A 116,232-nucleotide genomic window follows, 5' to 3' on the forward strand; every position below is an offset into this window, starting at 1 on the left:
CCCAGGGCCAGGACGGCGGCGGGCGCCCCCGGGGAGCCGTGCCGACCACAGGCCCGGTGGCCCCCGCAGCTGGACGGCTTCTCCCCGCCCGCCCCGCGGCCGTCTTTGGGCGACGCCTTCGCCTTCACCTTCCCCTCACCCCGCCGCCCGCTGCGGGGCACGGCAGGGCCCGGGCGGCGGCGGCAGTGTCTCGGCCCGGCCGCCTGCCTCGGGCGGGGAAACACCGCTTCGAAGGCAACCCGAGACGCCAAAGCAGCCTCCCCTCTCCCTCCGGCAGGGAGAGCAGGGCTACAGGCCGGAGGGACGCCGGCACCGCCGCCCCGGGAGCCCGGGGTGGCCCTGGGGAGGAAGAGGCCCGGCGGGGACACGGGGACAGTTCGCCCAAGGGTGGTCGGGGCTGAGTTTCTACACGGGAAAGTTGTGGAGAGATTTTGATGTGAGCAATTCTTTGATGTAGAAACTCGTCTCTCTCCCTTTTATAGAGTTCTGCTTTGGAAAACATAGGCAGGTTCAGAGAACGTCTATTAAGGGAGAGGAATTCTACGTTGTAATGAAAGACTTACCTTATGTATTGAAGGGTGAATAGGGACATGGAAAGAATACTTCTACTGAATGAGAATGCTTAACTGGAGAAAGCTTTTTAGTCAGGACAGGTTTGTGCCTGAGCTGTGTGAAGGCCAGGCTCCGATCATAAGACTGTTCTAACCACAACATCAATAAAGCAATTAATCACCTATGAAGCTAAAACAGTCCCATACAGATTCTGGGGGTCTTCTATATTTATATGTGTATGACAACTTCACTTGCTTCTGAAATACTTAACATCTCTGGAGTAAAAATTATATGTATATTTTTCTTAAGAATTTGTTTACTACCTAATTTCAAACTACTATTAGCTCCGAAATTTTAAGTGAGCAGAAGGCAACTGCTGAAACAATAACGTCACAGCAGTGTTAAGGTACTGTCTCAGTCTCAAATCTGCCTGTGCAGTTGCTTTAAGATTTTTAATTAATTTCTCTTACGTTAACATTCTGAGATCAAACACTCATTTTGTCACCTACTTGCTCTCCGTATAATTTTCCTCCCTGCTTCTCCCATTTTCCAGAACTTTTCCGTCACCTGCTTTGAATAAATAGGTTACCTTACAGAGTGCAGGACTGAACAGCACATCTGGATTGGGAGCACTGTTTCAGTAAATTTCCTTCAAATGCATACACACTTTTCTCTGTTCCAACACAGCAGGCAGAGAAAATGGTCATCACTTCCCCTTGCAAGTCACCGACGGTGCTTTTCTCTGCAGCCTCGCCAAACAGGGGCAATGTAGCTGAGAGCGACGGCTGGCATCATGTGGCCTTAATTTCATTGTTATGGTTTGAGGAACCAACAACAATTTATTGTCACTTAGACAATAATTATAAATAATTATCATTAATAACACTAAAGAACCAGTATTGGTCCCAATACTAATATAAAATATACGAGGATTACACTCAACCAATTCTATCAGCAGGAAGCTGCGCGCTCCCAGCAGGGGACAGCAAATGTCGGACACTGCGAGTGCTACGACTTCAGGGGGACGGGAAAGACTCAGGGGTCTGGCACAGGGCCAAGAAGTTCTCAGGATCGCAGCCACCATGGGAGAGAGAGAACTTCTCAGCAAACTTACTAATTTATACTGAATGTGACGTTCACGGTATGAAATAATCCTGTTGGCCAGCTTGGGCCAAGTGCCTGGGCCTTGGCTCCTCCTCATCCCTGCGCCTGGCAAGGCTTGAAAACACTGAGACCTTGAATCCCACATACCATATCTGGCTGTAAAGTAAATATTTTCACAAATTTAGACACAAGAGTCTTCTAAAAGCCCATTTTCCTAGGCATTAGAAGATAAATTTGTTCTCTGTCGCTCAAACCAGGACATTGGTACACCAGGAAAAAGTTTGGATTGACTGAAGCTGAGACAGGGAGCAGGGAGGTCAATGCACAAGGAAAGTAGCAGGACGTATCGCCCATAGTACTGAGCTTCATGTCACATTTAACTCAGCTGCAGATCACCTCCTCTCACAACCTCAATGTCTTTAGCCTTACTAGACTTAGTATCATATAACTAGCATTTACGTACCTCCATCATGGCAGAATTCGTTTTGCTCTTTAAAATAGACCAACACAGAAGCACAACAGAAGATTTGAGAGGGTTTCATAGCTCCCATGAAGTATCATGAAATCTCACAGTTTATCACAACTAACAAAAACCAGCAAAAGCTTCCAGTCTAACTGGCCGTTGTCAGTCAGATCACCCCCTTCTTAAAACGGTGTTCATGCTCAATGTTCAGGACCAGGTCAGGTTCACAGGTGCCTCAGAACTGGAGGGAGGCCTGAAGCAAACCCATTTAGTCTCACTTTTCCAGAGTTTCCCATGTGTGAAATGTAATGAGGATCCTTTCTTCCGCTTGACAATAAGATGGTAATAATATTTGGTTCCTCTACCTGCTTCTGTAATGCAAATCAACCATTTTCATCATGCTAACCCACAAAGTTTTACTGCATTTTCCCAGTTAGGGGAAAGCATGTCTACATGTGACAGTTCAGTCTTACATCCTAAGTTATCAAGAGATATCCTCTGTCAGGTTTGTTCATTATTTTTAATAATGGGAAAGCAAGTTGGAGTCTTTGGACACTGATATTCCTACCTGCTCTGCCTGAGATACCTAGACACAGTTCCTGCAGCTGAACAATTATGAGAGTGAGATCACTTAAGCACTCTCCAAATGCCCCAATGATGAAAGCAAGCTCTACTGATCAGGCTTTTCTCCTACCAACGTGACAGCACGATTTTACCTACGGTTAACTGTTAGCTCTGCAGCTGGGACATCACGCAAACCAATGACCCGCTACCCAGTAGCCTTGTTGTCCGTCACAGCTCTGTGCAGTAACTAGAGCATGGCAAAGGTTTTCTGTCTCTCATAACCTCCTCAGGATGACTGATGAATGCAAAACAAACACAGCTACTACATTTTGTCAACAGGTACTTATAACAGGCAGGGAAAACTAAAATTCAGCTATTTTAGCCATGCTGCCTGTCCATGAATCCCGCAGAAACACTGATGCTCCCTGGAGAGGAAGTTCTTCATTTGCAACTTGTATTTTGTACGTATCGCTGCCAGATTGAAGGACCTACATTTACAGACGTTTGTTTCCTCTTTGTTCTAGCTACAGTACAACAGAGCTGGTATTTGGCTCTACACAAAATCTGTAGTTCAGCAGTATTGCCAGAGTTCAACTAATTTTTCTGTAGTTCACAGTGCTGTGTACGTAACACAAGCGAACTCTTAAAAATTGCTGGCCAAAAAATTGGAAGTTCATTGAAGCAGCTATTAAAAAATATGTGTTCTAGAACATATTCCAGTGTGCCACACAGCAATCTTGTTTCATTTTGGGAGATGGAGTTAGTGTTGATAGTAAGAAATAAAGCTCTGTCTAGCACGCGTCTGTGTGTGGCACTTACTTTCTAAGTAAGAAAAAACTTTCTAAGTTTCTAAGAAACTTAATTTCTAAAAGGCATCTTATTGCTTATAATCAAGGAATCAGAAACTCCGAGATCTTTAGTTTACGCACACATATTTTTCTTTCCTCTTATGAGGGAACAGAGTCACTGTTGTCTGAACTCCTAAACTGTGCACTTTTTAAGCTTAAGAGTGTAGAATTCTCAAGTGAAAATTTAACTCTAAATCTGAAGCAAGTCTGTGAAGTGTTTTCAATGTTTGAGTCGTTTTTTCCCCTTAGAAATGGACTGACCGTCCATTTCAGCATAGTTTTCCTTAAAACTATTTGTAACATTTACCATAGTTTGATGACATATACTAGCAACCTTAAGACCTCTCACATTTGATTTTAACAGGAGGATAAAATTCACAGTGCAGAGCTAGCTAGTATAGACCAAGAAATAATCTGAATTTACTTCTGGCTCTCCCAGACCACCACCAAGTCTTTGTCTACTGGCTTGCTGCAGCAGGAAGGAGAACTTTCAAGTCATCTTGTGGCAAAATGGGAAAACAAATGAGGCTATGAAAAAGTACCCAAAAAGCATGAAGAAAGGTGGACTTCACAAGGATCTAAAAATGAAAAGAACATTATTCAATGTAAAGTCAAGAAGTCAAGGAGGAGAACAGGTATGCTTATTATTAATGCAAAAGAGTGTGACACAAGCAGAAAATAGAAGTCTTGATACCTAACCAAATCATCATTTATTTGGTAAAACAAGGACTTTGTGAAATAATTGTCAAGTGGACTAGCCAAAAGAGCTTCTTACAACAAGGAAAGAAAGATGTACAATCTCTTCCCAGGTCATCAAAGATACACACACCAAGTCCAAAGTCCGTTTCTCTGAGTGAGACGGGTCTCCTGAAAAATCTGTGATGAGAACATACACCTGATTTTTAAGTCATGAAGATGTGGGAAACACAGGCTTTCAAGCAGCCAGCAAAATCATCCCAAGTTCTAATAGTACTAAGAGGATTTTAATCAAGCAACAGCTGTTGGGAAAGGATACCTACCAACTGATAGACTGGCTAGGAAGATTTGGGAATACAAATGATAAATTTTAATCCAGGATTTGGGAGAAAACAATGAAAGAAGAGGCTCTGGTAGATTTGTTTTGAGCCAACAGAGAGGAACTGGTTGAAAATATTATGCGGAAGGTGGTCTGTGTGAAGAGTGAACATAAAATGAATTCACGATCTTCAGCCAATAAGGGTCAGAGAAGAAAGCAGAAACTGACAATTTCAGAAAAGAGGACTTCAGTAAATTCAGTTATTATGACATCCAAGGGGAGGAAACGTAGTGCAGAAAGACAATTCTTTCCTTGCTTCAGGAAAAAAGTACAGTTTCGTCAAGAAACTCTTCCACTGTAGAGGAAGCGTAGTCTTCTACTACACTTTTACTAGTAGTATTCTAAGTCATTAGTTTGTCATTACCTTCAATTCAAGAAAGTAGTTTAAAGGAGATGAAAGCTAGGACCAAGCATAACACATTAATGCATAGACAAAGACTGTGGTAAAAAATTCAAAGTAATTAGTATAGGACATCAAAAGCAATTTTTTTCCAGCAGCCAGAGGAATTGAAGTATTAGACCACTACTGAACATGAAAGGACAAAACAAAAAACTTAAAATTATCAAAGTATTTATTGCCTTTTTTTTTTTTTACATCATTCTTTGCGAAAAGAATTAACTGTGACTAGGTGTCTATCATTATTAATAGCAAAGGCAAAGAGGTAAGATCTTAGCTTTTAAGGAGATAAAAAAATGTTGGAGAATACTGGGATAATTCTGATAGTAGCAAATAATTTGGCACCCTTACAGAGTAGGCTCATTAAATCTTTGCCATCAATAAGTATTTTAAGAACTCAGGGGATGGACAAGTGACAAAAGACTGGGAAAAGGCCAAAATAATGTCAATTTTCAAGAAGATATTATGGAGGAGGAAGGGCTGAAGAATCATGGGCCAGTCTAATTTCATTTGTTTCAGAAAACCGAAGTTATTTGTAAAGACCTAGAAGATAACAGATGATTAAACAGTCAAGATGGATTTGCTGAGAACAAATTGAGTCAAGCAAATCTCATTTCCTCTTATGACAGTCCTGTGGACCAAGGCAAAACAATACATGTCATTCATCTTGATGACAGTGAAGCATTTGGCGTGGTCTCTCATAACGTTCTCACAAGACAGATAAGGAAAGTCCAGATGAAACTAACAGATAGATTGGACAAATGGGTGGGTTCACTGTTAAATGGAAGGGTGCAGAGAACGGGAGGAATTAAATACCCTCACTATTTAATAGTAGCCTCAATGACCATGTAGACACCACCCATAAATTCCCAGGCTGCACCTACCTCAGAGATGCTGTAACATTTACAAAATTTAAACAGATCTTGGCAGGGGGAGGGCTACTTATAGATGTCGAGCTGCACAATTACAAGAGAAGGCAGAGCTGATATGGAGTCAGAAGTTACAGAAGTCACCAGCTGCATGTGATCATTCAGTCTGCCCTGGAAGTCTACAAACACTTGAAAAGTGCTTGCATAGTAGACTGCAGGATCTACAAAGGAATCCTCCAAACGGATTAGACAAGCATCTGGCAGAAGACAGACATGCCTTCCGACAGGAGATACTCTAGCTAGTCTATCATTCATGAGCTTTTAAAAGTGCCTTCCAGTATTGCAAATCTATGATTTTAACAAACTTGCTGTATGTAAATACTGAGGCATGTTCCTCATGGTGAAAAAAATGTGCGGTATGATTGATCTGACCAAAAGAACTGGTTAAGTCTGAAATTTATCAGCTCCTTTATGTGGTTCACCGTACCCTGCACAAATTAATCATGCCAGCATAAAAGATGTAGCGACACAGGGCAGAGAACAAAGAACTGGGACTGCCACTTTTGGTAGCTATAATTGTACTGGTTTGCTGCTTGAGGAATTATCAAGTCCCTGAATCCAAATATCTGTACATTAGAGACTTTCTTGGTCTCCTGACCAGGACTGACTGGTCTCCTCCAGTTCCTTTAACAGTAAAACCCAAAGAGTGCATGGAAGCTCTCCAAGCCCAGTGCCCAAAGGTGGCATGCACCCGTGTAACCTAAAGGATATCTTTACCAATTCATACCCCAAAAGGGTTTTGGAAGAGTTTCTGGTGTTGCATCTCATTGAATTATGACAAGCAACAGAACAGCTGAATATAAGTTCTTTATATGTATTACAGCTATTTTTTGCATTAGGTCTAAATGGGCACATAAAGGGTGTCATCTTCAACAGGAAGGGTTAATTTATTTCTAGCATGAGCTCAGACACCATCAAGACTGGCCGTCATCACACCACGCTGGGTCAAGCTGGGATGGAGTTAGCTTTCCTCATCACAGCCCGTATGGTGCCGTGCCTTGCGTTTGTGCCTAGAACAGTGCTGGTAACACAGCAGCGTTTTGGCTATTGCAGAACCCTCCCTGCACAGCACTGAGGCTTTCTCACTTCTTCCCCCGGGAGTGGGCAAGAGGTTGAGAGCGGACACAACCAGGACAGCCGACCCAAACTGACCAGAGGGATACTCCATACCTCATAGAATGGTTCAGGTCGGAAGGGACCTTAGAGATCATCTAGTTCCAACCCCCCTGCCATGGGCAGGGACACCTTACACTAGACCAGGCTGCTCAAAGCCCCATCCAGCCTGACCTTGAACATTTCCAGGGATAAGGCATCCACAGCTTCCCTGGGCAACCTGTTCCAGTGTCTCACCACCCTCACAGTAAAGAATTTCTTCCTAATATCTAATCTAAATCTCCCCTCTTCCAGTTCAAAACCATTACCCCTCGTCCTATTGCTCCACTCCCTGATAAATAGTCCCTCCCCATCTCTCCTGTAGGCCCCCTTCAGGTACTGGAAGGGGCTATAACATCTCCCCGGAGCCTTCTCTTCTCCAGGCTGAACAACCCCAACTATCTCAGCCTGTCTTCATAGAGGAGGTGCTCCAGCCCTCTGACCATCTTTGTGGCCCTCCGCTGGACCTGCTCCAGCAGGTCCATGTCCTTCTTGTGCTACCACTGTGCTCAGCAATAAAAGCCCGGGGAAAGGAGGAAAGCAGGGACATTCATGGCCTTGGCGTTTATGTTTCCAAGGCCCCTGTGCTGAGTCCTTGCTTTCTAGGAAGTGCCTGAACATCTCCCTGCCGATGGACAGCAGTGAATGAAGTTCTCTTTGTGCTTTGCGTGCAGGAGCAGCATTTGCTTTCCCTGTTAAACTGTCATTGTCTCAATCCAGGAGCCTTCTTGCCTGCCTTTTATTTTGTCCCCATCCTCTGGGAGAGGGGAGTGGGCGAGGGGCTGGGTGGGACCCTTGGCTGCTGGCCAGGGTCAGCCGCAACACACAGAGGAAACGTTCGCTGAACTGCTAGCCTGGGCAAAAAATTAAGCTCTACACAACGGGGCTCTGCATTTAGTTGGTTAATAACAAGATATGTACGTAGAAACAGTCCAAGAACTAATGTTAAGGTAGGGCACGCGTAGCCTGTATAATCAAAATAGATACTATAATCAAATTCTTTCAAAACATAACCCATCTAGAAGACTGCATTTATTTGAATTACATGGACAGTTTGAAATATATATTTGATTCAATTGTGAAATTCATTTTGGATGAGGCAAAAAGTGACATCCTACAATATATTTTTTGTTTGCAATTCATCAGGAAATTCAATTTGTGCCAAAGATAGTGATTTAACATGAAAAAATAGCACACAGTTCTCTAAAAAACGTTTAAGATTAAAATCCCCACTTGAATGAAAAATGAAATTCAAGCTGAATTTATACAAGGCCTGCACTGCAATAACATCACTTAATTGAATAGCAGACATTTTCAAGTCCCACTAAACATGAAGGAAAATTCGTGTTTTAACATCATAAAAACATTTGAAAGCATCTTTAAATCAAATAGTACACATATATGAAATCTGTCTGTTAAGTGGATATTATGCGTATGTGTCTCTTATCACCTTATCAATGTGTATATACAGTCATGTCAACTATTGAGCCGGATATAGGTACGTGATTGCACATAGAGAACCAAGGGTTAAGTTTTCCTGCTTTAATCCCAGCCACCATAGAGCAGCTCGTGGCAATTCCTCCCTAAGAACAAGCACAGACCTCACTGCCACGATTCCTTCACGCAGATGGAAACGGCACCAGCCGTGGACTAGAAGCGTTCCAACAACAGTCAACAGATTTGAAAAATATACTTCAAGATATTTAGCCAGCCACAAACAAAATCATGTTACCAGCCACTTTGCTACAGACCAAACTTCAGTTTTAAGTTGCATCTATACAAGAATATTGACTAAATGTGAGTCTAAGGAATCAGTCAACACATTTCCTAAACAAGTGATTACTCCTGCACGCGGCCCACTTAATTGCTATTTTCCAATCACATCTGTAATGTGAATCTATTCTCAGATGCACTTTTAAAATTTCACCGTCTTCAGCATTGTTATTTCTGTTGTCTAACAAGGAACAGTTTGAGAAGAACATAGATTTTTACCTACAGAAATTCAATCCCAAACTTGGCAAGGCTTCATTTGCATCACACTAGGATGCATGACTCGTGCTAGCGGTACCAAAACTCCTCCATGGTCCAAGTTCTGAATGCCAAATCATTTACAATAAAATCTTTTTTCAAGTTAGGCAAGATTCTCGTAACACAAAATTCTTCAGAAAAGTGAGGAAAAAGTGCCTCATTTATTTTGAGCTAGAACATTATCACAAAAAATAAAAGCTAGAAGATACTTTTTACGGCTTTCTGAAGTTCCTGGAGCTTTGATTCAGTGCTTAAGAATATATTTGAAAGTAGTGAGGAATCTGATTCCTCGCTGCTTTGGCTGACTGGGATCAAAGAATTTTAGGGAGTAACACGTGAGGAAAAAGTAAAGAGAATAATTGAAGAGACACCATCAGCATCTTAAATTTGTCCGCTAGAAACATGCAAAGGTTTTAAGAAAAAACTTGTTAGCAACAAAAATTGAGCTCGTTGAACATTAAACGCCTTAATTTTAATTAAACTACACATCCAAACCAAAATGTTGCTAATACAATCAGCATGACAGTATTTCCACATCTGGTTCTTAAAGCAATGAGGACGTGCTGTAACGTATATTCCTTAGGAAGATGACCCACCGCAATGAATACAAGTGGCTATCGCGTGTATCCACACCCAACAGGGGTTTGAAGGCCACTGGGAGCAAACACAGGCGTTAGAGATGAACGGGGACAGGCACACATTTGCTAAATGTAATCAATGCAGCTGAAGCATTAAGTGATTACTATGGGCAGCTACGTATAGCATCATCCTTTTTATAGTTTTTTTTTAACCTCCCAGTGTCAAAACCATTCTATAAACATTCACGTTCATCCAACCTTCCGAGAAGCTTCAGCCGCTTCTTTTTGTAAGCTATCCTCTTGCCCTCAAACAGAAGAAAAGGCCCTCAAGAATGTACTTTCAAAACCAATAAAATCGCCCAAACAGGCAAAATAAGGAAAATCTCTCTTAAGGAGAAACCTACCTAAGTGTAATTTTTGCCTTGGAATGGATAACACTGGAATACTGCTATGATTGAAAAGAGTGATGTTTTAAATACACATTCCCAAGAGATAATTATCCTCAAGTCAAGCATGAAGGTAAAAAAGAAAACAAAACAGGTTTGCAGGAACTAAACAAATACAGCCTCTTTCATAGCCTGACAACTGTAACCAAAAACGTATACTGAGTTAATTCACAGATGTTAATTCTAAGCAATCTAAATCATTCGTGTACAAAAGAAATTTACACATCCACAACCTTCAACCCATGGCATTCAGCCATCCTGACCCGAATTAAGGGCTCTCACAGTGTTTGTAGTCTCGGCTTAGACTAAATCCATCCCTAACGATCAGGAATAGTTTGGTGGAAGATGAAGTTCCTCTTAAATCGCAACTCTCTGCAAGGCTGCCTGTCAGCAGGAAGGAAACGGCAGGTAGCGAACGCTGCAAGGGACTTGATCTTACTGTAGGGAAGGAGAGGAAGCCTTCCTATTCCAAGCCTTCCACAGCAGCTGCTCACTGTTAATTCAGGAGCAACCTTCTCATCCTCAACATCCGCGTGCTTAATGCAAAGGGAAAAGATCAACAATTATACCCAAAAAGGAAAGGCAAACTTCAAGGGCTGGTAGTACTTCTTAGCAGCTATAGCTGTAATTCTAAGAAGTGACGGAATTCCACTTAAATATGCTTTTCCTAAACATTTGAATAGTCACATTCAGTCAATTATGATTTTCTTCAAGATCTTAATATGTTGCATATAATTTTTGGTGGCTGCACATCCTGAATAACCAAGAACCACGCACAGTTAATTGACAGACTCACCCACTGCATGTCTTAGTTTTAGACATTCCCCCCCCCCCCCGCCCCATTTCATTTGAACATAATTTTTGACAAAAAACCCCATACTGCAAGTACACTGCAAAGTGAACCAGGGGCTCCAAAAATACTGAAAGTAACCCCGCTTAGTCTATTTGAACCAAGGTGTTGATTATATAAGTTCTATGCCTTTATGTATTCTGTGCCACATTAAAAGAAGTGCCAAGCAGCACAACGCTCAACAGCGAACAAAGGCACGATGCTTCACAGTCATTTCCTGGACAGGAAATGAAAGGCCATAGATACGCCGAGCTGTGACTCCCTGACTTCCACCGCGTAAGACTCTTCTTATTAACTGATGAGAGATAGCACACTGACGATATTAAAAACAAAATCTACACTGATTTAGCTCTCCGGTGTCTGTTCTCAACTGGTGAGAGAAGTTTAATCGGGTCTCAAATTATTGTAACAACTTGATTTATCTATTAAAGCCTTTCTGTATTACTTGTATTTGCTTTAGATGGCACAAATAACATTTGTAAAAGTAAGCTGCTGCAGAAGAAAAGAAAGCTCTGCCATATCCCACACATCAACTGCCTAGACGTGAAAGGCATGTTCCACTCTGTAATAAACAGATGTTCCCACTGCTCTTCATTACTCACAAAATATAAAATATTGATGAACTGTTAACGTTGTTAGCTATCCCCTCTATCTCATGTTCTTATATCAACAACCAGACAAGTAGATTTTTTCTCTAAATATGATTTAATTAAAAACACTAAATCAGCTTTGATTTTTATTTTATATATGTACAATAGTTACCAAATAATGAGTACACTGATCAGTTATGTTAAATTTCACATAACGTCAAAGGACATCAGCATGGCATGGAATAAACTCACACTGCCTTCTGCATATACGAAAAATGCATTAACGTTAATTCCAATTACTATTTTGGTTTGTGGGTTTTGTTTTTTTTATAATCTGATCATTAATTCTCCAAATACTCTTGCCATAAAAACAGTGTAAGTAGTTAATTGATCAGTTAATATATTAGCAAAGATAAACATTAATAAAGTTTGCAAGAAATCGATTGCAAAATTACCTCAAGTGTAGGACTGACTGTATTCACATAAAAGTTACCTTCAGTTAGAAAAGTTCTGAAGAAGAGCCCAAGTTGGAGCTGTGCATTAATTTGGTCAAACTGATTCATATGAATGAACAGTCAGTTTATTCAGGTACTGAAAATATGACTATCCTTTTTAGTATTCACAAACATTTGTGTATATAGTGTGTGTATGTGTGTAAATATATATATATGCATATATAAAGTGAAGATATGTTAATGTAAAAATATACTGTTCATCCACTCCCAATTACACAAAATCCGGTATTTGGACATTAAACTGTGTAAGTATAAATGTCCATTTCAAATCTACATTCAACCAGCAACAAATACTTAGAAGTATTTTTGTAAACATTTGAGATAGGGCAAACCCATTCATTTACAGAACAATCCTTCTTTAACACATCAGCATCTCTTCAGCTTGAAAATTTTGTAGAGTGGCTTCAGCTGGCCTATTATGAATCTGCTGAAATCAAAGAGCTCACACTGTCTTAGGTCAATACATGTGAAAGCTCGACAAATGCAGAATTTTCAAATTCATTCTTAATCACCATCCATTTCCAGTTCACCAGCAAAAAGAAAATGCACTTGGCTACAAAAATATTAAGGAATGTTATTGAAAACAAAAGGCTATTTTGGTAGAAGAAACTACAAAAATAGTTAAGTGGAGTCATGTTGTAAAGCTTTAATGCAAGAGCATTACAGTACAGATTTTCTTTCCAACCTTAAAGCTTAATCAACACCAAATTTAAATATCCATCTCTCAAGTGCTTGAAAAAAACGTGCTCAGTAAAAGTCTTTCTTCAATTCAACCAGCTGTAATTATGCAGGTGTCAAGCTCTGCGTGTCAGACATCTGTTGAGTGCTGTCTCTTGTTCCATTGGCAGCAATTACAGGCGGTGAGATACTCTGATATAATGACGTCGGACAACTCAGCACAGCTCCGCTTTCGTCCTCTCCAGTATCCGAATCTGGTGTTACAGAACTACTTTCTATCCCCAGGATCTCACTAACTGCTTGAGGCAATTCCTACAAAGGAGCAGGGTGGGAAAAAAAAAAAAAAAATCACTGTAATTAAATGAAAAAAGTTAAGAACAAGGTCCCTCCCAGTCCATCCCCCATCCCCAGTAAGTAATCATTCATGTGAATTTAGCTGTACCAAAACCATCTCTCTCAGCATTAGTTCCATTAAAGCTACCATTTTCTGTATCTGCTTTTCAAAAAGACAGCAAAGGAGACAGGCTCAGGAATCAATTCCTGATTAACAATATAATCTTCATTACAAAAAAAAAAGTGTAAACAACTATTAGAAATACACTTCATGTTATTGAAATTAGTTATTGAGTGAACCACTGGTTTCTGCCTGGTAAGTCTAGTGTGCTTTCAGTGCAATGTGCCTTTCACCTCATTTTTCTCGAGCACACTGAACATCAAATTACTTGTATTGTTGTTATCTAGCAAGAGTTAAGAAATCACCATCAAAACCAGCACAATTCAGGTTTACCCCAGTGAACGATATTACTCTATAAAATTAATCACTCTTTCTTAGAGACCTTTAGAATACAGGCGCTGTATAGATACAGTCCATCCTTTATCATACACAGGCATTTAGTTATTTTACAAGTCATACATGTACACTCAGAGTCAACTACATACTTTTACTCTCTATAAAAGCTCATGGTAGATATATTCAAAATAACTTTACCTTGCAATTCTTCATCTGCATAGAAATTGCTTCTGCTTTGCAGAGTATATATTCCACATCAATTTTCATAGACAGTTCATTGATATGCTAAAAAAATATTCACGAATAATAGTAAGTGTGATCAGTGGTAAATATGCTTTATTATAAAATACACTAATACTGCACTGCTAATAAGTATCACCTTATAAGCTTGCCTCTTAAGCTATGAAATGTTAAACATACTCTATTTGCTGTGACAAATGGTACTGAAAGATGTAGTATGCAACAGCTGGCTTTCACCGGTATCCAAGATGTGCAAGAGGAATCCATGGTACTTCTAAATGTGACAAACTATCTAGCCCTCCTGGGTACCCTCCCCCTCTTCCCCCCAGCCCCCCCGCTTCACATTTTCAAAGAGATAACAAATAAGATTACAGAAGAAAAAGCAAAAATTAAGATTAAACATACTAAGCAGTAGTCTAAGGGGGAGACCGTTTTCCATCTGTTAACAATCTTATCACTAAACACAGACATCAAATAAACCATTTTGAAAGCTCGGAGGACAGACATTCTGTTCACATTTAACCCTTCAGAAGGTAGTAGGCACCTTATCCTCCCTCCAACATGAAATACAAACATACTGCATAAACACCAAAAACTTAATTAATATTTAAATAATGCATAAGAATTTAGTACCTTTAGTATTTCATTAAAGCCATAGTGCTTGTCCATTATTTGCTGTTTTTCAGATTCTAAGATAGCACAACAAAGGAGAAGATGAAAATTCTGGCAAGGCAATTCCGTCCACATGACCTGTTAGAATATGAAAACCACTTTTGAAATGCTTATGCTTTTCCTCTGAAAAGAACAGTTCTTGGAAAAGAAGTAAGCCCTCAAGCCGAGTGGCTTAACTGCAATTAAGCTATTTTTGAAGCCAACTAAGTATTTGTCCAGTGGTTTGAAATCTTTCTTTTGGCCAATTAGTGACAACTGCAAGTCTGACTCACCAAATGCTTATCTGGTTCTTTAAGACTTCTGTGTCTACCAGGTTATCCACCATAATACCATTAAGCTCCCTGAGCTTGCAATCTTGGGAACATGTGTGTTCTGCCTCAGCTCACGTGAAGTTTTCCTCCTCAACTACTAACTACACATAAGTAATTAAAGCTAACAAATTATTTATGTATCTTTTGTGTCTGGATTAAGTGTGAATTGCTAGAAGTGTGTCATGCTCAGCAATCCCTCCAAAAGGTTCTACGGGTTATAATTAAGGTGCTAAAGTTGTACCCAATCCCCCACTACAAGAGCCTAAATACATGTACACACAGGTGTTAGGGGTGGGTGGGTGTTACTTTCTGACTGGAGACACATTGGCTTTTGGAACCACAGAGGACACAGATAATCACTCTTGAGGTCACTGGCACAGAAATGTGCACTCTCAGTATTAACACCTTATTTTAGAGTGATCATGAGAGTCAAATCTTAAAACAAAGAAGTATTAGAAGAGAATGTGTGTGGTGGGCAGAAGCTAGAGAACAGTTTTGACAACAAAAAAAAAAAGAAGGAAACAAAAAATTGTTTGCATAAATTACTCTTGTCAAACAGATAAAGGGATTTAAGTCAATGGATTTATTTTTTAAAAAAGGCAGGTAAAAAAAAAAAGAGAGGAGGCTCATGAGAGTCTTACTTCACTAGTAAAAATTTTCTTGCTTCATTATTCATAGAACAAGGCCTTAAAGCTCAACAAGAGCTTACTTATACTTGAACTTTTATCACTAGTACATGTAGCCCACAAATGAAATTGCATAAATCTGAAAGATATCCAAACCAAGTTCACCCAAAAATAAAGTGCAATTAATCTTGAATGTTTCAATTAAGATTCTATTCATTCAGTCCAGAATTAAATTTCTTATCTTTTTCAGGTATCCAATGTTCTGTTAAAGCATTCTCTCACACCAGGAAAAGGGCTGGAATGTAAATAGGCTGATATACAATAACAATCATTCAAAAACACCTACAGTCTACCAAATACAGTCTGTCTACAAACTACTAGTGTATTTCTACTTCATAAGAAGGAAATGTTGACAGCTGTACATGGGTTTCGTTCAACGTCAAGTCTGCACGTGAAGAGAGCAAACTACTGCCGACACATTTCCAGTACAATCAAATTCTCACAGTACACGTTATTAATCACCTACAGCAATCACTAATGAAGCATATCAGACAACAGGCTGCCTCTTGGCATTAAATCTAAACCAGAACATAGATGATAGAAACATGACAATGCAGGATATGGGGGGAAAATCAAACCAAAATATAGATCTGTATAAAAGTTACCTTCTTATAGACATTAACAGATATTTAACTTTCATATCTACAATTTAATGCTATCCTACTGGAATATCTCCTTTAAGAGGTATTTGCTTTAAGGTGTAACTACAGCAGTAGCTGGATCCAGCTTCAAGAATAGAAGAAACCCAAGAATACTAACAAGGATGTTTACAGACATTCTCTCCTCTGTGAGGTAAATTAGCTGCTGTCACCAGCTGCTAATACCAGCTGCAAAAAATTCCATACTTTTTGCTGCCATTTTTGAAACACCTTTCAAAGTCTGGAGCAGAGCACATACTTAAGCTTATGTATGTAAATGTGTAACAGCATCATCACAAAGTGCTTGGAAAAGGATGAAAGAAAAGCAGCATTTAAATTAAGAATATAAAAATACACCACTTAAGTACAATAATTCTTTTCCTCCTATTTCTTTCTGATAAAGCTATGCAAGTAAGGACTGATTAGTTCTAGCACTACCTGAGCATGCATGAATATTTGTATCACATACTAGCATATATATGAAGTAATTTATCACTAGGTCATCCTGTTTTCATACAACATGAGCTGTACTAGAATAACATTGGCAGTAAGTGTGAGCTAGCTGTGTAATTGTTACAGAATGTTTTATCTTTCTGTTTCTTTTTCTACTCAGTCTTCCTGCACCATCTTGAGAACAAAGCAGCTCACTATGCAAAGGAAAGACGAAGAGCTGTCTGGAATTACCGAGTAATATTGTCTGTCCCTCCAGTGTGAAGGAGGGACTGAGCTGCTCTCATTTTGGGACATCTAAGCAGCAGCTCGGGATGCTGTCTATCTGGGCTGAGTTTGAGAGAGATTGCTAAAGTGTACTGCAAATAATCCCACCCCCCCCCAAGCAGTTTAACCTCCATTCGTATTTCTGCAACCAGGTGTTGCAAGTAACTGCAATCATACAGTGTGTCTCAATTTATGCACACAAAGTGGAATGCCACCTCTCTGGCACTCACACTGCCCGGCACATCCTGCTGCACCACGCAGCGATGATGTAACCACCCACATTTTCTACCACAATCCGATTATTAACGGCTCTCGCTCAGTAAATGGGAGAGCTTGGTTTTAGCTTCTACTCTGGCTGATGGACACTGGTATCTCCCATCTCGAAGGTGAATGTCTAATAATCAGTGTAGTGAAGAATCTTCTTCATTCCTTTTTTTGAGATAAAACACTGGAAGTCATGAAGCCAGAGGGAACAGGGAAGAAGCATCCAATGCTACCTTAGTGGTTCAAGCAACTCACAGGCCAGAAACGGAAGTCCAAAAGGAACACCCTGAAATTCATAGATTACACAGAACTAGGGACTGGAATCTCAGATGGTACCTCCCTCACATCACTTTCAAACGGGTTCCCTCAATTCAGGCACTATTACAAAATAGCACGTGAAATTTGCTCAAACTGAAATACCCTAAAAGCAGTTAGTTTTTCTCTACTGATTGCAAAGGAAGAAATGGGCTGCTGTGCCTATGCTTGCCTTTGTAAATCCCACATAACACATGCCACCGATACCAATGAAGCTGCATAGCTATGAACAGGAAAAAACACTGTTGTAAGCTGGACTTTACTGTGACAAAGGTGTCACTAGCTTTCACATAAAAGCATTAACATAATGCCTTAATTATTTTGTTTTATAAAAGAAAACAAGATATCCCCTTTCCCATTCCATATCTCCCAGCAAGAAAGTTGAATACTTGTAGGAAACATACATTATGATTTGCTGGAAGGAACCTACAAGACTGTCAACAGAACTCCATCATCCTCTTTGGACAGAATAAAATACCCAGAAGTTAGAAGTATAGTGTATTTCTTTTCTTTATGCATATGTATACACACATTAAGGCAGAGGTGATAAAAACATGCTAGCCTGGGACTATAAACTGAATAAAAATACTGTCGTCATCAATTTAAAACCAAAAAATACTGAGAAGGGAACATAACACTGAGGGGGGAAAAACCAAATGATGGTTGAAAGTTTTTTCCCCAAAATCATTATCATTTTATCCCTTGGAATAAGAGAATTCTTTTTGGTTTGTACATTTTGGTTCCCTTATTTATGAATGTTGTTAATAAACTTTTTAGTCCTCTTCAGTTAAAAATACCACCTCAATACTCTATGATAGTAAATTCTACCAACTGATGATAAAAAGCTAAAAAAGATTTATTTTAGACAGTTTTAAATAGTGGTCCTCCTCTTTATGTGACTCCTTTTTCATTAGTGGAAAAAGTGAATAAAAGCATCAACGTTATTTTTCATCATACCAGAAACAACATTATTTTTCATTATAGTACAAATTTTATGCATCTCAGTCCTGTTCTTTTCATTACCCTTCTGTTCCCCAGCACAATTCAATTTGATGTTATGTCCTAGTAGATACTCCTACCATTCATCTCAACATTTATTCTCGTTTGGGAGTTTTCAGCAGATACTGTGCTCTTGTTAAATGCATCTTAGACAATAAACCTATACTGTTGACACACTTCTCAATTTTATGGGAACAAAGAATCAAAGAATGTTCAACAAAAGTGTTAGTTCATCTTAATTACTCCATCTGATCCCAAGATCACCAAAGTCAGAAGAGATCTCATTAACCTGGAATTATTAGAACTTCAACATTTTGATGGTTTTTTTACACTATGTTATTTGGCATCACACAGCCTTATCATCAAGATTAACTGGATCTTCTGACATCATCCTCTACGGTTTTGGGTAACACAAAAGCTACCTTGCCAGTGTTTCATCCCGCTTATTCTATAAAGTACTACCAATATCAAGGAACTAATCAGAGACACACACAAATGCTATTTCTTCTGGCATAAACTGTCTTCCATTAGAAGTTAACTGGTAGTCTACACTTACGACTTTCACTGAAGAGCCTCATCTGAAGGATCCTGTCCAAACGTTTTTGAAAAAGCCAATTTATCCCCACCAGCTCTTATAAATACTTTTTCATTAACTTCCCAGTTTGTTGTTTGGCTAAAAAGACATAATATATGCTAATATGTCCCCCTCTCATTGCAGTGGATCAGTTTAAAAAAAAATAATCTCAGAGTATTTATCACTTTGAAGAATGTTCCATGCTTTTCATTCTAAAGTCCAAAGACTGCTGGAGTTTGTGTGATGAAGTATCTTCTTACCTCCCAGAGTCGAAGAATATCTTGAAAACTAAATTCCCTTTTAAATCTGATAAGAAGCCATCGGAAGCAAAAATAAAGGTAGCCTGAGTCTTGAGATTCTAGGAATAAGAGTGTTACATTTCATAAACACCAAATTTGGTTAAGACAACAGGTAAAAAAAAAAAACCACACCACCACACTTCACAGGTACACAATCATACCACCGATTTTTAAGACAGTAACCTCTTTTCAGAATCAAAGATATTTGCCAGAGGACGACATACTTTTAAAATCAGTAATAAGATGGCGCTATTTTTCAATAGGCATGGTTCAATTATTGAAATCTTTCAGACATTATTAATTTACAAGTCCTGTATTCATATATTACTACTATTGGAATTATGTTTAAAGACTGGTAAGGATATCAATGCACACAGAATGCAGTAAGTCGTTTTAGTTATTGTGCATGAATAATACACCTACCTAAATAACTGCAAAATCCACTGTCTAGTAAACGAAGCAAAGTACTCAGTTGAATTAGTTGTGTCTTCATACCCTGCATCTGTTCTTCAAAATTCTGATGCTGGATGGAATAAAATATTAGCACTGTCATTTTTATTAACTCATTGATAATTTTGAGATTTACAACTATTTTTAATTTTAAGAAAAAATTTTTGTTATCGCAACAGTAGTTCTCATCCTTTAGATATTTAACATTCAACTATACTTCCATCTAATGAAATGTATGCCTTTTACTGAAAGGTTTAACAAAGCAGTGAACTGTGTTTCTTTGGTAACACTTGTATGTAATAAATGGTATTTTAAATCAGCCTATCCTTAGTATCTCCAAGCAGCACCACTGCACTCAAACCAGAAAGATAACTTTTTTTTAATTCTCATACCAGTCACATTGTTTCACCATATCCCCAATTCACAGAAGCTTCAGTTTGTGGAAAGTCTAAATTGCATTTAACAAAATGTCATAAGCTAAGTATGACAGGGAGCCAATATCCTGAACAAAATCTTGCAAAAGGACTCCTGATTAATAGGAATTTGTCTGTGATGGTTCTGAGTTACTTTGAAATTTCCAAGGGGCCAAATTTGTCTGTATTGCACGATAATAGTATCACACACCCAACACAACCTGTGTCAATCAAAGAAAGACACTGACTTCAAACAAAAGATGATTGCTTTAAAAGAATTTTAAAAAGTAATGAAAATTGTAAAATAAATTAACGCCAAATGTTATCCATAGGTTAACTGTTTATGTGGGCTAAAAAAGCCTTATTTTACCATTTGATCCATGTATGATACAAAGCACCAAAAGGCATCTACTTCATTCTCCATAACATACAAGACAGGCGAAAGTAAGTCGCTCATCCCCTGGACATAACCTTGATGGAGAAAAAGGGAAAAAAGGCAAATAGGAATTTACTTAAACTCAGCAGTTAAACAGTAATTCTTCAAGTGTTGAATGACTGAGTGAAATGAATGTCTGTATTCCCAGTTTGTACTACCATTTTCCAACATCCAGCAGTTCTAACAAAATTTAGCAGCAGTTTTTGCCAATCTAAAGAAAACATAAAACATACACATTGTTTTTGTAGTTGTTAAAATACACACAAACTGAGCTGACACCAGAATAGATTTTAGCTCAGAAGCATATATTGATATTTTTAAGATTAAATATATACCTTGCACCATCACAAATACAGACTCATATTTAGTCTTCTCTCCACCTGTAATTGATTGCTTTCTTTCATACATTTAAAATCTTTTTATATCTTCCCACTTAACTGAAGGCTTTCTTTTCAATAGATCATCAGAGAAGAGATGCTGAGTTTCAATCACAGGAAAACATATGGTGCAATAGCTTTTATGAAGAAGATTTCACACTTAACATCTCTTTTTTCTAGAACTGAATATACTTTAAGGATTCCTGTATTTAGGGAAGTAGGAACTGTTCTGCTTGGATGGTATTTTAAATACACCAAAAGCCCAAGATCATCTATGTAACCAAGCAGCCAACAACACCCCCAAAAAAAAGATGACTACTACCTATCAAATTGAGGAAGGGGATTATTAGCAAAGTATTGCTTGTGAGAAGCATGAAACACATATCCAGACCTGGTTCAAGGAAGTGCTTTAGGTTTCTGTGCCCAGAAATGGTGAATCAAGCTCATATGCCCTAAAAAGCACTCACATACCTTGTAAGAAAGGCTTACATCTAAGTGGAGAATAAAATGCCTATTTTTAGAGCATATCATTTTTACACATAGCTAGAAAATTCTAGTTGCATGCAGAACGTTTTCAGAATTTTATAGCTTTTTAATGCGTCTTCCATCTTCCTTGTTTGTAGTTAACAGCCCAATTAAAAGTAGAGGACAAGGACTTTTAGAGCTCATTTTTCCCCTTCTTCCTGACTCTTCCAACTACCTTACCACTGATGCTCAAGTCAGCTTATCTACTGGCCTATTGCTGCTGACCTCCCTAAGTAAGGGAGAACATGATTTATGTGTATGTCTATCATCAGTGGTTGGTTCAACATGACATGACATTTCCCCGTTAGACTCAAGCTTGGCTGATTCCATTTCTTAACGATGCAATTAATTATAACTGAATAACCGAAAAGAGGATTTGAGTCAATGACTGAAAATATGGAGTAGGTGCGAGAAGAAAAATAGAACAAGGAACAGAAAATAGGTAAATAATTAAAAGGTCAAAAGAAACAAAATGATTATTCTCTATGCATTTAAAAATAAATCCAGAGAAAATTGTGTTTCAAACAGTTTAAAAATGTCTCTTAAAAATTAAAACCAGTTTCATTAATGCAGGGATTATTTTGAGGAATTAATTCAGAAAAAGTGTTGTATTAACAGCTGCTCTGTCCCTTCCCCTATCTGGCAGTTTGTGGCCTTATTCATACCTCTCTACAGCTGCTGTTGAAGGATTAAAATCAGCATTGTACCAATGCTTGAGTAGCTTAGAAGCCTTGGAGAGATACAATATCAAATGTACTATATTCCTATTATTCTTGCTTGTTTATAAAACAGAAGACTGCATACATTTAAGCCATCTAAGCAATGTTTTTAATAGAGTGGGTGGTGAATGTGCTTTAATTTCACTTATCACTGTGTGTTAATGCAGGTTGAAGTGTGGAAAGACACACAGGACAGAGCTACATGTTTAAACAATCTTGATCAGTTTTAGTTTTCCCCTTCTTTTTCAAGCCAAAGATCGAGTCTCTCTATAGACTTGACAGAAAGGACAAAAGCTGACAAGTACCACCACTCTGCAGGAAATCTACTAGCAATTAAAGATTTGTTCCTACTTTTTCCCTTCAAAATTTGGCACAAAGTGGGCTTTAAGAACGCCAACACATTTTTCTGAGACAGAATACCCAAAAAAACCTCAAGTACACAACAGCCAAATTTCATGTCAGCGTGGAGGGGGGAATCAGCTAGAAGTATCTTTTCCCTCCCTCCCTTCCAAGACAATTAACAGAAGCCAAGACTTAGACATCGCGTATACGCTGTGATTAAAACAAGATGTTATACGCTCTTCCTTCTGGAACAGATGCATACACTAAAGTGTAATTTTTGACAGACTGTTAAGTGTACTCCTCAAGAACCAGCTTTGAAAGTACTGCTAAGAACACCCACGTTTACAAACAGCTGGTTCAGCATGCTGAGCTTTAATTACAGCAGTGGCAGCTGGTTTATCATTTTTATTGATATATCAGTCTTAAAAATGGATATAACACTCAAGCTCCAAAGATCTAAACCTATTTAAAAGTCTGAAAAGTAAACTTGCTTAAATTCTAAAAAAAACAAAAAAAAAACAAAAAACCACCCACCCCCACACCCCCCCAAAAAAAAACACAACCCAAAACCAACCAACAGTAGGGCTATGGTAAAGACAAACTGCCACTTAATTCCCAATCCCACCTCAGCTGATGAATTCAGATGCCTGTGATAAGCATCAGATAGAAGACAGAAAGAAGCAGGATGAGAAACTGAACAAAGCTATCTACATTATTAAAATGTCAAGATTTGTATTTACAAAAAGCATTGTAATCAATACAAGTTTAATAGTATTAACAGGCCTTAGCAAAACTGCACATCAGAAACTAAAGTTTTTACATTCAGAGGAACACAACTTACCTAAGTCAAAGTCATACATGCAATAGGTCATCAAAATATCATGAAGTAAAATCAATCCTGGATTATCTTCACCTTCATAGAATTTATTTGTTCGATCTGTCCTGTTTACATCTTTTTCTGAGAAAACAGTCCAGATTTAAAAACATTTTCAAAACAAGTTCTACAAAGCCAGCATCAAATGAATTCAGAATGTTTTTAAGCTGCCGATTTTTTCCTCAAACACTGTTGCAAAGCTTTGAAGTGTTTAAGACAACTGCATAACAGAATGTCATTTCAAAATAAAGAATATTTTAAACAAAAAGAAAATCCTTCTTGCCTGGAATAAAAGGATTTGCTTATAAACAGATTTTAAAGCTTTTTGCCTTTTCTTTTGCTAATACTTTTTAATGGAAAAATTCCTGATTGTAATTCAGTGAAAATGTTCTACACTTACAGGGATTAAGGACAATTTTATGTGAGTTTGCTATGCAGTGCCATTTATGAGTACTTTTGCAATGCCACATAAGCCATAGTAGGAAAGTTACCACATGGTCAGCTCAAAGACACTGTGATAGGTCATGACATCACGTTTGTAAGTTCTGTTGAACAGCTTCCTGTAACTCAGTGAGCTGAAACTGCCCGCCTGTTTTATCAGGCGGTTTTCATGCCTCAAAAATACATGCACACAGCGTACGTTTTAATAATGTGAAATTCAAGACTGATGTATTGAAATAAGCAAAATTTTGAGTGCACTTTAATAAAAGGAGTGTTTTGTAGTTTCGGATCTATTTTAGAACATAAACCTAATATTGTCATTTACATTTCAAACACTTAAAAAAGGAACAGAGCTGCTTCAACAGAAAACTTTGAAGCCTTTTTGAACTCTGAATATTTTTTTTCATGTTAACACATTAGACTTTCTCAACCCTTTCAGTTTGACTGTTGAGCAACTGAATGAAATACATTTAGTCCATGTGTCAGAATAACACAAAAATTTTATCCTGCCTCCTGAAATAACTATTTAGTAATCCTAAATATTGGTGCCCAAATCTAACTGCCAAAGAGAACTGAGGACACAAAATGCTAATATGCAGAACTTGATGAATTTTTAGAAGTAGGTATAAAACCCCACAAGTCAGAATGCACATACAGAAATCCCTGTAAGAAATTTAAAAATATAAACAGACATATTTTCATTCTTATTGTATGTCATTAATGACATTTCCAGTAAAACTACATCATGAGATAACAGTAAATAAAGAGCCTTTTGTGATTAAGTAAAGGAAGATAAAAAAATCCAGCCGTTCTGTAACACTAATGCGTAAAGTTCTGAATTACTCTGGTTAAAATAAGTATATAACAAAGTTTAGACACCTCTGAAAACAGCAACGTGTTAGTTTTTATTGCCTCTTCATACAGGTTACTCAAAAGATTACATTTTTTCAACTTCATATTGTACAAGTGTGTGAACTTGTACAGTTAGGTATGTTTCTAAATCTAAATTTACCTATAAGACTCCGGTAATCTCTTAATCTTGAATTTCGTTTTTCCTGTTCCTCACTGACAGATTTCCACTGCAGTTTCATCCTGAAATATTCGTCCCTGAAGAAAGATAATTTTGAAATCAGAACATGCTCAATTATTACACTTCTTTTGTTTTTTATCTAAGCATTCATTCCATTTGTTCTTCAGCATAATTAGGATAACTACACCCTGTTTATACAATATTTTTACTTTAGTGTAACAGTCATTTTAAAGAAAGTCTCACACACTTCTTTGCATTCAACAATTTTTAGTAGCTGTCTTTCAAGCTTCCAAAAAAGCTTTCTACATCACTATATGCCTTAAGAAGAAAGCAGCTTTTTAATTTATTTTGTAAAAAAAAAAAAAAACAAAAAACCACTGTACTTACGTTTTCCTTTTTTGCAGATTTGCTCTCTCTTCTTTAGTGCTATTCCAAGGAAAATACCCCAAAAGATATTTCCATGCCTCTTTTCTTAAAGTATGGCAGAGACCCTAGGGAAAAATGGATATGAAACATTAACAAAAAGACAATTTCAACTTTGTGAGGAAACCTTCCTATAGTAATAAAACAGTTCTTAAAGTAACAACTTAAAAAGGAATTTTTATAAGTAAGCTTCTTTTTACATTGTAGCCAAATCTTATCTGCTAACTAGGTATCACATTTGGAGGAAATGGGAGGAAAAGAATATGATTAAGCAGAAAACCGCAAACGGACTGGATTCATCCTCAAAGATAGAAAAGAAACCTGACAAAAGATTTTTCTGTACTTCACTGCTGGCAATAAAAACCTTACAGGAAGAGACATTAAAAAGCAAAAAAAGTACCTTTAAAATGTATATTTTTAAACATCATGCTGCCTAACTGCCAAACTTCCGGTCTCACCACAAACTGATTTGGAGGACTAGACTTCCATTTATTTATTCTTTTTAAATGAAAATTTTAACCTTACAAGACACAGACAACATGCAGATGAATCTTCCAAGTGATCAAAAATATTAGTGTCTGCTGAAGGTCATTATTTGTCAGAAATCTTTCCAAGTAACATTCATGATTTGTAGATGACAAAAAATGACTAGCTGAATCATACCCCACTGTCATCAAGAGTTTCATTCAACTCCTGCAGTACAGTCGCGAAAATGAGGCACTTTCGCTGTCAGGCTCCCCAGTCTGCGTCCAAGGCAGACCTCATTCCTCACTACATTTCCTCACTTACCATTAGATTAAGGCAACGAAGACAGTACAACAAACAGCATCAACCACTGCAAAAACAAGTAGCAACTGGAACTTTTCCAGTAACTGGCAAGGAGTTTAAACAGAGGCATTTTAACTTTTTTCTTTTTTTTTTTTTCTTTAATAGGATCTGTACTTAATGTACTGCAAGTTATTGGAATCTTGAGTCAAAGAAAATCAATTAAAGGACAGTCACAGAAACTGAAAACAGCCTCAGTTTCGCTATACCCCCCTTCACAGTATATTACTTAATATGTACAGGTCTTTAAAAAACTGTAATATCAAAGTTATCATTCTCTACTTCTGCTCAAACTCCCAAGAATGCAAAACTGCATGCTTGGAAGCACGCATCAATGGGTACACAAAGAATGCATTAAGGCAGCTGGATTCCCATCAAAAAAGAAATAAAGTAACATTACGTAGAACGGATATGGGATATAACTAAAGTTTTCAAAATTTCCACCACTGAGACTGAATTCACATTCATATTGCAAAAACCCTCAGTTCAATAATAAATATCAGCAACAGTGTTTAGGACTGCTTATACAATGAGGGCCAAACCCAGGCAAAAAAAAGAAGCTTTTGCTGGAGAGGAAGAGAAAACATCCTCAAAAAGAACAGAATAAACCCAATATCTTAACACTGAAGCACCAGTTTTTTCCTGAAAGGCACTTTGATTTCTCTTTTTTATCACTTAAGCCTTTGTGTTTTCAACTCATTCACTTTAGCCAGCCACCACAAGATCTCTCTCCTTGTAGAGCACTTTGTATGGCAGCAAGACTGTCGAGGTATTTGATAGCATGAAATCATGGTTTATGACGCCTCTCCAACAATACTGACTGGCTCATGCTCAAAGTCCCACATGAAGCATTACAAGTATAATGAAAACTGCAGAACCATGGTTTGGGAAGGAAAGAAAAAGAAGCCAGAAGCCAGCCATAAGTTTTGTTGACTTCAGAAAAACAAGTTACCCCTTTGAATATTAATCGCTTTATGTAGTCGACATTTAAAATTCTTCCTTCAGAATCCATATTCTTAGCCCATTCTTCAGCCGACACAGGCTCTCTTCTAGTAACTTCAGGCTGTTTTCCTAGATCGATCTGAAACATATGCAAACATGTTACATGAATGATGTGCTTCAGTAGTTTTAAACAACTGCACAAATAGTACTAGGCTTGCCGCTTGCTTATATTCAGTGCAGCTACATTGTCATATGTGCATACCTCAGTTAGCAATTCTAAGGATCTAAGGCTGTGTCCACATTAGCAAGTAGTGTGGACCAAGGCAAGCACATCTTTAGAGCAAGACACTGTGCTGAGGAACTGGGTATGTACGTTAGTATTTCAGATTTTGGAGGAGGATACACACGTGTTTTAAATAACCTTCTACCCTCACAAACACCTCTGAACTAGCTTCCCATGGACTAAAAGCCTCTAGGCAACTAGAAATGTATTAGTATGTGCAACACAGCGAACAAGGACAATAGGGAGCTTCACTTCAAAAGCACATTCCTGATACACACTAGCACGTCTTAAAAGAGAACTGAAAAACTACTTGGGTTCAGAGATGTTATGCCCATGCAGACGGCACAGTATGACTGAAAGATCCATTTAAGTACACCGCCTGTCACGGTTTGGGCTGGACTGGCCACTGAAGCAAACAACAGACACTCTTCCCCACCTCTCTCTCCAAGGAGAGGAGAGAGAGAAAAAGAGACTTATGAGTTTAGAAAAAAAACTGCCTTTAAAAAAAAAACTCAAAAAACAAGACTATATGTGCTTTCAGAATTCCTAACACACAACAAAGTTTCACAGTCTGTGGTTAGTCTCTCTCAGTTCCCAAATTGCACGTTTAAGCACAGCAGAATTCAACAGACAGTAATCCCCTACTTTCAAAACATATTTTGATGATGGCAACCACCAAGTCAATTTGTGTTTCAACTCTTTAGAAGTCCAAGGCATTTGCCAGATTAAGATATATAGGTCCGTAGTATTTTAAATATGTAGCATTTGTTACGCTTTTTCTCATCGGTAAATTAACTGATTAAGTGCTGGGCAGCCAGTTCTCACAATTACATAGTTCATACACCTACTGCTAAGTTATTAAAATTATTTTGAACTCAAGAAAAAAAAACAACATTCAAAACAGTTTAACATGCTAAAAACATGTTAGCTGCTTAAATAGTAATCACAAGCATTTAAAAATAAATCTTTTTCACTATCTGTAAAAGACCCCAACAGGAGCCCACACAAAGTGATTCATGATTCAATTGCAAGCTCATTCTAGCTTTATTTCAATTCATACATAAATCCATACATTTATACACCCTAGACATTAATCATACAATTAAATACTTTGTTTTAATCTTCTTAGCCCTCTTAAAACAAATGGAAATGTTAAAGTGATAAGCCAAGAAAGTTGGTTATTAACCTGTATACCCCAATTTTACTTAATATAGCTCTATCTGACCACAGCAGAAACACTAAAAACAAAATGGGTCACTTTTCAGGGTACTGACACTAAGATAATGTTTTCATTTCAGTAATGACAAACTTTCTTTCAAAGCAAAACTCCTATTTGCAGGCATAAAAATTACATATTCTAGAAGTAGCTGATAATGATCTTACTCTTCTGAATAAACAGTAGGGCAGCATACGCCACAATCGCCAACCATAAACAGTATAACTCACCAAGCCTCAAGTCCTACCATTCCTTTAAAGGTGTGCATAAACAGAATCAGTGCATCCATATCGATTTATACACTCACTCGTGTAATGACTTCAAATCCTGGTTCTTCCTGCTGATTTATCTTTAGCCCTGGAATAGCATCATTGAGAAAATCTGCCATTTCGGATGGTGGTCGCCTTTGAGTTGAAGGGTCACTTAAACGGAAACTGTCAAAAATATAGTTTGTGACTTTGGAAAATCTTCCCATTGTTACTGTGTATGGATCCTTCTTCAATTTCTGTGTTATAACAAGAAAAACAAGTAAAATACAAAAGGCCTCAGATTATTTGGAATTCTTGTACTCAAAGGAGGCAAAACAACACAGAGAATATCGTAGCTGTCAACATAATCGAGGTTTCATGTATCAGTAGTTTCATACAGTACATTCAGTACTGTACATTCATATGTTATGTGATTAAAAAAAGATATCTTAAGTATTAAGAAAATACTACTGATTGATTTGAAAGACTGCATAGGAGTGTACTCAGTAAGCCTGACCTACATATAAAAGTGGATCAGATCTACTGTTTGCTTTCCAGCAATTAATGCCTCAAAAAGTCTTCCTTATGCCTAGCTTCTTTACCTTCATAGAAAAAACCACCTTGAATCATCATGTACTCTGTTAGGAATCCCACACAAAACTTGATTTGACAACTGAATCCAGAAACAAATTATTCACTCATGAAGATTTTCTTTAATTAAATCAGTGGGTCAAAACTCTGGCTCATTCAAGTCAGTGGAAATTCTGCTGCTGACTTTCATGAGTCCACAAACCCCATCACATGATAAGCAGTTTTAACATTAAAAAGAGCATTTAGCTCTTTGCTGCTGTATTTCCAGCATCCCTTCAAAACTGTCAGAAAGCATCAAGGAAAAGAACATTTAGTCAAGGAAAATTTATAAAATTCTGATTAATGCATTTTGATAACTCCTAAAATTTTTTCGTTCTTCCCCTCTCTGAAACTATCTGTACCCAAATGTAGAGTCACAGACAACACTAACGTGAATATGTTTGAAATACTGCCACAGGGAAGTTAAGAAATTAGAACATAGAAAGCGATATAAGCTTCCAGAAACGTATAACCTCCTTATAAACTTATAAGTTTCTATAGTAAGCATTTGCTTTAGGATACAGTCAATGCTACTACAATGGCAATCATTCAGGGAATATTTGTGTGACACAGTACAGTGGGTTTTTTTAATAAGTGTCTTCATAATAAAAAAATTCAAAGATAATACATACTTGTAATAAGCCATATGATGGTTCATCAAAGAGATTTTCAAAAGACTGAGACAAAGACTTGTTCTGAGAATTCACAAGAAGAATCCGTTTATCCTGTGGAGATCTGAAAAAAGTTAAAAAGGGCTTCTATAAGTACCACCAGTTCTTCCTGAAAACATTTTTAGAACATCTACTGTTTTCTTAAATCACATTTCAGGTTTTGTGCACATAAAGTATGTTTGATGCAAGATTGCTCTTAGTTCTTGGCACAAGTTCACAAGCTAACACACTACAAAAATGGGACTTTCATTTTTCACGAGATTAGTCATCATCATATTAATTCTGAATTGTACTCTTTCATTCTTTGAAAAATCATGATGCTTTTGAGAAGTTATTCTAGAAGCTAACTTTTGTCACCCACATGTAAACAAAGTTTTCTTCAACTGTAGTTTTATATATATGACAACAGACAAAAAAAAGATGACACAGGAAAGGTAATTTTGTGAGACACGGTCAGCCTCAACACAGATACACTGAAACTCCTTTAACATAATAAGAGGACATGAAAAGAGCCCATGTCACCATATACAGTTAAGGATTTCTTTCTACTTATTGGTAAATCTTACATGAAGGCACCCTGTGAAACATTACATTAAGGAATACAAACTGCTTTTCAACGTATAGAAGCAGATCAACAAATTTCTAACCAACAGTATTACAACAGCTACTGTCAGAATAATTCTAAAATTCATACTGATAGGAGCTTAAAAAACACCACAGCCATTGTATTGCCAAACAGAACCATCTCATCTCAGTACAGCCCTGCAAATGTGTTTCTGTGTAGAGTCCAAAAGCTAAATGAACACAAACTGATTTGGCCTAACCCACTGTATTTGTACACTCTTGTTCTTTAATATAGCATTTGCTTCTCTGACAGGCTTGCACAGGCAGATGAAAATGATAACAACAAGGATAGAGGAACCACGCTGCTTCTAGCATTTGATTTGTTCTTTTGCTCTCACCCCCCCATCCCATCTTCTCCCATCCTCTGCCACAGACACCTCTTCAATTCATTAACCAGCTCCTGAATCACCAATTTACAGCTCAATGTGACAGAAGAGAACAGCTCAGAAGCCAGACTGACATTCCAGCTTCAGAGTTGGTGGCCAGGCAGAGGGAAGCCAAGCACTTCGCCATCTGACTCTAATCTAACACACAGACTTACATTTATAAAATACCTCTCTACAGCTCTCTCCCAAAGTTCAAATCCACTATTTCTAGTCTTTGAAAGAAAAATTACTTTTATTTTTATGAGTACCTGCATCATCTACCATGTTATTAAAGTTAAAGATAAGAACTTTTTAATAAGCCTTATCTCTCCTCCATTCCAACAGGACAGGACACTGTTAACACCGACGGATATGAAATGCAACAAGAGATCTCATTTTGAGACAGCCAGACACCACTGTCATAGTTCTGAGGCAGCAACAGTTAATGAAGTTCAACTGGCTTTGGCTAAAAAACAGAGCAGGGGCAAAGGCTGAGTCATGTATTTTGTTTTCCTTAACCAAAAGAACAAAAACTTTGTACCATATCTCCATTTTAATTAAACATTCTCTCTGGACAGGCAGTTGGGTATCAACAGCTACTTCAGTAATGTTCTCAACAAATTTGAGAGCTAGACACTTTATTAAACACTTACTCATAATACTGCAAGTTAGAGTGTCATCCCTACCTGCAGTGTTTTCTCAATATTAGACTGGTGCCTCCAAACTAGGAAGCACACAATCTTTAAAGCAACAAATTACAAATATTTTGTTCAAATTTACTCACTTTACACACATTGATCACACACAGTGAAATGACATTTTATAAGGAATGGTGTTAAGGGAAGGGCAAAAACTTTTGAGGTAATAGGAACAGAGGAAGAAAATACCCATGACAGAAAGATATTTTAGAGAAAAGCTAAACTTTCTGCCTTAACATCAATATCCCATATATTATAAACTAGAGGTTGGGATAATAAGTAATTATGCTGCCAAGTATTTGCTGATGACATCCAGAAAGCTGAGTAAACATCTTTTCCTAAAAGAGGTTGTGAGCTTAGATATATCATGTACTAAAGCATAAATAACCATCAGGAAACAACTTACGTGGCCTATTTGCTCTTTTTGCTCTCCTTAAAAAAATAATCATCTTAATTCATGACTAGACCACAGAAAAGAATTTGGTGCCAGAAGCAAAATTTAACTGGAAGAGAGGAATTTAAGTAAGAAAACCAAAACTGGAAGTTCCTGCTAGCTCAACGCTTAACTTCATTCACATTTTATTTCCATATCTGTCTTAGCTTTCTAAAAAGTTTTAAAGTTCCCAAAGTATCTGCTGTTGCATTCGTCAATGCTGAGAACTCTTCGAGGTGGCAATACTAAGCAGCTCAGCCTGTCCTGAATGCTTGAACATCACCTCAAGTTTCCCTTAGCAGGGAACTCATCTGATAAGCATTCCTGGACCTCCCAGTGCACAGCTGCTGGGTCAGACTGCACAAACCCTACGCCGCTGCCTTCTTGTAAATTCAGACACATGAGGACATGACTGCCTCTCTTCACACAGTTTCTTCCCCACCTAACAGCTACTGCTTTGCACTGTCCCAAGAAAAATGTCCATCACCTGGCAAGAGGCTACAAAGGGCAAAAACTAAGCATCCACTGGGTCAAATAAAGGAAGAATGGTAAGCACCCACTCACTCACCGCAGACTACCTGAAAGAGACAAGCGTTTGGAACAGGACCCAAAATCACTACCCATTTCATTTTCATTCAGTGACTCACCAATGAGCATTAATTTTATATAGCAGTGTGAAATATAATTTTTACAGCACATGACTCAATAAAACTGGAAATAACACCTGTTAATAACACAAACTGCCTAACACCATGTGCAGTAAAAAACTGACAACCAAATGCTGGACAAAGCCTAGATGTTTGACTTACAGGAGCTTAGGTGTCCAACTTTATAAAATGATTTAAGATACTCTGGTATGTTAGTTTAGATTCCTGGGTGTTGGTTTTTTTCCCCCAAAGCTTTCAACCATGAAGTCAAAAGATACAAAAAACCTCCCTGAATATGAAAATACAAAACAACTTGTTACATAGCAAAGCAGTATCTTGTTGTAAATATTTTATGCCTTTGAGCAAAAAAATATTAAATATAAAATAAGCTTAGTCCTGGTGTCTCAACATTAAATACATTGAACTCCAAAATTAATGGAAGTATAACTACAGATCTGTAGTTGCAGTACTGCATTTTAATTATCAACTTTTCTGTTGCGTATTGCTTTTCATATGTGTGTATATACATAGAATCACTGAATCACAGAATCTTCATGGTTGGAAAGGACCCTTAAAATCATTGAGTCCAAACAAACAACCTACAGTCGCTGCCCTTCAGAGCATGCCCTGAAGTGCCACATCTAGACATTTCTTAAATACCTCTAGGGATGGTGACTCAACCATCTCCCTGGGCAGGCTCTTCCAGTGCCTGACCACTCTTTCAGTAAAGTAATTCCTCCTAATATCTAATCTAAACCTCCCCTGCCGCAACTTCAGACCATTTCCTCTGGTCCTGTCATTATTCACCTGGGAGAAGAGGCCAACACCCACCTCTCTCCAACCTCCTTTCAGGTAGCTGTAGAGGGCAATGAGGTCTCCCCTCAGCCTCCTCTTCTCCAAGCTAAACATGCCCAGCTCCCTCAGTCTCTCCTCATATGACCTGGTCTCCAGACCCCTCACCAGTCTGGCAGCTCTCCTCTGGACACGCTCCAGCGCTTCCATGTCCCTCTTGTACAGAGGGGCCCAGAACTGAACACAGCACTCGAGGTGAGGCCTCACCAGTGCCGAGTACAGAGGCACCATCATCCCTGCTCCTGCTGGCCACGCTATTCCTGACACAAGCCAGAATGCTGTCGGCCTTCTTGGCCACCTGGGCACACTGCTGGCTCATGTTAAGCTGGCCGTCCACCAGCACCCCCAGGTCCTTTTCTGCTGGGCAGCTTTCCAGCCACTCTTCCCCAAGCCTGTAGCATTGCTTGGGGTTGTTGTGACCAAAATGCAGGACCTGGCACTTGGCCTTATTAAACCTCATACAGTTGGCCTTGGCCCATTGATCCAGCCTGTCCAGGTCCCTCTGTAGAGCCTTCCTACCCTCAAGCAGATCAACACTCCCACCTAGCTTGGTGTCGTCTGCAAACTTACTGAGGGTGCACTCAATCCCCTCATCCACATCATTGATAAAGATATTAAACAAAACTGGCCCCAAAACTGAGCCCTGAGGGACACCACTGGTGACCGGCCGCCAAGAGGATGTCACCCCATTAATCGCAACTCTCTGGGCACGGCCATCCAGCCAGTTTTTAACCCAGCAAAGAGTACACTTGTCTATGCCATGATTCGCCAGCTTCTCCAGGAGAATGCTGTGGGGGACGGTGTCAAAGGCCTTACCAAAGTCCAGACAGACAACGTCCACAGCCTTCCCCACATCCAAAAGGCGGGTCACATGGTCATAGAAAGAGATCAGGTTGGTTAAGCTGGACCTCCCCTTCCTAAACCCATGCTGGCTGGCCCTGATCCCTTGGCTGCCCTGCACTTGCCGTGAGAGCTCACTCAAGATGATCCTCTCCGTGACCTTTCCTGGTACCGAGGTCAGGCTGACAGGCCTGTAGTTCCCCGGATCCTCCTTCCGACCCTTCCTGTAGATGGGCATGATATTAACCACCCTCCAGTCATCTGGCACCTCCCCTGTTGACCAGGATTGTTGATAAATGTTGGAGAGAGGCTTGGTGAGCTCTCCCGCCAGCTCCCTGAGTACTCTTGGGTGAATCCCATCCGGCCCCATAGACTTATGTACATCTAGGTGCAGAAGCAGATCATTGACTACTTCCTCCTGGATTATGGGTGGGCTGTTCTGCTCTCCATCCTTACCTTCCAGCTCAGGAGGCTGAGCACCCTGGGGATAGCTGGTCTGACTATTGAAGACGGAGGCAAAGAAGGCATTAAGTATCTCAGCCTTCTCCTTGTCATTGGTTGCAACTTTCCCCCCCGCATCCAGTAAGGGATGGAGATTCTCCCTGGCTTTCTTTTTGTTGATGTATTTAGAAAAGCTTTTTTTGTTGTCCTTAATGTTAGTGGCCAAGCTGAGCTCCAGCTGGGCTTTTGCCTTCCTAATTTTCTCTCTGTATAACCTAATGAGATCTCTGTACTCCTCCTGAGTTGCCTGTCCCTTCTTCCAAAGGTGGTAAAGCCTCCTTTTATTCCTAAATCCCATCAGAAGTTCCTTATTCATCCAGACTGGCCATTTTCCCTGCCCTTTAGACTTGCGACACTTGGGGACAGCCTGCTCCTGGGCCTTTAAGATTTCATTCCTGAAGAGCGTCCAGCCTTCCTGGACCTCTTTGCCCTTCAGGACAGTCTCCCAAGGGACTCTCTCAACGAGTGTCCTGAACAAGTCAAAGTCCACCCTCCAGAAGTCCAAGGTGGAGGTTTTGCTAACCCCCCTCCTTACATCACTACGAATTGAAAACTTGACCATTTCATGATCACTAAACCCAAGACGACCTCCGACCACCACATCTCCCACTGGTCCTTCTCTGCTTGTGAGCAATAGGTCTAGCAAGGCACCTCCCCTGGTAGGCTCACCTACCAGTTGTGTCAGGAAGTTATCTTCCAGGCACTCGAGGAACCTCCTAGCCTGCCTGCTCTCTGCTGTGTTATATTTCCAGCAGATACCCAGCAGGTTGAAGTCCCCAACCAGAACAAGGGCTGGCGATTGCGAGACTTCAGCCAGCCGCTTATAGAATACTTCATCTGTCTCCTCATCCTGGCCAGGTGGTCTGTAGCATACTCCCAGCACAACATCTCCCTTATTTGCCTTTCCCTTCAACCTTACCCATAAACACTTGACTTTATCAACACTGGAATCTAGCTCTATACAATCAAAACACTCCCTAAAGTACAGAGCCACACCCCCACCTCTCCTCCCTTGCCTATCCCTTCTGAAGAGCTTATAGCCTTTCATCACAGCATTCCAGTCGTGACAGTCATCCCACCACGTTTCCGTGATGGCAACTACATCATAGCTGTCCTGCTGCACAATGGCTTCCAGCTCATCCCGTTTGTTGCCCGTGCTACATGCATTTGTGTAGACGCACTTGGGCTGGGCTACTGATCTCACCCCCATCCTTGGCCCTTTATCCCTAGGCTCATTACTAGTGGGCCTGGTTTTATCCCCTTCCCCCTTCGATACTAATTTAAAGTCCTGTCCATGAGCCTTGCTAACTCTTGGCTTAATACCCTTTTCCCATTTTGGGATAGGGTTTTCCCATTCTTAGCAAGCAGGCCCAGTGTCCTGTAGATCAAACTATGATCACTGAACCCAAAGCCTTGCTCGTAGCACCAGTTTTGGAGCCAGGTGTTGATCCATCCAATTTTCTTGTTCACCCATTCGCCAGTCCCCAAAGCTGGAAGGGCAGAGAACACAATTTGTGCTCCCGAACCCGTGACAAGCTGTCCCAAGGCCCTGAAATCTTTCTTCATTGCCCTCAGACTTTTACTCTCCAGCTCTTCACTGTCTGCCTGTAAGATCAAAAGAGGGTAATAATCTGAGGGCCGTATCAGGCCAGGAAGCTTCCTGGCTATATCCTTAACACGGGCCCCAGGGAGGCAACAGACCTCCCTATGGGAAGGGTCCAGCCTGCATATGGGACCCTCAGTTCCCCTCAGAATGGAACCCCCTATGACTATTGCCCTCCTCCTGCTCTTCACAGAAGCAGTCTTAATGCGTGGAGCTGGCTGCTTTGGCGACTCCCTGGATAGGGCTTTATCAGTATCCTTAGTTCCCTCCTCATCTACCTCCAGAGGCCCATATCTGTTCTGTATGGGCACCTGGGGGGGATGGGGGGTCTGGAGGGGGCTCTCCTGCTGCCGTGAGCAGGTACCCACTTCCATTCCCCCCCATCCTCTCCTAGTTCCCCTCCTTCTGCCTGGTGACAAGAGGGCAGGGGATCCTCTCTCTCTCATGGAGCCTCCTCCTGCTGCTTTTTCTCTAAGGATGGCAGGATGTGGCTCCACCAATCAATCTCCCTTTCACACTCCCGAATGCTCCTCAGTCTTTCCACTTCCTCCTTAAGCTCAGCCACCATGCACATATATAGTCAAATAAACTTTTTTAGTAGCAATTAAAAAACCCAGTAGCATGAACTCATTAGTTCTAAATTGCTTTTCTTAAAGCCTCAAATGGACTAACTAAAGAAGGCATAAGGGAGAATCTTCATGTAAAATTTTAAAGTTTCTAGTTGACAGTTAATCACATGAACAAAGTTTTGATTAAGTCAATGCAAACCAGTTTGCTACACTATCAAATGCACTCACTAGGCCTACTTAAAACTTCGTCCTGTTCACGAAATACACGTTATGGGAATCAGTTAGAAAATTTGAAATACATTGATGCAGTAGATAGGGTATAAAGCTTTCATTGACTCACTATACAACACAGCTGTTTTCCTAGTGTTTACTACATAGGTCACCTCAAAAACCTGCCCTAGCCTACCAGCAACTAGTCAGAAGATATCAACAAATAGGTAAACACGAAACAGTACATTCAAAAAGGAAAAATTTCCCTGGGGGGAAGGGGAGGGAGGCAGGGGGATGGCAGGATGACAGTATTCCCCTGTGCCTGCAGAAGTAGTGAAATTAGGAAACGAAATGAAAAAGGAGATTTAACAAAGAACTCAAAGGAAACCTAGAGGAAAAAACTCAGGTTTTAAGATGAAGTTGTCATCCAGGATTTCCTAATCTACAGTTAGTACAGAGAATATTCTTACTTACCCCTTTATCTTGTTCCCCCATAGCCTTCTCTTTTTTTCTTCTTGAATTTTCCCCTTGAAAAGCTTGCATATAATGCTACAGCCAGTACCATTTCACCAACTGGTCACACTGACCATGCTACTTTCTCCAAGCAGTTGAAAACTTCTGATTATCACCAGCTCTAACACCACATCTTGACACTGTCAAAGCCTTTCACAAATCAGTATTACTGAGCAACGGCCTTCCCTACTCAAAGGCAAATCTGACCTCATTGATCCTACCAACATGAGAAGAGCCCTCTATAAGGATTCCCACAGCCATTTCACTATCCACCTTCAAATCTGTCATCAGAATATTAGGTTGCAAGTGATGATCACAAAACACTTCTGAAAACAGAATACCTGTTACACTGATGTTACACATGTTACAGGTGTATCCGTTACCCTTCAATGTTTCTTCATGCTCTACCTGCTCTTATTTACCGTGTTGCCGTCTTAAATTATACTTATGCCTAAATAGGGAGAGCAGAACATCTTATTTTATTCTGCATATGCTGATCAAAAAGGTTTTTATCCAAGTGAAAAACTTGGAGGTAACACAATACAAATATAAAACAAAACCCAAGTATTTAACACCACAATAGAGTTTCACTATTTTTACATTCAGAAAGTTGATCTGAAGAGTAAAGATCAAGTGTGAAACACTCCCCACCACAAGAAACTACAGGGGAACAGAATTCTGGGGGAAAACTTTTATATACAAGTTGATTTGGTGCTATAAGTTCCCTACACACTGATGTCAATACTCAGATATTTCACATAAGGTAGAAGATTTTAACACAAATTTTAACACAAATTATCCCATTTAATAGAAGTGGTTCATGAGGGATTTAACTTTACACTGAGTGTTCATGAGGCACTTTTGTACCCACTAGAGGGAGCTACTGAGGTATTACAGAGCTAATAACACTTCAACAGATTCTAGATGAGCTCATAAATTGATCCAACAATTTTGAAACTTCAACCTACATTCCGAATGCGTATATAAAATTATCATTTCTGGCACCTTGAAAATTGATTCTACTAATAAAAAAAAGGGGGAGCAATATACATTAGGAAGCGTTAATCTGAAATTCATTACAAAATTTAAAAAGTAAACCAATAATCCATATTTAAATCAGAAATCAGAGTTGCCCGATACTTACTCATTCAGCACAACATGCTTTTCAAGGCATTTAATCAATAGTTTGCTATTTCCACGATGAAAGTGAAGAGCTGGAAGCTTCACATCGTCCTTCAGACAGAACACCAAATAAGACCATCCCATGCCTTCTTTGTTTTGTTTGATTGACTTCAGATCTGTCAAACTGAACAGGAACGACCACTTGCTTTCACCATTTGCATGAGTTGCAGCATCTTAAAAACAAAATTACCACATGATTTTAGTTTGACTTCTAATGTTAGAAATTAAAAATGCATCATATCTGCCACTGTTCCTAAAAAACAAATCCAAACCCAAAACGCAGCATTTGTTCCGATAATAAAATGCATCCCATAACTACTTTAACTGCTATTTCTGGATTTTGCTTTGTGCCTCCTTGTTTTCTACAGACTTCTAAAATAACGAAGAAGTCCATCAGACTGCTCCCCTAAAGCTGTGCCTACAGTTTAATAAAAGTGATGCAGCAGTTAAACATACAACTGCTGTACCAAATTCCAGCAGCAAGCTGACTCCTACCAGCATCTCCACCAAGTACTACTACTTAAACTAAATGTAACATACATTACAATACTGTATGCTATGTATCACACACAGTATTAGCCATGTGTTGCAAGACTACTAAGAAAGGGAGAAGGAATTGAAAGTCTTTCCACCCACCCCTCTCTCCCATACTGTGCAAGCAGGCATACACTCTGCGCAAGACTGTATACGTTTAAAGGGAAGGGATTAAATTTTACTTTACCACAGGATACAAAATTGCCAGCACGCCTGGAGGAAATCTGGCAAACCCCCTGGCCTGCCCCTATCAAGTTATAGCAACTGCAAATAAGAAACAAGTGGCAAAAACAATCTAAATCACTAGCACTCACTGACACCAACTTGGATGAAGATGTACTGACACCTAAAGAAAAAATCGACACAAACCACTGACATAATAGACCATCCCTATGCCTGACAGAGATGCTGGTTTTAGCTTTATATCATGCTAGTACTAAAAGCTCCTCCTCAAACACAGCATTCTAGGAGCAAGAACTGTGCTTTACCCAAATTTACCATTCATAATCTTAAATCCCAACCCTGCACTCATATATGACATAGATGACACTTGAAACTATCACAGATATGGTGAAACAAGCACAATGGTTCCCAGTTACAGGCTGAGAAATAATACACGGAAAATAGGTATTATAAAGAAAAACACTGCTGTAGAATCAAGAAAAAAAAAGATTACTTGAGAATCAACGTCCTTCCTTCCCTACTTTTTTTTTTTTTTACAACATATCTACTGAGACACTATAACAAAATGATGTAGCTATAAAATTATTTTACTAAAGTAAAAAAGACTCTATAAAAAGACCCATGTACCACATAACTGTACATTCCATCTCCCCCTGCTGTTGCAGTGTGGAAAACCATTTGAGTAGTAAACCACTTATTTTTTCATTTTCCTTTCTAACACAACATTTAGTTCCAATTCCATTTGTTTGAAAGAATGCAAGAGCCCAAAGCAGATAAAACTGCTACATCATATAACGATCATCACAGCAAGAAGATTTAACATTTTTTAAAATACAATTCTCTAGCAATTTAAAGAAAAAAATTAGATTGGAGGCAGACGGCAGCTATTCCATTGTGAATTTTTTTCCACACCCAGAGATTCACCTCTTACCACAAATGACTCTCAGCCTTTCAATTCCTAATATAAACCATTTTACTGTATGTAAAAGGCAATTCTTCGGTTACAAGTTATCATAAACAAAAACAATGAACCCCACACTCATTTTTTAAGTACCTCCATTCGAATGAGGTTTCTTTTTAAAAGAGACTGTGGTGACCATGTCCCATTCTGCTTCATAACTACTTGGACGGTCTGCTCCTCGGGAACATTTTTCTTTAGGAGTGTGAGTCCACTCCACAACAGAACTGGAATCCTAAGAAGAAAAAAAGTGACTATCAAAAAACACAAGGCATGAAAGGCTCGTTTCTCAGATTCAATAAGAAGAATTAGCATCTTCATTTTCACAGGTTAAAAGAATCTGTAGTATTAAAATCCTAAGAAACATGAAACAGTTCAACCCAGGAAATTTTGACTTAAGACTAATAAAAGAGGTTTTACTTAATAAATTCAACATGATACTAAAATATTCTAGCTTTTCTTGCAGACTCTACCAACATAACAAACTATTTAAATGTAAAACTTAATTATCTTTTCTTTACTCACATCCTTTAATGCTGCTTAAATACCACATAGCACTGGATCTTGGAACCTCCATAGACTTCTATTTTTATTTTGCATTAGAACAGTACCTCTTTGTTTTGAGTCTAATTATGAAGAGTGAATCACCAGACTACAACATAGTAGATGCAAGGGGACCAGTGACCATGATACAATCATTTGGTGTTTACTATTCATAGAGATAGTCCCCTTCTATTTTATATATGAACCAAGTTAAAACTAAATACAGTCACCTACACATGTATCCCAATAACCTCAACTGGGCTGCAGTTCACAAATATGATTCCTACATACAGCTATTAATACCAACAATAATCACATAACTAGATTTTGCTTCCAGTTATGAGATCACCTACACATAAGTTAACACAAAATAAAATCTCTGGAGAAACAGAATGAAGAACACTGATAACTAACAAGCATACCTTTCCAGCACAGAGGATATTAGAAGTATCCAAAGTATCATCCACTGGTTTCCAGTCTACTATTACTTCATTTTCCTACAATAAAACAATCATAAAAAATTCCAGTACTACACAAAGCACGTACAAAGAACTTACACATATATAAAAAAATGATGCAGACCATGTCAAACATTATGTGGCACTTGTTCATTTATGAAATCCTATACTTAAAAAGACATTTAAGATTTGCCAAACATGTTACGTGCTTTGTCAACAAATATATGAAGTTTCTGTAACTGTATTAGGCAAATACCTTTTCTATGACACGTAGTACTCCTGGTATTAAGCTGTCCTGGTCATCATTTTTTCCACAGGATGAATGGATGAAAACACCTTCTTGCTCATATACAACCTATAACAAAGCAGGTAATGAAATAAAACCCAAGATTTAAAAATTGTTTCTCTCTCCTGTGGTACTCATTATCATTTTGACTCAGTTACATAAGTTGAAGTGAGCACTTCTACCTTATTAGGGGTTTTGTTACCTTTCCTTCCTCCCTACCCCCAAGATCCAAGTCTTTCACTCACTTAAATCAAGAAACAATGGAAAACAGAACTTGTTAAATTTACTCTAAGTAATATAGCAACTATTATTACTTCACCTGTAAATCACAAAAAATGCTTTCAACACCTACTATTTTTTTAAAATCAGCAGGCAGAGGGGTTCATATGGAAATACTACACATCTTTTAAAACATTAAAAAGCTTTCTTACTTAGTCTGCCTTCCCCCACTAGCCATCTAAGTATGTTGAAATTATAACCTTAGTTTGAATTAAAAATGGATGAACTCTACCAAAATTGCAGCCTTAGATTAAACAATGGTGCAATCCTACATTCAGGGTGAATGGCAAAGGTTCCATTTCAAAGGCAGAATATGTGACAATCCGATAAGAGAGGCTTGTAGGAGTACACGCTGCCAACATAACTTTTGCATTTAAGCATTTACAAAACTGTTCACAGTATTCTGATCATGCTCTGAAAAAAAAAGAAAATCTGAGAGTTCTTGTCTGTCAAAATTCATCAGGCTCTTCAAAGCTACATGCTATACATACTCTTAAAAGCTCTATAAACAATGTAAATGGGTTCCGTTTTAAACAACTCTCTAAAAGAAGACTGAAAAAGTCCCTAATATACCAAACTTAGATTTTGTGGAACTGAAATACATCTAATAGTATTTTTTTTTTTTATAACCATGTTAATTTTCAAACCAAGCTGCAAATACTGCCTTATGAAATACATATCTTTAAAGGCAACGCCTAATAATTCTTAACTAATCAGAGACACATACTATATTTCTTTGGTAATGAAATATTAGTATCTCTTTTTCCCCAAATTATTTGTTTGTCAGATTTTTAAAATCAACACATCTGCAGTCAGGCCAGTAAACTAAAAGTTTAGGTGTGAAAGCTTAACTAGCCAGACGAGAATACAGAGCTTAAAAATAGCAATAAAATCCAGTTAACTCATCCTTTCTGTTGTAGATTTACGTCTTAAATTTCTCTTCTCTTTATACAAGCAAGAAATTTCTAAAGTGTCCTGTTTGATCACAGAAATATAATTTGGAAGAGACCTCTAGAGGTCACTTAGTATAATCTCCCTCTTGAATGATTATTAACATGAAGTTGCCTTTCAAATACTGGAAGCCTTCTTTCCTCTTCTCTATTACAGCTTTTTCTTTTTCCTATAAAAAAAAAATCCTCCATTTCTACCAAATACCTGTTTTTAAATTCAGTCCCTGTTTAAAAAGGGCAACTTTGGAATTTATTTAGATTTTACCTTCTAGATAGTTGGACCTGACTATCACTACAACTAGTGAGAAGTATGAACAAAAGTGAACAATCACTGGGATTGCAGTTCCAGAAAAAAAGTATTTGTATCAGAATTACACTGGCAGAAGTGGATTTCTGCCAAGAATGTTATTAAGTACCACAAAATATACCATCTCAGTCTAGAAGGTATACTAATAATAATTTTTATTATTTTCCATCTATTAATCTCTCAGAAAGACAAACATTTCCTTTCACAGGAAAAGGGAATGTATTCCCAACGCCACAGTTGTCATGCAACTGAAAAATTCTCCATTGGTCTGCGTAACAGATCCAGCTCCCCGCCCCACGCTCCACCAAAACCAGCAACAAAACCAAAGAAGCGGGAACATGCGCAGAAGTTTGGAGAGCATCTGTAAAAAAAGAGGACTTCTCACAGTGCAGCTTATTTCACTTCTACTGTTCTTCAAGAGAAAAACTTCAAGTTTGAAAAGACAGAAGGCCAAGCCGCTGGGATTTATTTTTATCCAATAACAGGTGCAATCTTGTATATTTTTTTCCAACTGTTATCAAGTATTTAATAATAAAAAATTGCACTTTTTAAGCTCAGTTACAGCATTGAACAAAAAAACTTGAGTCTCCAGTCACACATAAATGGGAATCTAGAAGATGCAATAATGTAACTAGTTTGAAGACAGACACGGCATTCATCTTACAAAAGATTATCTAGAAAGTGATTTAACAGCTTATTCTACTGCAAAACATTTTGGAAGTTACCCATCTTTGAATTATCTGAAATATTGAGCTGTTCTGTTTAGCAGCACTTTGTAAGATAACTGAATTTGAATAAGCTGATTTTGAGAATATGATTTTACAGTGGTAGCACCTGAAGATTATTTACACTGGGTGGCTGTATTTCACACAATGTTCTTAGCATGCTGAAAATTCAAAAATGCTACTAAGTATTCCTATAGCACCTTAGAGTAAAATGCAGTTTGTGATAGACTTTTGTTTGCTGGTATTACAGCACTGGCAAGCTATTAATCAATTCAAAGAGGGAAAGTAACATTAAATTACACATACAAGTACTAAGGAAAGTATCAAGCTGAAAGACAGTATTCCAATAGTTAGATCTGAATAAAAAACATCCATCAGTAGACAACTGCTATAACACTGTGTAGCTGAACCCCACACACTATGTGGCCCACAAAGGTATTTACTCAGTGCCTCCACAGCCAGGCAAACGTCTGGTCCATCAGCACACATGGAAAATTGATATTTCAAAACCAGGCAACAGCAGTATACACTGCCACTTGCCAAACAGCAGATTACAGCAGAACACATAAGATGAGTATCTTGAAACAAGATGTGGGAGAACAGACAGCAAATGACGGAGGACAATTAGAAGCATTACTAAAATACTAAGTACTTGTGTAAGGCATGCGTGCAAAATCTATGTAGTGAGATCCTGGTACATATGGAGACTTCAGAAGGAACGAGATATGAGCAGCGCAGGATAATGAGCCCATTGCCCCCTTATTAGCAGTTAAAGTAACTACAACCCTGCAAACCCTACCAAAACCAGCACCAGTATTACTTGTCGACACCCCCTGCATAAGAAAGTAACCCAATCTTCTTAAATCTTGGTAACTTTTTGGCTTCAGTGTCAGAGGTGTGTGATCTAGAAAGGCCTCATTATCCACTGTGTGGAAAGAATTCAAGAGTTTTAAGAACGTCATCCATTCAGTTAGTTGATTATGCTTCTTGCCTTACGAGACAGAAAAACAAGCTACTGGCTCACCTTGTTTTTGTACTATTCATTATTTTACATATTTCATCACGGTCTTGTTTTCAAGGGTGAGAAGTAGGTGGAGTCAAGCTCAATCTTTCATTTGCTTTTTGTATGATAAGAGTCATCCCTCTTCCTCTAAGTCTACACAATATTAAGACGACCATCATGAAAAAAGACAAGTTCATGTTAATAAGTGTACACCACAGGTGACTAGGTAAGTCGATACGTCCCTACAATTTTAACCAAAATCTGAAGGTATTCCTCACCCTAATGTTATAGTCCTTCTACTCATCCACCCAGTAAGAAACCTGTGCTCTGCACAGTCAACTGACTGGTCACAGAAACAGAACCTCAGGGAAGAAAAGCAGCATACGTTGCTTAGATGCTTGAGGCCAGAAAAGCTGTTCAGCTACAAAAGGCCTAACTACAGATCTAAACAACAGTAGTTTTTGTTTCTTCTACATCTATTTGCAGACACTTGTTGAACTGTCCACAGAGATGCATGTTCCTCAGGTTTAAATACATGCATAAAAGCCAGACCCTGCTAATCCCACAACACCACCACAAATGAAAAAAATAACAGAAGCATTTGTCAAAGGCACACACCAACACAACCAAAGTAAATTAAGATGTAATGTGACAGGAGCTAAACAACATTGAAAACTACTTGATTTCAAACAAATTTTCATTCTGTCTTGTAGCCGTACATATATCAGGATTACTCAAAAGTTTTCAGACATCTTACTAGATTAAAGCTAGTTCTGTACAAAACAGTTTTCAGATTTATCCATCCATGGTATCCTTAAGTTTCTCGAATGCTTCAAATCATAAGCATGACTCCCTAAAGAAACTTATCACTGTAAAAGCACTCAGTTGGCAACTTATTTCTACCAAAAAAAAAAATATGGAGAAAATAGCAAAAAAAAGTTTGTATGATTTAAGTATTATTTTAATAATCTCAAAATTTCAAGTCTGAAATAACACGTGCCTGAGAAGCTCATGTTCATATGTATTTCCTGCTTGCCAAGCAAGTCCATGCTTGCAGTCTGCAAGAACGACTTACACATTTATTTTTTCCAGTTCTACAGAATGAAAACAAGACCCATTGCCTATTTGATTCAGAATGCTACCAAAAAGCTAAAAATTGATGCAAGAGTTTCCAAGTGACACCAAGCCACCTTGACCTGTTGTTCCCCCTCCCCATACAGAAGTCAAAGGCAAATTCACAATTCATTGTAATCAGTCACTAAAAGCACTGTGCCACACAGAGACCACAGCTATTCCATCTCATAGACTGACAGAGCATCTGTAAAAATAGGGAACCACAGCACAAAATTCAGGAAAGCTGCACAAAGGAATACCTGTCTACTCATCTACTATAAAAAGCAGAGGGAAGCTGCAGGATGTAGGCTCAGTTTACATGTCATGGCATATGCTAGTTAAGGTACTGGAAAACTGTTCAAGTATTTATACCCCCTGTCCAGCAGAAAGTAACTTTCTGAAGTCCCACTGTTGTCCCAGTAACATTTTCTGAGAAATAAATGTTATCATTCTTAATACTGTAAGGACACAGCATGGACAATTCGTGTCTTTGGCTTCTTATGCTGCTTACAATGGGCAGTCATCACGCAATGTTTGTAGCTTATTATTTCCAGGGACATACAAGCACAGAAGGCTCAGCATACCACATCAACAATTACAACATATGCCAGAACACAAGCAAAGTTTTGGGATTAAATGCTTGCCATCTGATGGCAATTTACAGCCCTGTGCTACCAGCTAGCAAGAGATGACAACACTGCACCCAAAGACAATGTGGTCCAGCAACAAAAAAGGAGAGCTAGGATCTAGACCTACCATGAAACAGGGTGGTCCTGCCCTCCTCACCCATGTTTTTCCCACCCTGCCTGTGCTGGGCACCTACATACTAGTTGATGTCATGTGCACTGATCATTCATACCTTACACTCTTGCTCTTACCTGTCAGAAACCAACAACCTGCCAAAAGCAGGACATTTGAGAGAATGGAGAAGCACTGCAACTGCCCCAGCTGGTTAACTAGTCCCATCCTCCAGAAACTCCACAATCTCTCCCCATGTTCTTGTCCAACTCACTCTCCTTTTCTGCCAGAGAGTATAGCTCAGGGCCAGCATCACTCTGCCAAGATGCCATCCAGCTTCTCATGACAGATGCAGCTTGCAGCACTTATACAGTGAATCAGCCACTGCTCTGGGGTCATTAAGTAATTATGGCACTGTGCAAATCCTGATCCTAGCAACTTTTCAATAGCAGGGTTTTTTGCCTCGTATTAGAGAATCAGGTAAAGGACCTCACTGTGGATTGAACAGTTGAAGCAGCAAGCAGGTGTGCTCATAAGAAAAGTGACTGAATAAGAAAGTCTGAATGCTCAACAGACTACAAATTAAGGAAAAAATGGGTCTGGTCTGCAAATGTTAACAACAGACAGAGCAGCTGTGCAGCATCTTATTTTCAGATTCTGACTGAAGGTAAACAGAACAAAAGATGCAACACAGTAAGGAAACAACTACAGGCCAATAAAATAAATTCAATTTAGGCAATCGTTGCCCTGAGAGACCTTACATCCCCAAAAGAAAGCATATTAGTTCAGAGCTATGCTTTAAGTTAGAAGAAGCATAACTCAATTTAAAAGTCTGTATTATGCTGCTTTAATTTCCATCTCCCTCTTTGGAACAGCTGAGGTTTCCCCAGAGCTTATTCACACACCCACTGCTAAACTGTGACTGGATACGTCAAACTACCTACTACATCAATAGTCTGCTTTCAGTGGCCAGATAGCAGCACATTTGAGTACTCTGCAGAGTACCAAACTAACCTTACTTAATCAACGTGGCCTTCTGCTCCACTGACGATATCCTACATATCCTGGCATTTGAATTTTAATAAAAGTATAAAGCCATATCCTCATATGTCTTTTTTTTGCTGACTCTATGGCTCAACCTTCTTCTCAAGACAGTAAAATTTCACCCCCTGCTAGTCTTAAAAGACTAAAAGTCCTACAAACATCAAGTTTTAAGCAGGGGAAAAAAATTCCTCGTATATTGTTCATGTTGTGACAAATATGAGAAAACTCACAACATCAGAAACCACATATCATAAGAAAGATCTCCTGCTTGACAACAGTAAGTTTTTCAAGTCTGCCTTAGGTGCAGTGAAGATTTCTTGAACCACAAAATATTTCTGCTATTTACGCAACAATAGTGGGATATCAGTGTAAATACAAGTCTATTCAGGGTACCGAGAGTAAGAGCTTGAGGTGGTAACAGACTATTTCTACTGTGAACACTTCTGCAAGAGAAATCTAGTGAACAGAAAACAGAAAGAATAAACAGAACTTTCCAAATTATGAGTGAACTGCTTCTGTTCTGAAGGCTTCTGTTCACAAAGAAAACCTGTGAAGTACAAAATATTCAGAAAGGATTATTATTCTGTATATAGTAAATGATGGAGGCTGAAAAAAGTTATAATGAAGATTTTAAATCAAGTGTTTAACAAAATGGCACAACAATACATCGTATAGGAGTCTCTATGCCCCCAAATTTAACTAGTAGAACGTACAAGATGACACTGCCTACATCACAGACTATATATACATCTAAAATAATCCACTATATCTGTGCCAAGAAACTACTTGAAGGATGCAAAGCCAATTTTAACAGACTGTATTTTAAACCTCTTTGCTGGTCCCAGCAACAAAACTCAACAGCAAGCACACACCCCACTCCCTAACACTACAGCATTTACAATATTGTTTAGTACTAGCTACAGTGCCACTCAAACACTTCTAGTTGCTGAACTGGCCAAACATCTGAGGTTAGACCTGATGTTTAGTCATTTAAAGCTCTGAAGCTTTAAATTCACAAGCAAGGGCATAGGCAAGTGAAAAATAACTTCTCTGACAGCCCATGTGCCAATTGGTAATTTGAGAAAGATCTAACAGCCCATGCGCTGAAGATACTCTGAACTCCAAGAGCGTAAAACAAAAATTGTTACTGTCTTTAGACCTGCTGTAATAATAGCCTACGCACCAAGAGACTAAAATTGAAGTTTGTCCTCCTCCCCATACACAGCTTTTTACCTTATTTTCTAACATGGTTTTCTGTTATAAGGCTTCCAGAGTCGATTCTTCGAAATAAGGAAAGTAAACTGCTATTTGTTAAACAACACAAAGAGAGAAAATATACCTGCTTTCATGCATAATGTCAAAAGCACCGAAAACAAAAAGCCTTACTGCCAAGCTATTTGCAGAAACCAGAGACAATATGAAATAGCCGAGCTATGAATCCACTGGTATTAATGATGTCTGGGAAATAAAAAAAAAAAAAAAAATATAGAGAAGGGGAAGGCAAACAGGGTAAAAATATAATAGAAACCACAACCTTATATGGTTTGCTGAAACAGCATTTCATGAAAGCTGAGACAATGCAGGCTATCCCAGCTACTTAATATCTTGCCATGTGCATTCCATGGGAATTACTTTGTGCAATATTTTGCAGAAAAGAAGATATACATTAAAATACATTACTTTCATGTCATAAGATCTGCCAAGTGAGACTAAAGCACCCCACAGACTAACACGTACTAGTCTCTAAGAAATCTACCACCTGAAACACCTCATTACAACACTGCATAGCCAGAAAGAAAAGTGCAGTTAATTTAGGACACCCATAGCTTGGAAACTCATGAAAGTGCAAAATGCCCTAAGTGAGAATGTTGGGTCTGTACCAACTTATACTGTGTTTATTCCACCTGGAGTGAAATTTCACTAGTTTGTGAGCCCTTCTAAAATCCTGCTGCCATCCAAAGGAACAATTTGTGATCAAATGTGCTCCAATAGAAAACCAACCCAGACAAAAATAAGTACACACAGGCTTTTTTATAGTATTTCAGCTTGCTAACTCAAATCACTGAGAGATCAATGAGTACAGAATCCAAGAAAGCAGAAGCGCAACACACAGGTGGGGAGAGCTACAGAAGGATGGAACTGCTCCTACTGAGAGCAGTGAAACTTCAAACCAGCCCAGCCACTTCATGAAGTTTGAGAAAACACAACTACCGTTTTTTCCTCTGTATTAACAGAGACATGGCAAAGAATGTTACTGCATTAGAAGTTGCGTTAACAAGTTGCATTAGTATTGTGGACGTGGAATAACTGAAATGGAGTTTTGCAATGTCTTAGAGATTTAGTTGCAAGCTAACAGACTCTTTTTTTTTTTTAAACAGCAAATATATAGCAAATTTCCAAACAAAAATTTCCCTCAACAGTTTCAGCCTGTCATATAAGCTATGATAATACAGCTGCTTTCAGGAAAAACTTCCTGAAGAAGATCCTGACACAAACCTATGGGAAAAAAAAAAAAATCAAATGCTGCAAAACGAAAATATTTACCATCATCCAATAAACTGCTGGACTGAGCTTAAAATGGACAAAACCAGAAAAGTAACTTTCCTCTATATACATGAAAAACAGATGTGCATAGCTAGTAACAGCTGGGAGGACAGTATGGCTGTCTTTACATTTACAGCACCTAACAGGAGTAATAAAACTTTATTTTTAAGTTGTAACAACTTCAGCTGAACAAATTGCCTGCTCCACCAGTTCTGTTGAAACAGACATGACAAAGCAGCACATGTGAGATACCGTCTAAACTTTCCTGCTAGCTAAATGCACTCCTCAGCTGAAAGAGTCATTTGCTGCCATATGCTGGAAAAGTGAAACTGAAGACTATCACACTCTAACCCCGGCTACATACAGTCAGACACTACACTGAGATTTTAAATCCTAGATAAAGGATCCATGTGACCAGGAGCCCAGCATTATCAAGTAACACCTTTAGAAACGGAGTCATGGAATAAAAATATTTCTACAATAAAGCCATAGGGACCCAGCTCGGGTCTGTCGGTGGGGGAGGAGGGAGGCAGAGATGGTTGCCAATACCTTTCCTCCTGTGACCTCAAACCAGCCGGACATTTGAATCCTTGTCAAGCTCTACTGTTTCATTCAGGAACACTCGGGCAAGGCTCGGCGGCATGTGAAAACCTTTACATTACCAAATATACCCGACCGACAAGGCTTTCTATCCATGCCGGGGCAGGCACCCGCGCACCACCGGCGCGCAGGCCAGGGGAAAGGCCAGTGACGCCTCCGAGCCCCGCAGGGACAAGCGGCCACGTAGCCGGGACAAGCCTCGTCCCTCCGGCTCGGCCCCAGAGCCTGCTCAGCAGAGGCCGGCCCCGGGGCTGCCCGCCTCCGGCGCACAGCGGCCTCTTCCCACACCGGAGCCGGCTCTCCGTGGGACGCGGACCGGGCCGGGCGGGAGGCGCCGCGAGGTGCCGCCGTACCCGCTCCGGGCACGGCCCGAGTCCCACCCGCCGACGGCGACCCTGTTCCCGCACTCCACGCAGAAGGCCCACGGCCACCCGCCACCGCCAAGCCCGCCAGGGGGCGGGGACGGCCCACGTCTGCAGAGCCCCGCGGCCCCGTAAGGAGACCCCGCACCCCCGGGGAGGACAGGCCCCCGCCCGGCCACACGCAGCGGCCCAGCCGCCCCTTCCAGCGGCTCCCGCCAAGCGGGGCGACACCAGCGCCGGACGCGGCGGGGACACCCCGAGGGGAGACACCGGCAGCCATCGCCGCCCGGGCCCAGCCCGCCCCCCCGTTACCTTGCCGCTCAGAGGCGCCGCCATGTTGCCTACGAGTGTTTATGATGACGTTGCGCTCTTCACGTGCTTCCCCCGCCGCTCCACAACAACACCCGTCAGCCCCGGGGCGGGGCGGCGCGGCGCAGGCGCACTGGCGCCCGCGCACGCACCCACCCGCCCGAGGCGCGGCGGCCGGCGACGCGCGTGAACGGCCGGGCCCAGCTGGGGGGCGGGGCCCCAGTCACGGGGGGCGGGGCCAAGAGGGAAAGCACCGCCCCCCGGCGCGCGGCGGCCTGCGCGAGCGGTGGCGGCCTCTTTACCTCAGGGGGGCGCCGGCAGGAAAGAGGAGAAAATGGCGGGTTTATTCCTTTTTCTTTTTTTCCTAAAAACTGCGCTCTTTTTCCTTGATCTTTTTGCTCGTTTTGAATCCCCCGCACGGAGGTACCTGCGGTGCCCAGCCGCGGAGAAGCGGCTGGCCCCCTGAGGCGGGCGGGCGGGCAGGCAGGCAGGCCCCGCGGCCCGGCCCTGGCTAGGCCCTGGCTGGGCGTCGCGCTGCCCGTGACAACCCCGGGCAGGTTTCAGAGAGAGAGTTGTGGGTGCAAAGAAGCAGCGAAAGAAAAGGCAGCAGCGGAACGTGTAACCAGCGGGGGCAGCCAGCGCGCCGGCACCGGGAACGGGCCTCCACAGTGGTGGGAATGGTAGTGACCCAGCTAGATCGTATGCTAGTAAGGAGAAAAGAGGGTTTTATTTTGGCGTTGTTTTGTTTTTCCTCAGCCTTAAAGCTTTTTCTGAGCCACCTGAGATTGCCGTCACAATTTGAGGACTGTTGAGCAAACCTAGCGTCCTCTCTAGTTATTTCCTTTTTCTTCCCACAGTTACACGGTGTAAATATAAAGGAAATACTGGCCCTTAGGCACCACTAACCTGCCCTAATATCCATGGACCAGATTTTTACTGTTAGTGAAAAATGCACCACTTTAAAGTTGAGATTCCTTTGGCTTCCGACACATAACATATTTATACTCATCACGGGATAAAGCCAAATGTTAATTACAATCTTATCAATGTTAGCAAATGTTCAGCATCCGCGTATGGGCAGATCTATAAACTCTGAAAGAATTCTGCAGATGTCAACAGGTTTTGACTGGCCTTAACTGGAAAAGCATATAATGCATGGTATTGCTTAAACAGAAAAAAAATCAGGTTTCACCTAATGCCTGCAACATTTAATCCCACTGAGATGATTTTTAAGCCATTTGTTATATTCCAACACCTTATCATAAAATACTTTGAGCAAATACTATATGCCCCAAATACTGCTTACTTGAAACAGATGAATGAGATGCTCACAGGGAAGCGATTGTTGCTCTGAAGGAGCAACAGATGTTTAGTCTTTTTTGTCCCTGTCATAAAATGTCATCATAATTTGCTTTTGACTTCTCAAAAATTCATTTGGCTAGATTAACATCCATACTGTACTTTTTACTGTGAAAAACCAGATTTGCTATTCCCAAGACAAATACTGATTTGCTTCAAACTTGGGAGAGCCTGTTGTGACTCTGTATATAAATGTGCATAAGGATGAGAAAATAAAATAAAACTGCAGTCAGAACACAAGTTATTGTAGTCATATCTGGGTCTGGAAAACTGTATGGGCGTAGCAGAAATGGACATCAAGGTGGTCCCTTTCTTTGTATTTAGTAAGAATACAATTGAGCGTTAAGGTGAATACAAGGAAGAAGGCTGCACATTAAAAATGCATTACTATAAATGAATTGCTTTGAGAGTGAAATTATCATTTGCCGTCTTCCACACATGCACGTGGTTTCATCTCGTTTGGTATCCCATGTGTTCGTTTTCATCCTTTCCTTTACACTTTCCTTTATTTCTTTCTCCTTGCAATATAATCAAACATTAGTTACACACCCCCGTGTAATCCCATTCCTCTCTCCACTACCTTTTCATCTCTCAGCTCCCTGAAGTCTGCAGTGAACACTGGGGACTTCCTTCACTTAGCTCCATTGCATACTCTCATTCTGCCACTACGCTGAGAGTGCTTTGTCAAGGTTTCTTTCAAATTTTGTTTCCTAGGAGAAGCTCAGAATTCAGATTCATATTTCAGCTTCCTTAGCCTTTATCAGAATCTACAACAGACTCCTTGAAGTCTGCTCTCTTCGCTAGCATGACTGCCTTCTTCTGGTTCTCCTGTCTCTTGGACTTGATCGTTAGCGTATTCAATGAGAGACTCCCTCTCTTTGTAGGTAATTGTGTCAACAAATATATATTTATCTCATGACTCACTGTTTTATTTCTACTGCAGCCATTAATCCTGATCCAAATTAAAATCTTGTCATCTGCAGGCAGCTAACGGACAAGATGGTTCTATCCTCGTCCAGACTCTCTTGGCACCCATCTCTCTCTCTTCAATATCAATACCCATCTGTCTCCAAGGCCTACAGCTTGATTGATGCCTTTGTCTTAGATATCTCTTGGGATTCTTGCTTTCACGTAACTAGCTCTCTTGCAGACTTTTTTGTGTACAGCAGCTCCAAAACATAGCCTTTCCTGTCTAAACACACAGCTTCATGTTTTTTTTTTTTCTTGTAACATTCTATTTTCATCTGTTTGGACTCCTCCAGAATGCTTTTGCAAAGGTCATTCATCTAGCCCATATCGCTTTAACCCTCTCATCTAGCTCCTCCTGTCCATCTGCCAAGTCTCACCCTTCCATAGGGCCCAACATAAAATGCCCTTCCTCATTTTGAGGAAGATTATCTCCTGCTCTCACTCACTGCGAAAAGGCCACCTTCCATATCAGGTCAACTCAGTGCTAGACTCTGCCTATTATTTGTAAAATTTTCACACAAGAAGTTGTATGGATGGCTTGTTCCTCAAGCTGACCTTCCTTCAGGTCAAAAACTCCCTTAGAAGTGCACCAAGCTGTCTAAATCCTGTCCTCCCTTTTGCTGGAAAATGTACCCCAAAAATTGGTATTGAGTAGATGGTTGATGAACTAAAACCACCTCTCATGGTGCTGACCGCTACATTGTCTCATTGTTTCCTTGTCTATTCTGTCTGCATCCGTGTGTTGTTTCTTATCAATTGTTTGATTGTCAGTGGGACTGAATAGAGTCCTTATTTTTCACATGATCATACAATAATTTAGGTGGGAAGGAACTTTGATACGTCATCTGGTCCACCTCGCTATTGAAGGCAGGACTAATTTAGTAGTTGGGTCAGGTTGTTCGGGGTCATTTTTGCCCTTCGCAGACTCAGGAGCACAACTGCAGAGGCACCATGCAATCAGCTGAGAAGCATGATTCTCAGCTGAAGGACTAAAAGAGAGACCAAAACCAATGTGTGGGGGTTGGAGATATGCTTGGTGTGACATGCTTACGCAGAAGATCCTGCTCTGAGCAGGACAAGCGTTTTCCATTTTCTCCCCTGAGGATGGTTGAAAAATCTTGTTTATTCCTGACCCGAATGAGGGTTAATGGCTGCTTTTCAACAAATCTGGTTATTTAAGGGAAACACAGTTCAAGAGACTGCCCTTCAAATCCGCTTATTTACCTGAGTTAGAGACCAAGCTAGAGAATCTAGCAGAGCAGGATCTTGTTCCTTTATGAGATTCTTAAGGTACTATGGCAATACTACTACTACGAGTTTCTTCCTTCGCTGTTTCCGTTGCTAAAAACATGCTAATTAACAGTTAATTACAGTGTATCTGTAAGCTCACTGAATGCTAACCTGTGTTCCTCTGTGCATTTTCCCTTAAACTTCCAGCATTCCCATATTCATTTGTACAGTCATTCAATGAGAATAGAAACATGGAGTGGGAAGTGGAGAATACTAAGATGCAGATTCCACATAAGATGTGAGCAGCAAGGAACAGCTACTGTACACCTCTTGTGAGGGAAGAAGGGGTATAACACAGAGGGTTTATGTATCCATACACAAAATCAGAGTTGCCTTGCCAAACATGGAAGTATGACTCAAAATAATGGCAAAAGAGCCCTTCAGAAGAAGGATGGGGGAAAAAGATCACTTAGCGGGGGACAAGCCAACAGAGAAACTCAGAATAAATTTTTGAAACAGGTGGAGCTGTGAAAATATCCAGGAAATTGTGAATTATTTCTAGACTGATTTTCTTAAACATTTTAATCTAGAGAAAAGATTATATAATTTGTTAGGACTGGTTATTGTTGCCAGAGCCGTGCTAAGGTAATCAATGTTTGTACTAGGGAGTTGCAGCTCAAAACCTGACCAAAGTGACAAAACTATCTTCCATTATTCCCTAAGAAAAGCAGCAGCTGGGGCTTTGGAGACTAGGCTTGGAAAAAACAAGAGGTATAAGGGTACAATTTTTTTAAAAAATCATTGACCAAGAAAATACTTGAACATCCCTGAAGCTCAATGGAGCTTGAATGCCTATAGAAGCATCATGGGGTTCTAGATAAAGCCTTGAGCAAAAAACACGGAAAACCAATGGCCTGACCAAAACCCTATATTTAAAACAATTCCTGATCTTTGGATCTAGAGTTGTGCCCAGCCCCACCCAACATGCAGTTCAAAAGGAAGAGACTGGAATGAAGAAGAGAAGCTCCTGCAGTTTTCAAACATAGACTTTAAAATGTACACGCAGATGGGGCCATCATTTTGCGATTACACAGGTACACTACAAAAGCAACATATAAGTCATTCTGAAAAACAGCTTTGCAGAGAAACATTGTATGCCAACAAAAGAATGGTTAGAAACATAACATATTCATCTTTATTTAAAGACACGTCAAAGGTTTGATTCACAAGAATTTCCCAAGCAGCACTGTAACAGAGGAAAAGATGGCCTTCAAAGGCTGTGAAACAAGCCCAAAATGAAAAGCTTTCACTCCTGCTGTGCAACCAGAACAGGGAACAGCACAGCATTACCTGAAGGAGCTATCAACTAAGAAAAGAATTAAATGATAAATTCCATTTGTATTACTGCCGGACATCAGTTAATGCTTGCATTTCCAAAGTTAATAAATTTTGTTGGAAAACATCACTGGAATACACAGTACCAGACTAGTGTGTAAAGTCATTGGAAGAGTGCCATCCCTACAGGGCAAGGGACTAATCTTCAACTTGTGATCTATTTAAAGCGTTAAAATTCAATACATTTATTTCTTATCTGGCCTTAGGACCACCCCAGTCCTTGGGAATCATCCATTACTCCCAAATGCTCCCCACAGCTCCCAAACACAGGTATCAGTCCCACTGAATTGCACCCCCAAGTTTGAAATAAATCCTCGCTAAGCAATAGTTCTCACACAACCACCAGGGTTCTTTTTGTTTCCTAGAGAAGTCTTCTCTCAGAGGTACCTTAAAGTCAAGCTTGAGACACTTTCAGACTTAGCATTTACTTTCCTTTGGTGGAGAGGTGTTCAATGCAGCTCCCTTCTCCTTCCACCAGACATAGGAAAGGAGTTTCTGCTCTAAGTTTCTTTGGTGAATGATCAACAGGTCTCACAGGACTCTTCCTGGGTCTCCTGTCCTATCACACCGCTCTCAGCATTCCAGTCACTACTTGCCTCACTGTGAAGAAGGGAGAGCGTTTCAGAGAGCTCAGTCCCACACACCAATTTACTCCATGAGATAGATGACCACCTTCTAGCTAGTTGCCTAATCTACCAGACATCCCTCTTGGGCCTTTCTCCCTTGTTCTTTTGCAAACTATCATTGCATAACAATGAGTATATAGTTATTCAAGATGGAGAGCAAAATGACTCTTCGCTATCAGGCTGCGATATCACAGGATCACAGAAAGGTTGAGGTTGGCAGGGACCTTTATAGAGATCATCTAGTGCAGCCCTCCTGTCCAGAGCAAATCACAGATCAGATTGTAAAGCAGAGCAGATTGCCCAGGGCCTTGTCCAGTTGAATTTTGAGTATCTCCAAGCATAGAGACACCAAAGCTCCTCGATCAAGCCGTTTCAGTGTTTGGCCACCCTTGGAGATGAAAAAGATTTTTCTCATGCCTAAGTGGAATTTCAGTTCTATTTCAGTTTGCGTCTATTTTGTCTTGTCCTTTCACTGGACACCACTAAAAAGAGTCCAGCTCTGCCTTCTTTACTCCCTCTCATAATGTATTTTTAAACATTGACAAGGTCTCTGAGCCCTCTCAAGACCAAACAGTTCCAGTTCTGTCAGCCTCTCTTCATATATCAAATGGTCCAGTCTCCTAATTATCTTTGATAGTCCTTCGTGGACCTTGCTCCAGGATGTCCGTGTCTGTTGTACTGGGAAGCCCAGTACTAGACCTAGCACTCCAGAATTCTCTCAGGCTGAGGGGAAGTTTCACCTCCCTCCACCTGCTGGCAATTCTCTTCCTGATGCAGCCCAGGATGCCGTTGGCTTTTGTTGCTGGCTCATAGCCAACTCGTCGTGCACCACAACACTCAGATCCTTCTCTGCAAAGCTGCTTTCCAGCCAGGAGTCCCCAGCCTGTAATGGTGCCTTACGTTATTTCAGTTTACAAACTTGAGTGATCCACACCACCAAATTCCATAGGCTGACACAGTGCTATCAGGATACTCTCTCTCTTCTGCGTAAGCTCATTAAGAAAATAACGGGTCATTCTGCAGCTCCAGGCTAAAGTCTAAGCCTTTGCACGCTACACAGATGGGAATCTAACAAGGAGGGTATCTTCACCTTGGTGGCCCACTCATCTCTGAGCCATCTGCTCTAATGAGGAATCTTCTGCCACATAAAGATAGTCACAGCACCCCAACCAGCACCGAGTGTGCAGCCAGAAAGCGTTCATGGCTTTCCTCTGGTTTCTGTTGCTGCCACAGCTGCGCGTGTAGCTATTATTGCTATGCCAAGCGCTGCAGCAGCTGCTATTGTTGTTGTTCACACAGCTATTTCAGCAGAGCTCCAAGATCCATTCCTGTATTCAGAAGTGTCAGCTGCTCACACGCTCAACCACATGAAAACCTGGCCTGCACAAGACAAGTGCGGATTCTGTCAGGTCCTTCCATCACAGGCTTAATTTGTACAAACAAAAACCCCACAGCAGAGAAATAAAGAGAAACAGCGCCAAAAATCTCTTTCCCTTTGAACTTCTGCTCACAGGAAATGGATATATTCCAAACCTTGCTTTGACAGATGCAACCCACAGTTTTTCCAGGTCACTCCAGTTTGTCACAGATCACAGACAGTAAATGGGGTGCTGTCCTGGACCTTGGGTGCAGCAGGACACCCAGGAGGAAGCTGCAGACCAGGCTTCTCTTGAATTTCTCATATTCTAAGAGGTACCAGCCCTCAGTGTGAATTATATTATAGACAACAAAGGAGATATCCCAGAATTTAGCTGTCACATGGTCTTGTTTTCCACATACAAGAGAAAAAGGTAAAAAAAGAAACCTCCCATCCTACCCCGCAATTAGGAGAGCAGGAGAGAGAGCAGGCTCTGGCTACATCCATTCAAGTCAACCAGGTAAGCCTGGAGTACTGACCTACAGTCAACCTTGCTGTTTAATCAGTAATGTGCTTTTATATAACTATGGCCCATACCATTTAAGGTTTCTCAGACTAAGAGCTTGACATAGCATAGGGAACAGCACAGCCACTCCAAGCAGGCGGCACGTAAACGTGGTTTAAAAGGCAGAAGAGTACTTAGCCACCTGGATGAAGGCTGTACTGTGCCATGCGCTCTCGAGGCCAGAGCTCCTTGTGCACACTGGCCTAATTCATTTGCCTCTGGGACCAGCTGGGATTTTCTCTACTCACTAGTTGTCTCTACCTCAATGTAGAACCTGAGAAATGAAGATAGGATAGCCTTCCTGACCTGTTCTAAGAAAACATAACACACCTAACCTGCACAAGCAGAGCATGCAGGTATAGTAACGTTCCACGCTTGGCTGTTTTCTGCTGCAAGGTTAGACAAGGATAGGGACAAAGAAATTAAATACACACACAGTGAAACTAAAAGGAAGGAAAACCCATTCCCCAGCAGCATTTATTTGTATTTAGAATGTGAAGGCATGGAGATGTAACAAGACACGAAGGCAGTACACTGGATGATGAGCTTTCTTCAAGTATTTGCACTGTGTCACATTTTGTATATCCACAGCCACAGCTGTGAGATCCTGTTTGTGAACCTGGTATTTTTTTAATCTACGCATATCAAGTATTAATAGAATTCCAGAACATGAAACAACTCAAAACAAGACAACCCAAACCATGACAAGATGTGTCAGAAGAAAACACTACAATTGGTGCAACTGATCACAACTTTACAATAGCTTTGTTGTCTCGGTGGGACAAGAAACTTTTTTTAAAGTATAAAAGCAGCAGAGCAGATATCAACATGAAATGCTCTGCATTTGTCATGCAAGGAGAGATTCATGATTGCATCAGCCTCCACATAGACTAGTTGGAAGCTATCCGAGAGTGATGACTAAACAGAAACTGATCTGTTGTTTGCCAATTGGCAGAGACTAGTATTGCCAGAGCTAGAAATGCAGAAAGAGACAAACAGTAGTAACCCCAATCACTTCTACATATGCATTACAACACCACCAACAGGCAACATTTCCTGGAAAGAGCAGGAAACTAACAGAACAATTGTTTTAGGGTGGGGATAGGCAATGCTGTATTTCATCCCAGCCATTCAAAAAGCAATGCTAAGGATGGGTCTGTGCTACTAACAGAATACTTCCTTCCTTCTCGTAACTTGCCATGATAAGCCCCTTCAGACATTGCTCCATTTCTCAAGCTGAAATCCCCAAGTCTCTGAAAAAGAATCAGTGCCCCATGGTGCCCAGCACGGCAGTATTAACATACTGCAAGGATGGTCAGGATTCCTTGAAGGCTCCAATCAAAGTACAATTTAGTATAATTTTAAGTCTCAGACCAACCTCTCTAACCAGTATGGGCACATCTTATGGTTGAGGATTGTTTTGCAATTACTCTGTGTCACAAAATAATGGGAGAGTAGGCTGGCAATCAGAGGTGCATTAGATACTCTGCTGCCTCTTGCTATTTGAAACATTGACCATAGAACTCCGATTGCAGGGTGTAACTACAGGCAGCACGCTTGCTCTTCGTTATTTAATATAGACCCTTTAATGAGATGCTGACAGTCTTCAGAAAGACTAAATCTGTGAAGGAACTACATTTACTCTAAAAAGCTCTTAAGATTTTAGTTTCTAGACCAAAAAATTCTCACCAAATAGAAAATACACTTTCTGACACAAAGATAATAGGATATAGCTACTGACTTTTTAAGAGTGCAAATGAAAGGGCTGAGGACAGCCAAAGCAGGAACTGTGCAAATTTCCCTTATCTTGCCCTGCTTTTCCTGTTGCTTGCTGTTTTCACTCGCAGTGTCCATCCAGTTCAAATCCATAGCACCAGCCGAACAGCAGTTTTTGCTAGGGAAGTGTGCACATGCATTCATTATGGAGGCAGGACATCAGTAGGATAAACACATAACTGGTAGAAAATTCCCACTCTTGAGCCTTGGTTCCAGGTTTCACTTGGTTTTGCTGCTCCTTTAGCATACAGGCAGTGTGCCTGCGGCTATCATTAAACTGACAAACATGGTTCAACAGCAACTGCTTCTTGCTCATGAACTGTTCTGGGCTGCCAAAGACCAACTTTGAGAATCAAAGCTGCATTTTGATGGGTCACGCTACAGTTGCTGGGATATATGCTAGCATAACGTAGAGCAACCTCATTGAGCCTGGTTTGGCATCTTAGAGCCATCTTTCATCACATCATGTTCAGATGGGTTCAGAAATTTGTTACTGTATTTGTAACATAAAAAACCTGTGATCTCAGTTCTTACCAAATCTCTTTGTAAGCCAGGTCACTGCCCCCACTGGGCACCACTCCAGTAATTTTCAGGGCCACTTTATTACAGACTGCTCATCAAGTTTCAAATTCTGTGATTTACTAAAATGTAAGAAAGAACAATTTTCAGATATGACCCTAACAAGAATTCCCAGCTCTGTTTTCTTGTATTGGTTTTCAGTACACATTTTCTCCCCCTTTCTATTGATTCATTCCCACTTACACGCATTTTCACTTTTAATATCAGGCATTGATAGAATAGCAGTCATGCTAAAGAAGTTCTCATTTCCCTAGTTGATTGATCATTTAGAATTAATTTACTGCAGAACTATCTCCATGTAAATGCACTGGTATATAAAATACTCCATGATGTATTTACAAACTTCAGCTGCAGCAATGCACAAGGTAAGGTTTGTGAAGGCTCTGCTAAATACTATTTTTCAATGTGTTTGGTTTTTTAATTTCTTTTATCCACAAATGCCAAATAGCATATTCCTACAACACTTGACAATGTCGAGTTACCTGATATTAAAAATGCTGTGTCCTTTTCAGTGTTGGCTTTTGCCCTGCTAACATCTTCTCTGGGTTCAAAGAGAAGTATCCTATCTGATTGAGCCTGATAAGCTCAATGAGCTTATCTGATAAGAAAAATCCAGCAAGACAATCATTATAAAGCCTGTATGATCAAATAGCACTGACAGCACTTAAATCTTCAGGTATCAAGTCCTCTCCTCTTCTCTTTGCACTAAGCCTGATCAGGCAGTTCCTTAAGTTTCCTGTTCTGAAAAAAAGAAATTGTTTTCTTCCACTGTGAGTCCCAAATTTGTTTATCTTTCAGAATGGAGTGATGGTCAACTTAAAGACCAGTCTGCAATTTAACAGTTTCAACAGCTCAGAAGAGATCTGTTACATAAGTTTGGATCTGTCACAGGATATCAGCTTCTTGGCAACAGATGGGAAAGTAGTCATTGCTCTCTCCAATCCTCTCTACTTGAATTTCTTCTAAGTCACTTCCAAGAATCAGGAGTTAGGTACCAGAGGTAGCAAGGACTTGCCATCAAACTTCCAATACTTTCTCCGCACTGGTTTGGAGGCAGGATATGTCAAGATTGTTGCTAGTCATCATCCTTTGTTGTCATACTTTCAAATTGCATTGCTTCTGGGTGATCTACAATGAAGTCTTAAACCCCTTGCAAGAGATCACTGAGACTAGATACACTGAAAAAAAAAATGACCTGTCAAGAAATAAGAAAAGCCCCTTTTGAGGGGGGTTAAAAAAAAAAAAAAAAAAGAGATCTCAAACTGGGAGAAACTGGGTATTACGGCTGCAGTACTTATCACTGTATAGAAGAGCTAGAGAAGCAAGCAAAGAACATGTGTGTTTCCTTTCTTGTACAGGGGGATCTTCAGCACAGAAAGTTTCCTGTAGTAGCAATTCATTAACAATGGGGATCAGTGCAGCCAACAAACAGAACAAGAGGGACAGAAGCCCTCTTCACATTCACTCTGCAGCTGCATCATGTCACACTGCTTGCCTGCATGTGCAAAGCAGTGGAAAGAGATGGAAACAATTATTTTTGCAGCCTATCTTTCAACATCCTGGTATTGAGTAAATACAAATCAAAGCTCCCAACTGTCCAGTGGAACATATGTGAGTACACAACTCCTCTATACTGTCAGACACGATTTTAGGGCTGTAGAATATGCCAATCAATTGGAGCTTTTGGCCTTGTTTGGTGAACGTCTTAGAAAAAATTAAGAATCAGAAGACATCAGCTTGAAATAAATTTTCATTTTGGAAGTAGAGCCATTTATAATTTTAATCAGATTACAGTAAGACTTTTTCCAAGCCAAAATATTTTCAGTTATCTTGGATAGAATAATAGCTTTGTCATAATGGTGACCGTTTCACAGATTCCCACTTTTCAAGCCAACTCAAGACAAGAAACATTTAAGATTCGCCACAACTCTCAAAACTGCTTCTCCATCTCATTCTGCTCAATACAGTGGCCAATGACAGCTCCAAAAATGTGAGAAGGAAGAGTATACATTATTATTTGATAAAAAAGCCTGAATTCAGTAGATGACTACATCACCGAGATGCACAGATTGGTCCTAAATAGAGGAAAAATCCTGGTGTTAAGCAGAATCCCCTGAAGAGTAGCATGAGCAACAGTGCTTAGCACAACGCGAGCAAGTTTTGGGGCTGTCTTCATTGAGCCTGTGCAGCAACTAGTGCCAAGGATCTCTGTCTTCATCTGCAACTCCTTAACACAACGGCAGTAAGTTATCCTCAGTGAATGATACATTTACTGACTGTCAGGAAAAAAAAATATTCCTAAACTTTGGTACAAACTAGGGTTAACAAAGTATTAACTAATAATTAATAAATTAGCATATTCTAGTCAAGTTTTAAGTAGGTTAGTATTGTGTCTGAAAGCCTCTTCAAAGTTAATTGTAGTCTCTTTAGTGAAGCAAAAATGGTATTCCACAGAAGAAAAAACAACCTAAAAAAAAAAATTAGGCAACTATCATTGCTGATATGACACACTAGCAACTCCGCCAAGAACTGGTTAACTCAGCACCTCACTCTGCAGCCCACTACCAGCACCTTCAGTTTTTCCTACTTGTCTTTTTCTTTCCACTTCTCCTTTTCCCTCCACAAAGGCAGAAAAATAAGAGAGGTGGCTGGCTCCAACTCTCTTATTTCCATACTCTATCATCCATACCACTTCACTGCTTTCAGCTTGTTGAGATTCCTGAGCTCCATTTGTCCTCAAGCAGGACTCCCATTCCTCTTACTTTCTCTAAACTGTTTTTTTTTTTTTCCTGACAACATCCAACATTTTCAGATAACTCCATTTGAGCTCTAACCACCTTCCATGACCTCCTAAGGTTTTGCAAATCTTTTTTCATCTGGCTTGGAATCTAAAGTAGAAATTAAATTACTAGGTTTCTTCCAGAGCTATAGGCAGAGACACAAGTTAAACACCTAGAATAATAAAGATGGCAGGATAAAGAAGACTAAGGGATACTTTTAAATGTGGTAGGAAGCACGAGTGCCTGCACATAACGCGTGAACACTGAGGAAAAGTGTGTAATAAAGTCAACACCCAATTACTTAACTGCCTCAAAGAGAGCAGCCAACGCAGTTCATCTGAACATTGAATGTCCCCATCTTGGAACCATATGGGAGTTCACTGCAAACCAGTCAGTCATCATCCCCAACCTTTATAACTAGTTACACTCATCTCCAAGTACTACACATCTTATTAGAGTTTCCTTGTCTGAATTAGTCTATCTGGTCTTTTATAACTTCTGAACTATAGTCTAAGTGCAATAAGACAGTATCCATAAATAACTCTTACTAGATACATCCTGCTGCATTAAAGTTTTTGGACTTTGGTTTGTTAGATTTTATGTCAGCAAGGGATAGAATTTCACAGATAGCTCAAGTACTCATAGCAGCAGCATCAAGACTGTAAGCAAGTAATTAAACTTGCTTTAGAAAGGTATTTGTACTCATATACTATAATAAAAGAGATCTAACTTACTGTTTCTGAAGATTTACTCTGAGGAAGTATGCTCAATGTTGACTTACATGCTGTAGCAGGTGTCTAGCTGGTGTTACCTGTCCCACAATACAGGTATTTTCTAGAGACAGATATAGTTGTTCTCTTGCACACTTCTCAGAAGAATGAAAAACAGCTTACTTGTTTTCAGTGACAGAAGTTAACAACAATTTTCCTTAAGACACAGAAACCAGACAACGTAGATGAATTCCAGCAAATGCAAGACTCTTGAAAAGTCAAACCACACAATAGTAGTACCAGGTTACTGAGTAAGATCCTGGTCAAATACAGAAAACCAAGCTTTCTGTGCTTTCCTGTATATTTAATGCAAAAACCACTCTCCATATCTTCAGTAAAGATGCTTTTTCCTGGAACTGTTGTATTCTGTCTGCCAACAATGAATAGCTGAAGTCTTACGTTAATCAGTCTAAACAAATCATAATGTTCTTATTTGTGTCTCGGAAATCAACTTCCCTGACTTCACAAAGCTGTACTTCTTTTAAAAGATAATATAATGATACCCTGCTAAGCACAGGTTTTAAGTTCCATAAAGTCCAATCAAACTGCACATTAGACAGGAAGGTTTCCAGTGAGTATTTTTCATGCTGTAGCTTAAGAAAAGTAACTCCCGAGAATTTACTTTTAAATAAAAAAAGTATTTTGCCAATAGCAACCAGAACCTTTCTTAATCATACAAAATTGTCATCTTCCTTACCCCCACCTAAGTCTTCAGTAGTAATAGTTTTAGTTTTGTAAGAGACTTAAGAGTTAGTATTAACACGACTTTGTTAGTTTTATAATTGACAGAAGTCACACAGAATGCCCCTAACGTAGAATACATTAAAGAAAAACTCTTTAGCTGCAGGCAGAAAGATATATTCTACACACTGCTTCTATTTCAGACTAGTCAAACATAACGTTCTCTTGGGTAAACACCTAGTATTAATTTCCAGACCAGAACTGCATCTGTACACTTCAACAAAGTAGAGAAAGCTTTGTGCTGGAGGAAACATATGCTCTGGTGTAGGTAAGCCCTCATGACTCATCTACTTATCAAGTCTAGCTGAGGTTGGGTTGTTAGTTTTCTTTCCCCCCATCTCTGCAAAGGAAAAATAATGCAGAGATTCAAATGAAATTTGAATAAAAAAAATCTGTAGCTCCTATTATGAGAGATTCTAGTCTCAAACATACAGTCTTGCCAGTTTCACTCCTTATACCAAGATTTTACCACTTACAAGACTGACTTTCATCTAACTGTATGGATTTGAAGGTACTGGTTTTAGAACAAACTGACCTGTTTTTCACCTTTGGCAAGGCTCACTGTTAAGTTAGATATACTATGAGAACATTAACTTAATGGTGCTGCTACATATACAGACATAATAATGAATTTTAAATTCACATCAAAGCTACATGCAGTCAAGAAACTATCTTCACTAGTATGAAGAAGTCACCTTTGTTCATCATGCATACAACCATGTCAGAAGAGCATGGCAATGGTAGCTTAAGAGAAAGTATCTACACCACAGTTTAGACAGAATGGAGAAAAAGTGCACCAGGACCAGTCTGTATCAAAGCCATCTATTATTTCAGAGAAAATAAAAATCATATTGAAGACAGCACACTTCTCTTACACATCAGACTGATCAGTTACTATTACTCCTTTTGTGCATTGAAACATAGCCACACCATTCAATGCACTCATATGCAATACTAATTCTACCCTTCAGAAAAAGGAAGGCCAAGGAATATTCTATTTTGTCACAGACATCACCTTTACTGTTTTTCCAAGCATGACAACTTAAGTAAAAAAAAAAAAAAGTCAGAGCACAAAACATTTTGAAGTTTCAGCTACCACCATTTGTGTTCCTTTGTGATAGTAGTTTATACACTTTGTTTCTGAAAACCCTCCTCCCAAAACTTAAGTGGGCTTCAAAACACTTTACAAGAGAAAGAGCAAGTCAGGAGTAAGTTCAGTTCTGTTTAGATTCCCCAAAGTTACAATTACATCTGGTAAGTTTCATATCTTCCACTTAATCACTCCAAATCAGAAGCAGATCTAGTTAATGCCAATTCATTTGTTCACTCAAGCCCTGCAATACAGGGGGGAAAAAATATGCTCATTAATAATCTATAATGCTGTCTCAGGACACAAATGTATTAACGCAGCTTAAGAGTCTCCCATGCATCTGGTTTACTGGCTACCAGACAGACTTTCTGGGGATATTCTGAGAGGCCAAAGTAACTGCAGAGGCAAGATATATGCATGCGCCAGCTGGGAGTCAAACACCTCAATGTTAAACAGCAGTCAAAGGAACCATTCCTTTCCCACTAAGGAGGCACTCTAAATGCTGCTACTTGCCAGAAAAGGCTTAAAAAAAATGCTGTAGCTATGAATGTACCAAAAAAAAGCTGTTTTCAGGTAGGGGGAATAGAATGGGCAATTCAACAATACACATGAAAAGCTTGCATCTTTCACTGACTTATTCAATTCACAATCACTGACAAGACTGATGTACATATTTCTGCACCTGCAATTGTAAAAGCAGATAAAATATTTAATATGTAATTTACAATGTATTTTACCAGCTTGGCATACAGGATGGACAGAATATATCAAAGTAGTTGACAGTTATAGGCTTGTAGAGGCCCTGCAAAAATATTACTTCAGATATCTGCTAATTTAAAAAAAAAAATCAATTTGCATTTTAGAAGTGATACAATTCAATCTACCACAAAATACAAAGAGCTGCAAAAACGTATACCATTCCAACAACAATGTATATAAGTTATTAAATAATGATCTGATTTAAAAGAATATAAATGAAGCCTTTAAGTAGGTCTTTTCTACATGCATATTATTCCTCATTAAAGAAAAATATGTAAAAAGGCCATTGGTAATTGCTTTGTTAACCACTGTAGAAAATGCCAATTCTCTGGTCACAGACGCCACTAGTTTAGCACTTAAGGTCTCTGCAGTGTTACATGTGATTATTTTTAAATACTGTTAATCCTATTACTCCATTGGTAAAGAATGCGTGACTTGGAATATGGCAGTCTTCATATTGAGAGGGCAGTGATGCACAGTTTTATAGTTATCCAGAAGAACAGCACCCTCCACTGCTCTGTACTTGTGGCTCATCATCAATGATCTGTACACCTCGCCTTGCTATTCCCGACTGACTGGAACCATTGCCTCTTGCTCTTTCATCCACTTGAGCAGTTTCTATCATTCCTGTAAAGGAAGATATGTATTAGATGACATTCCATTGCATTTTCACACAAGACTTTGAGATCTTAATCTATTTGGGTTATATGCACAGAGACAAAAGTTCAGCAAGACTGGTTCTCCTATTCATTATGCAGAAGTAAGTACTCCAGTATCATGTGGCATAGCTGCAAGAACATACTTGAATCTTCTTCCTAAAGCACCAAACATCTGGCAGCTCCTGTTGACTAAAGGAGATCTTAGATGCTCAGATGTTCTGGAGCTAGTGACTTCAAAAAACTAGTTTTACTTATCCAGATGAAGAACACTCTGTTAAAAAATAAAAACAAGCTGCCACACACATCACTCCACCCCACCTCCCCAAAAAAACCCCACCCAGCCTACTCTTCAGATATGCAGGTGAAGTCTTCCTAAAATTCTTACATCATAAGAACACAATGATTAGGACAACTTCCCTGTGTTGTTTTAAGCATCCTGAAGCCTTGAGCATTTTGTGAATGTGCTCTTTACCAAACTAGGTAAATACCTACTTTTACAGAGGTCAAGAAACAGCTCTTCAATTCCTTTGTTCTGTTTAGCTGAAGTATGATAATGTTTTGCTCCAACAGATTCAGCATACCTGTACCAACGCAGATACAGAATTTCATTATACTGAAAGACTCAAACTTTCTAAGCCATTTTAAACGAAGCAAGAATAAAACCTCTTGCGATTATATTCCAAGTTCAGAGTTAATCTACACATGCTGATTTAATGTAAAGAGGGAATTATGTGGTTAAAACTGCCATGATCCATGAAAAATACTAGATGAAATAAAGAGAGTTTCATGTCTAGAAATGCATTTAAACTGCAAATATTGACTTTTATCACGTACAACTTTGAAGTTACACTTTCGTCAGTAAGGACACTCTGGGACTCAGATACTAACAGAACACTTGACACAGCAGCCAGCTAGATACTGGTGGTTTATGCCTGCCAGTTGTTAACAGCATCACAAGTTCATTACTCCAGCATAATTCTGCAATGACTGTTTCTGTTAATAATTGGTGTGACTTACGTTTCTGCTTCTTGCACTGAAACATGTCTCTCTTTTTCCAAGTCTATTTTGTTACCTGTTGGAAACAAGTTAATCTTTCAAGTCTTTGTACTCCACAATTACCCGAAATAAAGCAATCATGTAATCATTGTACCCCATCATTTTCTTACAAGCTGTCCCATTAAAGACCAGCTCTTACACAGGTCTCAATTTGGAGCACAACGGTATGATTTACGAATTCCCCTTCACACAACAGGCAATGAAGATGAAGTTCTACTTCTGCAGAGAGATCAGAATAGCTAAATACCTCCATATAAGCCAGCATTCAGTCTTCTGCTTTTCTTTTGTCATTTATCAGGCAGCTTATCTGTGCTGCAGAGGTAGTTGTTATAAGATATCCATACATCTGTCCTCCTGAACGTGTTCTAATAACTAGACTCTACTTTAAAATCTAAACCCAGTATTTCTGTTGCATTGTTTGCACTGAAATATCCAAGCTTTAAGACTCATTCCACCCCCCAAGCACTTGATTATGAAAACAGAAAAACATCCAGTCTATGCCACTAAGAACAGTAAAAAAACACGATGTTAGAGTACATGCAAAAAGGATAATACACATTAAAGGTTTATGTTTGTTAAACTACAGTCTGCAGGTGTCCATACCATGCACTTCTGACATGGTGTATCATTAAACAACTTGTTTTTCCAAACTAACTCTTATTTTCCTCAATGTGATCTACTGAAAATTCTAGCTCCAACTGAGTTTTGAATATCAAATTAACATTAGCTTTACCCCTTCACACATTCAAGTTGTTTGGAAGGTGCTATTAATCAAAAGAAATTCCAATTCAGTCATTAGAATCACATGTTAAAGAAGACTTACCTACTATACATAAACAGATTTCATTTCCCAACATTTTTCTTAACTCCTTAACCCAGTTTTTTACCTGCAAAAAACCAAACAGAGGTAAGTGTATTTTCACTTGATATACTACTAGCTCAAGCATTGCTGAACTGACCCATTTCTTTCATTGACTGTTTACTCTAAACTTGAAACAGACATGTTTAGAGCAACACAGATGGACAAAATATTCTTTAGATAGCTAGGCATGGTCCTTGTTCAGCAGGCTTTAGTTTACCATTGAAATTAAGTGCAAACAACTTAGCAGTTCAGTTACTCCAGAAATATAACTCACCATACTGGTATTAGCCCCACTCCAAAGAACAAGTTCACTGCATTAGCCACTTTAGGTCAGGCATGAGATCTTTTATCAACAGGCACTTACTGACAGATCACAAATGGTACTTTAAAGGTAGAGGTACCTGAACTGAATTGTTCAGATTAGACTGTAACAAATGTTTATTTCCTGAGAGAACAGATGGGACAAGAGCGTCAAGTCAGCTGATGGTTACAATTCTGTTGTCACGCTTTGAAGTTATGATCACTGCATTGACTTAGGGACTGCTATTTTAGGAGAATTTAAGTTGTTAAGAGAGGCAATCACTTCAGAACTTAAAAACAGTTAAGCTACATGATACAGAGGTAGTTATGCAGTAATTTCTGCAAATTAACCTTTCCTCTTTTTTCTGAGAATTTAAGTGTTTTGATATCACAGGATTTTACTAAGTAGGGTTCAGCGAAAAGGCACAAGTTGTATTAGTACTCACAAGTCATCACAGTTGTGCACATGGGAGACAAGAGTTTAACTGCAAGCACAAGTGCTTTGCTTGCCCTACATCAGGCTATTTACTTGAGCTGTTGTGGAACTATACCCTTACACTACCCTCTACCACAGCTAACCCAACCCTTACACATACAGCCACAATTTCTCACTCCTCTACACAGAAGTCCTACTACTTTTGCCACAAGCTAAACAGAGACAAACTCACTTAGGAAAGAGTATCACCAGTTTTCAGATAGAACATCCTATAGAGTGATAGCACTGATTTGACACAGGGTAGGAAAAAACTCACCTGCCCAGGCTGATCAACTAATACTGCTGTAAAATAATTAGCCTTAAATTTCAGGTTTTGATGAGGATTTGAAGTCCAAATATCTACTATCACTGAGAAAGTAATGTTTCCACTATCACGTATTGCAATTTCAGAGTTCTCAGATCTGTAAAAGGTCATGTCACTTAATATATCTTAGTAATTTGTTTTATACAGTAGAGATCAGTATTGCATACTCTCACAACAGTACTGGTTTATGTTTATAGCTTGTAACAGGTAACTCATACATCTAGTTCTCTGGTGGTTTTTGAATAACCCTGCCAGAACTTTAGGAGACTGAAAGAGTCAGCCTTCAAAAGAATAATAATAAGGTGTATACTTCCATTATATGGTCTAAATATGCAGATGTAATATACATTGCTATCGCTGAAGATAGAAGATTTCCATTTACACATTCCCCATTACTTTTCAATCGGTTTATGTCTCACATAAAGGTAAAAATCTGTCCGGTACCTTTTGAAAAGAGTCTTCATCTGTTATATCATATACTAGAATAGCGCCATTAGAATCCCTGTAGTAGATCGGCCCCAATGCATGAAATCTTTCTTGACCAGCTGTATCCTGCATTTAAATTACACTTGTTAGCATCTAAGACAAAGCAAACAATACTTCCAAGAAATTCCAAATACTTTGTAATTTTACTTTATTAAGAAGTGCCTGACATTTGAGTCTAGTAAATCTAAGTAATTTTTCAGGAAAATACTCTATTTAGCAAGAGGATGGAAAATAAGAAAGTAAACATACCCATATTGCAAGGTTTACTCTTTTCCCACCAATATTTAGCTTCTTTGTAAGAAAAGATGCCTGGAAAGCAAAACAGATTAGAGTTAAGTTTTACACACAAATGTCTCATTTGACTTCAGATTAATTTACTAATAAAAACACCTGAATCAATAAAAGACAGATTTCTGGATCAAAATACTCTTTTAAGCCAGAAGGCTGAGTCAATACTAAACCAGTTAATCATTTCACTACAGTTTGCCAGGAGTCCATTCTAAATAAATTTGGCTTAAGCAAATCATTTACTACATCTTTTTGCTTTGTTTTGAATGATTTGGGAAGGATAACAGAGTTGAGTGGAAAGAGTCTGAATTCACAACACTGATAACTCTTAAGCTGAACTCAAAGCATTTCACAAGAGTACATGAAGTTCGAGTAGGAACCAGCCAAACAAGATTTTGAATTTGCAAGAATTAGGCAAAGTAGACCACTATTAGTGAGCTAATAGAACAAAATAACATAGTTTGAGTTTACCACTAAAAGTCCCAGAACACTAGTGTTCTGCATCTTTTCCCTTTTCTTGCTGAAGCGAACCCACAACTCTCCCCATCTGTTTGGGGGGATTTTTTTGGGGCAGTGGTGTTATTTGGATTTTTTTTTTTGCCAGACAGTGTCCCTGAAAGCTCAGTGATCTGCTTCTCAGCTAACACACAAAAGGAGATCAAGCATCAGGATAAGAAAACCTAAGAATTCTACTCCATTATCTTCTGAAAATGTTTTAAGAGGACCAGAGATATTGCAAAGTTAGACTAATTTCAGTAACTCAAGAGTATGTCTGTTCTTCTCCAAGCCTGCGTGATCCACATTTTTAAACACACCACCTTTGTTACCAAGAGTATAGTTCAGTGGCTAAAAAGGGGTATAATTTAATACAAGCTTAATAGGTTAAAATGGTTCTGAAGGAGTTGATACATTAGGAACCTGCTCCCCCTGTTCTGAAGGCTAGGAGTAACAGGTTATCATTCAATTCATTTGCCAAGGTTTAACTTTTATCTTTTTCTTTAAATTATACTCAGTTTTCATTTCAGGTTTGCCTCAACTTGCATTTATATACCAGCAAGTACTCAGTGGTATCTTACGATAAATTAATCCCAGATTATTTTAGGCTGGACTGTAGCAGCTTGACATGAGCCCTCTGCATGAGCACTGACCAAGCATTGAACTGACTAAAAGTCATGTCTATGTGGGAAATGTCATGGGCCGGATCAGCTGTTTGAACCAGCTTGCTGCTTAACTACATAAGCAACCAGTATGCACACAGAAGACCATGGTAGTTCAATTTATACCAGCCTAAAATGCTATGAAAGTGTGTCTCTGGAGTGCTGCCTGTATTACTGTTAAAGTCACCAAACACTCAGCTGCTAGAGCAGCTCCTGCTCTTCAACTATTTGCCAAACATCAACTCCAGCATCTGTATGACCTAAGGTGAGATGATTCAAGATAAGACAGCAGACAGCAAAGAACTAATCATTATGACCACTGCATTCAACATAACTAAAGCATTAATGCTACCCCTTCAGTCTGCAGTGAGGTAGCACGTCAGCTTCAGAAAAAGCTGCAGACAGCATCTTTAAAAGCATTGAAGACTCCAGCCAACTTGTAACAAACAGCTTAACAGCAGAGTAGCAAACCTTAAACATCAGGAAAACTTTAATTCCTTAATAGAAAACTCTGCAGAAAGCAGTTCACGTCTTTCAGCTAGCTGTCCCTAAAGATTATCTGATCAGTGTCTAGTCTTCCTATTATTTGTTCTACTACACCAGAGTTTAAAAGCCAAAAGCTCAGAGGTGACTTCAAAAGTGTTAATTCACCAACACTCGGGCCATATTAAGAGAAGGTATGGTTAGGCACGATGAATCAAGCTTACCTGACAGAGTTTTATTGATCTGCTGTACTACAGTACTTGATATTCTATTATAAGTCTCAAAGGAAAAGCTCTTCTAAGCACAGTTTACTTTTGTCATAACACTGACAATCAAATCTGCACAGCTGATATGAATTTCACATAAGCGAGAATCACATTTCTGGACCAAAAGGCAGAAAAAGCCTTCACAGAAACAGGATTTATATTTTAAAAAAAACACAGAACTCAGTATCCACAAAGTTATATCGCCATGGCTTTAGACATTGGCCCAATTAATAGCACTGATAGCTTTACTATCTGAAGAAGCAAATATTAAAGTAGGCTTAACCCCCCAGAAAAGTTTTACTTAAGTATCACCACCAGTCCTTCATGTCACTAGAGCTTTTGACAGCAATATGGTCTTTTAGCACCGAGTTGAGCATTTCCTTTCCTAAATACTCTAAGCCAACCCATACAATTCAAGTAAGGCTTTTTAGTGTCTCCTGAAAAAAAAAAATATCACAGGAAATTGTACTTGCTCTCTGCATTAAAACTTGATCAATTTGTACTAATTAAGTTTTAGTCCACCTAGTCTTAGGCCCCTAGCCAAAAAAGGAGAGAACATCCTGTACCAGGTACCTTGATTGCAAGCAAGGTTGTCTAAAAAGCTGTCCCAATAACAAGACTGGAACCTGGTATTTGAAGTAGTCATGGTTAGTAATGAGCAGAAGACTTTGTGAACATGCTGCAAAAAACAGTCAATATTGTATTACAGACTAAATGATTCTTTCTTCTTCATTGTGTTCATATACTTGAAGAATACTGTTAGCAGGCTCCATTCTTTAATTAATAGGTATAGTTAAGTTTGGCATATTTAGTATCAGTAAAGCATCTTTTACAGCCACAGTGGCAAACATGCCTAAGGCAAAAGAGGTAATACTTACCTTTTTGCATCCCCAACCCCCCCAAGTTCCATTTGTCTCATGGAAGAGCAAGGTTACTACTCTTCACTCATTCTGAGGTTAGACAGCAAAAAATAATAATCAGGTGAACAGCAAGACTACACTATTTTTTAGAAATTTGGAGGGAGCCCAACATGGAACTAAGAGTCTTAACTGCTGTTTTGAGATAGTTTAGGAAAAAAGTCAGCTGACAAGAGTGTCAAAGCCTTTGAAATCAGTACAGCCTAGACAGTGATAGGGACACATAAAAGAGGATTCAATATTTTTTCTAATCTCCCAAGAATTTACCAAACTGAGTACTACAGATTTAAGTCTGAGTTGTGACTCGATTTAAAATCAGTAACTCCTTTCCATGTTATTTTCATTACTATGACAATTCATTTTTGTTAGGACTTTCAAAAACCCACAAATGCATAGGACCACAGTTAATTCAAAGATAAGTAATCTCAAACAGGTCTTTGAAGTAAGTTAGTTATTTTGGTATTTTGACTGTAGTGTCTTATGACTGAAGAATACTTATACATTTAAAAGAAAAGGATAATGCAGTAAGAGCTAAAATTCCATTCTCTTTATGTCTGGAGAAAATCTTTTCTCTTAGTTCTTTCTTCTAAGAGCTCCGTTTCACACGTCCATCAGGCCCTGTTAAGAGCTGATAAAGGGGGCCTGAGTAAACACAAGACCCAGCTAGAAAAGATTCTCTTGAAAGTCACTGAATAGAAGCAGATGTATGTCACCTGCCCCTTGACTGTTTCACCTGCAACAGAGGCAAGCCAGGTACATGAACACTGCATGTAGCACTGAACCTTCTTGCACTGTCTTTCCCGACCTTCCCCCCCCCCCAACTTAAGACAACCAACACAGCTTTTCCAGGTTATATAAGCAATCATGATCCATATAGTATGATTAGCACCACATCAGTGGCTCTTTTGGTTTGGCTATTTTGCAGTCCTCCACACATTTGAGAGATCCGTACACAAAAGTTGTATTTCTGTTAGTTAATTGCTCAAGATAAAAGTGCCTACCTGAATGTTTTTAAAAAATAGTTTGACAGTAGGTTTGTTCTTGGAATAATTCCAGGACACTTCACTTTTATCAATTTATAGCCTAGAATAATTTTATCAAGAGCACTGACCTCAGTATTTCAATCAATGGGAACTAATTCTAACTGTCCCACCAGGTCTGACAACAGGTTATGGATTATATTCATAGCTTGCAAAAAAACCTACCTTTCCTGCATCAGCTTTCTCACACTATTCTATATAAGTGTTTCCTTATGTGAATCAGTAGCCACCTTAATTTAAATTTGCAGGTCATCAATATCTTACATACATGACTTGAAGCTAACATAACTACAGCAACACATCCCAGCAGCCTCCTAACCTCAAAGGAAGTTCCAGTTCACAATTTCCCTCTAGCTAGCATTTAGGGAAGGGGGGCAGGGGGAGAAGAGAAATAGCTCCCTTTCACTGAAAACCTGTTAGTAGCACAAGAGAAACTCTCCTGTTTGGGTGTACACAGGTTAAGTTCACAATTAAAAAAATACATGTTAGAATTCAGAGAGGAAAGCATAGATATACATTAGATAAAATATTCACAGTGACCAATTTAAAGACTTCTGTGCTCTCCCCCCATCATCAGGCTCGCTGCAGGAAACACTAGTCAACACTGGTAAATAAAGTTTCCAGAAGTCTACAGTCTCATCATCCTTTTTGTTGCAATTATATTTGAATAAAGCACTACGCAGTACTTTCTTTTTTTCTAAATCGGGGATTACTGTGGATGGAGAGCCTCTCATCTCAGTATCTAGTGATCTTTTCATATGATTCATCATTGTGGCTCCTTTGCTGAATCAGAAGCTAAGTATTTATCCAATTTTGGCTTTACAGGAACAAAAGTAAGTTGCTGCAACACGTTGAACTGATGCCATAAAACAAAGCCACCTTATTAGATTAAGCCTCTAGTATTTTTTTTTTTGAAGAAAGGATGTTTTGCAAAAAAATGTCACTTCATTGCTTAATCAGATATCCTAGTTCCTCCTTATTTTTAAGGGATGTTTTAATTTGCTAGTAGAACTTACTAAAACTTTATTCTAGAACTCTAAGATATAGGAAAACAAGAATAGAGATAATACTTCACAAGTACACATTATGTACAGTAAGATTCAACAGCAATTAACATTGTATTTTACAATCAGTAAGACGCATATGTGTCTACGGAGGCTCAGAACAGAAAAGCGAGTTCAGAAACACAGTGCAGTCAGTTAAGAGATACAGGTAGCAACCAGAAACCTAATCACAGTGGAGAAACAAAATCTCAGTATCAAGTGTGATCATGTGCTTCCACTTCTCTACAAACACACAACTCTCCAGACAGTCAAACCTGAAAGCTTTGAAGCCATAGTATCTAGAGACATTTTACTGTTTACATTTTGGAGCCACTTAAAGGCCCATTTTATGACATCTGCAACCCAAGTCTGTATTCCAATTCACTTTTTGCTTCTAATTGTAAATTTTTCCACTACACATTTAAAGAACATGATTAACAAAAAAAACCACACCGAGCTGCATCACCTGACAAACTACTCAGCTCTACTCTATCTACATGTGATACCAGAATTCAGCTGGTATATATGATAATTTTAATGCACTGATTGTTTGCTCAATGCTAGACTTCAGCTGAAAATTACAACTGCAAATCTGACCACTTACAAGCTGCTAGTCATTTCTGTAGGTAACAAATACCCATTACCTCTATGGCAATCAGAGCTACAATCAGCTTGTCATAATTACCATGCCTAGTAAACCCACCCATGTAAACCCATGAATAGATTCATCCAACAGTAGAGTATGAACATAGGGTAACTAAGTTTAAAACACGTTTGGTTTAGCGCTTTACAGAGGAAGTGGAGCAACAGTACCTGTTTATTCACTGTATTGTTTATAGTGCTCCTCTAATGTTGCTTTGGTTTTAGGGAAAATTCCGCTATTAAATACTTCTAAGATACTCAACCCACAATAATTTCCCCTAGACACAGGAACAGCATGCAACTACCCTAAGGCTCTTTTTTGGCATCACCTACTATTTATTCTGTACTTCACAGAACCTCAAAATTAGTTAAAAGCCCACTAGTGACCCACATGGTGGCAGGGTTTGTTTCTTTATTCACAAAAAGAAGTATTAAGAGCAGTATACACTACAGCGCTAAAACCACGCTTTCATATATGTGTTCACAACTGCTAAGAAAGATGCTGTACAACTGGTGTAACTTCAAATAAGAATGTTAAGCAAGCAGAGACATCTAAAAAGACTTAATATACAACCCACAACATGAAGTTTAAAACATGTTTTCTGAGACCATGTACAAGTGTTTTAATTTGTATCATGACATACACGCCATTCAGTGCTAGCAGGTAACGAATAAACACTGCTTTCAAGCAGACACCCTGTCACACATTTTTAAGTGTAATATCACTTTTTAGTTCTTTACAAATTAGCAGACAGTAATACCGAGAATCGGGCCAAAATTCAGGGAGATAACGTGACAAGCAAGTAAGCCTTAAGAACCTTTTCTGTTATTAAATCATAAGCCTTAATCTCATAAACCATTTTGTGAAAGCTGTTCTCTTTAAACAGCAGTATTTAGGTAGTTCAAGTGTTAGGATTTGAGAACATGAAGACGACTATAATTAATAGAAACGCAGCACATATGAAACACTTAGTCATCAGTCCACTACCAACGATTACAATAGCAACATTACTTTCAAATCATACTTCCCAAGATTCAAATGAAGACATTCATATACGTAACTGGAAAAAAAGAGCAGCTAGTAGTCAGAACAGAAACGATACCTTTAGGTCCTGAAAGCTTAAGTCAGAGGCATCAAAAAGAACCAGAAAATTCGCTTCCAGCAATCTCGGCAGGGGACAGCCACCATCTGAAGGGCAGCAGTGGTCACCCTGGCCGCCGTTAAGCGGTCAACAAGACGGCCAGCACCAAAACCCCAGTGCGGGTTTAGGGAGCGACACTCCACCAGCCCCGCGGCGGAAGGGGCAGGCCGGTGAGCGCCCCAGGGCGACCAGAGGCGGGCTGGCACCCGCCAGAAACCCTAGGAGGTGGGCAAGGGAAAGGGAGAAGAGCAGCAGACCCCCCTCCCCAACACCCCCCACCCACCCTGGCCCTAGCCCTGGCCCGGTAGCTGCGGGCAGGGTCTCCCCGCCCGCTCCCGGCCCGGCTCGCACCTGCAGGGTGGTGATGTGCTTGTCGTTGAACTTGTTCTCGCAGTAACGCAGCACCAGGGAGGTTTTCCCCACGCAACCCTCCCCGAGCAGCACCACCTTGAAGGAGAAGCTGCGGCCCCCGGCCGCCGACCCGGCCCCCGCCGCCATCCGCGCCCCGCCGCTGCCGCCGCCTCACATCAACAGTCCCGCACCGCGGCCGCGGGGCGCCGCCGCCACCAACCGGGACGGGGACCCGCGGGGAAAGGAGGGGAGGACTCGCAGGGCAGGAGGGAGAGGGGAAGGTGCCGCCGAGGCCTCCAGAGGAATAGCGGGGCCGTGAGACGAGGGACGCCGAGAACCACAACCTTCCCCACGGCCGACGGCCCCACTCCCCCTAATGGCGTCTTCTTCCTCCTACGTCACGCGCCGCTCCGTCACGCGCAACCCCTCCCCGCCGCCAATGGGAGGGGCGGACGCGACGGCGGCGTGAGGTCCCGCCCCCTTCCCCTCAGCGGCTCAGGGGGCGGTGCCCGCCGGGGCGGGCCGAAGTGCCTTCGCAGCGGCTCCGCCGCGCTGGGAGCGGTGTGTTCCTGCGTGAGTGCCCGCACGGGCACGGGAGCCGCGGTGTGAGTAAGTGTACGTGCTTGTCGGCGGCTCTGCCGGCGCCGGCGGCCCCTGGCCCGGCCCTGCGGGCGGTGGCCTCCTCGCTCCGGGGCAGGCTCGGCTGCACGGGTGGATCGCCTCCCGACAGCGGCTGGATTTTTCCATCGCCCGTAAAGGGCAGCCGGAAGGACGGCTCAGGCGAAGGCGAGGTGCGCCGTGGGGTGGGAGGGAGCTCCTCCTCAGGCCTGTCACCGCGCCGTTTCTAAAAATAGCCGCCTGTCCCCAAAGCGCGTAATGAAGGGGAGCACTGAGGCAGACCGCTGAGGGGGCGACGCTCCAGGCCCCAGCGCAACAAATAGCTTTACCATATCTAGAAACAAACCGTCGTCAGAGATGGAAACCCATGCAAGATTTATATACCCGTATGAATTTGCTTTCAGATGTCCTGTTAAGGCTTTCGAATGCAGCAGATGTACCTACCAAACATCTCCCTGTGAGGAGGAGACCGAAGCCTCTAACAGACAATAAACACAGGTTTTGATCCAACTTCAGTGGCCCCTACCCATGTGAACTAAGTTATATGAGCCTCTAAATGTTTGTGAAAAAACAGTCCGTAATAAAATGCTTTAAAACTCTGATGTGAGAGCAGGCAATGAAAAAGGCACAAGAAAAATGTTCTTCCTAGGTCGTAGGGGTCTGGTAGTGTTGCATAGGCTCAAGAGCTAGGTAACTGCCTTGTAACACTGGGTATCATTCCATAATTAAAAGCAATCCTCACAAACCAATCCAAACTACAGCAGCGTAACTTCTCTCTGATGATCATTTAGCGGTAAGAAAAACAAGGCTTATGAAAAGGCATCATAGTGCAATTTCCTTTGTCTCTGACACATAGTATTAATGCTCTGTTGTGTGAGAAAGAATAGAGGAAAGAACAGAGAATGCATCCAGGAGAACAAAGATCAAATTTCCTGAAGCAAGACGCCTCATTATGAACAGCATTACATTCACATACAAAATGGATTGTTTTTTATTTTCTCCAGATGTAAATAAAATAAACCTTTTTATTTTATCCAGATGTAAATAGAGGAAATAGGACAAGGTAAAAAATCAATGCAGACACAATCTTCAGGAGTGTCTTTTCTTTAAATAAATTGCTGGTTTTATTAGCACATAAGTGGTTTCAGAAAGTTGCTATAAAAATACTGTCTTGCTGGAAAGCAATGCTGGCTTGTCAATCGTGCCTTCTGTGTACAGGCAGTGAAACTGACCAACGTGTTATTATTCTTTCAGGCTGACTAGAAGGAGGTAAGTTCAGGTTTGGATTAAGGTTGCCAGAGACAATGGAAATCAATGCTTATGAGCACAAGCTGCTTGCAGGGCCCGGCAAGTCAAGGCTTTCCTGGGTAACTGCTGGCAAATGCATCTGCTGAGACATAGGGCTGTGTGGAAGGCTGTCTTGAAAACAGCTAGCAAGAAGCCTTCCTGTTCTTGTAGCTTTTTACTGCTTTCAGCAAAAGCAGGTTCTGTGTACGTTCTTTATAAATGCACAGGATTATACTGCAGAATACACCTGATATGTACTTTTCAGTTCTCATTTGAATAGAAACGATCCACATATCAGTTATATCTTATTGGTTAAAAGGGTACTTTCTGCATGGGTGATTGTTCATCAGTCTTAAGTGTATTATTATACTGAACACTGTGATGGACATACAGGCTATCTTCCAGTGAGACAGCTGAAGCTTTGTAAAGGGCTACAGGAGAGACACCCTGTGTGAAGCCCATGTGCTGAATGGGCCTGACAGCGTAACTGTAAGCATTGTTTTCCTAAAACAGGGCACAGCAAAGTGTAAAACACCAACTGAAGCTCAATTCTGGCAGACTGTATTTCGGTGGAGTCCTCTTCCATGGTGCAGAGTTAGAAGATGCATCATCCCACTGAGAGTAGGCTGCTGTGAGTGACTACTGTATTCCATCATTTCTGTTTTCCTCTCTTGTGTCTAGAACCTGTGATTACTGGTTTTCGTGTATGAGAAATCCCGTACCTTCCAAAATTTTAGCTACCAGTGCTAAATGAAATTAAAGGCTGAACTGGCTGAGGACAGAAAATTCTGTCAGAGCTACCTAAAGTGTCACATTTCAGTGTAATCTGATATGCATGACTTATTAAAATCTGCAAGTTTAACTGTCTGTGATAGTTATCAGGTCACTTTATTTTAATAGTGTTAATTTAATTTGGGATATGTTTATTTTATTTCAGCATGTTTGAGAAGAGAATGCCTCTCATTTAATTTGGCGTGCTTCCCCTTTTTACACAGCTTTTGCAAACCTTCTGTTTTAACTATGTTGGTGATTACATCTGCATGAAAAATGCCTTTTGAGACGTATTTTCTATTTCACAAAGAAACTACAATACCCTGTACGTTATTATACCAAAACAAATTGCACCATTGTATCCATTGCCATTACCTTTTATCATTCTTAGTAAGACTTTACTTGAGCCTTTTACTTCACAGGCAGTGGCATCTCTGAAAATGAAAATCATGTGCTTCTTTTGGCTTGCTTTATGAAAATATTAGATGTCACAATTCCAGTGTAAACTTAAGTGCACGTAGTAACTGTACAGAGGGTATCCTGTAGTTGGTCAAACCTACAACAGCATGAACACCTCCCATGCCATTGACAACATGCAACCCAATTTCTAGGCCAATTATGAGTTTCCTGTAAATTATAAAGGTGCCAGTTGTTTTGCAGATAATGTCAGTCTTATTTTTGCATTTTTTCCCTTGGAGAATATTTCTGAGCATAATTTGTCTTAGTTGCGGTAAAATGCTCTGATTTTACCAGATTTGCTTGGAAAAGAAAGATAGTATGAAATCTCAGCCAAATAATGTACAGTTTTATATAAGATCATAGCATCATAGAATGGTTTGAGTTAGAAGGGACCCTAAAGATCATTTAGTTCCAACCCCCCTGCCATGGGCAGGGACACTCCCCACTAGACCAGGCTGCTCAAAGCCCCATCCAGCCTGGCCTTGAACACTTCCAGGGATGGGGCATCCACAACTTCTCTGGGCAACCTAAATGGGTCCTTGAAACTACATATATGTCCATGAAAGCAAGAAATTAGAGCAGGGAAAAACAACAACAATAACAAAAATAAAAACCATTTAAAATTAAGTTGGTAATACAGTTTCGGTTCTGGCAGTAAAGGGAGATGCTCAGAATGAAATGTGTGTATTTGTGCTTCTAGCATGACTGATACAAACATCCAGTCTAGACGGAGGGACAGTAAATGCTATTCTACCTAATGGCAATAACAGGTAACATCAACCTATCCATCAAAAATGCAGTAGGTATATTTATCTAGGGTGAGATCAATACTTTGCGTTGCTTAAATTATAATTCAGTAAGCACATGTTAAGAAATGTCAATGTAGTAAAAAGGTGTGGTCTGCTCCAAAAAGAAAGATGACTATTGAGGTTTTGAAGATGAAAAATAAAGATGAAGAGCAAAGCATATGAACCTGAAGAGGAAAGAACAAATAATTCAGAAAGAACATTGAGCCAGAGGGGCTTTTCTGAACATGTTTTATCCACTTTCTCACTGCTGAGAGCCTCTGCACACCCATGGGATGTACTTGACAGGTTCATTAATTTGCTTGGAGGCTTTGTGCAGCATGAAATTTGTTTCTAATTTGTAGAAACAAGTAAAACGTAGAATCTGATTTCTAGCTAAGAAACAATGCCAGCAAGGGACAACTGTTATTTTTTCTTTAAAAAAAAAGGTGATTATTTTTTAAAAGTTCAGTGCTCCACATTGAAGAGGAGTTGGCTGTAAATGTAATTTCCCCCTGGGATAAGCACTTGTGAATCCTTTGCCACTTTGCATTATCTTTTTCATACATACACAGCGACACATATGGCTGTGGCGAATACCATCCCCACGCAAGCCTGATAGATCCCCTCACTGACAAGCCGCATCCTGGAGGTGTGCTGAGAACAGCAAGCAGCCTGCTGGCTCCACCATTCATCCACACCCTGCTCTCGGTGTTTTCACTCGCAGGAGCAAAGGCTCCGTTGAGGCTCTCAATATTCTGTTCAGTGTTTCTTCTTCTCCTGCTCTCCTTGAATGAACATCCCTCAAACCCTTTAGTAAAGGAACACCGGCGTGAAAGCATGAGTGAAACTGAGGGCAAGGCAGAGTGATGCATAGATGCATCAGCATGCTCACAGCAAGCTCAGAGAAAGAGAGATGCTGGAGATCCAGAAAAAAAAGAAAGAAAGAAAAAGGAAGGACTCAAAAGAAGCAGTCAGGTAAATGCTTTCTTAATTTACAGCAGTGCTGCCATTCCCTGGGAAAAGTAGAAAAGGAGAGGGAATAATGATGTAGGCTAAGAATGAGGAGGAAGTACAACTTTTTCCTTAGTTTGTCCCCCCTTTTAAGTTCTTGCTCTCATATTCATGCCTAAAATGTTTTCTCCCTCCAGCTGCCTCAGTTTTGGAAAATTTGGCCATTACATTAAATACGCTTGACTGATTAGTGTATGTTTTTAAAGTCACCCATCTAAGTCATTGCAGTTCTTGCTGTATTAATAATTAAGTGATAATAATTATGATAATAATTCTTGTGTCCTCTGCAACATTACTCAAAATTATGTGTGGAGGTGCCATATTTGTTATAGGAAATAAAATATTTAGGATTTAAAATATGTACATGAGGCAAAGGTTATCATCCACAAGAATGCCTTTTGTCAGAATGGCATAGCTTCAGTCCAGGTATTCCCAAATTTGACTGACTGTAACTATTCTCACACACCATTTAATTTCCCATAGGCCTTTAATGTGAATTTTAATTATTCCAAATTTGCAGAAAAGACCATGAAGACAGTATCTGTCACGCTACTTATTTTGGGACAGAAATGCAGCATATAACAGCAAGATTTCCCAGGACTGTAAGATACAGAAGTTTCTCTTTGTTGATGCATTGGAGCAAATTGATTGGCATCCCGTGGAAGCTACGTAGACTCTCAAAGCAATGAGGAAGAGACAAATGGTGCTGGTAACGCCTTTCGCTGTTAATCCGTGATCCCACTCTTCAGCCCTGGGGGGGGGACCCTGAGAGCAGCCCTGCTCTGGGGGGTTTGGCTGCTGGGACTCAGGGACAGCGTAGAGCCAGTGGCAGCGCCTTGCTTCTGGGGAGAGGCCCCAGAAGAAGGTGCACAGTATGGATTGGTGGGTCCTCAGCTGCTACAAATGACTTTGTGGAGCATTTGTCCACATTCCAACAGGTGGTCTGAAGGTTTCCGTTATGAGGATTAGTCCTCCTGGTTGGCAACTAAGGTGACATCAGAAGAGGCTACTGAGAATAAATACATTACAGAGGCATGTTTTGTACTTACATTAACAGCAAGAAATGAGCAAGAGGGATAAAAAAAATCACTAATGAGAAGAAATGTTCTATCAATAGCATTTCTGAAGGATGGACATGGACAATTTGGAATATAAAAATGATACAATCTATTTAATAAGCATAAAGGTAGTGAAAAAGTGCAGACTTTTTCAGACAAAAACTTGTTTTTGTAGCTTGTATCAGCATTATTACCAACTTAGACATTATTATTAGAGAACCTTGAATGCATTATTTTAACTTGCAAAAACCCAAGAAAGGGACATTGCTGGAGGTCAATAAAAGACCAACACTCAAACCGGAGCACGAGTTTTAATTTCTTCATAGAAACTTGTCTGTATTCTGCCCGTATGGTTGAGGAGGAGGAGAGGAAATGGCATGACAGTCATCTGCTTAGAAAGTCTGTATTGGAGGACCTGGAGACCAGATACAAACTGTCAGCTGAATTTCAGGAGTGCCTCATCTGTGGAGCACACAGCATGAGGCAGTCCTGCTTCGGACTTAATGCTTAAAAAGAATTGTGGCATTGGAGGTGGTTTCCTAGGCATCAGTGACATAAATATGGGCAGAAGAAGAACATTATCAGTTAGTACGAGCTAAAGGAGCTGATTTCACAAAGGAAGAAAACTTCTTGCTTACAAAGAAACGTGGAAATCATAATTGGGACTCCTCTAAAAAGAGCTTGTAAAGCTAGAAAAATCACAAATCCCTGATTTAAAAAAAAATATAAAGAGGTTACTCTCACTAAGTGCTCTACCTGGATGAGCAGGAGGAGAAATTAAATTTTAAAAAAGAGAGGGAAGACAGAGGAAGTAGAAAGCAATTGGTAGTCATTTAGGATAATGACAAGCAGAATATGAGCAGGGCAGTGAAACAGTAGAGGGTAAACCCACTGCTTTATAAAGTTAATAGGTTTTAAAATGTCATAGTTAAAAAAGTCAGTGCCTCCCTCCCCCAAAAGTCTGTTTACTAGATATACGCTATAACAGTGTTACGAATGAAAAACAAAAAAAAGGCAGAAGTGCGCATTTTAAACACATGCTGGCAAACCAGGGAAATTCCAGAGGAAGGCAGAACTGGTAAGATTACGTCCAAATTTAAAAAGTGAAAATGGGACCCATGCAGTCATAAATGACCTAGACGAGTATCAGTCCCTGGCAAGCCTTGTTTAGACAATCATGCCAATGTTCTTGAATATAAAAGGCCAGTGCAGCTACTGGCAGGTCTGTGTTTACTTCATGGGATGTATAAAGGGGGAAACTTCCCACCAGAGTAACTTGCTGCTGTGTGGTGCAGCAGAAGATGGGGAAGTCTGTAGGTTCCCTCAGACTCTGCCTTGAGTGAGAGCGATGTGCAAGCTGATCCCCAGTGAGATCTTGCAGTGTGCTGACCGCGGGTCAGTCACCGCAGTAATAACGAAAGAAAGGTTTTTTACTTCCTGGCTGATCAGCCAGTAAATTCTCCGAGAAGTCCTATAGTGGGAACGAGAACATGGAAAGGAAGCGTGGGTGCTACCAGAGTTCCTCAGGGACATCCTGAAGACCACCTGTTTCACTGCTACTGAGCTGCAGTTAAACAGCAATAATTGCACGGGTGAGGAAGGGAATGAGCTTCTGTGAGCAAAACCAGTCTGTTTTGGATCATGGAAAGCTTACTTAATCAACTATGCATCTTCATTCAAATCATCATCCATTATAACAGCAACCAGGCGGTTCACAGACCGACTCTTTGGTAATCATAATTGCCTGTTGCGCATAGGCTTGTATGGCCTTCTGTACACGCACGGACCTCAACTCACCCCTCCTCACCGTGGCATTCAGACCTTCAGCTGTGGGGAGGAGCTGGTGATGATAAGAAGAAAAGTAATGACGCAAAAGAACGGCTAACAATTAAATGAAGTATTTGAATATTATGTGTGCCAGTCAACAAAGTCAAATGGAAAAACAGGTCTCAGCAGAGAAACCTGAGATGAGATTACAGGCTTGGCTGGTAGAAGATAATGTCATAGCTGTACTAATTTTGTTAAGGTGCTTTACTTAGCACTGCATGCTAATGATCAGAAAAAAATTACATCGTAATGCAATAAAGCGCAGATTCAGACCGTCGAGAACTGGATAACCAGTTCAAAGCAGCTGTCAGTGAGACAATTATCTTTGAAAACTGATGTTTCCTTTGGGGCTCTTTGGGTTTCCTAAATGGCCTGGAAAGTAAATATAAAATCAGTGTTGATCAAACTTGAAGTGATGTGTCACTATCAGTGTGATAAATGGTGATAAGAATAAGGCAGCCAGCAAGAACTGTATGAGAAACTATCCCCTGGAAAGTAGGAACATTGTAAAGGATATGAAAGTCATAACTCTTAGGCAGTGTAAAGAATATGAGGGTCAAAACCTAACAAGTATCTCAGTGTATGACTGCAGCAAAAGAGCTGAGATAATTTCTGGATATCAAATAAGGAAGTAGCAAAGAGATGATTTTATCTCAGTGTATAGCACTGATAAAACTGATACTGGAATTTGGCACGTAGTTTGAAAATAGGGCAGAGAACAGGAAAGGGCACGCTTTGGTCAGCTCATCGGTGCTGTAGCAGGGACAGGCACAAGGAAAGAACTAATAGCAGAAACCCAAAGCCAGACAAATTCAGTTTCAAAATGAAATACAATTTTTAAAACCAAGACAAAGTGACGCAAATGATTCCTCATCTTCTGTCAGCTTTGCATGAAGGTTGATGAGGAGCCTGCCAGCATGACTTTGGCCAGATACATACTGTATTTCAGGCAGTCACCAGGACCCGTTCACAGGAGATTGACCATCTCGGCCAGCTGTGAAACTCAATAATAATTTTAAAATAATTTAATTTATTTTTTCAATATCGTAGTCATCGTATTTATTGCTGAAGTAAAAATAGTCAGAATTATTAATGGCCCAAATGAGAATAACATTTCACTGAAATATAGTGCATTCATCTAAGACTTCTAAAATTTGGAGGAAAACTTGCATTCCAAACGTATACTTCATGGGAATAAGTGGAGCAATCCTAGGACTCCATTGTATGGAGTATGCTAAAGCAGCCTTCACAACATTTAGCATTGTATGCTAAAGCAGCCTTCAAAGCAATGAAAAAAACAGATAAGCTATTTTTAATAATATCATTCAATTCTTACTATTGATATAAAATGTATTGCTGGTCTCTTAAAATACATCGATTTTATAGCTTCTTTCCTTTGCGAAGTATTCCTTAAAGTGCTGTGCAGTACAGATACTGGCAATGAGCAAGTAAACAGATAAACAACAACAATTACATGCTCAATTGTCACTCCTGTTCAGTCCTGCGTTTCAAATATCATATGAAGGGGAAGTGACTGGGCACCAGGATTATCGTATAAACTCTTAAAGGAAGGCTTCCATTTCGACTGACTGAACAAACAAAATCGAATCAGCCATCCTTTTCTTTTCCCTCATCATTTATTCCCTTAGAAATTTCTAATTTAAAGCCAGTTCTTCTTTTAATTACACTAAGTAACCCAGTTTTGAGAGAGTCACATGGACACAATGGGAAAAAAAAGTATACTTTGTCAAGGACAATTGCATATTACTGTCAGAAGAACACAACCCATAAAAAGCAATCATCATCTTACTGCTTTGACCAGTGAAGTATTTTCTTTTAAAATGCAAAACCTCGTGTTGTTAGAAGTGGAGAGCTGTAGTGATAGAAATATTGGTCTCATTTTCTGTCTAGAAAAAATGCTTAAGTAAGACTTCTGCCACAAGCCTGACACAGGTGATGCTCCAGGGCAGTATGAGGGGCTGGGGGGGTTGCATCCATCATTTCAGTTCTGCGGGAAACAAGAAACCTCCTTAGGGGAGGAGATGCTTAAGGAGAGGGATGAGTGGCCCTGCTGCATTCCAGGTTGCCCGATGAGATTAGGATTACGTTTTTGAGAAGCACGTTGTAACAAATGACAGCACTTCTGTGTTTCTGGCCAAAATCCCCCACCTGCCCATGAGTGAGAGCACTACATGGAGTTGCTTCTGCATCGTACCCCTGAGGAGGCTGCCTGCCAGCGCGGGGTTAGACAGCCTCTGGAGAGCAAGCACAGCAGCGTAGGTACACTCTGTGCATGTATATATGGAGAGATAGGTATATATTTTTAATTTGCTATTATGTGTATGTATGTTGTGTATATAAAAAGTGAGATTAAGGGTAAGATTAAGGTCATTATAGTCATTCAAATAACAACATTTGGCTGTTCAAGTGGGAGCCGCTTTGGGAAGCCATAGAATCAGAATCGTTTAGGTTGGAAAAGACCTTTAAGATCATCAGGTCCAACCGTTGACCATGTTAACCAAGTCCACCACTAAACCATGTCCCTCAGCACCACATCTTCACACCTTTTAAATACCTCCAGGGATGGTGACTCCACCACTTCCCTGGGCAGCCTCTTCCAACGCTTGACAACCCTTTTGCTAAACCTCCCCTGGTGCAACTTGAGGCTGTTTCCTCTTGTCCTATCGCCAGTTACTTGGGAGAAGAGACCGACCCCCACCTCGCTACACCCTCCTTTCAGGTAGCTGCAGAGAGCGATAAGGTCTCCCCTCAGCCTCCTTTTCTCCAGGCTAAACAACCCCAGCTCCCTCATCTACTCCTTGTAAGACTTGTGCTCTAGATGCTTCACCAGCTTCATTGCCCTTCTCTGGACCCGCTCCAGCACCTCAATGTCCTTCCTGTAGCAAGGGGCCCAAAACTGAACACAGTATTCAAGGTGTGGCCTCACCAGTGCTGAGTACAGGGGCATTATTTATATTAGTTATAATTTTTATTACTATTATTATGTATATCAAGCAGTTTCTTAGTTAGTTGGTAAAAAACATCCCCTGTGGCAAGTTTGCACATCCAGCCAGCAGATGCGGGGCAGGGGGGCTGTCGTGGGCACCAGCCTGCTCTGCTGCAGCTGTGCCCTGCGTGGGGTGGCACCTGTCCCCTCCTCCACTGCTGGCACCCTGCAGAGGCTGCATCCCAGTGCCTGAGGCTGCATCCCCACCTGCAGAGATGGGTCTTACAGACTCTTCAGGCCTGAAACTAAAGCCACAGAGAACAGGTCTGGAGCCGAAGATAGCAATCCTTCGTGCTGGAGATAAAAAACCTGTCATTACCCACAATGAAGTTGCAGATAAACAGAACGGGACTGTCATAGTTTCCCATACCCATTTTCTCTGTGTTCCGCTTCGGGTTTTATATTTTAATTTAACCCTGTAGTAACAGCCCTCATACCATTATTATAAAACATCTCTCAAACTAAGTTGATGTCTTGGGCCTCAACCCAGTTTGCTCAGTACAGCTTTACAAAGACAAATCATGCAAATCTTTAGTGTTTATTTTTCTGGTAAGCTGCTCACTTACTTCTGGAGCAAGACTTTTGAGACTTTGCAGGCTCATGGGAATTTCACAGGAAAGGTCTGCGGTGATGCACCTCCAAACAGACCCCTTGTCTCCCATTGAACGAGCACATCTGGAAGACTTGTCCTCCCTGGTCTGTAGATACTCCTGATGGTATTGTACCATTAGGCCATATAGTTGCAGATTAATTTATACAGAAGCTTGAGGTGGCAGTTAGGTAGCATTAAACGTTTATCATTAAACATTTAATCATTAGCATCATTAAACAGCTGAAGGCTTCCTTGTTATATTATTTAATCACGTACTTTTCTTTCCCCACACAAATTATTTTTCTGAACCTTATATGTCTGTGTGAGCATAATTCTTCAAGTTTGCAATGGACATGAGTTTAAAAAAGACAGACAAAAAGCAAATGCACAACAGCGTTTGCCAGACCCAGTGAGCATATAGGCAAATATCCCACGAAGAGCTGTGACACTAAAAATCTTGGGTTGAAAAAGGAAGAATCATCCTGATTTGAGGTTATCTGGTGACCTGTGAGGTGCCAGGAAACATGCTGACTCGGGGAATGCTGTAGGGCCGTGGACAGGACTGGCACAGAGATGGTGGAACCACAACCAACGTCCTGTGCTTAGCAGGAACAATACAAGACCCAGGAACACAGAGAAGGGAAACAAAGTACTTTCACGTGGCTGGGCCACAGGAGTTACAGGTGACAAGCTAGTGCCTTGAAGCCTCAGGGTCCATTTTGGTGGCTCCCTACTTCACTTTCATACAGGACAGCTGCTGCTACTGTTAAAGGAAGAGATGGGAGGAGTCGGAGGATGATCCTATTTCAGTGGAGGCATTCTACAAAAAGGTCTGAAGTTACAGGTGATGACGAGTTTTCCACTTCTCTTTCCATTGGGCTGTAATTGTGAATTCGTTATAAAGGAAGATGTGAAGGAAATAATTTACCTGTATAAACAGCTTGTTTAAAAGGTGAAGGCTGAAATTACCTGTGTATCTGAAATTACTTGTTCCATGGGGAAACATGAGCCAGTTGGTTATGTACTTCAACACAATGACATGGTCTCTCTGATGCTACAAGTATGCATTCAGTCGCCACGCTTTCCCATGCGTTGTTCCGTGCACGATGGTTTTCTCTGGCCAAAGGTGGAATAGATCATCCTGTCTTCACGGCAGCAACGTCTGTACCTGCAGTGTGAGAGCCCGGGGGAGCAGCGCTGCAGAGGAGGTGCTGCTGGTGGAGGTCGTGGGTCCGAGCAGATCAGGAACAAGAGCTGTGGAATAGGGTTTGCAAAACTGGATATATATATATATGTAAATGATGCAAGAGGGTCCTTGGCTGTGGGAGGCTTTTGCACGTAAGAGAATACAGTGTTTGTCTGTGCAAATATGGGGGTATTCAGGCAGCCAACTTGGGGCTTCTGCTTTTAAGCGCTGCAGGCCTAAGAAAAAACCTATTTGCAACCATTAGAAGAGTGCAGATAATTCACAGAAGCAAACTAAAATTCTTGAGGATCAGGAGGGCGGGAGGACTTCCCTCCTTCTCTTCCCCCACTTGTTGCGGTTCTGGCCGGATTGGCCACACAGAACAACAGATGGCCCTCCCCCTGCTCTCTCCTCAGAGACGAGAGGAAGAGATCTACGAGTAAATCTAGGAGATTTACGAGTTTAGAAAAAAAGAACTAAACTACTTTAATGAAAATAATAATAATAAATAAGGAAATAAGAAATAATAATAAAAGAAAATTTTTAAAAAGTATACAATATATACAAAATCGTATCCAGCTCCCAGGATGACGATCACGTCACCAGCAGACACAGGGAAAGTCCCAGACTGGAGTCAACGACGGTCAGGAATGCTCGGATGGGGATCAAAGGCAGACGAACAGACAGGGTCCTCCTCAGATGTCGGCCATTGAAGAAAGAGAGCGAGCCAGAGCAGCCTTGCCCCTTTGATCCCTCAGCTTTTACACTGAGCGTGGTGCATATGGGATGGGATACCCTGTTGGTCAGTTTTGGGTCACCTGTCCCATCTGCTCCTCCCTGCAGGTGGGACCCCTCTGTGCTTCTCCGCTTCCAACCCTCTAACAGGGCAAGCAGCGGAGTTAGCTGACCTTGGTTGTTATAGCAATAAGTATAAGCAGGAGCCTCTGTGCGTACCATTCCTTGGTATAATCGGGTCTTATCACGCTGAGAGTGAACAGTTTCTGAACAAATGCTGTTGATTTCCAACTTTAGTCAGTTAGAAGAGGCCCAGCTAAAAAGTAAAACTACAAATCAGAAAATTGGTTCTGTTTTACCTCAAACCAGGACACCACTGAATACTTTGGTACTGTGGAACCAGAAGACTGTAAGATGGGCAGAGCGAGTTCTCCCCCTGGTGCTGCCAGGTCACCCTCGTAGGAGAAGACAACCCAGACCTGCTGTCCCAGTCCTACCTCAGGAGTTGCTGTAATACATTCCAACAGTCTTCTCAGCAAGCAGAATTAAACGGCAAGTCCCTCAGGACACAGAGCCACAGACCTGTAGCAGTAGTGGAAATATGGCTTGGATTCTTCCAGTGGTGTTATTGTGACATTAACACCATTGTAGAGCTCCGCTGAGGCAAACTGCTTTGGAAATCCTACTGTATTTAGTAATTCTGTGTTTTTGTTAGGAAATCCCTTCTGCTCACCATCAAAGTCCTGCAAGTTGCTTTGGGTCTGAACACTTTAGGCTGCTTAGCTATTTCTGTGTCCAAATAAATTTTAAATATATTAATGTTGGCAGATGAAGAAACCGTGTGTATCTAATGGCAAATTCAAGGCAAATGAATGCTTCCTTTGATAGTAAGCTGTGCTTCTGCCAACGGGCACCAGCCGACAACTCCGTTCTTCATAATAGAAAAATATTTTGCTTTTTTTCCTACAAAACAGAGGAGAGAATGAGCTAACGTAGCAGGACAGAGTCCATTTGCATAGCTGGATGAAAATAACAAGCTGGTCGAAAAACCACGCAAGATTTGTGAAATATTAAGGGTATATATAAATATAATGCTGCTTGTCATTAACTTTACTTTGCTGTCGCCTGGTGATGTGATACCGCACCGGGAAAGTGGGTGAATGCGGCTAACCCATTCCACATCCCAAATCCCAGTGCTTCAGGGAGCAACACTGCAGAGATGGCAGATTTCTTGCTAAAGTAGCATAGCATGAAAGGCACTTTCTGGTGTCTGAGGGTGCCAGTGTTTTCAGTGGGATATAAAACTGACATATTGATCACTTTCATTGTTTAATTAGTTGATGAGGCATTTTATAAAACTGTATAATTGCACATTCATGTCACTTGTCTGCCACGTGATTAGTGTTTGTTTAAATATGTTATAGGTGGCTTTTATGTGTTCTGTGTTAAATGGCTGTTATGTATCAATAACCCCCACCAATATCGATGGGAGTATTGTCACTCACAAATGAGGCACACCACTGTGAGAGTCACTGCTTGCTCAGATACATTTCTAGGCTCATATAAGAGGTCAGTTCACAAAGTTCACAGACCATCAAGCCAAAACATATTGTTGCCATCAACTAGTCTCACCTCCTGTCTAATTTAATTATGACATCTTCCCTGACTAATTCTCATGTGACTTAGAGCGTATCTTTTAGACAAATATTCGATCATGGTTTCAGCTTTCTGCCTGTGTAACCACAGTCACTCTTTAAATGCCTGTTTTGCCTCGAGAACTGGTTTGTTTTAAACCTGGATTCATTTAGTACTATATAATTGAAAGGAGTTTTACTACACCCAGTTTCTGGGTGCAGCAGTTTTAAATAGCCTATTCACATTCATTTCTCTAAAACCTCCTTTGAAGAATACCAAAATGCTTTTTCTGATGCTGAAAATAAGTGCCAGGGTAGGGAGGATCTGAACTGATAGCAGTAATAATACAATCATTCTGAATTTGTTGCTTTATGTTTGAAGATTAAGCACAATTCGTCAAAGATAAAATGGATTCACTCAATCCTGCAGCTGTGCCTGCGCTTAATGAACTTGACTTGCACGAGTAGGGCCTGTCTGCTAGAGGTGACGCGGAGGAGCTGCTGGCTGCAGTTCAGCAACCCCAGTCAGGGTCTGCTTCACTTTAAACAACACTAGCACGCCCCTCAATTACATATTAGAATTAGATTAGGTATCAGGAAGAAATTCTTTACTGCGACGGTGGTGAGACACTGGAACAGGTTGCCCAGGGAGGTTGTCGACGCCCCATCCCTGGAAGTGTTCAAGGCCAGGCTGGATGGGGCTTTGAGCAGCCTGGTCTAGTGGGAGGTGTCCCTGCCCATGGCCAGGGGGTTGGAACTGATGATCTGTAAGGTCCCTTCCAACCCAAACCATTCTATGATTCAATTACTAACACTTCAGCAGGACTACTCTTGTGCTTAAAATGGACTGCGTGCTTGAACATTTTGCTGGGTAGTATCTCACTGCTCTCCGCTGAGTGGGGTCAAGCAGTGATGAACTTGAGCTGCACTGGAGTGCCTGGTGCCACCTACCTTGGCAAAACCACAACAGCATCATCAACTGTGCAAAGATTTGTACAAACTCTGCAGTGAAAACAAGGCACAGGAAAATAACCCTGCTGAAAACTTTGATCAAGCTGTGACACTTCAAATTAAGACTGCTCTGGCATAGTAGAGATAAAAGCGCTTTCATTGTTAGGAAGAGTCTTTACAAAAATTACTAAGTGGACTGTTTCTTACTAAAGACAGGACAATGTAAGTGCAGGTGGCTTGGCAAAGCTAATTTATTTTTCTGCTTTTCTGTCTGAGAAAAATGGGAGGCAACCTATTCTAGGTGCTTGGGTAGAGAAATACAATAATCCTGGTGCAGGTGTCTATGTTGTGTCCTGATACGGTCTCACACAGGACCGATGCTCCACTTCTGGAGGAAGATGCTGAGCTGATTTTTTTAGGATTGCCTTCAAATCTAAAGGTGTCTCTTTGCATTAAACTCTTGTACTGGAGAGAGTACCTTAGCACCCCTCAGCATCCTTAGTACAGACGTGGAGCTCAGCTTTCTGCAACTTTCAGCCCTAGCAGTCAGCTTTTGTTGGTTTATGTTTCACTTTTCCCTAAATCTGGGTGGGAAAGGGAGACATTATAGGCCCCAGAGGACACCAAATAGTATTTTTACACGACTATTGGCACTAGAAAAGAAAAGATAATTGCACAAAACAGATCAGTCCTGTGCCAGGCACAGAAGAGTAAACACTAACTTTGTATCTGCCACTATGAAAAGAGTCACTGTTCTGTGGTTCCCCTAATTCACATTCATGAGGATCAGGGAGTAGCTGCAGACTCCAGTCCAGAAGCTGGGGCAGTAAAACACAGGAATAGAGGGAGGACACTGGAATGATGAGAGCGAGATTCTCCAGATAGTGGCAGAAAATAAACAGGAGAGGATATTTAGCAGGAGAGGATTACAATTGCAAAGAAATAACAATAACAACCCCAAGATGGCATATGTGCAGTTGTTAGTTTTGGACTTGTAAATTCTGTGAAGACGTGGGTATAGACTGATATATATATATACACATTATTTTCACAATCCTTTTTCTCTTACCTTCTAGCTTAAATATCGAAGTAGAGCTGCTGTATGCAAGTGCATACAGATATAATTTAAGGGACTTTAAGTGATACTACAGATTTAACAGTAATTTTCAATAACTAACTGCAGCAATACGATGAGGCGTAATGGTTTTAAACTGAAAGAGGGGAGATCTGGATTAGATATTAGGAAGAAATTCTTTACTGTGAGGGTGGTGAGACACTGGAACAGGTTGCCCAGGGAAGCTGTGGATGCCCCATCCCTGGAAGTGTTCAAGGCCAGGCTGGATGGGGCTTTGAGCAGCCTGGTCTAGTGGGAGGTGTCCCTGCCCGTGGCCAGGGGGTTGGAACTAGATGATCTTCTAACCCAAACCATTCTATGATTCTGTGAGTTTATACAATGCCCTTCTACCTTCGTAGCTTTGCAAAGTCCTTACAAAACTAGTTAGTTAAGTTATTAAGGGACATAAACATATGAACACCAGAAGACTTTTCTTACTGCTCTCTTGCCGACATTTCCTCTAACTGCAGAATACATTCATATTTTTTTAACTGCTGTTATCCTTGCTAGTGGTGTGGGTTTGAACCTCCAAGTCCAGTTTGGATGGTGATCACATTGCGGTGTTTAATTCTGCTTTATGCTTGCATGAAGAAAGCCACCAAAAAGCAGCCATCAGGCAAGAGATGCGCAAACAAGTTACACAGGGCCTCACAGGTGGCTCTGCAAGTCCAGCCAGGTAGGTTCCCCCAACCTGGCGATTGTTTCCACATTGGTGGTATTCCCCTTTCCAAAATCCCTTCCCGAAACACGGGTCAGACTGGTTCTTCCACATTTCAGCTAAAGCCGGTCTTTTCTTCTTCAATCAAGCATCCAGATTAGGAACCAGCACTTGCCCCTGCTCTAAGATGACACAACCCAGAGCAAGAGAGAGCTAATGATCCTGCTAGAAGGTCTACTAAAGGAGGGTACGTTTAGTTTCAAGATATTTTCAAAGTGATAACATATATGACATTATTACTTCATGTTATCAGTCAGTCACACAGCAGGTTTCCCAGACAGAACTCACATAACCACGGTTTTCTACTTTCCTGCGCATCCACTCATTTTGTTTCAAGGAAAACTGACATTAGGGACATGATAGAGTCCCCATCACCAGCGGTTTTCAAGATACAATTGGACAGGATGCTAGAATACAGGCTCCCTTTCCCAGAAAAGATTAGACCAGATGATCTTTTGAAGTCCCTTCCAACCTGGGCTGTTCTATGATTCAGTGATTTAGTTCATGGTTGTAGTGGCAAGATATTAAAATTGACCCATTTTCTCCTGGGGGATGAAAGTTGTAGAAAAGCTACTGAATAAATGCTCTCCCGGTGGAATTTCTTTACTTGGACTTAAGTTTTACAGACTTGGGAATACCCAAATAGAAGCTGCCATTTGCCCTGCAGCTTTATTTCTACTTTACCATATTTCATCATTTGGGACTTGCATTAAAATTTACTGAAGGTGGCTGCAGGCTTGGGAGCACTGCAGGGATCTACATAGTCTGAGTGAATTCATGTACCTGCTCTTATTTACGTATTACAACAGGGCCACAGCTTTGAGAGCTGCACCCTGCCCCCACCCCCTCCCCAGTATTTAAATTGAGAGTTATTATCCAGTTACGGCTACAGCCAGAAGCAGAGAATGTAATGTACCTACAAAGCTTTAAGTGAATAAACTTGCTGTAAAACAGGCTAACTCCTGCTTGAAGAAGAGTGAGTGACTTCAATTTTTCAATTTAAGATGCTGGATAATGAAATTTTAAAAAAGGCTGAATGGGGGCAAAACATTGCCGGGAGAAACACTGGGAAAACAAAACCTATTTACAAATCTGAGACGCCCAATCCTAACAGATTTTAATGTGAGCATCAAGGTGTCACCACATTTATCCAGCACCCAAATCAGGTTCCATAAAACATCAATATTTCAAGATGTTTCAGGCCTTTAATGTTAGAAAACGTCAGTCTTCTGAACATCAGCTAGCCCTCTATACCCAAGAGAGGTGGTATACCCCCTTCATTTTTTATACCACTTTATTTTGTTGTCCCAGGGAACTGTGCTTTACATCTGCCACGATGGAGCACGTAACAGCAGCATGGACAGGCCCTGGAGAGTCTCTGTAGCTGTAACAACAAAATAGAAATATAAAAAAAGAAACCCAACTGAATATCGGTGACTCTCATACCACTATACTTCAACACTCGGAATCAAGACACCAAGCCTAAGTGAGGCCCAGCTAAAGATTTCCCGTATGCAATTATGTCATAATCATGCTTTTACTTGAACTTCTAACTCATCTAAAACTCAAGCCAAGAATGAGGACCAATGCTTCACAATTGGAACCTCTTCAGTTAAGAAAAAACTGAGCGTATCCTCTTGGTACTGTGGAAATATTGGTGCCACCTCAACATGAAAGGAACATCAGGCACAGAGTTAACTCGTATACTAAGGGTACCGAGGGCTCTGGAATTAAATTTGCTTACTGCAGTGACCTATTTTGCACCTTCAGATCTATCGGTTTCCTTGCTTTTATCCTAGCTCCTGCACTTCCTCCCTCGCCAGGTAGCAGGTGGACAGGTGGTATCCCTGTCTGCTCCTTTCTGGCCTCATTAACTGCTCCTAGTGACACACACCAATTGACAAGCAATTTCTCACATACTTTAACTTCTCCCTTGTATCCCCTACTCCCCCCCCCCAAGCTAACAATTTTACAGCTACTAAATAGTTAAACGTAAAAAATTTGTGTAAGCTATACCTCACTCTATGTAATATACCCAGAGTTAACACCATCCTTTTTTAGACTTCAAGAGTGCTTGGATCTAACTACTGTAGATTTATGAGTGGGGATTCCAAAAGCAACTCAGTGTCATCACTAAGACAAGACAAAGAAAAAATTCTGAATAATGGCCTTCGAAGGTCCTACCTGAAGGAGCTGATTCAGATCACGCTCATTCCTATGGTAACTGATCAAAGCATTTCACGCCGCTATGAATTTAAAATCACAGATGTCCTCTCACTATGGCAAGCTGTTTTTAATATGAGACCCATATTAAATAGCAGGGAAAAGCTGACCAGGTCTACTTCAGTGTTTGAAAGTACACTTTGTTTCAGAAATCAAAAGAACACAAAAATTAGGCATTTAATTGAAAGAAAAAGTATCTTACAAAAATCATGTCTGTCTTAATTCTAGAAGTCGCAACAGTATTAATAAAATATTAAGACAACTAATACAGTGTTTATTTAGCAGCAGCATAAATCCAAACAATGCATAAGAATCTCAAGTGTTTATTGTTACAATTTAAGTGCATATATTCCTTTTATAATTTTGCGCCTTGCCCCAGGAACAGACATACAGCAGCCACACAATTTGTTCTTTTCAGAAAGCTTTCACTAGTTTGAAATCTCATCTTTATAGTTGGATAACGCAGTAAACTACTTCCAGTGATAAATTCCAGATTTATATAGACTAGATTTCAAAAGAGTAAACTCAATATGGAAGGTGTTAAAATTTTTGAATACTCCCATAAAAGGTGACATAATGCACAATTCAAGTGAATTAAGACAGGCAACATACACAAGACATTTATAAAAAAATGTTCAATACAAAATACCTATCTCTAAAGATAAAAAGAAAAAGCTTTATAAGTTAACAGTATGGGCTCCACCTTCTGAATGTTGACAGTGACAGTTATTATGAGGGTAACTAAGTTTAAAACACAATCTGTGCTGGCTAAATTACTTTCACCTCTTTATAAATTCATGATGGAAGATGGAATCACCAGATGGAATCACCTAACACAGGATCCTGAGCACCAGAAGTTAAATTCCCAGTCTGAAATACTTTGTGAAATTTTCCCCATTCACTATGAGGACAACCTCTGTGGCTTCTTTGGTTGAAGCCATCATCTCTGAATAGCAACCTCAAACAAACTGGGAAACAGTTCCACTGCTGAGAAAGAACCAAAGAATATAGTTTGGTCAGATTGCTAAACTTTAGGAACAATTCTATGTTTATGGAAAAAATGTTCTATTTCTGAAGAGATGGATGTGAATTCACAGCTGTATTCTTTAATTTTAGATAATTTAATAAGTACCACAGTATTGACAATCTTCATAAATATAATTAGTTTTGAAATAAAGATGTCCAAAAAGCACAGAAAAATTTATTATTCTTACTGGAAAAACTAGTGAGTTTTTATTTTAAATTTAGTCTTTTGCTTCAAACATTATGTAGTAGCATCGCTTTTACCAATCCTATTCCCAGGGAAGTGGAGACAGTATTGGGACCCAGAATAGGCAACAAGGCTTACTTCTCTCTTCACCCCTCCCCCCCGCAAAGTAATTAATTTCCATAAAACCTTACATACTGTAGATTATGGCAAATACCAGAATTCACCCATTTCACTCATGTTACCACTGTCTACATAGAGCTGTAGGCAGCATACTTTATGTCTGGCTTGGACAATAGCCGCAATGCTCCGTCACGTTGATTGATGTAGATTAGACTTCTATTTCCAGGTTCTTGCCCTTCCAGATGCTGGGGACTGGAAAGAACATAGACGCCAACCTTTCAGCTCCATGAGGATAAATGAAGGGCTTCACCATCTATGTCCACTTAAAGCGCAGCAAGAGCATATTGACAAAACCCCTTCCTTGCCCTGACAGATGCCAACTGCCGTGTGACGCTTGCAGCCTTCAGAAGTTGAGACGGAAAGTCCTTTGGCTCTCTGAAAGTTTCAGATCTCTCTTCAAGAGAGTTCAAAGAAAACGTTTCCGAGTCTTTGAATAAGACTGAACATAACTGAATCACATGCAGAAAACTTTAAACAATTTCAACGCCTGGGCCAGAAAAACCATGACATGCTTGGAAGCACCAAAGCTATTATTATAGAAGAAAAAAGATTTACTGTGTTGTTGTCTAATATAGGTTTTCCAGATATGTGCTTGGAGTTTTTTGTTTGGTAGCTGACAACCATGCCAATATTCTGGTCAAAACCTGGGAAAAGATAAGAGACTTCATTTTACAAAGTCAACCAAGCTGAAAAGAAACTTAGTAACGGAGTGTATGCAACTTCCTAAATTTAATTTACCATTACTGTGTTAAACCTCTAAGAAAAGACAGCAACAGACTAAACTAAATTGCAGTTAGTTTAATCTGGTAGCTTCAAAGAATGGGATATAAATGCAATACTTTACATTAGAAGTTACTTCTTTTGAAAAGTTATGCTTCTGTCAAGTCTGCTTCTCTCTTTATGTAGTTTCATAGCAAAGAAAGGAATGAAACAAGCTAAATCAGAAGAGGAAAAAGCTATTTCAAGAGAAATTCTAAGGCAAGGGATGCTGTTTTGAACAGAACAGAAACAACTTACTAGCAATATGTATTTCCTTCTCAAGATGTATTTGTTTTCAAAGGAAAATTATGGAAATCACATTAATACTTAATCTGACAGAAAATAAGCTCCTTACAGAGGTTGAATTTCTATTTACACAGCAGTTTTATACTACTAGCAGCTGGATTTTTTTCCTAGTACTGAAGCCATTTCTTGCTCTGTGTCTGTATTATCAGTACTCTAGCATTGTTTCATTAGCTGTTACTGTACACGCACCGTTACCTTATGCTTTGTCCAGCTGCGTTATTCTATATGCTGATAAATGCATAAAATACTAGGATAAATGCATAAAATACTTGATTTTAATGCCAGCTCCCACTATAATGAAGTATAACTGGGTATGTGCGTATGCACACTTATAAGATCGACGTGAAGAAACATTCCAAAACAAATCAGTATATTTTATATTAACGTGATTTTTCTCTGTAGATATGAATATCTGCTAATACCCACAACATGGAAATTTGAGTTGCTGCTTTATTACAAAAAAAAAATTCAGCACCTCAGACAAAACTTAAAACTCCCCACACCACAAACCCACTTGGCAGGTATATAGCTGGTATTACTTTACCTTTGATTGTACATTTAAACCTAGTTTTGGTTAATGCAAAAGAGCTACAGAAAAATCAAACTTCAAAGCCCGATAGTTTAACTTGTAACACTTGCTATGTCTTAAGTTTTCTTGAGAGAAAAACTGGGAATAACTTTTTATAAATAAATACCTCAAACGCACACAAAGCATGGATTCAGAGCATAAACAGACAGGAAAGGTAACAGTGAGTCTTTCCATTAGCTTGGTTATTTACAGAGTGGCTATGGTTTCAGACTGATAACGTGGGAGAATTTGAATCTAATTCTGCGCATCTATTCAAACACAGTTTTACTTAATAAAGGTGTGGGCAGGGAAGGACTTTCTCTTAGAAACAGTGGGTATCACAGACTGAAGACACAATTCTTTATTACCACAGCCATATTTATTTATTGTTTTTCAAGATGCTGCAAAGAGAGACTAGCGCATTTCTTATGAGACTCACACTGAGTGAGGACTGGAAAAGTGGGTTAAAGAGGGACACAAAACCTAACAGCATGCATCACATGAGCAGCACTATTGCATCTATATCACAGCATATATACCATAGCGTAACATGTATATAATATATGTACTCCAGCGGTGCTTATAAGTTTGTAAAAGAAACTGTGGAACTTGCACACTTGTCCCTGCTCCAGCTAGCAAAGTAAGTTGCTGAGCATGGAAAAATATCTGAAGTGAAGAAAAAATAGATGCTGATAAATGCTGGCATGCATTAGCTAAGTTTACCAAATTCTCTTAATGCATCTGCCTCATTAGGAGCATGAAATACTGTCTGAGTGCTTAAGTGTTTCCTCTTTAGTACAGAAATATTATATCTAAAAATTCCTCAAATGGATTAAACACTCCATTATATTTTGGACGCTACAGAAAAATAGAGCATAAAAACTGCTGGGAAGCCAAATACACAGCATCGACAACAGTTTGCAGTTCTCACTGTGACAGTAGATTTGAAGGACTTGTATCTCTCGGGCAGTTCATCTGCACATTCAAACCTCGACTTCCAACAAGTAAGTATACTGACAACAAAATCTGAAAACTTAAGTTCTCTCTGTAAACCAGCTGTTAAACAGAATAGTGTCAGATATGGTCTGTAAACGATTTTTAAACATAAAGTTTACAGTTTAGCCTAAAGGTTGTCTGCAGCGTTTATTCACAGACGACGACTGTTAAGAACAAAGAGTAAGTAAATACTGAAGTTATTTAGAAGCAGCCAGCCAACAACTTCTTTAAAAATGGACATGATTTTTTAAATTTTTTTTTTAAGTCACAGCTAGTTTGCGATAAGCTTAACTTACAGAAAAAGAAGAATGTAAAATGTTGTGCCCATCTTCTAGAGCTCCTCTTATTTAATTCTTAAAGCTAAGACTATTACTAAGTCTTCAGGGTTAGAAATGGAGCTTTTCCAGTACAACTTAATCTGAGTAAACGGCTAAAATTAAGCTGACATTTTCTCTTATAAAATGTTACCAGAATTAGATATATAGAAAAGGAGAGGGCAGCAATTGCTTTTCCCAAAGTAACATGCTGGAGATCTCCGATCTCTTTCAGTCATCAACAAGACAGTAACATAAGATAAATAAATCAAAATGTGGAAAAGGACCAAGTGCCCTTGCTCCTGTTTTCATTATCACATCTATCACTTTGGCTCCTTTTGTCCTTTGTGTTGCTAATTCTGTATTTTTTCCATTTAAAAATCATGTCCTCAGCCCTTCTTGAAATTCAAGTCCATTTTTAGGTCACATTAGGAGAGGGCAGGAAAAAAAAAAAAAAAAAAGAGAAAAAAAAAAGAGAAGAATCTTACCGCTGTATTGCATCGTAGCTCCCAAATATGAATCAACAATTGATCCTAGAAGTCCAGCTGCTGCACCAAACACAATAATGGGCCATTGTGGAGCAGATATTTCCAGATCAGTCACGAAAATGAGCTGTGTTATGAAGTAGGCTATACCTACTGCCATGCCCCCAAGCAAACTTGAAAGCAGGCCCACGAAACTAACTGCTCCGTTAGTACCTAAATCAAACGAAACCAAGCTGATTTACAAACTTTTTCTTAAACACTTGTATTTGTTCAAATCTTTTATATGAAATCAAAACTGCATTAATAGCGATCTTCCCCCTCCTTATATCCACAAGGCTCTGCTACCACAGCTTTTATTTACAATTCCCATTAAGCTGCTGCGAAGCATAACTTGTACCATTACAGCCTATTACTATTACTTTTCCTGTCTCTAAGGCTAGTTATCTAGAAATATTCACTAGCATTAAATTAAATCAAACCAGATAGTACACTTCTCAATGTCACTTTGCATTTGTCTGCTGTAAGGTGCGGGGGATGGGATAAGAAAAAAGACATTTGTTCCAAAAAATACAGAGCTTGAGATGTGCATGCTATTAAAGCAATGCCTCTTTCAGAAGTATACCAAGATAGATATTTCACCAACACATTTCAAAGAAAGAACAAAATCCATAGAAAGGAAGATGATTTGCTGCTCAGTGAATAAAAATCTGAAGAAAGCTTAGAAAGAGGAAAAAAAATGTCCGTGCATTTAAATTCTATCCCACAAGATCTGAATCGCAGATCAACATGCCAGCAAGACTCAAAAAAGACACACTGCCCTAAGGTAGCAGTGTCATCCACTGTGTAGATAAGACTTGACAGACAGAAGGTCCACTTTACCCACCCTTGGTAACATATGAAAGGAAATGAGCAATTTGGTTAAGAATGGAATTTTTGTAGTGTCTGTATTGAATATATATATTCTTCCACTGATTAAAATTCTAATGTCTGAAAAATACAGTTGATAACTTGCATTCTTTATATTATTGGCATTGTAAACACGCTTTTAAAAGTGCCAGAGAAGTGACGGCATTCACTAAGAATGATTTTAGCTCCCTGGATGCTATGTTGGTGCATCTCACCAACAAGATGCAACAGAAACGCAACTGAGTATATTCCATTTCAGAGAATGCATTCCTGTTAACATTTTCTAATTCCAGACTTCCAATGTTTGTTTTTCTGGGGCTTTTATGGAACTTTTCAAGTTGGATACATAATTCAAAACAGAAACAGATTAAGTAAAATATTAAAAACATGTAGAACAGATAACACCTTACCTACTGGAACCTTTTCCCAGGTTGTTATCAACCTTGGCTTGCTTTTACTCATAACACTACCAATCTCTGAAGCCCATGTATCACCAGCAGAGCATGCCAAAGCTCCCAAAAGCGATAAGCACATCCATGATGCTGTGTATTGCTTTGAAAAGTCGATAGGAATTTCACCTGGTCCGTTTTCTATCATATATAAGACAGCCAGCTCAGTAGGAACACCACCATTACAGAATACTTGCACCCAATTCCTCTGTCCACCTAAAGTGACAAAAACTAAATTTTAGTATTTTCAGGCAAAATACCTTGTCAGGCAACAGCATGAGACAAAAGCAAAATACACATATATAAAGTTAAATTAAAAAAGACTCACTTTCAAAACAGAAACCAGATAGCAATTTATTAAATAGAACAAAAGCAAAGTTCCTTGGGATCATAGGGATGGGGATAGAGGGGGGGCACAACAACAGTGTTCCATACTCTGGATGTTACCTCTCATCTGGCCCTTTGAAAGGAAAAGGAATATGAAGTAGTTATTCTCCACATGGGATCTGAACGAATTAAAATGTTATGGCTTACCTTCTTTGTATTCTGAATCTATTTGCTTCTTTATATCTTTTTTCCATTTAGTAAGTTTTGAAGAAGTAACAAAAAATACAAACAAAGAAGTGAAGAAACTGTAATTTGCAACTGTAAGGATAAATCCAACCACCAGTCCTATGAAGAAAAAAAAGTATATGAAGTCCCTTCATGTAACAATCCCTGCTTTTCAAAGCAATTAAGTATTTTGTATCTCTCGAGTATGAAGGGTATCTTCATGATAAACCTAAGACAATCATGCAATAAGAGAATTACTGAAGCACCTAATACCTGTATAAGAATTCCAGAGATAGCCTGACTGAAAAAAAAAATCAGTTATCTTCACAATCTTCTCTTAAATTTTACGGCTAAATTGCTAATTTTATTTCTGCTGGTAAAGTGTGTGATTTTTAAGACCTTCTCTTGACATAAATCAGTAATGCCGTGCAAAAATAAAAGACAGAACAATAATAAAAGGAGCAAAAGGATATATAATCGAAATTTACATACTCTGACTGAAGAATATGGTTATTTCTATAAGAAGCATATATACAGCTGTGACTGCGTCCCTATCAGCAAGCTTATCTTCAGTTTAGGAATCAAATCCTTCCCCCAAGGTCTCTAAGATAACATGGATAACCCTGCTCCGTATCTTAACAGATGCTACTTCTCCCTTCTATTCTTCATTTCCTTTTTCCGTTTCTGATTTTTACACCATCTTTTTCTTTCTGTAATTTTCTTAAGGATTTGAGCTCCTGGATGTGCTCCTTTTTTATCTCCTCTTTCACAGAGGAGGTCTAATTCTCACTGTCCACCATGAGATTACAATTCTTCACGACTGAAAGAAAATTGGCTGCACTTAAAGCAAATGCCAATATAAGCTGGCTAGCAGAACTGTTATGTTAAGAGGTAAAAACACAGCAGAAGAGAAAAAAATATTTTTTTTTTAATTTAGACAATGGTCCCCTTAACACACAGACAGAACAAGATTTGCAAAATAAGTGACGTGGGAGGAAAGGATTTGAGGTCCTGTTTCTTTCCACTGACCATCGATTCAGACAATGTCACTGGACAATGGTGAATCACCTCACCCAGAAATCTTGCATCAGATTTCAATGGACACTATTGTACACTACATTGGGGTTTTTCTCATGTGGTCAAGAAAAACTTCATTGAAATGCTCACTTGCTTGAAGTGAAGTGCAGATTTAATTTTCGTCATATGTTTGGGAGGCCAAAAAATGCCTGGAACTGCTCATATTACAGAAAGGAGAACCCCATCATCTTTACTGGTTTCCTACCAGGCAGGTAGGCTGCTGACATGGCTCAGTTTTATGGTATTTCTTTACCACCGCCTCTGCCATTTCTTTATCTCCATGTGAATCCATCTATATGTTAAACCAAAACATGCAATTTAACTGCATACTGTACTGAAGTTTAAAAGAATCTTCTGGGTTTATATAGATCTAATTACAATATTAATCAAATGAATTACAAACAGCAGCAAAAATGAACTTGACTGTTCAAACAGGCATGAGAAAAAAAATCAGTATGAATTCAAGGTATGTATGCTTACATTTACACTTTTATAATAAAAGAACTAGGCAATAAAGTCTTAAAAGAATATTACATGCAATAAAAACGATCTTAATTTAGTTTACTAAATGTTTAGCTTAATAGTCTCAGAAAAAACATACCTCCCAATGCACCACTGTGATCAAGACTCTTCTTCTTTAAACCCTGTGTAGCAATTATGAGTGGAACCAAGACTGAAAAAAGCCAGCGCCATGGAGAAATGGGTCGTAAAGTACCTGATAAATCAAATAAAACGGTCACAGATGATCCTTATAAGCCTTTTTAATGCCTTTGTGTCTGAAAAGTCGTTATCTTCTAGTATATATTTAAAATCTGATCTTAGTGGAGTTTAAAACTTTTTACGCTTCAGAAGAAAAATATTCTTACGAATGGATGACCAAAATATCTGCCGTTATCTACTCAAGTTTTGCTATTCAGCTTTCACAGAAAAAAGAAAATACATTACATGAGCTAAAATCAATTACCAAAAAATAGTGAGTGTGACAAGAAATAAACATGGTGATATTTTCCATTCTAAAAGGGATTTATAAGTACAAAAATTATCATTCAAAATGTTAAGACCATCTGAAATCTGATTTGGATAGAACAGATAAATTCAGATTTTAGAAAAAAAACCACCAACATACAGCCACAGTAAGTTATGTAGAATTTGGTTTCAAATATGAATAAAATTCAAACTAAAATTCCAGTTAACAAACCATTAGCATTCCTCATGTAAAGAGACTGCAAAGCAACTTTAATAAATCAGTGCAAGAGCTTCCCTCAGATCAAATTATGACTAATTCTATGTAACTAGAGGAACAAATCTGATTTTTTAATAATGATGATGATTTTTTTTTTATGACGTTTCAGAAAAGATGGCAACAATAAAGGGAACGAACAACACTGTCTATGATCACTAATGCTTTTTAGCACTGCGACAGAAGGAAAATTAGCACAATACATTGGAAGCTTTACCTTGTTTTTCAAGACATCCCAAATACCAGTGTTTTTAGGAACAGTCATTCTCATTTATCAAAAGCTTTAGCTTGCTAGCTCTTGGCTATGAAAAGCAAGCATTTTTTTCATCCCTTTTTTCAATCACCTACGTATTCTGACTTATTCCTAGGATGTGCCTAATATTGTGACTTTGTGGTCTACGTCATCAATCAGAATTTTACACTATGTCAATAGAGGGACTCCTGCTACTTGGCTGGCAGAAGACTTAAGAAGTAGTTTCACATCTGTGTGGAAAGAAGATGTCAGCATGCATATAGGCTAGTTAATGGCTGCGTTCTTATAGCTTTACTACTACTACCATATCCTTTTTATTCTAGTCTGAAAAACTTACATATTCTGTAATATATTTAAGTGCTTAGTCAAGCTACAGTGATACTTGATGTCATCTAATAAAACCAGCAGGAAGTCCTGCAGTTCACATATATATTTATTTATTTATTTATTTTATACACTGATTCCTTCTTTCTCCTCATCTATGAGCAAATCATCAGTTTAATCACAGCATCACTGCTACTTTAAACTGATGCAAGAAAGGAAGTTTAGATGCTTGGCCTTCTTTTATATTTTTAAAAAAGAAATATTCCTCTTTCGTTGGTATCCAAAATTTTTTGATTGTCTCCAGACTATACTTGGTTGAAAATACAAGAACTTCCAAACCAGATCAAGCCAAACATCTGCCTGACTCAGAATCCCATCTGGCAGTGGCGAGCTGCACATGTGCAAGGGAAGAGTATAAGGAACAGATAAAGACTGATCTTCCCCGTTTTATTGGGAACTTTTATGTTGGCATTCCTAAAATCCCTCATATATTTGCCCAATCCACTTTTTTAAATTTTATTTTCATCTCCACAACCACCCACAGAACTGAATTCTGGATTTAGATGCGCTGAAAACAGCCTTTCAAAAAGCCGAACAACAAAGATCCTGCTACCTCAAGTTTCATCAGATATCTGGTAAATTTTATGACCAACTGAATAATGATTTTCTATTCACCTTCTTCTTGCCATTCATGACCTATATAAATGTCCCCTTTCTATGCTAAAATATCTTTACCTATTTAAGTCCTCTTCAAATGGATGCTGTTACCTGCTCTGATCATCCTGACTGTTTTCACTGTTCCTTTCTAATTCTGCTATGGGCATTTTGAAATGGGACGACTACAAGTGCACGCAGTACTCATAGCAGAGAGACACTATGATTTTGTAACTGTGATTTTACAACTTCTATCCATCTATTTATCCTTTGACAGGGTGAAAGGCATTTAATTTCCAAAAAAGATTAGACTATATTAAGTAACCTGGATGGTGTAATTCCGCTCCCCTGATCACCTGCCCGTAATGAACCAAGCTACTGACTTCTTCAGTCATGCAGTACATAAATTATAGCCGGCTTTGGTGTAAAACACATATATTTGTCCTGCTGCTCTCTGTTCTTCTCATCATCTTTCCCCGCATTACTATCTGTTCACCTTTACCCATGGTAACCAAACTCTTGGGTCCCTCTCTCCACCACAGGAAGTATCTCCTCAACAGGCAGAATTTACATCCCTCAGGACCTGAGAACACATCCGCTGTCTTCACAATGGATGTTCTTACGACTTTATGAACCCTAAATTTTTCACCAAAAGGGCTAGTCCTAGAAACATTCAAAGGAAACAAGGAACACTTAAGAAATTAAGCTTATTTCAGCAAGCCATTACGCTTCCCAAATCATAATTTTTAATAAAGAACAATATACACTATAAATTTTGTATTTAAGGAAAGGTAGCTACATGACGTCCAAGTCAGATGTTGGATAGTCTGGTCTCCACCTGAATATTTATCCTCAAGCGAGCCTGAACCTATCTAATGCAGTTCTCCTTGTCCTGTCTGTTTCTACAGAAAAATTGGCTTAGCTGAGAATCAAGAGACGATTTAGACTTCTTATTCTTTGCTTTGCACAGTCCATCTCCACCGCACATGCATGCACACACTGCCTCTTCCCAACCTGGCAGCGGCACAGACAACTACCTGCACGCTTCGGTCTGGAGCGTTGCAGAGACTTGTTGAAAAGCAAGCTGCATCCAACAATTTCACGTCTTGTAATACAGACTTACTCGCAGAAATTTCTTGTTCTCTGAGGATTCTCTAGACTAATCCTTTTCCACTTCTCCGTCCCACTGTCCCCCCTTTTTTCTCAGTTTTATCTAGAACAGCGCAATCGAACAGATTTAGTGGCAAGAATTTATTTTAGCTTGCACAACATGTTTGCATCAGAAATTATTTTCTTTTTGGCATGGTATGTTCAGCATAGACTGAAGACAGATATTTAAGCTAGGAGATACCCTTCTGTTTCTATGAATTGGGGGAGTTTCTATGAGTTTCTACAGTTGGGGAATCCGTTCCACTGATTACTGTTCTCTGCCAGCAGCTGCAACAGAATCGCTACGTTACTCAAATCCTGCCTTGTGATTTCACATAAGTATGGATTTTAGGTTTACATATTTGCTAAGTGAGCAGTACATGGGAATTTAGGGGTGGTAAAATTAACAAGACAGCTCTCAGCTTCCTCTTTACTTTGTTTACTGATTAAGTTAAACTGAGCTTCCCGTGTTACAGCTATTAAAATATTTGATTGTAGCTTATCAGTTTTCTCACAGAGCTAACAATTGCAATATATTACATGGCTTAAATCTATCAATTCCTTGCTTTCATATAAAAACAATTATACTTAATCTAAGCTTCTGTATTTGGAAAGTATACTGCTTTTTGGGAACTGACAAGAAATAAGTCATTTCAAGTCTAGTATTAACATCTAGGCACAAATGGCTTACCTGTTATCCTCCTTGTCACACAGAAAACAAGGATGATAACTTAGGACAACTTAGAAGTATTGAAGTTTTGAAATACTTAACTGGAAATTAGTCAAATCCAAAACTTTTTACAAGAAAAGATTGCTTTTAATGATATTCTTCACTGACAATTCTGAAATTTAAACTGCCAAGACAGACCACTTGAAATATTCCCAAACGAAAAAATGCTGGTTTTCAAAACTACAAATGGCTTACTTTTACAAACAAAACTGAAAATAAAAAATTAAGCTATTTTCACAGTGCCTTCGAAAAAGCTTTTTCTTGAGTTTCCAGTTTGTTCCCTTTGCTTAGTCATTCAAGTCAGTATGATCTGAATTTGAACAAGCTTGCAGAACAGGAAAATATCCCACTCAGCTGCCATAATTCCACACCATTCCATAAAACACTAGTAGTGTCCATAGCAACTTACTTCTAAGGAGACAATTATTATTACCAATGTCCTTAACATATGTTTCCTTCTAAAATTCCAAAACACTTACTAAAATAAAAGCAGTTAATAAAGGAGTTGTTATTGTCCAGTTAAAAGGTATATTACTACCTGACTCAATAAATTATTGCCTTAGCAGTAAGATTCTTACAACCTCCATATTCTAAGACTTTGTTTTGACTTTAAATTGGAATACACAAATTTCATTGCAAAAGATGCCAAAATTACATCTTAAAGAATACTTAAATTTAGAAGTCTGAGAATAAATTGTTCTCTCATACTATAGATTAAAAGTCTTCCATCTCGGCACTCACAAGGACAATAAAGTTATTGATTATAACCTGACCTACACTACTTTGACGGAATTTCACTACCAGAAAAATGACAAGAAAGCCAGTTGACCAGGTGAAAGTGGCATGACCACCTTCTAAAGCATCAGCCCTTTCAATACTTTTGAACCTGATGTATGGCTCTCAAAAATATACTTTAAACTGATGACTATCTCAGCAAGATTTCAAGTGATAGTTTTTGTTTAAAAGACCCACAAACAATTAAAAAGTAAGCCTAATAGTTAATGTAGCTTTTGAGATTAAAAAAAAATGCCCCAAAACCATGAGAAGTTATTCATCACATCTGCTATACAAATAGAAGACATCACGAGTCTAGCATTAAAGTGGGTCTCAATCTCACAGAAGAAAGATTTCACACAAGCACAGCAGCTTCTCTTCTGGAAGGCTAAACATGACGGTTTTCAACAAGAATTTCTGTGTCAGCAGTAACTAGAGCTTTGCAGATATACAGGCTCCCTGGTGCAAAGTAGGACAAGCATATTTCACAGTAAAAGACTTGTCATTGCAAGCACAAAGATTCACAAGATGAAAACTTCTCTTCTGTGTACCAAAAAGCCCCAGTGCCGTAGGAGGTGTGCAAGGGAGTCTTGCAGACAAGGGCTGCCTCAAAAACTCAAAAGAAAAGCACCACTGCTGTGTATGAAGAGATCTCCAGTGCTGTAGTCTGGTACTGCTAATCACAAACAGAATTTTCATCTTTTTAAGGTAATTTTTAAACTGACCTTTTTTCCTTGGGGGACAAAAAAAGAAAGTATTGGTACTAAATTACTACTAAATGTAAGTAGTTAAGACTAAGATAGAACACATTCATTGGTTTACTATGGATTCTTTAACACTTCCATTTTATCAACATTTTGGTCGCTGTTTGTTGCTTAAGCACTACTATGAACTATAAATTGTAAATTAATAAAGATATATTTGTACTATTTTTATATTTATGGTTTAGGACTGAATTTCATCACTTCTACAGGCTGTAATTATTTAAATTCTCGCTCCCACTTTATTTAACACACTCCTACTATATGCTTCATTCACCTCTTCAAGCCAAGGTCTTTCCATAGTCTCAGGCAAACAAACATGAAAAATTGTATGTCCTTCCTGTTCCATAATCATTCTGTACAAAAAGGAGGATTCATGTGCAATCTCCTCCTTTGTATCAGTCCCTATCCTGACTGACCTGATACCAGGCCTCTCCACTCTATGCTGTCAACTCTAAATCACATTAGGTTCCAGCAAGGGCTGGAACACCCTAATTAGAGGCAAAACTCAGAGAGATACATCTGGAGAGACCAGACGTGTACAAATAAAAGTGTCTTTAAATCCAACTTGGCTATCTCTAAATGACACTAACAAGACCTGGTTGTGAAGCCTGGTTCTGCATACCTTCTATGTGTCTGGCATCTCACTGCAAACCAAATTACTAGTGGCCAGACAACACAGATTTAATGCTGTACCAAGACTAATATAACCGAAAGCACTGAAAAACACTGATCAGAGACATCCAATTCCCACTGCAAAAGTGAGCTTACACTGGTGGGATATTTATTCTAGCTCTTTCGGGATCCAAGGCGACAGCAGGCACTTGGGGGTGTTCATAATGCAGCCCTAGGCATTTGCAGGAACAGCAACATTGCAATTACACTGGCGCTCTTCCTGCATGAAATTGGCCGAGGTCTTAAGGACAGGTCTTTACCCGTCCTGGGAGAGCAGTTAAACTCTTGTAGGCTTGAACTGACACTGAAGGCAGGCAGTACTGCTGCTTTTGCACATTGCTGTGAAAATGGTCCTAGAACTGAAATGACAGACCACAGAAAGTACTAGCATCCCTGCAACTACACACAACTAACCCACAGCCTGCCTGAGTTGCCCAAACAGAACACAGCTGACAGCGTACACCCACGCCAGAGACTCCATGCATACGTTTCTCTCTTCTTGTACCATTTCCCTCTACCTTGACCAGGGAATTCTTCTCACGTGCTCTGTTCAAAGCCTGCATGTGCATTCTTACAACTGTTTTGAAGGCTTGCACACTCCTCCCTTGCTCTCACAACTTCCTGCCACAGAGGAAGGCCTCTATCAGCTCAGTCTTTCTTCTCACTTTTTCATTTTAACCTTGTTTGCTTTCTTTTAGGGAGACAAAGCGCAAAGAGTAGGAGATCGAAAGAAGGGTACAGTGGCTGTTAACACCTTCTGAACTATTATCGGTTGCTGTCAGGGCTGAGGTTTTCAGCTCTACTTGACGATGGCAGGGGCCGTGCGCGCCCCTCTTCCACTCCTCCATCCCTACCAGCCCGCGGGGGCCGGAGGGGAGGGCACGGGGGTGGCGAGCGGCTCGGCTGGCCCCTCGCCGTGCCCCGACAGCCTCTCCCCGGCCTTTGGACTCACCGTAGTACGTATTTGCCGTCATGGACACGATCCAGAACGCCAGAGAAATACAAATGATCAAATTCAGGACGATAATATTCGCCATCATCTTGATGTACTCTTTGAAGAAATCCTCCTGCTGATAGGACATAGGAAACCAGAGGGAGAACACCTGGTGGGGAAGCACAAGTCGCAGCGCATCAGAGACACCTCTTCTCCCTCCTCCTCCTCCTCCCGCCGGGCCCGAGCCGCGGCCCTGCCCGGCCCGCACCGCCCCCGCCTCTCGCCCCCGGCACCTCGGGGCCCTCATGGCGAGGCGGCTGCGGACACCCCCCGCCCGCTGGGGGCTGGGGCTGCGCGACGCTCGGTGGCTGGATGCCCCCACCCCGTCTCCCCCGCTCCTCGACACCGACCTGCACCCACGGCCCGCCGCCGCCGCCGCCACCGCCACCGCCACCATCCCGCCCCGCCGCCGCTCCGCGCATGCTCCGCCGGCCACTGCCTGCGTCTCCGTCGGCGGGGAGAGAGGGAGAGGGGAAGCGGCCTGCGGTCCGACTGTGCCGGGGCGCTGCCTTCCGCTCCCTGCCGCAGAGCCGTTGCCGCGCCCCGTCAGTCCCCGGCGCTGCTGTTCCCTCAGCGGCGGCTTTTCCCCGCTTTGGTCCTGGGACGCTGCTGCCACGGCATGGGCTCCCCCGGTGCCTGCCCCTCCGCAGGGAGCGGCGGCTGCCGCGGCCGAACGGGATCAGCCGGACTCCCCGGCTGCCGGGGCACCTCCTCCCCGAGCCGCCGCGGCCCTCCCCAGGGCACCCCAGCCCTCTGGAGCGGCCTCTCCCGCCGCAGGGCCGGGTTGAGGGGCGGGCCTGGCGAGCTCGTCTCCCGTGCACAGGCCTCGGTACCGAGCTGGGGCTGCGCTCCCTTCCCCGGAGCCCTTCCCGGCCCCGGGTGGGCTCCCGGGTAGCAGTCCTCGGCGCGACCGGGGGCTGTCCTTGGCGAAACGCCGGGCTGTGAGCCTGCCTCCTCTGCGGCAAGCGACCATCCCTGAGCCAGCCATCTTCCCCCCACCCCGTCAGGCCCGTGGCTGGCCTGTACGCCCCAGCGTTTAGTGCTTTACGTGGTGCGCCCAAATAACAACAATTAGTGTACATGCCAAAGGAAGAAACATATATGTCAAATATAAATCCAATTTGTGAAATAAAAACGGGCGACACCACTGTGAAAAGTATTAAATCGGTTGAAAATACCAACGTGTATCTGGATGAGGTTTGAAACCTGTTGGAACACCGCGAAGTTCATTAGTGCTAGGAAAAAGAGACTTGAAATGTTTCCTGAAGTTAACTTGGGATGAAAACAAGCCAAACCTGCCTGGTAGCTTTTCTGCGG

The 116,232-nt window shown here is 40.0% G+C and overlaps 3 protein-coding genes and 1 long non-coding RNA gene across 5 annotated transcripts; 1 reads left to right on the forward strand and 3 right to left on the reverse strand.

Moving 5' to 3' along the window:
* Positions 1-8,081: 8,081 nt before the first annotated feature.
* TBC1D15 (TBC1 domain family member 15) lies at positions 8,082-52,248 on the reverse strand. The gene is made up of 17 exons (XM_054196611.1): positions 52,096-52,248; positions 42,089-42,187; positions 41,797-41,871; positions 40,928-41,066; positions 39,119-39,329; positions 30,081-30,183; positions 28,878-29,075; positions 27,082-27,210; positions 25,269-25,372; positions 24,864-24,958; positions 23,378-23,494; positions 20,508-20,608; positions 19,698-19,797; positions 19,236-19,333; positions 14,433-14,549; positions 13,758-13,844; positions 8,082-13,081 (listed from the first exon to the last, which is right to left on the reverse strand). The coding sequence occupies exons 1-17, from the start codon at positions 52,117-52,119 to the stop codon at positions 12,875-12,877; spliced, it is 2,004 nt and encodes a 667-aa protein (XP_054052586.1). The 5' UTR covers positions 52,120-52,248; the 3' UTR covers positions 8,082-12,874.
* A 7,783-nt stretch (positions 52,249-60,031) lies between these two features.
* RAB21 (RAB21, member RAS oncogene family) lies at positions 60,032-79,999 on the reverse strand. Its single transcript, XM_054188465.1, has 7 exons — positions 79,581-79,999; positions 72,501-72,560; positions 72,210-72,317; positions 70,627-70,690; positions 69,765-69,819; positions 69,240-69,328; positions 60,032-68,715 (listed from the first exon to the last, which is right to left on the reverse strand). The coding sequence occupies exons 1-7, from the start codon at positions 79,725-79,727 to the stop codon at positions 68,576-68,578; spliced, it is 663 nt and encodes a 220-aa protein (XP_054044440.1). The 5' UTR covers positions 79,728-79,999; the 3' UTR covers positions 60,032-68,575.
* A 54-nt stretch (positions 80,000-80,053) lies between these two features.
* LOC128904329 (uncharacterized) lies at positions 80,054-88,192 on the forward strand. 2 transcript variants are annotated; one of them, XR_008464472.1, is made up of 4 exons: positions 80,054-80,189; positions 81,999-82,116; positions 84,076-84,478; positions 85,035-88,192. It is a non-coding gene; the product is annotated as an uncharacterized LOC128904329 (long non-coding RNA). The 2 variants fall into 2 exon arrangements; XR_008464473.1 differs by lacking the exon at positions 84,076-84,478.
* Positions 88,193-99,610: 11,418 nt separating this feature from the next.
* On the reverse strand, positions 99,611-115,813 carry TMEM19 (transmembrane protein 19). The gene is made up of 7 exons (XM_054188464.1): positions 115,266-115,813; positions 114,874-115,024; positions 107,963-108,076; positions 106,267-106,404; positions 105,694-105,948; positions 104,381-104,590; positions 99,611-101,593 (listed from the first exon to the last, which is right to left on the reverse strand). Exons 1-7 carry the CDS (start codon positions 115,335-115,337, stop codon positions 101,430-101,432), a joined length of 1,104 nt encoding a protein of 367 aa, XP_054044439.1. The 5' UTR covers positions 115,338-115,813; the 3' UTR covers positions 99,611-101,429.
* Positions 115,814-116,232: the final 419 nt, after the last annotated feature.

The sequence above is a fragment of the Rissa tridactyla genome, chromosome 1, assembly GCF_028500815.1.
Source record: "Rissa tridactyla isolate bRisTri1 chromosome 1, bRisTri1.patW.cur.20221130, whole genome shotgun sequence".
NCBI lineage: Eukaryota > Metazoa > Chordata > Aves > Charadriiformes > Laridae > Rissa > Rissa tridactyla.

Excerpts from the sequence above, each read along its gene's own strand:
- TBC1D15 (XM_054196611.1), bottom strand. The coding sequence starts at position 52,119 with ATGGCGGCGCCTCTGAGCGGCAAG. Across the intron at positions 19,798-20,507 it reads TATCATACATGGATCAAATG|CATCAGAATTTTGAAGAACA; the intron begins GTAAAATAAGGC and ends TATTCCATCCAG. Across the intron at positions 19,334-19,697 it reads TGGATTTTGCAGTTATTTAG|AATCTCAAGACTCAGGCTAC; the intron begins GTAGGTGTATTA and ends TCTTATTCCTAG.
- RAB21 (XM_054188465.1), bottom strand. The coding sequence starts at position 79,727 with ATGGCGGCGGGGGCCGGGTCGGCGGCCGGGGGCCGCAGCTTCTCCTTC. Across the intron at positions 70,691-72,209 it reads ATGAAGACTCTTTTCAAAAG|GTAAAAAACTGGGTTAAGGA; the intron begins GTACCGGACAGA and ends GGTTTTTTGCAG. Across the intron at positions 68,716-69,239 it reads GTTTCTTGACCTCTGTAAAA|GAATGATAGAAACTGCTCAA; the intron begins GTAGGTATTTAC and ends CTTCCTTTACAG.
- TMEM19 (XM_054188464.1), bottom strand. The coding sequence starts at position 115,337 with ATGCGCGGAGCGGCGGCGGGGCGGGATGGTGGCGGTGGCGGTGGCGGC. Across the intron at positions 108,077-114,873 it reads GACGGCAAATACGTACTACG|GTACTTTACGACCCATTTCT; the intron begins GTGAGTCCAAAG and ends TTGATTTATCAG. Across the intron at positions 106,405-107,962 it reads TCACAGTGGTGCATTGGGAG|GACTGGTGGTTGGATTTATC; the intron begins GTATGTTTTTTC and ends TTTTCTTCATAG.